We start from the raw sequence: 144,179 nt of genomic DNA, 5'->3' as shown, positions 1-144,179 counted from the left end.
TCATTGTTACGCTTCCTTCCTCCCTTTGATTTGGACTGAGGAGAAAAGCTGCTGCCTCCAACGTGGCTGATCTGGCTCCGTGTTGCCCGTGTGCACAGGCACTGACGGACACGTTGTGCACACATTGTGCACACAGACAAAGACAGACTCATGTATTTAAACTGGCATTTCTGTGCAATCAGAAATGCAGACAGAGACAAACACAAATATATAAACACGCACACACACACACACAAACACACTGTCTGCACACCTGTACATGTGTCAGCTGACAAAAACAAAGGAGAGAGAGCATCCCTCCCGGGCATGAATAATTAAGAAAAGACAAAAGAGCCTTGTTTTTTTTCCTCCTGTATCTCCTTCTTTTGTGTGTCTAGTAAACCCCAGTGTGGTGTACTCTGAGTTCTCCACTAATAAGATGGAGGATCGTTCTCTCCATGGTGCTCACACAACACATGTTTCCAATCTGACCCTGTACAAGTATCTCTCTCGAACATGAAGAGGCTTGCGGTGAAGACAGAACTGCTGAAACTCAGTTTATTTCCGAATTTGCCACCAGGTCTTTTCCCTCCTCCATTGTTCTAGACGACAAACACAAACAATGGCGCTTCAATGGCACAGGAGTGAAACGCTGTTTTGTTTCGCTGGTAAGAGCAAAGAGACAAAAGAGATGTTTCCGCGATCGATGGCTTGTTCTCCAAACGATATTTGTGAAAGCTCAGATTTAGCGGTTTAGCCAGGCAGGGAGGTGATCACCACCTGCGCTCGAGATGATCTGGTGATACACATTAATACAGATAGCAAGAAAAGGCATATTTGTCTCATCACAATGCAGCATTATGCCAAAACACTGTGCCTTTGAGAAAGCAGCCAATCTTTCTGAAGGGGCTTGATTTTGTGGCCAAGGCCTCTGATTCACAGTGATGCCAAACACCTCTCCCCAGGTGTCTTTGTGTACATGTGTGCCTGTCAGCCCTGTGTGTGTGTGTGTGTGTGTGTGTGTGTGTGTGTGTGTGTGTGTGTGTGTGTGTGTGTGTGTGTGTGTGTGTGTGTGTGTGTGTGACACACTGTAAAGAGGGCTGGGACTGCTTCACTGGCACGCTGAAGTTTGATGGTGGATGAATGGCACTCCAGATGTCTATCAATATTTAGCAGTAAACATCCCAGGCAGGCGGGGAGACGTGGCAGCTGAGAACATGAGGTGGTGCAGCTATGAACTGTTGACTTTCAGTTTAACTGGTTAAACTGGGAGGTAAAGCTTCTCTGATGCTGTCACAACCAGCCACAGCTGTTGACAGCCTCAGATTTTGTTGATGATTTTTCACCAAAGTGTACGCAGACGTTTTGCATGTGCCCAACCGCGCAACAGTTGTGTTTCTGGTAATTAAAGGTGAAGGGATTACGATTACTGCACTATGGTAGCGAGGCACCCTTGCTTATTTAAAGCAACAGTCAATAACTTTTGTCTTTGTTGATATTCAGTGAAAAAGTCCTCAACCAACGAGATAATGTGCATATTTTTTTAATGTTTACGTTATTTTTTTAGGGCCTTTAGCAGACGCTTTTGTCCAAAGCGACTTACTGTAATTCATACACACATTTATACACTGATGACAGTGGCCGACCAGCACATCAGGAGCAGTTTGGGGTTCAGTATATTGCCCAAGGACACTTTGGCATGCAGATCAGGGGAATTAAACCAGCAACCTTCCGATAATAAGTGGCTCTGTCCCTGATCCACAGTCATGATGAAACCGCTCAACTGTTGTGGCTGTTGTTGTGAAGTGGTCGCAGTTCAGCGCAAAAACTACAGCTCTGATTTAGGAAAAGGTCGCGGTTTGGGTTAAAATAAGCCCTTTAAAGTTACGTTGCATTATATTGCATTACATTATGTTGTGTTGTGCTGCAATGCATGATTTGCGATGTGAAATAAGTTAAAATAAGCCAACAATGACTTTTGGTTTAACACACATGGGGTATGAACTGTCTCTGGGGCCCATCCAGCCCGAGCTCCTCCCTACACTGACTTTGCTATTCTTCATGCCATGACACCTGAATTTCTCTATTACTGCCACAGATAGGTTGACATTCGAGTTCGCCAAAAAGCCCTCGTGCATCTCAAGGTTCGGGCATGATAAAATGTCGCTATTTGACTACCTGGGAACAAGAACAGTCTGCAAACAGCTAAACTATGTCTTCTTCTGCCTTCCTTTCCGCCTTAAACCGACACGCTTGGACTTGCACATACACACTCAAATCGCATTACAACACATCTAATTGAAGTTTATGATGCAGAGGAGAGCATATGCTCATTGAGCCAATTGAATCATTAGAAAAGCACACAGTAGGCAGAGGACCTGCCAGAACTGCAGCTGAGGAAAATATGTGAGGGCCCCGGATCGGCTGTCCAAGACCGTTACCGAGATGAAACATGTAAACACGTCAACACAGGCACACACTGAAGCACACATTTCACATGCAGCGTGACACTCTTCCGTTATGCAAATCCAGCTTAAGGCTGTGTGACTGTAGCCAGGTCTGTGCCTTGACATCTCCCCACACCTCACTTCCCCGTTTTCCTGAGAGCCGGTTGAGCTCTGACATCCGTGCACGTCCACACATTCTGTCTGACATCGGGCCCTGTGGTGAGATGCTCCTTGACCGGCCTTGATCCACAGAGGAGGGAGTAAGTGGAGGGGAAGTAAGATAGACAGGAGCAAAGACAGCCTGTCAGAGTTAAAGGCAAACAGACATTAGGCTTTCCAGAGCTGCAGTTGCTCTCTCTGACTCTCCTCCGCTCCACACTTTATAAAATTTACATGACGCATCAGAAAGGCCACAAGAGCCTCTTTGATTGTGGAACTATGCCTGAAAAATACATCAGTCGCCATCTTTTCTGCCGGCGAAGCTGGGAGACAGAATGAAGATACACCCGGCGCGCTCGCACATCCTCTCGCGCTCTCATCCGCAAACAACACGGCAACACACAAAGGCGAGAGACAGAGGAATAGTCGGAGACACAAGACACGCAGACATTTACTCGCATGCAGGCTTCACCCTGTGTGTCTGTGAAACAGTGGGATGCAGCTCCTCAGTGTCATCTCCAATCGCTGTGATCTAAATGTATAAGAATTGATGGTGCCTTCCACCAAATGCTGTTATTGGGGACCTGGTTTGTTTATTTAATGAAGCCGGTGTCACAGTGGATCTGCGTCCTTGCTTTTGGAAACGGTGGCAGGTGTTGGTGGCAGATTTCCCTCAAACAGGGCCACTGAATTAACAAATCAAATTAACATAACACTGGCGTCAGATCTGGGGGCCTGTTTCTCTGGCACGGCTGTCCCTGTAGTTTGCCTGCATGGACGCTCCCCTCTTGTGTCCAGATGTCCCCACAGTGCCAGCTTCCTCTGCCCAGAAACCACTGAACTGGGCCCAGGCTGGAATTAAAACAAATCATGGGCAAGGACAGAACATTTCCCTCAATGCTTGAATAAAACTTTTCCCCGTTTAATGTCATCATGGCAACACATCCTTCCATTACATCTTTTACTTGCTGAGGTTGACATATGGCTTCTGTTTGTGAGTGTGACTTTGCTGCTGACACACGTGATGACATGCGGCAGTCTGCACGGTGATAAAGTTCTCACCATAGGAATCGGGGAGGTTGGCTAACCACAGAAACACAGAGGGACTTTAAATGATCATTTTAGGTTTCACTGACAAGGTTGCCAGTAAATAGACTGAACCAAGCTGATTTTAGACAGCATTAGCAGTAAGTTGGATGAGACTGATGAAATAAGATTTTCAAAAATTGATAAGTGGATTTGAGGACACTGTAATGGCAACCAAACCGCCAGGATAAATGTTGGCAAAGTATGTTTCTGCAAAACCACAGATAAGTTCTATACTTGTGTTTCTTTATGTTGCAACTTAACGTATGTTGAAGTTCAGCTTCCTATTTCTCTCTTGTCTTAATTCTGTGCTGGTTTAGAGCACAAAAAAAATCACACGGTTAGGGTTAGGAAAACTTCATGGCTTATAACACACAAAAATGCCTGGAGACGGTCCAACTTCCAGAAAAAATAGCCTGTTTTGGTCACCAATCAAACAAGTGGAAATGCTCCGCCTTCCCGTGAAGAGCATCCAGTTTTAGTCTTCACAAAAAAAGCCCAGAGATGGTCTGAAATTTCCCAACAGAGTCGAGCTGTGGTCACTAGTCTGGCAGCCTTGTAGCTTGTAACAATGTCCCTTAATAAGCGTATAATGTGAACGTGATGTGCCACAAATGTCAACCTCTGACGTATCTGTGGTTTGCAGAGATGTTAACTGCTCACATTATATTCTGTTGGCTGACACACACACACTGACCTGAAACAGATCAAATCTGAATGGAAGATAATGGAAGGGTCATAATTACACCAGGACTGCAAACCACTGGGATGGCTCCAAAAGGATTAACCGTAACCATACCTCAACCAATTTATTTGCCATAACAACAATATTTTTTGAACCAACCTTCTGAATTTTCAGTGTCATACAGGTAATGCAGAAAGAAAGATGTGTTATTTACAGTTGCAGAATAATTCAGTATTAATGTTGTTGTCTGGTGACAGAGTTGCCAGAACACACTAAACATGGATTCAGCCTGATAATGACAGTGATGTCTTATTTTGTTTTCGTTTCAGTGTGACACTGGGTACATGCTAGACGACATTTTTACCTGTTGTGATGGAGGTGTGGTCCCGTCAACACCTTTTTCAGTCAATATGGGAAAAGAAAAAGCTGCTAGGAAAGCTGATATTTGTTATGTAAATCAAGGAGATACGGTAGATACTGGAAATTGCTCTACAATCAGCTGTACAGCTCTGTCAGTCTCATTCAGACTGTTGAGCATTCTGTTGCTGTTTTTCAATCTCTGGCACAGGAACGACATCCCCCATTCTTAATCCCAACTACAGACCTAAGGTTGATTTTCAAACCATTGACGGCTGACTATCTAAAGGTATGGAGTTCTGCTGAATTGAAATAGCACTGACTCATTTGTTTCGTTTAAAACCGTAGTTGTTTGTGAAAGGGGTATGACCAGCGACATCATGAGGCACTAACAAACACAACACGATATAAATCTTCAGCAAAGTGGCTGCTGTAGCTAACATCATGCCCTCAGTGCCGCCTCCTCACTCTGATGCTGATGGGCCAAAGCGAAAATGTGTCTGTCTTGACCTGATCATGGCAGTTATCATTATGAAAATAAGTCAGTGGTTATTGACTCAGGATACAGTTAGCACCATTTTTAAGCATCTCTAATTTATGTTCCCTAATTAACGTCAGTCAGCAGCTACAGCTTCATCAGCGGGTAGCAGAAGCCAGACATCCAAGTTCAACGCGTTCTCCACCGCTAGACGAGGTGAAATGTCACCGGGCTGTCTTCAAGTGTGTTGTGAGAGATTTACAGCCCTCCACTACAGAGGAGTCCACTTGGTTTAACTGACTGCTCGGTAGACTAAAGCTGAACTTTGTTCTGTCTTGAAAACCAGCGATTACTCATTTGTATTGCCTATTGTCATTCATTTTTCAAACTGCGGGGAGGAAACCACAGTCCTTCATTTCTGCAAAATGTTCACACATCTTTTCATGTCATGTCTTTATTTTTTGCAACAAATTGTGAGTAGTATCAATATGAGTACTGACAAGAATTGGTACTGATAAGAAGTATCAGCACTGATATCAACCATACCGTCTCCACACTGGAAGCTGGGCAGGTGGTGTATATACTTTTTGCAATGAAGACAGCTGCCTGCTGCTGCTGCTGCTGGAAACTGGGTTAATGGGAGCAATGAGACTGAGTGAACCGGTTAAGCTGCAGGTCATGAAAGCAAAAACAATGAGCTGAAAGCTGCTAAAATGCTCAGTATAACAAGGTCTTTCAGGGAGGGTAGCTGCAGAGTCCGATGTGATTCTCTGTGGGCTCATCACTACAAGTGACTCATTTTACATAAAACATTAAATCTACTCTTCATGTGAAAATTATTAGTGAAGCTTTAAATACATGTACATCAGCAACAGCCTCAAAATGTACATATTTATTCAAAATAGAGGCAATATTTTCTACAATAGCTGCTATTTTATTTACTGTTTGAAAGTTAGTTGGTTCTTAATATTTTAGAAGCCAATGGTATATTTGGTATGTAAAACCATAATTTATTTGACTGGACTGAGCTAAACAGCACTGTGCTGCTTGCAGGCGTGATGTAGCTTTGCAGAAAAGCAGAAGCGTCTAAACTGACTGTAAACTGGCTGTCACAGTCATTTATGGCCTCCTTATCCATCGACCTGATGTTGTGGATGTGCTGGCAGCACAAACACAGACAGCCCAGAGACTGTCTCCCAGTGTTAAAAACAGTTAGCAGCATTTAGCTGTATTAAACAGAATATTAATGGATTTGGAATGAGACTACCGAGCACCATTAAAACCTCAAAGTGAGCTGATATGCAGATATAGATTCCATTACCTCCGTTTACCTTGCCTTTTATTCACTCGCTGACAGTGGTAAACAAAAAGCAAAGAGCGTAAAATGAGCGATTCCCTCCTCCTCCGCACAAAACATTTACTATTACCGGCGAAAACCGACTGTGACGTTACATTTTCTAATCACCTAATCACGCCGGAGACTGCCTCTGCCAGCAGCACTTCAATGACGCTACCTGTCCTGAGGAAGAGATCTAGAGTGAAGGCACACGTCCAACTGACTCAGTGTTCCACACGCGTTTACAAAATGAAGCTGGACACTGCAGCTCAAGTCAGCCGCGCCATAAATGACATGAGTTCTGATAGAATGCAGGAGGAGGAGTTTCTTATTCATAATTATTGGCTTCAGTCTCCTCCACAACATGCCGCTACAGTAGGTAGATAAACAGTGACGGCTTGGAGAGTTATGCTAATGGATGTGTACAGTGACAGCCGATGGCTCAGTCAATCATAAACACCTCTCATCTCATAATCACAAGCCCGACGCAGGCCAGGGATGCCTGCGAGATACACTACGGCACAACACTGACAAATATAATGATCAACAACCACTGACAATCTGCAACCAGCGCAAGCACACACACTCACACACACACACACACACACTTTTCAGATCCGCAGACGTGACAGAAGATCCAAACTCTGAAACACCTCGTCACCGCGCCTGTGCCCGCATCTTATTTTAGAAGTAAGCAAACAGCGAAGATTGCCTCCGTTTAATGACAAAAGAAGCCCCGAATCAGGCGCAAAATGAAAGTTTGCTGATCCCTTTCACAAAGGAATACCAAATCTGTCAGAGTACTCTCCAATTCCCCGCTGTCGGGAGTTTGGGGGGGAAAACACAGCAGCAGCCACAGTGCCTCCCTCGACTCAGTCCATTTCCATAAATGCTGCTGGCTGTCTTACCTGCACCAGAAACACTGCTCGGCTAAATGCCCTGGCATATCATTTCCCCCGTTCTCTCCCTCACCTATTCCGTACCAAATGTTCATTACCATGCAGCCTGCCTTGGAGAAAAAGAAGGAGAAAACGACTAAGAGTACAGAGCTGAGATCATTGACAGCTTGATGTGACGAAGGTCAATTGAAATAACAGGTTTTTGTGTGTTTATATTTTAAATGGGCCACTTGTGTCGGCTGTTCTTGGCTCTCCGCACACGGGGAAGCTGGGGAGCACCGCTGCGGCTGTAGGCCTGCGTTGAAAGTGTGAGGCCGACACACACACACACACACACACACACACACACTCTCACACACACATACTCACTCACTGTAATGAGCAGGTTATGCTAAGGCACAGGCTGCTAAAATCTGTAATTATAATCAACCTCTCTCTCCACCTCTCCCCCTCATCTCCATCTCCCTTCCCTCTCTCTTTCCTTTTTTTTTCGGTCTACATCAGTGAGCAGGCATCGGGGAATCCTTCGCTAAGCACCAGAGGTAATGAGTTTATTGATTAACATGCAGAGATGAAGCGCCTCTCTCAAATTAGTGTTGTTTTACATTATTAGATCGACTCAGGGCACTTCAGAGCGCTAGAAGACCATTACCTCATCGGGGTCCCAAAACTCACATATGCATCAACTCTATTACTTAACTTTAAGTAGGGAAACCTTTGCCAAACTGTGCGCAAGGTGTTCGGACTTTTCAACATCCCGAGCGGCTTTGTTCGGCCGGTTTACTGCTAAAACGGAGCGCTGCGGTAATTTTTGATGAATGCCGCTCTCTGTTTTTAATGTGTTTGTTTATATGCGGGTGGGGTGTGCGCTCTGTCAGACGACTGGCAGCTCCGCATCTGGCAAACCATCTGGATGCGGAAGATCACATGTGACCCACATAACTGGTGTGTGACCCCGCTCTGTGACACGTCTCAGAACCCCACGGTAACTGCAGCTGGAGTTGCAAAACGAGTGCTAGACGATTGTTGGGATTTTGAAGAAAGGTGCGGATGGCGTAGAGGAAATTCTCAGCGCTGGATTTTGAGAGTTGCCGTCCTGAAGAATTGCAGACTCGATGTGATGAATCAGTGTTTCTGGTGCAGGTAATCTCTTTGAGAAGACCCAGGCGTGGTTGTTCTCTCTAGACTTTCAGTTCCTTGCCATATATAACCTCAGGTAAACAACAGAACATGCACATTTTTGATCATGGCTTCCTCAGTACAATGACACTTTAATGTTAGTGCTGACTCTAATCTGACCACTTTGTGACTTAATCACAGAGAATCACATTCACATCAGCAAATCGATACATTGGTCACCAAATCCAAAAATGTGAGTTTACCACAAAGAACTAATCGAGTTCAATTCTACATAAAAAGTGTGTAAATATTTATGAATTAATTCCTCAATGCAGGGCATCAATAGAAGCATCCTAGTTGCAGGATCCACTACAACTCACTGACAGTGACGACTAGTGTGTCACATCTGACTGAGGTGGGTTAATTTATCAAATCATTTTACAGACAGACGAGTTCTTTACCCTTCATTTTCACACTCATGCCCTTCAGCATTGGCAAATACATCATTATTCTGCAGTTTAATATGAAGCGAGACCTTGTCGAAGCCAACGTGCTACCAGAAAGTATTCCTTCAAGATCTAATTTACAACCTGAACAGCTTTAATTTTACTTTAGATAATATGGTAAAAATATAGGAGATTTTCCCATCAAACATAGAGAAATATCTTGAAATACCTAAAAGGGTTAAATGAGTCTCTGATTTCCTGTGATTCAAGAGGCACAGTGGGTCGTCCGCTAACAGGGGTTGGTATAGTTATCCCCAATTGCGGCGGCATGTCAGAGTGTTGGGCAGACTTGGGCAATATATTCAACCCCAAGTTGCTCCCAATGGCTAAGCACATCAGCCTGTGAGTGGACATGTGAAGAAGAAATGGATATATCGTGACATCATCTTTGTTTAAGAAGCCCTGTATCGCCCAGCTCAGAGCAGGTCGGCACCTTGCATCTGCCATCAGTGTATAAATGTGTCTGTGAATGTGGCGAGTGAGGTCAAGTTTATCTACTATTTTGGGTCTCAAAAAACTCCAGGCCAGCTTTGTCGCCGTAAGGTCACTGGTTTGAAGAACAAATCTGGCTGGGGAAAGTTAAAGAGCAAGACTTGCCCACTCCCTCATCACTGAGCTGTTCTCCATCCAGACCTCAAACCCCCAGCTGCTCTGGTGGAGCTACTCAGTGGCCAACGAAAAAGACACTGGTTGTACTGGTCAGCTCAATGGTGTGAACGTGAGATATTAGTGTGACCAAAAAGAGAACGGCTTACCTAGATAAATAAAGGTAGAGCGTACTGGAAGTGTTCCAGCGTAGTGAGGCTGGATTTGATGACCATTTTTTTCAAAACCAGTGATTTAACAAAACATCTCTTCCTTCATATTTGAACCCATCCAGAGAGGAAAGTCACACTGCTGTAGGACCCCAACCCCTCTTCCAAACAGCCCCCCTACCCCCGTCAACAACACAAACACACAAATACAAATCCATTTAAACAGCCTGTCATGTACTCTCAGTGTATCACACGCTCATCCTCCAGGAAGGTTACCCACGCTCACCACTCAGCCAGAGGGGAGTCCCTCAACTCAGGCTTCTCCCTTTGCCACCTGGATACTTCCTCTGAAGGTTCCTGGTGCGCAGCATGTCAGAGGCGCTATGAAGATAGCAGCAAAAATGGCAGAGCAAAGGAATGGCGTCAATCTCTCACCGCCGGTGCTTCTCTCGCGCCACTTTGATGTGATGGCTGCTCTTTGCTTTGTGATGTGGAGGAGCTGTCAGATTAGTGGGCCTGTCATGGCTCTGTCTGCTTGTCTGTTGGGCTTGACAGAGCCTGTGATGGAGCTCAGACTAAACAAAAGGGTTATCACCTTCCCTGCGCTCGACCGCGCTACTCTTTCATATATGGGGAGGAGGGAGGAGAAGGCTTCCATCCTGCATGCGGAGAGAAGAGGAGGAGGAGAGCATGTCACCCTTCAGCCACCGTCAAAAAAGATGTGAGCGGGAAGAAAAACGCAAGCGATTACCAAGCCTATCTGCACCCATCTGCGTCTGCATATCTACAGTATCAGCACCTATCTAACTAAATATGTCGATAGGCTCATGCATATAACAATGCTGCACATGCACTCATACATGTAGAGAGAATGCACACATCCACAATGCTTACATATAGGTAAGACCCACTAGGTGAATTGGTACAGTAACCCCCAAGCATCCTACTACAGGAAGTCCCTGCTGCATGGACTTCCTTTCAAACACAGCTGTTACTTGAAATGAGGCGTAGAAAAAGCGATCCATTCTCTGGACACCTGGCGCCCACAGTCTACAGGTGCATTGTGTGTGTGTGTGTGTGTGTGTGTGTGTGTGTGTGTGTGTGTGTGTGTGTGTGTGTGTGTGTGTGTGTGTGTGTGAATGTTTCAATGAGGTGAAACAACACCATAATGAAGAGAGAGTGATCACCGCTGACACAGCCGGGCTCACACGGTAATAGGAACTTCCTGTTTCAAGTCATTTTTATTTCCTGCTCGACTTGTACTATAATTAAGGGGCCAGGGCCTCTACTACAGTTACTGCAGCCTGGATTACTGCGCGCCTCCGTGGGCCAGTTCAGCACAAAAATGCACAGTCCAGATTTAACACATCCCCATCTGTAAATGGATGGATGATTAGAGGGATCGCCTCCAGCAACAAATTAATATCTGCCATCCGGGTACTTGTGGAGCCCAGCTGACTCATTATAAATGCTTCTGTTTTCTGGATGTGCAAAAATATTAATTCTTACCCTTCAACAGCGTGTTGACGCAGCCATGGTCAAATGTTCTAACATGACTAACAACACGACGAGTTCAGTGAAACACATCATATATTCTAGGATCTGGTTTCTCAGCCCTGATGCGTAGCTAACAGCGTGTAAACTTTAAAGTCCGCCTCCAGTCAAAAATGTGTTGTTTTTTTTCCTTCTTGTTCCTGCAGCTGAATGTTTGAGCCTCACTGTGTCGAATGATGTATGTGCAGAGTTTGACACTAGAAGGCTGCTTTCCACATTCATCACTGCGAGTGATGAAATTACTCAAATCTTTGACCTAAGGCCAGTGTGCAGGGATGTCCATAATGAACAACACCGTTGGCGTTGTTCCATATGTATATATAGCTGCCGACCTACTCAGCCTGACTCGCTGCCCGGCAGGGATTTGCATTTCCAACACAAGTGGGCTACCTGCTTTAAGATGCGTCTTCATCTAATGACACACTTACCTCCATCACCGCGTAACTATTGACACGTGGCTAAGCTAATTCAGTTACAAGCATGTTTAATTTCCTTCAACTTCTTCACAATAAAAGCCCGTCCTAATTGAGTCATTTAAAAGCCTCTATTATGACGCAGCATTACAGGAATCATTGCGTTATCACCAGCAGTAGCTACACAACCACCAAAACACCTGAAGGACAACACGATGAATCAGTAAAACACAGCTGATGTTTGAAAGTATGAACATGACGGGAGAAATTAAAGAGATTCCGATAGAACATACAAAAGGGAGCTCAACACGCTGACTTTTAGAAACTTCTTTCAGTCAGTTATACGTTTTTAACACACATTTGTTTGAGGGGGAGGGACATTGTTTGTCACAGGTTGGCCACAGTTGCAAGACGTCACTGCAGCCCGTCGTGAGGCGGGACGGGGCGGGCACGGCTTGGCCCGGCTTCGGCGCAGGTGCTAAAAGTGCTGGTGGAAAAACACGACATATGGTCTGCCTTTGCCTGAGAGGCAGCTGAGGGGCTGATGAAGATCATTAACGCCACACATTGCAGAGGTCTTCTTCACCTGACAGATTATGAAAGGATTTAGCATGCGCCGCTTTCTTCCCCTGTCCTCCTCTGGACAAGACATCTGTTATTTAAATAACAGTTTCAAACGGGAAGGAAGAAATTGTTACCCAGCACAGTCTCAGCAGCTGATGACAGAGGGAGTAAAGTCGAAAAGAAAGAGACAAACAGAGAGAGAGAGAGAGGGAGAGAGAGCATATTGAGTGGGTTAATAGTAAAAAAAAAAAAAAGAGAGAGACAGTATGAATTCCAATGACAGAGGAGGAGATAATGAGGTGTTTTGATGTGACACGAAAGACAGAGGGATCTAATAAAGGTAGTCAGCTGGTGGTGTGCAGCTGCACTACAGGTCATTCTGTTCACACACACGCATACACACACACACACACACACACACACACACACACACACACACACACACACACACACACTCACCCACTCACATAAATGCACAAACACAGCTACTGCAAACTAGTTGCATACACTCAATAAAATCCATGTGCACAAAACACACACACCACACAGGACTCTGGCCCTGTCTGTCAAATCCCACAGTCTCTATTTTCTACCTTGACCCACTGATCTGTACAGATCAGACACACATTCACACCAGTTTTTATTAGTACTTTACATATGCATGTGTCCCTGTGTGTGTGTCTATCTCTGCGGAATGCTGAGTGTGTATATTCTCATAGCATACACACTGTACTGTGTGTGTGTGTGTGTGTGTGTGTGTGTACATCTGTGCATTTACATCTGCTGCATTTCCATTTGAAGACGTCTATCTTGGCAGAGATAATAAGAAGCGGTGTGTGTGTCTCCCCAGAGGAGTGAGTGACAGTCTGAGGGAGCGTGGCGATACACTTATTCACACTGATGGAGAGATCAGAGTGAAACATGGCAGACGTTGTCATTGCAGCCTTACACCAGAGAAGGGAACGCTTCCTAACATTGATGTTACAGTCCTGTCTGGCAGACAGCGGCGCTCTGAAGACAAACAATCACCCAGGACAGCTTGAAAGTGGCAAAAGGAGAGGAGGAGGACAGATGGGCAGGGGAGAGGAGGAGAGGGAGGAGACTGTCAGACCCGTCCCACCTGAAGCTCCTCCTTTTCTACCATTTTTCATTAATAATTTCATTTTACCTCAATCTCTGTGGCGTTCTGGGGCTGCCTCGGCAACACAGCCCTAATCTGTGTGTGAGCATTGTCACCCCATGCACCCTGCTACAGCGAGTGTTGGAGACTCCTAAAAGAAGCCTGGTATCCAGCTCGTCTTTCACTCTGCATGGGAGTGACAATGCTTAAACCACAAAACAGCCTCACTTTAATCCATTTGTGCGTCCGTCCATTTGTCTTCAAAATATGATGTTTATGTTGAATACAAGCATATTTTGAAGGAATAGAGTCCACTGGTTAATTCAACTCTCAATTCATGACAGTACAGAGACCAAATATCTGGGATGAATGCAGGTTACTTGCATTCTCAACAAACCACAGATGCTGTGGTTTGATTCCTCTGGCTAGGCTGAGTTCTCAAAGAACACAACTGTTAAACAGATGATTTGAGGGTCAGATGTTAGCAACATTTACCCAATTGCACCCTCCTCCTCTTTATCCCCCCCTCTCCATCCCCCACTACCAGAGATCAGAGGGGTGGTTTGTTGGGAGAGTTAGTCTAATCTGCCTGACTTTGTCCTTTAACTCACTGAGGTTTATGTCATGGCCTAGCACAGGACTTTTATGCTGTAGACCAGTGTCAGTTTTGGGAAAATTGGTACACACCTATTGGGAGTCACTGGCACTTGACCTAGTCAGTCGTTCAGGTAGAGGGATATGTGGAAATTAGCAGTAACTTAACTGTGATGTGTATCAATAAATCCATGGCACTGTCCGTTGCACAAATTTTGAATTGTGCATTTTTCTCAGTCGTGCCCTTTTGTCAGTTTAATCTTGGATCTATAGTAATCTCCTAACTATATATCATATATACACAATTCTATACTATATTGTCAACTGTATATTCTATAGAGAGGTGTCCAAGATGAAACAAGGTAACACGTAGCAATGTGTAGTTACGGAAGAGCAAGAGGAACATAGAGACACAATGCTGATTGTAGCATTTCTCCAATATTAGTACGATCATTCAGAAGCATCTGTACTGCTGAAAATGACCAAGGCCAAGACACCTCTGTGATAAAATATTTTTGGGGAGATGTAAATAACACACATACTGTTCTCATCCAGCAACAATGTCTTTGCTCCCATTGGGACACCCCCCTGTTATAAATTAACAAATCCCAGACTGCAACTGGTAGCTGTTATAGATAGGAAGCATGTGCTCGGTCTTCGACCAAAATCATATTACCAATCTAATTACCCCCACTGGTGAGTCAGATGACCATGTGTGCATGTAGCAGCTCCTCACTGGCTGCTTATACAAGGGTCATTATTTATTCATAAATTTATTGCATTGAAATGACATATCCCACAAAAGACTTTGCATGAGCACTACACAGAAGACAAGGAGGCTTGTTTACATGCTTCAAAGCAAGTAATCAGAGACAACAGCTCTAACGTAAAAACCTTGAAAAGCTCTCCTGTCAAAGGCAGTCACAGCACAGCAGTCAGACCTTCAGTTTTCCTTCCCAAAACCACCAAACATCGCCCATATGTTTTCAAAGATGGTTACCCAGGGAGAGGTGCACAACTTGGAGAAGTGGTGCAAACAGATCATAAATTAAAATGATGCGATGGACATTTTGTGATTGAAATAAAAGGTGTGAATGTGAGAAACCTCTATCCTTTCAACAAATTACGAAGGGATTATCTGCATTTTTGGTGAAATGAAAGACTAGCAGCTCTGTGAGGCTGCAATTCAGCATGCTGTGGCTGTGTCTTGACGCTAAAGTCTGCATGCTTACATGCTCACAATGGCAGTTTGGCAGGTCAGCATGCTGATATTAGCCATTTGGCTCTTACCACAAAGTACCGCTAAGTCTAACTGGAATGTCATTAGTTTGGCAGATATTGGAGTATAAACCAAAGTACTTAACAAAGTCACATATTGCTCCGTTCAATAGTTTCAGTCTCAACAAAAGTGGACAACTGACTGACACTGCCATCCTTTAAGCATTAGTGCAACAGACAGCCGTGTATCCGAGGAGGCAAATGTCAGTTATCTCCCCTTCTGATCTCTATTAACAGGTGTCTGCACTGGTGGAATTACAGATATCCATCAACACGTAACAATACCGCAACAGTCAGGCTGTTACATAAAGATTTAGTTTCAGACAAACATCTAGGAAAAATGTCAGGTCGGGTAAGGTCACATCAATTAACACTGTGTTTTAAGAGCTTTAAGAGAAAATAAAGTGTTTAAATAAGTGATAACCAATAATTAGGGATGTACCTACTGTCTGTGTGCGGGATATGTCCTGTCACAGTGCTGGAGTTTGTCATTGATGTGACACTTAAACGTAAAGCAAAAATTGTATCTTGACAAAAACCATGCAAGGAACTTAGGTTTAGTTGTCAATGCAGATCGCAGATAAAAAAAACAAAACAGGCTCAGTTTTAAGTGAACAGTGGGGGAATGCAACAATACTGAAACATATTGAGAGCTGGCAAAAATGTTGAACTTGAATGTTCAATGATCTAATTTAATCGAATCCAACCTGCTTGGCGCATGGTGATGTTGTGTCAGATTGTTTTGCTCATCAGGCACTGTGATATTACTTTATTGATAAACTTAATATGCTGTTTTTTTCTCAAGATAAATGGTGATTTACAAAAAATAGAATGAAGGAAACCATAAATCAATTTGCCTAAGGCCTCCAAAGCACCAAGTCCACCCTAGGGTGTTCTCATCATTACACATGTAGGCTGACCAACAGGCCGATCTCCTCTCTCCCCTCTGTTTTCTCGACATGTTTCACCAAGGATATTGTGCTGGTCCCATGTGTGGCTTCAGATGGGACCTAACTGGGGTCTAATGGGGTCAGGTTCCCAATCGACAGTCTACTCATTGGAAACAATAAGAGCACCCTGCATGAAAACCAGAGGACGGCGAAGCACTGAGGTACCTGTTGGGTAAAAAAGGAAAGTAAGATGGAAGACAGAGGGAGGAAGGAAGGAAGGAGGACAGGGATGGCAGATGATTTAGGCTTTAGGGGACGCGGGGCCTTGGCATGGTAACAAAGGCAGCAGCGCTCTCTCATCTGTCGTGGCATTAGGACTTTCATAAGTTAGCTGTGTAAGCACTGTTAGCATTACCGTCTGATGATAATTAACGTTTGCTCTCTGGGATTTAATGTCTTTTTTAGCACTGTGTTACTTGAGACATTGTCTCCGTGCAAAACTCTGCAACTGACAAAGCAGCATTCACGATCATAACCATCTCTGTAATTGCATTATAATTATTATTAATTATCATGCACAAAACTGCTGAATCAGTGCAGTGTGTGTGTGTGTGTATGTGTATGTGAGAGCGTGTGAGAGCATGAATGCCTTAATTCCAGGCTGCTGTGGGATAGTGAAATAAATCAGGCCCAGCTGATGTGTGTTTACCTTCCCTAAGCCCCAGGAGACTTTGGGTAATTGAGCATGAGCAGATCTGCAATAGAAAACCCATTTCACAGGGAGATAGACACACACCCCTAAAATGTTACACTGCAACAGCTAGCAATGAGGCGCACACACTCACACAGGCCCTTGTTGCTCACTGACCCTTTGGGACAACGTGGACGTGTTTAATATGTCTCTAGTGAGTTTATGAAGACAAGACCATAATCCAAACATGAATTATTGTGATGTTACAAAGAGCCTCCCTCATGTCTGAATCAGAGAACAGATGGGTAATAGTGTGTTCACCACCAGCAAATTTTTGTGTTGTGAGAGTTTGACCGCAGGATCATTTGTTTATTGGTACTCCTTGCATTTGCCCCAAGCAGCCAGATTACTTTACCGAGTATCAGCTGTAAAATAATGAGCAATGGCATGTACTTCATAACCACAACTTGTTGTTTTTGTCCAGATTAAACAACCAGGATGAAACAAAAATAAGTTTTACGGACAGAACCGGGACAGCTGTTTCATGACTGCTTCCATTATTTATACTAGCATAAACTAACCAGCAACGAGCTGTAGCTGTAGATATTCAAGGTCCATGTCAATATAATGTTGTTGTTCTGTGAGAACAGTGATGTTAGACTGATGAGCGGTTCAGAGGAAAAAGGAAAATCCTAGTTGGTTTGATTGCCATTAGCTTGGTAGCTAACTTGAAGGCTACAATAACAGAGTGTTAGCTTTCAATGCGTTGGGTGATGGAACATTCGGGGTTGGGCTTTTCTGTCTCTGTCGTGATAGTTTATATCACATATATCATAAACCTCTGTGTAGACACACAAAGCCAGAAGAAGCCCTCCTGCATCCTCTCAGTTACCAGGGTGACGGGTGTCATGTCCCACCCTATTTATTATATGATTGGTGGCCTGATACTTTTAACTAAAAGCACTAGGAGCGGCTGCACAAAAACCTAAGAGCGGGCTGAAAAAAAGACACAAAGTGCTGCGCTTTGTGTCTAGGCAGCCGCACACCGCCATGTGTGCTCTTTTCTCATCGGAGACATATGAAAAAAGAGACACAGGGCCTTAATGGACCGATATTAGAGTGGTATTTATTCTCATCTATATCTCGAAAAGAAAACAAATGAGCGTATTTCCCAAAATGTGGAACTATTCCTTTAATCACACGCTGTAGCTTACCCAATAATGTAAGATCTGTGTGTTTCACGGAGCTACAAATATAATAATATTGCAAACCAGAGTAAGACAGCATCTCCTGGTATGCATTCGCTCATCTGAATAAATGCATGGGGTTTACGTGTGTCTGGGATTTCTACGCGTGTGTGTTTGTGTGTGTGTTTCTGTCAGTGTGCGCATGTTGATGGCATCCCTGTAGTCGCAGCTCCCCTGCTCTTGTAATGTACCCATGTAATGGTGTAATGAAAATTCATGATGAGAGCATGTTAACTGCATTAGCCAGTCTCCCGAGTTCCAGCACATGAATAAAATGAACAAGGAGAGGAGAAAAAAAAAAACAGGGAAACTCATTTTGATGCCTAATTATTTTTGGACTTGACAGCCTGGCAGCGGCCTGGCCTGTGTATGTATGTGTGTGAATGTCTGTGTGTGCGTGTGTGTGTGTGTGTGCAGGTCGTCAGTGTTGCTTAGTAGATGCACAGCGGTAAGCAGGGCCCTTCATTATGGGCCATAATGAGTACATCCACCCCGGATACAACAGCCTGGGAACCTTTGTTGCATTGTTTAGTTCCAACACCTTGAGCAACAAATCAACACATTTTACATGGCTCAAGTACCTGCAATTTTTTTTTCCTCTAAATATGTAACAGGGCCACATCTCGCCTTGGTGTATGTTTTTTTCTCCACGCTTTCCTTTCATTATGTTCACATGCACATTGTGATGCGCAGAAATCATTACTATCTGAGTACAGTGCTGTAAAACCATTAAATTGCTCCAGGAAATGTGTGTTTTATAATAATTGTGCTATTATACACATGCCGCAGATTCCAGCTGAAAATTGTACACTTGCAGGCCACACACATTTAACTACGTAATAATGTGTGATATCGCAGAAAAAAAAAATTTAACTTTGCTGAGCCGTTTGCTCCACCTTCGAAACATTTTGCGGTACCCGTTCTTGCAAATTTTGTCGCCGCTACAGGTTTTTCCCTCTTCTCACGTCGGCATGTAAATGGAAGACTGTTGACTTAAGGGCTGAGCTGCATTCGGCAGAGTTGAGCGTTTCTTTGTGGTTACTGACACGGATCTGTGTAATCCTTACACAGTCGCTGTTAGTTTAGTGGAGTCAGATGTTGTCCTCAGCTCGTTTCACTCATAACAAAAATAGATTCTCCTGGAGACTGCGGCTTGTTTGATTTTTTTTTTTTTTTTTTTGCAAACGACGTCTCAGGGAGAGAACCAAAAAGGCAAAGTGCTGAATGTGATCGCTCTGTGAGGATTTGGAGGAGATGACTGAGAGTTTTTTTTTTAAATAAATCTCTTCTTTTTCGCTCTCTACACTCTTTGTAAAGCAAATGCCCCTCATATGGCTAATATTCAGCTGAGCAAAGGTTTCCTACCTTAGATAATCAGAAGCACCTGTGAGGCACAAATGACTGTGTGTGCATGTAATCAACCCAAGGGGACTGACTGAATCCTTCCTGCCAATGATGGAGACGCGCTCCAGTGCAACGGATGCAGCGGAGGATTCCCGAAAATCACCATCTCCCAGGATTAGACGTGGAATGAAAGAGAAGCGGGGCATCCGGATGGCCTTTATTGGTTTATGATTGCCCTTATCCTAACCACATTAACCTCCTGATTGCTCGAACAGACATTATTAGATGCTTCCATTGGAACAAAAAAAGGAAAAGAGGAGAAAACAGAGACTAACGGGCAATCATGCCCAGCGGCCCATGTGAGGAATTTAGGGCCAAGGACACAAAGAGACAGAGCGAGCGAGAGAAGTGAAAAGGAGGGGAGAGCGAGAGAGGAGAGGAGGTGGGGGAGGAGGGGGAGCGGGAGTTCGATCGTCGATTAAAGTGCAATTGTGCAATTTCATTCCTGTTCCAGCACAATGAGGAATGAGATTAAGCTCAATTTGGACCTGTTCAAGAGATCTCCTCACCTCTGTCTGAGGTGCACTGTGCAACACACACACACACACACACACACACACGCTCGCAAGCACACATGCACGCACATGCATACACACACCTACACACCCCTGGAGCCCCTCACCATGTCAGCACCCCTCCAGGGAAATCAGGCGTCTGGAGACAGGTCAGCCCTGGCCCATGTATATATTCATGGGCTTAATCTGGCATCATTTCTCTCTGCTGCCGGAAAAAGAAATGTATTTAATTTACACAATCCCCATTTGGCCTGTTCACCAAGGAGAAATACATAGGGAAAGTAGGCCCACAGCGAGGGCTTCACCCCTTCAGCATGGACTATTTTGCAAGAGTGTGTGCATATACAAGTTTGTGTGTGCGTGTCTATATACTGTATGTCAGCATGCACAGTGGTGTTCTGTCTGTGTATAGCAAAAGGGGAGAAGAAAAAAAAAAACATCTTATCATATTCCAGACCTGTACAGTACACCCAAACAGTGGCAGCTGTGCTAGTCAGTTTGAATGGGAGGATGGGAGTTGTACCCAGCAGATGCTGTGTGTGTATTAAACAGATTAATTATTAAAACATGCTTGACAGATGAAAAGTGGGTCCTCGGGCTATAAAGGAAAATGTTTATTCTTCTGCCACAGACTGTAGTACACTTAGCTTCTGCTCTCAACTTATCCAGCGCCTCAATGAAGAGAGTAAACACTTTCTGTGCTCTGTGTGGTTGGAATCACATACATAATAATTTGAGATGGCCGCCTGGGATAAACCTTCAAATATGAATGTGTGTTTAGTGATTGGGGTGAAATATGATTAGCATGCAGCACCAGCACGTACGTGTGTGTGTGAGTATGGAGTTAGGTAGCCTGAGGACAGACCCAATCACCTTTTATTTTTTTTTTCCCAAACTGCGCACCTAATCAAGTAATATTTCGCCTGTTCTCGCCGCCTCATATTAACTTTCTTCCTCGCTCTCGTTTCCCCTCCAACATTTGAAATTTCTCTTCCTGGTAGCACCTTAAATATTTGATTCTAACGCACTGTAACAGGCATGGCGAGCAGCTGTGGTGATGTTGTTCGGCGCAGTAAGTTCAGATCGAGTGCAAAGATGGGGACAAATACTGGACAATCACTGTGATTTCCATTGCGCTAAAAGACATGTTGTGCTGTAAAGAAAAGAGTTTGAAAGAGGTCAGACATTTTTAGATACCTGTTACTGTGAGCTGTTTGAACAGTTGAATGTTGATGGCCATGTGTTTTATTACTGAACCTGGCTGGAAACAGCAGGAATCAGTCTGTATGCAAAAAGTCTGAGGAAGTAGGAAGCTCCAGGCCGATATCTCAGTTATTTATTTATCTTTGTTTCTGTTACGGCCTACATCTTATGTATTGTTCCCTCTCTGTTATAAATTAATGGAGATGCCTGGCAAAGTCTCACCATCTTCTTGTTGTGGGCTGCGACAATATGGTGTAACACAACGCTACTACTGCTGTCTTTACATTTTGTGGTGGAAGGGTGCAGGGGTCAAGTCAGGATTTATCAAGATTGCTTTGTTTTCTGTATTCAATTCTTTTCTGCTGTCATTAAAAATTCTTAAAAGAAGTCGTTCATGCTATGTGAGGAGGTCCAAATGAAAAAAAAGTGTTGTCTATTAAACTATGAGAGATAGAAGTTGACACAAAACTGTATCTCAATCCAAATGTCCACACTAAGAATTGTGAATATGTGTCTAAGTGTATAAGAATCTAAAAAATGTGCTCAAATTCATGTGTAAATGGCCTTTCATTAATCAATCAAGGCTAAGCATTTAGCTACAGTACACCTTTACACATGACTTTTGCTCCCATCCTACCCTGCCTGTGATTTGCAACTGTGTGTGGCTATCAGTCTGTAGATTGTATTCACCCTGAACAGAGGCTCTCGCTGCCAGGCTCACCCTTCTCAGTAAAGCACCCTTCACTGTCACAGGGGAGGGACCACAACAACACTGGCAGTCACACGTTGATATTAACAGACTGTACGAGTCTTTATGTTAATGACAGCAGTGTACATGTTCAACTATGCTTTCAGGAAGTAACCTGCGCAAGAGCAATCCTGCCTGACTGCATGATGTCACAGGATAACGGCTCTGTTTTTTAAATGTGATGGGAAACCTACACCAGTATGATTTTAGGACCAGAAACCACTTAGTTCACTGAAGTTGTTTCTGGGTTTTGTTTAGAGAAAATCTCCAAAGTCCCATGATATTTTGGCTGCTGTCATTTGACAAACTTGCTAAACAGATTAGTTGGTCTGATGATCATCACAGCTCCAAAATGTATAAAACCGAGAGAGAATCTTTGCAAAAAATCCAATATTGCTTGAAACAAAGTATGTTTTTTATCAGCTATAACAAGAACAAGATAGTATCATTACATCATATCATTTAGCCAAATCAGGTGTTCGATATGTTATTCCAAAAAATTGAGAGGAACCACTGAACTGTGAAGAAGCACTTAGTCTGTGATAGTGTTTCATTATAAACACATCTGTGATGTGTATCACTGCTGTTGTTCTTGAGCACATCTGGTCGGGTGTTGTTCAGTGTAACAGGCTGAAGGACGATTCAGTTTCACTCAGTCACTTGGCTTTTGAAAACTGGGTCTGTAGCTGATTTTTAACTCAACAGTGTCACTGTGACCCGACCAGGTTTTTCATTGCACTGGAGGTCAAGATGCGTGCACACACACACGCGCACACACACACACACACACACACATACACACTTGCAGGTGGCATTTCTGTGCAGCAGAGCGCGCACTGTCTGCGGAGTCCACTCTGTCCTGTGTGCTCACTGGACATCTAGCATGTAGCTGCTGGATAAAGAGTGAATATTGAAAATATAGTGAAATATTAAGTATTTCCTCAATGCCTTGCCACGAATTGAGGGTGTAAATGGCGTATTTCCAAACCAATTTAGGAGCCAGGTGATTCAGGAGACTTGGTTAAAACAATATCAGCTTTAGCAATTCATTATATTATTGTATTTATACTTTACATGTTAAAATAAGTCTAAATCAGTTGTTAAGGAGATTGCTGCGATGCTCTTTTGCTGTGAAGCGCCAAAAAAGTTTTGCGGGCAACAAAACTTCCCCCCAATCTTCCACTGGCATGTGGGCAAGAAGATAATGACTGAATTTTCATTTTTGGGTGAATTTTTCCTTTAATGCTCTGATGACTTTACCGTCAATATTTTTTTATTTGTTTGTTTCAGGGAGAGTTGATTGTTTCGCCTCTTATTTTATACAAAAAGACATTGCGCTGCATTGAGAGTGAGCACCAGGAGAAGAGAAGGGGATGGGGGGATGTTTGCAGCCAGATGCTTCTGTCTCTGCACAAGGAAGAGAGAGACAGAGAGAGAGAGAGAGAGAGACAGAGAGAGACAGAGAGAGAGAGAGAGAGAGAGAGAGAGAGACGGGCCACCTGCTCTTGCCATTTTTCCAGTTCTTGGCTCCATGTAAATAGGTGACAAATTATTCAGTCCAGGATCTGAACATCCAAGCCCCTTCTGAAGGTGGAGGCCAAGAAAAACGGTCCAGTTACCCTCCCAGCATCCCCTTAAAGATAGCTCCACCCTTGCTTACACTCACATAGACACACATAAACACTCACACACAGAATGAAATCATTTCTCCCATCCCCCATATGAGACACACACACACATAGACACGGGTTGCTGGGCCCCCTGTTGCCTCATCTGTCAGCCCCCACAACCAAACACACACCAGCATCAGGCGCACACGCACAAGCGCACTCCCAGGGGAGCGGGTCTCAGATGCAGATCATCAGCATTAGCGGGCGGCTGAGGGATTAGCATCCCCCTGCAGTGACCTACAGGTGTAGCCCTGGGTTAGAGCAGACACTTATCTTCCAGATCATCGCCGGGCCCTGACCCCCGGCGCCCCGACCAAACACACCTCACCAGAAAAAAAACAGCACTGACAGACAGATGGGGGAGGTGTTGCGGGGTAAAGGGGTAAGGAGTTACAGGAAATGTGTGGGGATTAAAAAAAAAATGACAGGTAGATATAGATGGGTAAAGAAACAGGAAAATAGAATGAGAGTTATAAATGTAATACTGCTTTTGTATAGATAGATAGATAGATAGATGTACCTGTTGTAAGTGAATGTAAAGACCAACATGTGAGTCACTGTCAAGTATGCAGGCCTTCAGCTGAGTCTGCAGTGATAGGACCGGCAGCACTGGGGAACTGGCATTCGGGGTGGAAAAGAGGTGAGCGATCCAAAAACCAAGCAACTATATTGTTTTTTTCCAACTAATGAACACTTTCATTTATCACGTTGCTTTCTTTTTTCCCCTGTTGCGCCTTCCCTTCCCTTCCCTTCGCTTCGCCACGCTCCTGCAAGTTATCACATTTCTGATTGAATGCGCGAGAAAAAGCTCGGCTTGATAAGCAGACAGAGTCAAAACAATGGGAAGATCGAGGTAGACAAGCAAAGGGCCTTTGGTGGTTGACGCTCCTGTTTTGTTCGCTGTAATATCATCTGAACCCGGCTTGTGTTGTTGCCTCCCGTCGGACTCGGCTCGTTCTGTTGACATTTTGCTGTTATTTGTACACTGCAAAGCGGTCCATTTTCCCCGCATCAAAAGTGCTTTTACGCGCGTGTGTCAGGATGTCTTTGGTGCTTACCTTCAGCTCCTGTCAGAGAGCGAGAGCAGGGCCTGTGCTCAGGAGCAGAGGGGGGAAGGCTGCTTTGTGCCCTAAGCGTTTTTAGTGAAGGCGAGAACTGGCTCAAAGGCTGTCAACGCACATGGAAACACACATCAATACACATACACACACACACACACACACACACACACACCAACAAGCGGTGTTTTCGCTCTCAGCTGCACTCCCAGTAAGAACCAAGTATTTGAAATGAACTCGGAATCATAAGGCGCACGCACACACGGGCGCGCATACTATGCTCATTACACCGGTTTTCTTGCCTGCATTTGTCTTTCTCAAAGGCTATAGAAACATGAGGGTGGCGAACGCAGCCCTGATCAAAGAATGTAGAGTTAGGACTTAAGACCTGACAAAGACAAACAACCCACAGTGTGAGACAATGTGCGGTGCAGCGAGAGCGGCGTAGCAATTGACACGGCCGTTCTTTGCGGAACCGCAATTACGGAGAGATGTTCACACGTCTTCCTGTGTCGCGCGGCAAATTCCGCCAGATGGAAGCGGCAATCTGCTGCTCCGAGCGGCCTTTTTAGTTTTAGCTGCCACTGCGGAGAGGACAACAGGGTCAGACTTGCACTGTGAACTCTGCAGACGCTGGGAATTCATTTCATTAGTGGGCTTTTTGAAAGACTGTACCCTCATGCCACTGTAATAATTGTTTATTACGGCGCTCTGTGAAAGAATCCCAGTGGCTACTGTTTTTCCTCACATCTTTGGTTGTGAAAGAACCCAAAGAATCCTGCACATTCTTCCCAATTTATTAACGACGCAGCGCTCCTGATACCTTCCTCAGGTAACACTCTGAAAGACACGCCAGAGGGTGCCAGGACAGTTCTTTCACAGCTGATTTTTTTTTTTTTTTCCAGTCATTTTTTCGCTGACCTCCTAAAGAGTAGGAGTGGTATTTGCAGGTCTGCATGGTTTTTCCCAAATATTGCTAATCAAGTCCAGTGCAGACGTCTTCTCTTCGTGTCTTCCCTTCATAATGTGTCTAAGCTGTGCCTCAGCTCAAGGGCTTGAATTTTTAAAGGATGAAGTCTATGAACGTGGTCTTTCAGAGGACTTGATGGTTCAGCTGAACCTGCGCTTCCTTTCCAACGATGATGCCCTGGGCTCACAGCAACTAAATGTGGTGGTTAATTCGGAAGGCTCTCTGGAGAGGACGAGCTGTTCCTAATCCAGCTGACCATCGTGGGACCTTACTTCAGAAAAGAAATATGTACAGTGAATGGCGAGGGAAAAATATGTTTTTTTAAACCCATTTGTACCGTGAATTACTCTTATGATGTCGGTCACTTTAAATGAGAATATGTCAAGTCAAGAAGGTCGCACTTTGTCACAGTCAACTAATCATGAGACTGTGAAAATACATAATTAGAAAGGTTAGAAAGTTCATAAATCTGACTAATTCTCCTTTTGTATTACTGCAGTTGTCAATATGACCAGACTAGTTTTGATTTTCGAACCTTTTCAAATCCTATGTCTGTGCTAAGGTGACGGCCATGTTGAGGTTGGCGATGCATGTTTTATGAGACGATGTAGATCACTGAGGGTTTTTTTTACAAAAGAATTATTTCATTATCATTACCACAAACTGAGACCGGCTTGAACTCAAAAATAATCCTTTAAATTGAGAAACATGTAATTCCTGGCACAATTCAAATAGTACTTGTCTCTCCTAACTGACTACTGTTCAGTCCTTTTTTCTGAAATTATGTCCCATGGCCCACAGCAGCAGGAGCGGAGCCTCGCCTCCTCATGATCTTAAGTTTATGACCCAGCTTGATAAAATGTTACCTGGATTTATCTGATATGTGAAAAAGAATTCAGGCTGCTGAACTGAAGCAATTTGGGGTATTTGTACCCTTTATTATTTCTATATTCTATTGTTTTGTTTTGTTTTGTTTTTTTTGGTGTGAATCAATCATTATATCATCCATTTACTAACGGCTATTTGAAGTGTCTGGTGAAATCATGTAATCATGTGATGTTTCTTAACTTCACAAGTTGATAAGGATTGCTTCAGTGCTTTCAAAAGCAAACAGCAGTAAATGACTGGATAGTCAGCAGTGATGGAAACTGAGAACCTCAACCACTCACAACTCCTTCCACATCGTCCGATCTGCTGGAATTGTATGCCTCCGAGCTTATTAATTTTAACGATGCCGGCATGTTTTCATGACATTTGTGTGTTGCGAAATGCCGACGTCAAACTCAAACAAAACAGGAAGAAATCACGGAGGTCCACAGTGTGGCTTCATTTCATGAAGACAGATGAAAAAACATGGAAACAGCGGTAGTTTGTAATGTCTGAAAAATTATTATTTCAAGAGTGTGAACACGAGCTATATGCTGTAACATCTTCTTACACAACATAGGTTTTAAAGTCCATGACACTCTACACTCAAGCGCCACGCAACAAAGTATGTCCATCACCAAGAGCGAACGATAACACTGGTGCCGCACCAGCAGGCTTAACACGTTTCTTTCTTTAACGAAGACGACCTGAATGAAAAACAGACGACTGGCGGTTACCACAGCTAGCTCGATCAAAATTGATCAGGAATCAAAAAGGGAAATGATAAAACACCAAACTGACACACAGAATTGATAACGGCACTCGTATGAATAAAACCGTACCAATTCCCGCTCCCAATACTGAGGGCCAGAAAGAATACAAAACGATTATGTCCGTCAGAGAAGCAGCTGCAGTGGCTCTGAAACCTTTCAAGAACAGTGTACAGATTTTTATAAGATAAATACTTCCAGCTGCTGTAAGCTCGCCCACCCTGCTCAACTCTGGGATGTTTTTTTTGAGATTTCAGCCATGGAGTAAGTACCTGCAGACTATCATCATCATCCAGCCCCAGCATTACGCATGCAAACCGGGGGGGGGAGTGATTTACCCTCTTCATTCCAAGTAACATGTGCCCTGTCTGTGGAATTTGGGATCTCAAGCATTTCTTCCCAGCGAATGACAGCAGTGTACCCCTGGTGCGTTGCAGGCTGCCAACCACTAAGCAGTCCTGGCATTCTGCAGACAGGCCAGACTTGTGGTTGTTGTTTTGCTCGCTCCTCCTCAGTCTTTGGCTGCAGGCTATATGCAGAACACAGACAGCTAGCCTGTTCCCACACCAGGGCTCAACACTGAAGGTACTCAACCCCACACTCCACTCTGGGTACATTAGCAGGAAAGAGCTGGTTGGCGATGTGAGGGAAAAAAAAGGAGGAGTCGGGGAAGAAAACGGCAAATAACCAAAGACCTACGTGCCTCTTTGGACACATGAAACAATGACAGGCGGGCGGTTAAACTCCGTCGGTTTGAAGACTCAAACTCATTCGTGCAGTTCACTTTCTCTCTCCGCTCAGCATTTTCTCCCTTCCTCTGCCTCATTCCATGCTTCGGTTTGTTCCGTCAAAAAAAAGATGGCTGACCACAAACTCACATTGTCTCATGTCATTCTCCACAAAAGGAACGCTCAGGACTATGTTTGGGTTCCTCGGTGAGCCAATGGGCAATTGTGACTCGAGCTAACCATCCCCTGTCGCATTCTTTCAATTAGAAATGACAGAGAAGCCGCAGTGTTCTCTGCGATGGAGTATGTGTCAGAGGACCGCCTGCTGACCCTCTGCCCAGCCAAAGGGTAGAATCCTAAAGCTGGCATTTCAAAACGAGCAGTGACACACGGAGCCCGGGATTTCAGCTGTGTCATTCATTCCATGTGAAAAAATGCTATTTTGGCAACAAGCAAATAATTAATCCGCTTCTAATTATTTATCAGACATCCAGCTGGCACATTGTGTCTCTTTGTGTCACAATCGCGCACCTTTCTGATTAGTTGGTGTTCTGTATGCCCCTGTTCCTCCTGATCTGTGTTTTCATGTCCCACCGTGGCCTCCCTCCCTCCCGGCTCAACTGGTCGGTCACTAAGCTCAGACAGTCTGCGGCCTCTCCAGCCCAGGCCTGTTCAAATATGCAGTTTTAATTGAGTGATAATGAAGAGAGCTTGTCTGAGATGAGGTTAACAGGAGTGTATTAATTTGAATAGGGCCCTCTGGATTATCCCCAGCTCCCCAGTCTCTCCTAGCTCTGAAAACGATGTGCCGTCCACACGGGGAACCGAGGACGGGCTGCATTTCTTAATGGACCACAGGGCAACATAAGGGTCATTAGCATGAGATTCAGACCGAGTGTTTATATATGTGTGTGTCACGGACACAGTTGATCCACCTTGACACAAACTTTGACAGATAAAAGTGCTAGAGGTAACTGATGAGGAGGAGAGCTAATAACCAGAGGGCAAAGATAAAAATCTATACCTCTCAATCACGATGTGGATTTCGATCTTTCTTCCTATTTCTCTTCCCGTCTGTCCCTCTCCCTTTCTCTCTCTATCCTCCACCATTGTTGTTATCAAATGATACAGTTGCTCAAGCGCAGCGTTTGAATCCTAAGGACCTCTGGGAGCGGATTTGTATCCACCAAGCCCCTTCTAACGGGGATTAAGAGGATTAAAAACCATAAAATGACCCCAGCTCCAGGTCCCCAGAGCCAGGCCCAGCTTGCTTCAGCCCGGCCCAGCCAGGAACGGAGCGCAGGCCGCAGGCCTTCTTTACCAACGGCCCCTTAAAGCTCCCTGTTAGCATGACAAAGGAGAGAGCAGTCCCCTGATCCGCCAAGGAGGCCGTACAATGGAGTGGCTGCTTTCTCCCCCTGCTCATTTTCATGGAGACAAACAGCATTACACTTGGCAGTGACATTGTTCTAAACTCCAACATGGAGCCCCTCTTTCTGTGCTGAGCTCAAGGTGTCATATTAATTATTTAAATCTGATGTGGATTTTCAGCGAGGGATCCCTCCAAGGCCTTACCCGCAGCCAGAAGGTCTGGGATCTGCATTCGTTTGGTTAATTAGACCTGAAACCACGCTTTGATCTCGACCAAAATCGGAAAAAAGGGAAACTTCCAGAATGAATTATTTTAGCCCTAACCTATTTTTTCATTATAGATCTTTCCTTCCCATTTTTATCCCCTTTATAATGTTGTGAATGAAAATGTGTTTGTTGCCCTGTGCACGCATGTGTCTGTGTATGTGTGCGTGGTTGTGTGTGTGTGTGTGTGTGCGCGCGCGCGTGTGTGTGTGACCGCATTAGAGCGTACAATGACTGAGTTTAGGGTTAAGGATTTTGCAGTTAACCAGCTTCATAAGGTCAATGATGAAGGTAATTGAAGGCCACTTTAATCCACTCAAGAGGCCTGACAGAAGCATTTACTCATGCCGTCTCACAAAGAAGGTACAGTTGGACTCAGATGAAAGGAAAAAAACAGAGGGGAAGATAGAGAGAACAAGACAGCGGAGGCTGGGGTGGTCTCCCCCTCACAATCTCATTTAGACATGCAAGAAATGAGGACCTGGTAGGAAAAATGTAAATGCAATAAAGCTCGGAGCCAAACATTTTGTACCACGATAATGCAATACCAACAGAGCTTGGATGGCAGCTCAGTGTTGGGGTTCACCGCAGCCTTAGATAATGTTGATATCAACACTGCAGTGGAAGTCTGAGGTCAAGAAAACTCCTGCAGGCAGCTTCATTCAAGCCAACCATGGAGCCCAGCCGCTGCAGCAGCGGGTAGGCAGATGTAAAAACATGTTGTGGTATTTTAGATGCTGGCTGGGTTTAACTTCTATCAGATATGGTTAATAACGTGACTGTGAGGATGGGTCACACAGGAGTGAGTGTGAGAGACAGGACAGTCACTAAGACATGTATTAAGCTTCCTGTTGTCACCGCCTGAGATATATCTTCAGACAGCCCTCTCCACTGGATTCCGTGTCATTCCTCTTTGAACGGTCAAACTGACGAGTTTATGCATAATTGAGACTTGTACTACGAAAAGGAGAATGAGGGGAGCGTCTCTTCTCTGGCTGTGAGTGGGGGGATGAAGGAAGCTGGTAGGGATAGGAGGGGGGAAAAGGGGCCCCCCCCCACCACCGGTCCAGTGGATGAGATGGGCGAGAAGACGGAAGAGGACTTGGAGGAAATGAGGGTGATATCTGAGGGGGGGGGGAGGCAGGAGGAGCTTTTCTGGATCTCCCCGCCGAGCCCAGCTACACACTGAGCCCCCTCGCTATCTCCACTGAGGTGGGCCTGCGATGAGCTCTGGGGAGTGTAAGTGAATTAATCCCTCTGGTCTACTCGGAAAATTAATTTACTCTCTCAGTTGCCGCTCAAATTCATGTGAAGACGGTGGAAAACGACTTTGATGAAGGAAGACGGTGCTCGCTATTTTCAGTGTAACCAGCTAATACCACATTATCAGGCATTAGATCACTGCAGATGGCTGTTATGATGGCATCACACTACATGGCATTTATGTGTCTCAACATGGTCACTACGACCACCCAATTAGTCAACCGAAGGAAAAAAAAATGTGCAACTATTTCAGTGATTAAAAGGTTATTTTTGTCATTTTCTTCAAGCAAAAATCCCAGACATTTGTTTGCTCCAGCTTCTCAAATCTGAGATTCCCTAGTGTTTTATATTACAGTGAACAGAGTATTTTTCACTACGGTTTGACTACTGAAGACTGTTGATCAAACATTTGAAGAATTAACCTTGGACTGAGGGTACAGGCGTCTCTTACCAGCTTTTGCATTTTTTAAACAAAACAATTCATTGATGGGTAACCAAATAACTGTTAATTGTAGTGGTCTCTTAATCAGATTGAGTTAGTGCTTGAAAGTGTCAGTTCAGATAAAATAGATACACATGTGTACTTCAGATTTTTTTTCTCACTTTTTAGTTTAGTTTAGTTTAGTTTAGTTTAGTTTAGTTTAGCTTCGTCAGAAGGAACTGGATTGAAGAAATAAATTTAAAAAACAGTGTTGTTTACAGCAAGGAAATATTACATCAATGAAGTTCAACAGCAACACCTCCTACCAGATCCCTGTTACTCTCTCTCTCTCTCTCTTATCTTCACATCTGGCTGTGATTTTGATCATTTTCAGGAGAGAAAAAAAGTCACTATGATAAAGTTTGTATTTATAGTGCATCAGTCCCCTTTCATTCAATCAGAACCAGTACCCTTTTCTTAATCCCCACTACCTCAGCTGCACGTTGGAAGAATTTGCAGTTCTCAATTTGTTGGTATAGCAGCTGAATAAGGACTACCCTCTATGAGCAGATACGTAAATCCACTCGATCCAGATTATTTTAAGGATCTGCTATAAGTTGTACAAACTCACTTTTTTTTATCAAGAACCATGCATTATTCCCCTAGAAATTAACTGAAATGTTGAATAACACTCATAATTTAAAGAAAAGATGCGAAAAAAATCCCGGATCCTTCCTTTTATCCGGTACCGTGCCAAAAGTTCATCTGAGATCAACTCCTTTTCAGGTTTCATGGAAGTCCATTCACTGTTTTTTTGGTGTAATCCCCCTGACAAACCAACCAACAAATGGACCCAGACAAAAACATAACCTCCTAATTTAAACACATTAATCCATCACGTCAACCAGATGTCCTAAATCATATTTTATTTCCTCACCGGCACCTGAAATGACACCAGTGCAATGCTGCTTCAAACCCATGGCTGTGTTCTGGTCAGTATCCCTGCATAGTTACAGAATAAGTTTCCTTCCATTATCTCACACTAACTGGGATCTAATTGCCACGCACTATTCTCACTAGTTAAAGATTCGGGCGATGCTGTGTCGCCCGAGGACAGCGTAACTTCACTTCTTTAAAATGTCTTGTGAGCTAATACAAAGGGGTTGCCATCAAATACAATAAAAATATGCCTGCAGTAACAAATCCCGAAATAAGACCATAAAATTTCTATACGAAAGTCCGAACTCGCTCTCTGTGGGCCTCTTCTTGTCAGCTTTCTCACCATCGCGCCATCCCCTCCTGTACGTGGCCAATTTAACTTGCTCCTCTGTGCTCCATTTCTCAGATGTAGATCAAACTCACACAACAAATGTGTCTCGCTCTAATCTCCCATTTATTTACAAGGGATAGCCCCTAACCCAAGCACGCACACACACTCACACACGCGCATGTCCCCCGCACACACACACACCCGTGCGGACGACGACTTAATGACAGTGAGTGAAATAATCATCCGCCTCGCCTGTAGCACTGCGGGCTTGAAGTTGACCCCCTGCCCTCAGACACACACACACACACACACACTGGTCCACACGTATGCACAAGCAGCGGGGCCCTCTCCTCAGGCCCATACGACCAGCCCTCGATGAATACAAAGGATTGTGGGGATTAGCCAGACATTTGGTCGGGCATTGTTCTGGCTTACTAAATGAGGTTTGGCCGGTGGCAGCCGGCACGGGGGCCGGGTCCTGCGTGAGGCTGAGGCAGAGGTAGCGGCCGCCCCTCGGAGGAAGAGTGATAATTACCTCTTCCTGAGAGAGATGACAGCTTTGGCCTCTGCGTCCCTGAATCTTGGACATTAGCAACTGAATAGAGAGCTTTCATACTGTATATCATTTTAATCTTTCATGTTCAGATCCAGCAGATGGCTTATTACTGGCCTGGGTGAGGAGGCAGCTAGGGAGACAAATGGCCCATGTCTCTTTTAAGGAGGGATGCCGGGGAAATGGCATTCATATAGGGCAAGAGCAGCGGATAATTGTATATCTGGCTGTTTGGAGGCGCAGCGCTGCTCACACACCGCCAGCCTATAAATCATAAAACTATTAATCTTAGACAAATCCCACTCGGAAGGGTTTGACGGAGGGGTAGTGAGTTTGGAAAAATGAGATCCATCCAAAGTATGAGGGGTTCTCGTATGACATGCATGTTAAATCTCCATGCGTGCTCGTGCAGCTGAATACATTGTCATTTGTTTACATTTGCATTTAACCTTCCTCTGCGTGAAAAAGCAAATCTGCCAAATGAGCGCACAGAGTAAAGGATACGCTGTAGCCATCCTTTTATTCACATCATATATATATATACACACACACACATATACATATATATGACCCGCTTTTGAGTTACTTTCATCACTTTTTAAATGGTGTTTCATGTATTAAGATCTGACAATTGACTTATTCATGTTTCTTGAGTTATTCATTATCTGATAATGAATATTAACAGTGTGGATTGCTGCGGGGGACGGCACTACAGGACACAACTTTTGATACGATCACCAGAAGAAGTCAGCAGTATAAATCGTCAGATGCTGGCCAGAGATGCTGCACGGACTCCAAAAAGTAATAAAAGTCTTGAAGTGTCTGATTTTCTATTATTTGGGAAGGTGCGTGTGAGCATCTGTTGAACATCAGATTTCTGCTACATCTCAATGTACTTTGCATTTAGAGAACATACTACATCTCTCTTCCTCTCCCTCCCTCTCTCTCTCTCTCTGTCTCTCTCTCTCTCTCCAGCCGGCTGTCTCTCCATTGACATCGCCCATCCAAAGAGAAACAATACGGTTTCATCTCTGCGCTGACAATGATGCATGAGCCTGATGGGAAACACTTTTCAGGTGTTGTCATTATAAAGCCATTTTTTTTCCATAGGCCCCATGTGAAAGAAATACAAAGACAGGGCCCAGAGTGTAATACTCTAATATCTCTGAAGCTTTTCATTGGCATCTGTGGAGCCTCGGCTGCTGGATTGTCTCCTTTTCAATTACCTGATCTTTTCAACTCGGTGGGAAATGAAAAATGTGCAGCGCGGTTGGAGCTCCGAAGCAAAAAAAAAAGCCTTCACACTTCTCTCTCTCTCTCTGTTTCTCCCTCTCTTTCATTCTCTCCAGTCATCACTCTCACACATGTTGGACATGTTGCAGTGTTGGCCAGTGTGTTTGCTACATGGTAGTTAGCGTGCATCCAAAATCAACCCCTTACTTTTGAACATTAACAGTAAAAAAAACCACCAACAACGCCATATTAATTTAGCACTGATACTAACCACAGATCACAGTTATGGCTAATGTGCTGCACAAGCATCCAAACTTTTATGACGAATGGTTTCACTCACTCACTGAGACTTTTTTCTGGGCTCCACATCGACTGGGGCACCTCCAATTTCTGACTTCACTCCTCCTGTCCAGCTGCATTGCTAAAGACATTGTGCAGTTCTATATTTATCAAGACAAGATGTTCTAATGTTTGTCAGTGACACGGAGCTGGGAAGAAGGAGGGAGGAGAAGGAGCTGGTTATTAATAAAATGATTTGCCAAATGAGTCATGCTAGCGAGACGGTTTGAAGAGGGCCAATGTGACATCTGCTTTGAGCTCATCCTGATATCCTGATTACACCAGTTACGACATGTGAGTCATGCTCAGCACAGCCTGGTTTATTCATCAAAACAATCAGGAAATAAAGCGATACAGCTGATTCATTTAGCCTGGAGTTGCAGCGTTCAGCCACAATAACAAATTAATCTCCACTCACAGCCATACCTTCTGTTTTCAACGTATGTTGTGCAACCGAGCTAATGGGCGCCCCCATATTATCATTTCTACGATATGTCTCATATCCCGCCCACATTACATGTATCTGAACTGACTTACATGTCTGAAAGTGGAGGGGGTGGCAGTTGTGTGACTGCTGATGGCTGCCAATCAAAAGATCACTATTGAAGACGTTTTTTTTTTTTTTTTTTACATCTGTAGGCTTAACCCTGGATACATTTAACTAGGGCTGAGTATGAGATTTTAACTTAATATAATTATAATTTTACAACATTATGGTATCCTTTTCTCACAGGTATATACATTTGTTATTGATATCATTAGTAACCATCACAATGAAAGAAAACAGAGGGTTGTTTCATTAAATAAATGCTTTGTTATAATATCTCCTAAATATTATCTTCTGACGGACGTGAAACGTGAAACACATTTATTTTTGATAACGCTAACATGACAGAATTTAATCCTGCAAATAAGTAAACATGAACGGCATGATAACTTTCAGTTTTAATACCACAATTTACCATAAAACGGGTACATCGCTACAACCCTACACTAACAGACAACAGAACACTTTCCTGTAGCGTTAGTGATGATAACTTTGACCAGATGTTGCAATCAAATTGCAGCAAAAAAAAAAAAAAAAACAGGTACTCTTAACCAGCCATCAGGACAATATCTGGCCGTGTTAGTGGTGACAGAACCAGGTAAGCCAAAATATTTTTTTTTACACTTTTTCCAAACCCCAACCAACATGTTTTTTGAGTCTACACCTAAAATGAAAGGAAAGGAAATGCAAAGTCTTAACCCTGTTCTGCAGAAACACAAGGTGGCAACATTCATTTGGGCAATGTTTTGGGGATTAGATCCAACAATCAACTATCTTTCTTGCTCATTGCACTTTTAACTTAATAGCAACCAACAAATCCTGCATAGCAAGCTTTTAATATTTACAGGTGCAGAGGAATGCATGTTATATCAGACATGCAGCTTGTAGCCCAGTGGTTTACCAGCATCACAGCCCAGCAAATGCATGACAAATATTTGGCACCAGATGAAAAAAAAAAAGAACACAGTATATATGGTGGAAATGAACTGTGGTCGTTTTGTAAAACATGCTCTCTCCTTTTTTCTTTTTCTGAAAGATGAGGAGCACGAGCGTCTTTTAGTGAAACGTGCATCGCCATACAGAAAGAGAGCATGCTTTACACCTCTGCAATCCGCCACCAAAGACGCTGCATGCTGATTAGGGGCAAATAAAGTGAGCTGCGTCTTTTGATTTTTAGCAGAAAAACAAAACTGTGACAATGAGAGCCTCGCTCTCTGTCTCGTCAGCGCTCCCTTCAGAAACAAAGAGAGATTTGAGATTTCAAAGTCGCATGCAACCGCAGCTGCATTGTCTTTTAACAGTGGTTCGAGTTCAAAACCTTGCGGCTCGTTCGATCGCGGCAAAGCGAATTCGCTACACAGGGTGCACGCAGGCAGATGTGAGGGGAGAGCAGCTTGGCCTACTCTCCGTGGAACTGCCAGAATGTGATGAAAAAAAAAATAATACAGCTTGCTCGCAATAAATAGCAACATCTGATAAATATGGTACAATCATTATTTTGTTTGTGAATTTCTAATGACTATCCCAATAGCCTCGTTGTATCTAACTGTAAAAAAAAAAAAAAAAAAAAAGAGTTCTACTTTAAACAAAACAAAACAGGCCTGGAATAAACACATCAGTCAATTTTGCATATTGATAACATTTTTTTGCTTTTGTTCTTTCCCTGCTGCTGCTCCTGCCTTCACATGCCATTGTTCATGTTAATTCAATACCAAACAAGTCATTTTATTTTAACTATGGACTCTCCCTTGTGACTAATTACTACTCGACTCTAAGTGATGTTTTACCCCTAGACAATAAAGAGGGACATGCTGCTCTCACACAGTGAACTAATACATTTAGCCTGTATCAAAAAAAAAAAAAAAGGCTCCTGTTGGAGTGATTTGGCTGACAAATCAGCGAGTGTGTGAGCCAGTTATTCAGATCACAGTGTGGAAAGGTTACCTCCTACTGTTTGTCCCTCAGATCTGAGGGACAAGCAGGGAGCCTGCTGGCTGCTCGGCCTGCTTGCCGGCTGAGTTTTCAGTCTCCTGTGTGTGAGTCATTAGAGAGCTGCAGCAGCAGGAACCGTAGGACGTCTCTGGTCGACGGTGCGATCCAGCAACGACTCTGAAACAGAGCAGGATGGTGGAAGTACAGCAGATCGTGGAACCAGAACAGGACAGAAAGGAAGAGAGTTAGACACGGCACGCCTCATTAACACTATCCCAGAGGTGAGGGGAAGGGGCAGGGCGGCCTTCCCACTGGCCTCTCTGTGACTGATGATGTCATCAAACTGTTCCCATTTGTGAGCGGGATTGAAGTGGAACAGCTGGAGCGGGGTTTCTGCAGGTGACCCTTTAATCATGAAGCTGCAGGCCTACCACCTAAAGGTCACAGCGAACTGCTCGATCGCACTCAAAGAGGAACGACACAGAGAGCATGCTAGCATGAAGCATGAGGTGTGCAGGCCCAATCATACTAAGTATGAGGGGCTCTGCAGCGAACTGCCTCACACAAACACACACACACACACACACACACACACACACACACACACACACACACACACAGCCGGCTCTGATGTGCCATCATCATCATCACTATCATCACACGACAGATCAGAATCAATGGGGACTACATTCTGAGGATGAAATCAAAGGCCCAGGTTGTAGGGTTGACATTTGACCCCCCGTCACTGTGGAAACTATGTCAGGGATTTCCTTAATTGGGCCACAGTCACTATAGCTCACAAAAGCTACACAAAGAAACAATCATATCACAAAAAGATAAAAACGTATACATGTGGAAAAGAACCTGGAACCTGCTTTAAAAAGGACAGGGAGAGTGGTGTGAGTATGTCAGTGTGTGTGTGTGTGTGAGTGACAGTTAGTGTATGTGTCACACAGGCTTTTAAGAGCGATCATGAGACAGAGAGGGGGCCACATGTTACCAAAAGCACTGAGCAGGTGTTCTCACAATTGTCCTCAGATCAGCTGACAACTGTTGCTCTCAAAGCACTGAAGCCAGTGAAATAAATGCTGTGTGTCCTTTTAAGTATTCCAGCCGTCATGGCCTCCTCTGTCTCGCACCCTCCAACGCTGACAGTTGCCAGCGATAGAAGACTGTGAGTAACATTATAACAGCCTGCTAAAAAAACACAGCGCCCGGCGAACGCCTTCCCATAGGTGAGGAGCGATCAGGGCCAGAGCGTTGCAGCGGCTGCACTTTTGAAGGCTGCTGCTCTCCGGTGAGCCGCCAACTCCTCCATTATTCACATCGCTCGCCTCTTCCCGTGGCCCCGCTTCATGCCCTGACAGCGCTAATCGCGGCTGGCGTAATTGCATGTGATTGAGCCACGCCAACTGTCCCGTTTGATACGGGCCCAGACTGAGACCTCTCACTCAGCTCCCCGGAGGTCAAGGGGTCGACTGACGCAGACAGACACGCACAAACCGTCCCCAGAGCACGGGCAGGTGACGGAGAGATGATGCCAGATGATAAAATGGACGCAGACATTCAGTCAGGCGGAGGGGTGAGGAGGGGAAGAGTTTTCAGAGAGGAATGGAGCGAGGACGGGTCAGCGAGGTCGGAGAGGGCGATGGTGATTGATTGGATACATCACCAGGTAGCTATTTTAGGTTTTAATCAACCTTCCAAACACCACACACATGCACAAGCAATAAAATGTATGCACACACACACACACACGTAAGGCGTGAAGTGCACAGCAGAGGACCAAGAATTCCTTTCAGCTGTGTTTGGATTAGGGAGTGCTGGTGCAGACAATGCCTTACCGCAAAAAGCGACCCTCCAGCAAATAAATAATATAAAATGTATTATATCTTATATTATACTGTATCTTATCATTATATATGTGGTTAGGAAAATCAAGTACTTAGTCAAAAATCTGCTACTGGCATATGTCTTGATAAGAGTCCTTGAAACTAGCATTATAATCAGACCACTTCCTAACAACTTATCTGACCTTAAAGGTGCATAAATCTAGTTTTTTGCCTCTCTGGGACAGCAGAAACAAGCTGCAAACACAACATTCATTAATCATCATCTTGTAAGTTGATAAAATGAACTTGTTAGCAGAGAGCCGCTTAGTTACACATCCAGCAGTTATTGTAATATAAGCATTGTTTCTAATCGCCTGGCAAAAGTGAGTTAAGTACTCACTCTCCTTTTACCTCAGTATTGGTCTCCACCAACTCCAGAGTGCTTCACTAGCTACTTTTTTGGTGCTGGGCAGGTCGTATACACTGCTGTTATGTGGTACTTTATCATTAAAAAAAAACTTAATCCAACAAAGATGATCAGCATGAATCAACATGGCATTCTGTACAGATATTCATGGTTCCCAAAGGATCAATTGTAAGCTTTACACCTTTTTTAAAATAAGCATGTTAGCGATGCTCAAATCACCTGCCTAACGACAGCCCTACAGAGACAATAGCATGGCTGGTGGGACCCAGACACAAGATGGCTGTCATCCAATGTTGAGACCGCTGGTGAACAACCGTGGTGTGTCCCACAGCACTGGCAGCCATTGTCGGCAGGTTTTTGGCCTATAGAGCATGTAGAATTGGCGGTGCACCCGTTGGGAGAGAAATCACTCTGATTGGTTGTTCCGCTAAGGTTATCACGGCCCTGTGTTTTGCCTCTGCCTCTTGGTCATTGCCATTTGCAACTTCTTATCAGACATATTCTCAATTAGAACTGGCTATATTAGCGAGAGTGCTGCTTTAGCAAAGTTTGTAACTCTGCAGTTGCGAGTCCTTCTGTCTCCCGACTGACAAATGCAGACTACCATTACCTGGTGGTCTACAGAGACATTTCCTCTCACACATCCAGCCATCAGCTGTAGTCTTTGAGGTATGTTTAAGTGCTTTGGTCATGACGCAGGCGATGTGAGGTGACACAAGCAGCCTCACTAGCACTTAAAACAGTCGTTGGTCCAATTGGTTCAAACCTATGTACACAAATATTACTTATATAAAGGAAAAAGAAGAAGTTGTGGTGTAGTCCTACTTTATAGATGTTTGTGGTGTTCCTTCTCATCTCTGGCTGATAAATATATCACATTGAACAATATATTTTTTCCAGACAACAAAGAAAAAGTTTATCCGTGACTCTTATGTACCCTTGCGCAGTGCATCAGATAACAGAGCTAATCCCAGTAGCTGCAGAATATCAAAGAACATTCAAAGTTACAACAGGTCACCGTGTTAGCCTTTAGTCAAATGGCTTTCTGCGTGACTTTAAGAGGCCAACTGTCCCATTTGATAAATGAATGTAAGCTTTAAAGCATTCACCGTCGTCCAATTAAGATTCAGATAATGTGTTTGTTTCATGGTTATGAGATGTAAATATAATCAGGAGCATATGTGTTGTTTGTAAATCAATGCAGTTTAATGCACCGAAGGCAGGCTTTTGTTGTAGCTCTTTTTACACACACAGAGAGACAGAAACACACACACACACACACACACACACACACACACACACACACACACACACACACACACACACACACACACACACACACACACACACTTCACCCGGTATTGCATTCCTTCAGGAGGCAGGTTGGACACATCTCACTGTATATCTTTATCAAACTTGAGCTGCATTATCATAATTGTCAGCTCTTACTGTATCTTGTCTCTTTAACATCATTTTGGTTGTATTTTTAGATCTGCAGCCTGCTTGAGATTCAACACGGCTAATTAAATAGACAGAGGCGCTCACCATGCCAAATAAACTGATGTCTTTTCCCAGGAACTCTCCAAAGACTGTCAGATGAACCTAAACACACACACACACACACACACACTCACTCACTCACTCACTCACACACACACACACACACACACACACACACACACACACACACACACACACACACACACACACAACACACAACCCTTCAAAGCAAACAATCCCGCCAGCAAGAGATGCAGAATCCGTCCTGATTACGACAATTGTCACAGACTGACCAGCGAAGTTCTGAGGAAGCTTAAAGGGATGATTACTGCAATAATAAAAAGTTTACCTGTCTTATAAAGACGGAGGGAGACAGTGAGGGGAACGGAATGCGTTTGTAATTGAGTGTGTTTCAGTGTGTGTGAGCGTGTGTGTGTGAGAGAGAGAGAAAGCGAGAGTCAGCGAGATAATGACCTACGTGATTGATAATCGATGGCCTCCCTCTCCTCTTGTCTCGTGTTTCTGTTCTAGGGTTGTGTTTTAATGTCGCTCCTGTGCTCGCTGACCTCATTAAAGGATCTGGTTACCCTCAAACAGCTTTTTAATTTAGCCTAATGATTTTTTGCATAATAGATCAGATACTTGGTAAGCCCCGGGGAGCAGCCCTCCTCTTCAAGGTGCCTTTATAGTGAGAGGAGCCGAGGTTTGGGAGGTTGTTATTGTGCTATACGTGTTTTTGTTTAATTCCTGCTTTTTTTTTGTTTTGTTTTGTTTTGTCTTTGTTTTTTTTTTCTTTAGCTGGTTAGCCTCTTATTAAATGTCTTTCTTGGTAAATGACTGTGTCTGCGAAAAACCCCGAGCCCCCCTCCCTAATTCTCATTTGCTTTCAACCAGACTGAGCTATTCTATTGAAATGTACCACATGAAGCTGAAAAACATTCAGGCAACATATTTGAATGTCATTCACTTGTCATCACCTGACACCTTAGAAAAGTCTAACTAATTAGTGTCTTTTTATGGATTTTCTTTTTTCCTTTACATTGTATTACATTTACTGGACAGATGCTTTAGTGACCCCAGTAAGTGTGTTTAACCTCAAAAGAAACCAGAGCTGTGTGTCGTCAAAAAAAGGAAGCGTGTCCTCAAAACAGCCGAAAGAGTGTGAGAGAGTAACACAACAAATGCTTTTTTTCTGTATGAGATGTGAAATCGAAGTGCTAGAGCGAGGGGGGTCCTCTCAAAAGACATCCAGGATTTTTTAAAACAAGCAGATCGGTTTAAATTGATTTTCACCTCGATTTAATGCGATTAATGTCTGACGCTCCGCCACTGTAGTGTGAAGTCAACGAGGTCCTTTCACAACAAGCACAGCTCAACAAAATCTGTTAGTGACAGAAGGTAAAAAGGGAAAAACAGAGAGAGGGGTATTTTAAAAGGCGAAGTCTGGTGCTGTTCTGTTTCTTATGTACTGCCAACAAATCCCGCGGAACGACCACAGCACACCACAGTAATAGTTGGTACAGGCTGCATGATATTGGAAAAAGCTGCCATTGTGATATTTTGGCTGTCGATATGAAAGAATACAGGAATTTCCTCCAGATTAGCTGAATAGGTCTATTTGGGAGAAGAAAAAAGAATTCATTCAAGAATAATTGGGCTGATTTTTGAGGGGAGTCATCAGACAACCGAATTAGGACTTGCTTTGTTTGATAAACTGATGAAGAACGGTTGTGATTGGTGGTTTGCTGTGCACGCACAACGCGCCTGTCACTCACAAGCAACAAACTGACATGCATCCATGAAATCTTAAATTGGGCAAAATTATGTAAAATGAGACACATGCCTCTGGTAGATAAGTTGTGGAAAAAAGAGAACAGTGTGAGCTTTCTTTTTGTTTCAAGCAGGATAAAAAGTTGTAGCGTGACATGTTTGAGTTCTTCTGCTCTAGATGTTGTTGAACCTGCGATGTGATTATTGTCGATGCTAAAACCATTTATTTTGCAGCCCCGAATTTTGTCATAAATTGTTCCTTGTTGTCATTAGTGACAACTTGCATTTGGTGTGCTGTTCCATCTTGTACCATACATGTAGTTTAAAACCCAGATTCCAAAAATAGTTGGAACATAAAAGAAAAGCAGAATGCAATGATTTGACACTCCTTTTCAACTTATATCCAACTGAATGCAGTGTAATGAAAATATATCTACTGATAAACAGTAATGTTCTTTGTAAATATGTATACTAAGGACTTTGATGCCTGCAACACATGAGGTGAGAAGACAGTGTCGTCACATTTTAAAACCAAGGTTGTAGTTGTAGTTGACCGCACACATTGTTCTGATGCCGTACATTTTCACCGAGCAAAGAACATCCACAGAAATTGGAAAAAAGTTAATGCACTATTTACTCCTGTTTGGGTAACATTTGCTGGAAACTACAGGGCCTCGCTGTTTAAGACAACTGCTTACACAGAGACAGAAATCAAAACTGTATATTTGCGTTTGCGTTTTTTTTTTATTATTGTTATTCTTTGAGTAGAAACATATGAGTTAGCGTGCCGCAGGCTGCAGTAATGACTGAGAGTCTGACTAATACACTTTTGGTTTTGGTTTTTTGATGGCATTTGTTGACAGTAACATAAAACATATAACAATGTAATATAACAAATATGCTAGAAGTTGGAGATTTTTTTATGACATTTTGTATGATTGATCTTCTCCCATACATACTCAAAATAAACACAGAGGACGATTTCTTTCTTTCTTAAAAGCCTTTCATGAGCCCTGAGTTTAAACAAAAGTTAGTGTGAGCAGTTGTTAGGGTAAGCTTTGTCTGTTTGCATCACTTCACGCAGTAAACAACCATAGCATAAGCGCTAAAATTATTCATGGCACTCAATCCCAGGTTCATATGCATTCCTCGGTGAAATGTCTTGGGAACGTTAAGTATGCACAGCTCATACAGTAGCGTCCTTGTACACACGGTGAATGAACTGTCACACACAAAAACCCAAGTGATGAATGGAACTCAAAATCAATTTTCTACAAATGTCCTGGGAGGGATCCATCCCCTCCATATATAGCAGACCGAACTGTAGTCTGAGACACTAACACAAACACATTCCCTTCCCACACCCGCAACATATGCAGCCAAATCCACAGCCGCGCACACAAACACACACACACAAACACAGGCAGTGAGCGTGAGGGGAAGAGACAGCCTCTGTCCCTGATCAGCAGTCACCCAGGCCTCTTCGTCTCGACATGATCACTGCCTGTCATTAGTCAGTTACTCTGTAAATTATTTAACCATGCACATGTTTGGAACCGTCTAAACACACCAGACACAACGCCACGCAAAGTGCTTTCATGCGCCGAGTGACGCGCTGACATGCTCTCAGAAAAATCGGACTCTTGGAATGAATGAATAAGTAAGGCGGGAAATAAATAAATAAGCGAAACAAACAAAAAACAAGCTTGGATGGGGCTGGGGAGGGGATGGTGGGGAGCTGAGCATGGGGGGGGATGACGGCGTAATTTAGCGCTCAACTTCAATCCCAGTCAAATTAAAAGGGAATCTTAATGCATGTGTCTCTCCCAGCATTGATGTGTTCGCTCTGTGATATGGCGCAGAGATGGTAGAGGCAATATGCCTGACAATCTATTCCCAGACTGGCCCCGCTGCCACTCAAACTAAGCAGAGCGCTACTGTAGCTATTAGACAGGCTCTTTTGGGGAACTGATGGCTTCATAGTGGAAGGGAAAACTATCAGGGCTCTTTTGTGCGTGTTTTATGTGTGTCTGTGCACGTGGATGTGTGTGTGTGTGTGTGTGTGTGTGTGTGTGTGTGTGTGTGTGTGTGTGTGTGTGTGTGTGTGTGTGCGTGCAGGCCTACGCGCGTATAATGGCCTAGAATTGTCTTGTGTTTCTGCATCTGTGTTTTCGCCCATTGGCATGCTTAACCATGCATGTATGTATATATGCGTGTTGAGTACGGGTGTCAGAACTCAAGGGCCTTGTAATCAGCCTGACAAGGCCATTCCCCAACGCTGAGGCCTCGGCAGCCGGAACTTAAGACAACATCGCGCACAAAGTGGGTAAACAGTGTTTGACATGTTTTCAATATGGTTACATTAGAACAAGCTGCGTTTGATTGAAAAGCTAATATTCAAGCGATGCAAATCATCAATCATGGGAAAAGGCCTATTAATTATTCAATAAAACAGTCTAATTCAAGAATCAATGTAGGGGAAGCGGAGAGAGAGATGAGGGGGCTCCCAGCAGAGAGAGGGAGAGGGGGAGAGGGAGAGAGAGAGAGAGTGGGTAATATAAAGGAATAGGGAATTACCCCCATCTCTCTGAGCTGTGGCCCATCTCGTCCCGAGCTGTCAAAAACAACTGCCGCTCCCGCGTTTCATCTCGGCAAGTTTAAAGACGACTTTGGAAACACTTCATTTTCCTCACGAAAAACTCGTTAGGTCTTTGTTCCTCATTAGTTCATCTTCTTTTCTCCGTCTCTGTCTCTGTTACTCCTCCTCTGTTGTCCCCCCCCCACCACCCCCCACCCCCATATCAGTCCTTTCTTTTTTCTTCGAAGTCATCGTTACGGCTTTTACGACCGCCTGGCTAGGGCGTTTTGAAGTTTGGCATTGTGCCGTCTGATCTCCGGCAATTACAACTGGGCCAAATCTCTTCCTTGGGAATTCATTATTTACGTTCAATTAAACAAATTCATCAGCAGTCTCCTCAGTAGAATTCGGGGCGTGTAAGTGGTCGGCCGTAACGAAGCCGGGGCACAGACCAGCTCAATCAGCTCTAATACAAAGACTTGTAGTGTTTCCTCCAGCCAGGCCCCCCGGCCCCCAGCACCTCAAAGGTGTTTTCACAGGCTTCATTAGTCACTGGGGACTTCTAAAGTCCAACAGTACACCCACTTCAAAGCTCATTAGAATCTATTATTAATGAATTAATTTCCAATATCTTTGATAGACCTAGGCTATCGTTAAAAGTTCTGGACTGAGAGTTAACTTCATTCGAACCTCATTTGGATGCTGGTGTCTGAACTTCCACTGGAGACTTTTTTTTTTTTTTGCAGATAATTTGGGCCACGCCGCGCCGCAGCAGCTCTATCAGCTGCAGCGCTGTGAACTCTCTACTCTCTCATAAAACTCATGAGGTGTCTATGAGGCGTTTAAAGCCCCTCGAACCACACGGCCACAGCTGGCCTATCTGATAACAACGGTGCGGTTCAGGAACAGGGGGGAAAAAAAAAAGTCAATAGAAAGTGGTTGTGGGGTAAACAGGGAACAGCGAGCAGAGGAGGGTGTCTGCGTAACCACAGTCACACACAGGTGTCCATAGGTATGTTGCAGTTTGTAGCTGATAACAGCTTATATTGACATCACCTAAGAAAGGAGTCATTAAATGGCCAGAATGGACAGGAGGAATGATCACAGCAAGATCTGTCTTACTGTACATTTGGGCACCTACACTGTTTTAAGACAGAGTTAGAAATTTGTGAACATCTCTCTGAAAGATGTTTCTTGTCAGAGAGTTGGGAAGCTGGAAGATACTGAGAGACAAACCAGAGCATCGTCGATTTTGGCCTTTTTTGTTGACCAATACTTTACTAATGCTATATCCTTTAAGAACTTGTAAAACATTTGCATGTTTGTATAACTTTGCATGTATTTTGATGCGTTTATTATAGCAACTTAGAGTGACTTCATGTGTGGGCTTTTAGTGGATCTGTTAAATGATTGTCACAATTTCTGACCAGTCCTTGATAAATATATTTCTATGTTTTTTATTTTATTCTATTGACTATATTGCTGATTGTACTCTATATCTATATCTCTTTGGAAACACTGAACAAGTTAAACAAAAAACATGTATCGGCTTGGATGGCGTGGATGTCAGGTGATGTGAGACAATTAAATATAATCCAAGAAGTCCCATAAGAGTGAGAAATCTATTAGACTGAAATTTTATCAGATGCCAAAACACTGAATAGTGGTCTATTATACTATAACACTGGATTTTTATCATCCAGGGTATCACTTTATTATTAGTCGGCAACGACTGTGATGTAAACAACAGAATTATTCAGTTCAAGTTCAAAATAGTCAAGCAAGGTACTGTATATGAGTCTTCTGTACTGGCACCCGCACTGAGCTGATTTAAATGAAGAGTGCTGAAGTCTGTCTGAACCCAGTCTGAACCATGAAAAACTACACGCCTAATCCCAACCATTATCTTCTCAACTTCATTCTAAAGCTAACCCTAACAACCAAGACTTAAAAGCACAGTATGTCATTTCTGCCACTGAGTGCCCAGACAAAACTTGCACCGGTAGTCTGATGACACAGTGAAGCAGCGTGGAATCATGTGAGTTGTTTTCTGTTTCACAGCCACCATTGCTCATGAAAAGGTATCTGACACAACTCAGGCAGAAGTGTTGACGGATGAAGTACTGAATTTAAGTTTTATTTACACGTCAAGTCATGTTCGCCAACTTCTCTCCTCACACTTCGACACTCTCCAGGAAGTTACAGTGACAGGCGACCAAATGAAACCCATCATTACCTTGAGTAAAGGTACAATTGTCTCAACCATATAAATATATAACAAGGGTCCATTGTTTTAAACAATTTAACACAGAAATGTTATATTATTACTTTGTGTGCCAAAGTGCCCTGTACCAGGTGGGACAAAGAAAACAGTATGTTTGTGAATGACCAAAGTTTATCAGTAAGAAAAGGCAGAAGACGCAGATCACACACGCGCGCACACACACACACACACACACACACACACACACACACACACACACACACACACACACACACACTCCAGATACACCGACAGAATCAGTATAAATGCATGCTAGTTTCTTAAACAGTAGGGTCACATACACAGAGAGGAGTAAAAGGACAATCACAGAAAACAAGAAAGCACAAATTTGTTCTCTCTCTCTCTCTCTCTCTCTCACACACACACACACACACACATAACAGCACGCACACACAAGGAGGATCATGAAACACAACACCAAGGGCCCTCTCTGTGCATGTTAAACAATACTCTGACTGTCAACAATCAGGCATAAATTAGCAGCCGTGGCCTCTACTGTATTTATTCTGGTAATTACCTCCCAGGAGGGCACAGACACACACACACACACACACACACACTCGCAGACACCACAGCGTGGCACGACACACTTGCAGTGCACCAGCCCGTCGCCTCAGAGTGTGTGAGGGAGGAAGGGGGAGGAGGGAGGGGTCTGTAGACGTCCCATCAACACTGTGCGCGAGTGTGTGTGCGTGCACGTGTGTGTGTGTGTGTGTGTGTGTGTGTGTGTGTGTGTGTGTGTGAGTGAGTGCGCACGGAAACATATGCGTGCAAGAAGAAGAGCTATCCATCCCTTTGATTGCACTCAAGAGCTTTAAACCATATAAATGAGTGAGCTGATAAAAGCTAATCATTCTCTTCCATTAGGGGACAGCAACCTCCGAGACAGATAGTGACTGATTGATTGACAGTTCTGAAAAGACTACAGATTCGGATATCAGAGTTCAATAAAAACTGACAAAGAAGAGTGAAAGAGCGAGACAGACAAGCCGAGGGAGAGAGAGACAGGAAGGAGGAGGATAAGAGACAGGAGAGTACGAGAGAGGGAGACGGAGCGAGACAGGGACACAGGCAATGACAGCCACATGAAATCTCATCTCCATTTTTGACAATGGGGGAACCATCTGAAGAGCAGAGAACAGAGGGAGGAATTTAACTGCTTTCATCTTGTCATAATTATCTCCAAGAAGCCACATGAAAGGGAAAATCTGTGTTTTTTGTTTATAAATTAGAGAACAAGGACATTTTCTGTGTCAACTTTGATGGCATTTTTCCTCTGTGCATGGTTGAACAGTCCTGGGCTAATGATCCCTTCTCTTCTTAAAGCGAGGGAAAAAAAAGCGCTGATGAAAATTGCAATAAAAACGACACTAAACACAATTTAGCGAATGAACGGAGAGCCGAAGTGTCATAATTCAGAGAGCATCATTATCAAAATTGCTGCAATTGTTGTGCGCTCACGCGCCTGTGAATACACGAGTATCGCCCGTTTTCTGAGCCCACCAGCGTCCGCTAAGACTCGCTGAAAACAAACTATACGTGCCCCATGTGGGGAGAGAATGCAGCGTGGTTGGCTCGGCTGTTAGTGGCTGGAGCAGGTTTTTTTTTTTTTTTTCCTCCGAGACTCAAACATCATTAAAAAAAGAGCCGGGGTCATCTCTATGATCCATGCAGTTGGGCTTTCATGGGCAGATCAACAAATGGAGGCTGTAACCAACGGCAACAGCGATCAATAGTTCCCCTTCAAGACAAACAGGAGCGCTCTGGGTATCCATCAATCTCCAAGCTCAGACAGGAAGTTAACCACAAACTGGAAATAATATCTGCATGGGTTAGTTGGCGCCTCGTTGCCACAACAACTCTTCTCAGTGACACTTAACATTCTTCTATCCAGCTCAAATGCTTTTTTTCATTCCACTGATGAGGCTTTTTTTTATGTACATGTAGCCAACAATACACTAAAGAATCAGATCATCTGAATCACAAAAAGTAAAAATCCACACCGCGCATGAACATGTTGATATTTCCAATGGTCCCTCATGCTTCCTAGTAAAAAAAAGTTTCTGGAAAGAGACACATTTAATGGTATTTTTGCAATGCTTTAAACACCACAAGTAAAACAATGATGGTGCTAAAAAACCTGGGGTGAGTGGGAAAAACTGGGGAGGGTTTGTGATTCAGATGAACCGTTCCTTCAGTTCTGCTTTATGTTGACATTTTTGTGTAAAACATTCTAAAATTATCAGCAGAATGTAAAGACATAATAGTTCTGATGTCAAAGATGTCAGTACATCGTATTGCAGGGATATCTGGTTAGCATGCTGACCAGCTTGACTTTGTCTCACATTGTACCTCAAAAAGGGAAAGTCCATGGGATGCCAGGTAACCTTCCTCTTCGCTCCTCTCCCATTACTGCTTCTCCTGTTCTTGCCTAAACCCATAATGCATTTGTTGTACCCAGAGTCAGAGTCCTGGCCAGAGTCACTGCAAATCACCCTCATACTGTATCCCTGTAGTCAAACTGGTCCTCCGGGTCTCAGACGGTGTGTTCTGTCCCAGTCCAGCCTGAAAACCTCCTCCTCCCAGCAGTCCAAAGCTCCTACACTAATGGTGTAAACAACACAAACACTCCCCCTGTATGTCAGTATGCTCCCAGTCTGGACAGAGTCTTTACAGGACTGTTAGCTGCACGGCTAACCAGCCGAACTAACTAATGTCAGCTACAGTTACCAGCAGGTAGTGATTACCAGCGTTGGGCAAGTGACTTTCAAAATGTAATATAACACATGTTACTAGTTACCTTCATTTTAAAGTAATATATTAGGTTGCAATATTACTGTCTGTGCTGTCTGCTGTACTGTCTGAGTAATCCAGTGAGTTTAAACTTCTTTTAGTTACTTTTAACAGCCCAAACAACCTGTATAGAACAATTAAATAGCCAAGATCTTTTTAAATAAGCAATGGCGTTGGACACAGTGAACAGCAGGCAGACAGAGGATCAAAGTCTGATACATCATGAGATAGGAATACATATTTTTAATTGGAGGCTTAGTCATATGAAACACAATAGACCTATGTCTTCTATAGTGTAGCCTACAACAACATGACAGGACAAAAATCTCTTTCTTCTCTCTTCTTTTGCTAATTAAAGTGCGCTTGGAGGATTATGGATACGCAGTGTGGAATCACTTTTTTTCACTTTGGACGACAATGCAGATTGTAACACGTTGTATGACCTAACTGTAGTAATATATTACTGAAGTATTATTAGTAACACGTTATGTTACCCCATTACAGCTAAAAGGAATCTATCACTGTAACAAATTGGTGACCCCCAACACAGGTGGTCACTCAGGTGATACGCAGTCCCATTTTTGTTTGTAGTATGAATCTGACAGTTACATATTGAACCTTTGGGCACACACACACATCCACTACCGTGCATGTTCACTGAGAGACCAGGAAAACAGAACCCTGTGTCAACTGTCATGGTTCTTTTATAATCACCATTCCTCTATTTTAAATACTGTTTACATTAAGTATTACTCCGAGTGACACTGATAAAAACAAGATCCCACCCATCAAAACATTGCTATTAAGTGTCTACTAGTGGTCGAAACGCCACAGTGTGCCTTTAAATACGGGTGATGTCAAATAAGTAAATTCAGTAGAGCCGACTTGTGACGCACAAGCTGTTTCAGTTTTGAAGAATTGTCTGCATGTTTTTTTTCACTATATGTGTTGTACTTTATCAGGAGTTTTTAGTTACATTCTTGGCACAGTTGTCATGACCTACTATATGCCTTATTCAGGCTTTGTGTTTCGCACACGTGGGTTGTGAAGAGGCCTAAAATAGCCCGGCGGCTGCAAACAAACAGAAGCCTCAGAGTGGTTGTGTGAATAATGCAGACGTAGCAGTCACTCTGTTAAGAGACACATGTTGCTTTCTTCACAAGTAGTTAAACAATCACAGCTCAGTGTAGACTGAGAGTGAGACGAAGGTCGAATCTGTCGCTCAACTTTTCTTTGGAACCGCAACATACTACCTCCGTTTTCACCTGTGTCCGTTGATTGGTTGGCTGGTTGGTTTGTCAGCAGGATTATGCAGAAACTACTGAACAGATTTCCATGAAACTTGGATGGAGGAAAACGTCCAGGCTATGTTAAAGTAATGTTACGTCGGATAAAGGGAGAGATCCAGGTTTTTTTTGTTTTGTTTTTTCACTTTCTTCAATGTTGCAAGACTGCAAGGGTTACTTTTTGAGATTTCCATTCATTTCTCAGGGAACAATGCATGGATCTCGACAAAAAAATACAGGCATATTTAGCTGGCATGTGTCTATGAGTGAGTACCTTTAATATCATGTTTGCAATGATTTACAAATTCCTCTACTTATCACAATTAATTTATTCTTAAATGATTTGTTTCTATTATTGATTCTGTATCTATTATCGAAATTGGTCTTTAAATGTCCCTGTGTTCCCCTAAAATATCCCAAACTATAAATTGATATTATAAACATCTGCAAAGATTTCGTCAAGTTTTGCGACGGATCTCCACTGAGAAATATATCCATTACAGTTTAGACCAGACACTTCCCGGTCAGAGGCAGTGGTAACCAGCCCGAGTCAAGCCAACTCCTCCAATCCGCCTCCTTCAGCTAACGCTGTTAAATGAATGTATTTTCCCTCAGACAGCTGAAGCGTTGTGAGAGCTGCAATCAGCATCTGGAGCAGCGGCCTAATGCCGCCGAAGAGGATATGAAGCTGAGCCAAAACATGCACGAGGCAGACCGGATCTAATTAATGTTCATTAAAAGTAAAAGCAAGGGAAGCGGCCAGGTTCATTTCTGCTACTGTGATCTTGAAGCCCGATGACTCACAAAAAAACAACTCCGACCTCTATTTTGAGGCGGCTGCGGTGTTCTGTGCTGCTCGCGTTCAAAGAGGGCTCACAAGGACGGTCCAAACTGAGCCATATGTCCTTACACTCTGCACATTAGGCAGCAGAATCTCTGGTCATCCATCACTGCCTTGTTAGAGTGCAGAGAAACTGGAGGTGGGGAACATATTGGAGCAGCATATTGCAGGAATACCATCACACAGACTAGGGCCAAATGTAGATTTGTTTAGATTTATGTTTCAGACTCAAGCGACCTCCAATCTTTCATACTGTGAGAGTGTGAAATATCTGCATCCCGTCCCTCTGTCCTCTCTGTCCTGGCTTGCTTTCTCCAGCCATCTGTGGCCCCTCTCACCTCTGACCTTTAGCAGAGGTCAACACAGGTCAGGCGTCTCAGGTTTGGCTATTGTCAGGCAGAAGCGGACGGCGTCTGTCTCGTTCTCACACGCTCAGCTTTACCCACGACATCTCTGAGATTCAGAACATCTAACAAACTTTTAGAAGACGGCTGCCCCACAAAAAAAAAATTACACTACTGCTAAATTCTGCTCTGCCCTGACCAAAGTAAACACACGCAGCGAGCAAGAAGGCATTGCACGGTGCAAGAGGAACTATCCAGAGACATCATGCAATGTGTTTATCACTCGACATGAGGCAGGGCGAGGGGGCCCACGGAAGTCTGTGGGTGTTATACAACCAAACAGAAACCAAAACAACTCGGCAAAACACCGCCGAAAAGTTGTCTGCGGAAATTAGACAAACAAGCAGCCGGGAACCAGCGAGGGAAAACGCTCAAGGTTTTCCTCCTCACTTGGCGGTCACGCACGTTTTGTTTCTCCATCACCTCTTCGCCGCGTTTCCTTTTTCGCCTTAATTGCAGTTTACAGGGAAAGGGTAATCACTTGTGAAACAGGGCGTGTTATTTTCTCGCCCAGAGTGTGAATCCTAAGCAGGCCAATCGCCGGCTCCATTGCTCCATCTCTCCGCCGGCTGAATCCTAATGGCTGGATGGAGAGAAGGAGCGCAGGGAGCGGGGTGAGAGAGAGAGAGGCTGACAGCGGGGCTTGACATGGGCATTAAATCATGCCCCGAGGAATCCTCCATCCACGGGCTCCTGACAGCCGCGCTGTCATCACGGCCAGGCCACTTCCTATGCCTCTTGACAACACTGGAGCAGAATTAGTCAGAGCATCAGATGTAAATTGGCGCTGTTCAAGGATGATAATGAGCACCAAGATACATGTCGGTGTCACTGACGGGACGCCATCATGATTGGCTGTCCCTCACACCTCGCTCCATTAGGTCTAATGGTATTCAGGCCAGGTATGGGCGGAAGGCGGGAGCAAGGGGGAGGGGGGTGAGCAGGGATGGACAGGGAGAAAGTTTCTGTTGTGATCAGTTTGTTCTATCTGTGCGTGTCGAACCCTGTGGCCGGGATAGGAGGACATTTGCAAGGGGTCCAGGCAGCCACTGCATTCAGCTGTCCACTGACTGACAGGCTGTCTTCTCTATCTGTCTCCCTCTGACACACACACACACACACACACACAGATGTATTATCAGTAACATTTACACGTCTATTACACAGTTTATATATACAAATACTACGCGTCAGTTACTCTAAATTCTACCTCATAATGGATCGTATCTTCATGGTGCCACATGCAATAAGCCGCCTGGCCTAGAATGGCACCAGTCGTATCCCATCCTGAACTCATGAGAGGAAAACACACGCGCGCGCACACACACACACACACACACACACACACACACTAAGTCACTAAATTTTCCATCCCCATTCAGTAAAAAGCTCTTGGCTCTCCCTCTCTCTCTCTCTCTCTCTCTCTCCCTCGGTGCAGTATGTATGCATGCAGTGTGTACAGCTTGCTAACATAATGCAGTAATAGTTGCCAGTGTGCCATTTTCCCTCTGCCCATGCGGAGGATGAGCCAGCCAGAGCCTGCCCCAGATGCATACATTTCCCATAATGAGGCAGGTGGCCTCGACAGACGGCTCGGTCGTGTGGGTGACACCGTGTACACCGCAGCTCTGGGCATCTGACTGACAGACAGTGCCAGTCCCTTCTCTCCTCAGCTACCTCTCTTCTCTCTCTCTCTCTCTCTCTCTCTCTCTCTCTTTCTTGCTCTCTCCTCTCTCTCATTTTCCCTTGCTCAGTCTCTTTTCCTGAGTTAGTGCAAGTGTGCGTGTGTGTGCACCCATGCATGCGTGTGTGTGTGTGCAGGCGTGTGTTTGCGTGTGTGTTTCTGGGGCTTTGTTTCACTGTGGGGTTTGGGTAAATTCCTCCGCTCCACGGCAATTTCAAATGAAGATAGCTGAAGGTCATTAATTGAACTGCCGCCGCTGTAACAGGGTAAAAACTCACTGTAATTAAGAGTGAATAAATAATTGATTATGTATATTTTCTTGTAATTGGCTCCTCGTTACCCTTCTACACGCTGAATGCTAATTGATGCTGGGAGTTAATTATCATTTTACTGTGAAGTTAGCAGTACATCCAGAGAGATGTTGAAGATGAAGCACCAAGGTCCCATCATGGCCGTTTCCATGCGAGCCAAGGTCGGGCCAGAAAAAAAAATTATAGGGGAAAAAAAAGGAGAAGTGGTCAGAACGTGGAATGATACAAAATTGCCCCACCAGCCACCTAATTGAGAGTATTTAGCAAACTAGCATAGGAAGCGCTAAATGGCAAGGATTAAGCCAGAGGCCCTAAACAAGAGGATCTATTAAGAAGGATTCCCCAAGGCCTAACTAAAGACTAAAGATTAAGACTCCAATCTGAATGTAGATCCAGCAACAGAAGCTGTTAGCTGAATGAAAAAAAAAAAAAAAAATCACATCTTCATCGCCAGATAAAATTACTTGCAACAAGACACAATCAATGTAGTTCAACTGAATGAAAGTCAGTTTGAGGAATTTGACAGGCAGCTGGTTGCTGTCCATCAAATAAAGGTAGAAATAAAGTCCTGATCCTCTCACTGCATGTCCAGAGGGAATGGCCTCACTTTTTGTGTAAGAAAATGTAAACTATGCTGATGGAGCAGCAACTGTGCATGTTTGTGGAAACTAGCCACAAGTTCAGCATGCTTGTCGAGCTATTCCGACCCACGGGGGGAGATATGTCACAGCGACTGAGCCGCCAAGACAGCACGTGGTTCATGCCTCGGACTGTGACAGCTGGATGAACATTTGTTTGTATACTGCAAACAACAGAACGAATGTTGTGAGGGCAGTACTAGGATCAAAAAGTACACCTATGCAATTTTGAATGCAGTTTAAGATTCGTGGCTCCAGCGGTTGACGACGCGTTACTATGGATTATTATGGTTTTAGCAAGAAATCATTGGATATGTACCAATTTAGACAGCAAGCTAGGTTAACCAACTTCGAAAGAGAAGGCTAGTTAGCTTAGCTTGCCAACGTTGTCAATGATTCCAACTCAAAGTAACTTTCACCTCTATTATCGCTCCAGCCCCATATGTTACTGTGATTCAAATCCTGACACCAATTCAAATCCCATGGAAAGCACAGAAATATCAATAAATTGTACATTTCTTCTGTTTGGTAATTAGATTTTTGGGCACATAGATACAATGTTGAAATGTTGAAATTTTATAATTTCCGTTCTACTTTAAATACTGCTGCGTGTGTGTGTGTGTGTGTGAGAGAGAGAGAGAGAGAGAGAGAGAGAGCAGTCCCCTGATAAGTTGCTTGCTCAGTCAGAACAGAGGCAGCCGTCGGCTTGCGTGTCAGCCTTCCTTAATGGAGTCTTAACGTGTCCGGCAGCCGGCAAAGACCAGAGAATCTACATGTCTTCACACTGCCTGCCTTACAGGACCCCTTCTGTCTGTCTGTCTCACTGACTGAGGTGTCCTCCGACTTGCCCGAATTAATTTTCTGCAACAGGCCAGGCCTAGGGCAGCTGTGTCAGCATTTCACGAGCGCGGGGAGGACTGCGGATTTTAGCACGTCTCGTCTATAGGCCCACGTGTGCTCTGACAGTCCTGTCAGGAAATTAGAGGGCAGAGATGCTCCTCAGCTCCTCTTACAAAAGTCTGTGTGATCAGCTGCCTCTCTGGAGAGCTTTCAGAGTATGGAATATGCTCACTTTTGCAATGTCAAACATTGCTGAAGTATTACAGGAGGTAAAGAAATAGTAGATGTGGCAGCAAGGTGATAAGTGGGGATTCACGGGCCACTTAAACAATCATCTAAATGAGTCTGTTAGCTCTCATTTTGACTCATTACCGCCTTCAGCGTAAAATCCTCTCTCTGTTCTCTCTGAAAGACAAGGCTTCAGCAACGCTGGTGCTAGTTTGGAGCACCAGACAGCTGCGTTGCATTGCACTGTAGCGCGCAACATATTTTTTCTTTTTTTTGTTTTTGGATGCGTTGTTTTTGTCTTTGAACGCTGCTTCCCTTGTGTCCTCCCGCTGCTTTCTGCATGTTTAATGTATCAGTCATTCAGGTGGGGAGTGACTGGTATGGCATTGTCTTTTAGAAGCAAAGAACTCTCTGTTTTCCAACTGCCGCGCCAGGTGTAACTGAAATTGACACGTCTTTCGATACATGCAGGAAATATGTTATTGGATGAGACATCTTTTATTCTCCAGAACTTTACATCACACACGATCTTGGCCGAGCGCTCTGATCTGGATCCCTCTGTGGATAAAGGGGAGGGGAGGGCTGCACATGTATGTGTGCGAGTGTGTGTATTAAATAAATAAGTCCAGAGACAAATCGATTAACTCAGAAGTGAAGAAGTTTTCTGTGGAAACAAGACAAAAAAAAAAGAAAAACTTTGATAGAACTGCCACAATAGAAACACTATGTTAAATGTAGGACTCTGTACAAAGCTGCTATATGCATCAAATATAATATAGTTCAAAGTTCAGCCTGTAGGAGGCAGCAAGCTATGTATAATTCAGTATTATCTTACAATTTCGGAAGGGATTTGCAGGACCAACGCATGTGAGCAAAATGCTGGAATAAAAATCAAGTACAAGTAGAATAAAGGGAATGATAGATTCAGGAGGAAGGCCGTACAGGGCCAAGAGGGTGCATCATGGAATAACTGGCAAGAGTTCCTTCCCCCTATAAGTACAGACATTATATGATCCTTTTGTCAAATTCAATAACAATATTCTGAGTGGACATTATCAAAGTAGAAGAACTGCCCTCGTCTCACTGTGCTGCGCTTCTCTGATCTCGCTCTCTGGACGTGGATAGCGTTAGCTCCCTGGGCTCTGGACCCAGGCTGGCTAACACCTGGTCCAGGGCCTGATCCGCTGCAGGGCAGGCAGGTGAACCAGGCAGGAAACGAGAGGACGCTGGTCCTGGAAGAGTGACATGGCTTGGATCCGCACACAGCGTTTCAGCCCAGCATGTTTGAACATAATGTCATTCAGTGACCGTACACTGGCTTCTATTACATGCACGTCTCTGTTGGAACATATCAGAGCTCTTCCGGATGTTTTTTGGCCCTGATCGTCCTGCTTAGATGTGTTCTTTCTGGCCTGGTGAGTGCGAATTTACCTTGGACCAGCTTGATACATTTGAGCGCAGGCCGAGGTGTTTGAACTTGTAGTTTGGCTCTGCTTGTCCAAGGCCTCGGCTCACCGTCTCACACACACACACACACACACACACACACACACACACACACACACACACACACACACACACACATTCTCACTCTCTCTCCCAGTCTAACTCGCTCCCTTGCGGCCCTTCATCACTTTGTTGGAGTATGCATAACCGTTGAGGGAGTGCCAAACTGGGCTGAGCCTGAGATGCTGATACAGTAGAAACCTGCGCTATCCCTTTAATGAGTACACACACACACACACACACACACACACACACACACACACACACACACACACTCTTTCCACTGCTTGGCTATTAGGCACCAAGAACAGGAGGAAAACTATTTGAAAGTGAATTTTAGATTTCCGGTCGTGGAGCTTTGCCTGGGAGTGGCAGCTGAGCAGAGGTGCAAGCGGTGCACACGTGCACACACACACACAACCACATATCCACACACACACACCCCATACACCTCAGTGTGTCAGCTCCGGTTGCTCTCGCACACAGCATGGATGATCAAAAGAGGCCAACGGCTGCCGACCATTATGCCAATGACACTTTGAGTAAGAGTCCAGAGAGCGCAGCGACATGACAGCCATTAGGGATTGAAAGTGAGACTTTAAAGGAGGGCTGAAGGACAACTGTCAGTGCAGAATCAAAGGCAGAAAGTGAAATCTTCATAATGTATTGCACTGGAAAATTCCGGCACTGGCTGTCTCTCTCAACCACTCACTCAAAAGTATCCCATACACAGCTATGCCATTCAACTCTTCCAAAAAAAAAAGAAAAAAAACATGAAACAGCCAGGAACAAAGGGCTGATGAGGGGAGTTCAGAGACTGGCACTCTGTAAATGAAAGCGAACAGCGGTGTGGGCCATTGTGCGGGTGGTAGACAGATAGATCATTAAGGACTGGACTGGGTTACAGTCAGAGCAGAGGACTACTAGCTAGCAACTCCAGCAGTGCACCTCTGTTTCCCCTCAGCTTAGATCCAGCTGACAAATGTGACTGAACCAGTATGGCAGCACAATTAGAGCTAATGGATCACACTCGGTGACAGTTACAAAGAGGAGTCAAACTTTTGTCAAAAGTGCCAGCGGACGCTTTGTCGCTGCACGTCCAAAAATATAGCTGTGTGTGTGTGTTTCAAATTGCTGCGATAGTTGAAAATCAATAAGCCGGGACAAGACAAGCTCCATGTCCTTTAACTTTGATTTGTCCACTCATCGTTAAAATTGACAAAACAGAGGGCGGCTTCGTGTGTGCTGCTTTTCGCGATTCTCATTGGCGAAATCAAGGCCCGCTGTTGGCACTGACCAAACACTCTGCTGCTCTCCCAGCTTGGCAGAAAACTGCCTCTAATGTGTCTCTCTGTCGCATAATCAAGGATTTCACACTCTAAATCTTTGATCTGGGAGAACCCTCTCTGATGGGAGAACCCTCCAACAGCTACCACACACACACACAGTACACACACCCCTCTCCGATCTCTGATCTCCCTCCAATTAATGATGTCAAATGAGTGTGTTTACAGGCTCATTAGATTACTGCTGCAGAAGTAGAGCACCGCCCTGCATTGCCCAAAACACACACACACACACACACACACATATGCACACCCGGACCAAGACTCTCGCTGTCTTGACACAGCCCTTGGAGGGAAGCCTGATGGCAAAGCACCAAAGTACCACTGCCACCACAGTCATAGCTGTGGCTCGGTGTGGTAACTGAGCCATGATGGCACGAGTCCACACACACCCACACTTAGACACACATAAACTAGATGTCCAACCCAGCTGGACCAGTTTGGAGGCTGTTCAGGGCTGGTTAAGCTGTAGCCAAGCAAATCCCCTGAAGAGCTCAAAGGGCCCGGAGACACAGGCTTAGGCCAAGGCCTGGGGACAGACTGACAGGTGTGTGAATCTCAGCAGAGTCCAAAAACGAAGAAAAGGGGGCGCATGCAATGGTGAATGATAGAAGAAGTAGAAAATGTGAGGAAAAAGAAGCAGAGCTCATCAATTCCATCCAGCAGTCCCTTATGTTTCATTTATCAGCCAGTCAGTTTGCTCTTCACAACAGCTTGTTACCATGCAAAGCAGCATGTAGCTTTTAAAAAGACCTCCTGTGCAGCGCTGCGGACACGATGAAGGCTGGGTTCAGCACGTCTCTACTGCCCCCTACTGGGCTGGAGGTCGGCCTCAACCCCCAACTGAGCGCACCACGGGCCCGCACTCTCACCTTAGTGCTCACCGAAAGGGCTCGCTCCGGCCCCTTGCTTTTCAACCGACGGTAATTATGACACTAATGAGAAGAGCGTGAATCAGAGGGTTACACGCGGACAGGAAGACGGATTTGACACGCTGCTTCAATTACTGAGCAGTCTGTCTTTGTAGAGCCCCAAAGACGAAAGGGTTTGAGAGGAGTTAAGAGGATGAGAGAGCCGGGAGGGAGGAGGGGGCCAGATACGGCCTCTGTAATTCATATTTAATATCTGCATCTGTGTTTCACAGCACCTAGCAGGCCACCGGTGACGTAATCGCCTCCTTAATTGGGTAGTAATGATTGTTAATGCATGAGTCATGTGCAGCAACATTTCCCATTCGAAAAAAAAAACAAAAAAAGCACGAATGAACACACCAAATGCACAAACTAGATGAGTTTCAAAGCACAAATCCAAAATCTTGTTGTGAAACGTTGAGTGTGAGCGTGGCTGTACCAGACATATTCCACTAAACTCTGTGAGCCTGGTGGAATTCTTCTTGAGCGATTCGACTAAAGAGAGCATTTCCTGACAGCGTGACCTCAGCTGGAGTGACATAACCTGTGGCAGAGAGTGCTGGCTCAGCAAACGCCACTCTAAACAGTCACTCAAAACATCACAACACTCACAGGCCCTGAGGAAAGCGCTCTAACACACAGCCACACACACACACACACACACACACACATTCACAAGCCATGACACTGACAGTGACAAATACCTCTTTCAGGTATCAGCCGGTGTACACTTTCACACACACACACACACACACACACACACACACCAGTAGGAAGTACACAGGCAGGGGGAGAAGTGGCGCGCACACACACACACACACACACACACACACACACAACAGCCGGAGCTGGCACATTACTATTCTATTGAGGTTTAGCAGCACTACCTTCTCCTCCCGCTGGGAATTCGATATGCAGGAAAATCGTGGCATTTTTCACACACACACACACATCCATGATTTTTCACTTCTGCTACCTTCCAGTCCTCTCCCTAAAATGTTCCCCCGTCCTGTTAAGAAAAAAACATTACCGGTGGCAACAGTCCTCGCAGGCTTGATCATATTGGAGCCATTACAGCTGAGGCATTTTTTTTTTTTTTTTTTTTGGCCCTGTGTGTTTTAGTTGGGGCATCTTTTTTTTCTATCCTCTGGTCCTCTCTTATCTCGTTACACACTCTTCAGGCTTTGTGGTTAAATTATGTATTAAGGTCAATGTCAAAACACGGAAGATGTGTAATCTGCAGGGAGTTTCCTTTTATTCATTATTACAGTGAAGGCTGAGCACAACTGTCAGCCAGCCGCGGTTGTGCTCAGCATGGAAGCTTATGTGCTCAGCGGGGCCCCACCGAGCCTCTCTCCCTCACTCTCCTCTTCCCTTCTCCACCTATCCCTTGCCCCCCTCTCCTCTACACACACGCAGCCTCTTCATCCTTCTCCCCCTTCCCCTCCCCCTGCTCCTCCCGGACGGACCCCTGATAGATTTACCCAGCTAACCCATCTCACTTTGGGATCTCCCTCTTCTACAGCACCAATCTGAGAGCTGTCAAGTGCACCTATATGCCGATGTCATAAATCTGAAGGAGAAAAATGTGCACGCCAGAGACCGAGGGGAAGAGAGGAGGAAGAGGAGGGGAGCGGGGAGGGGAGGGGATGAGAGGGGGTTGTTGGGGAAGAGGAGGGTGTCATGGCATCCGCTTGTAGTTTAGGGAATTTGTCTAATCTGGAATCATGTCAGGATACAGAGAGGCTATGCGCGGCACTCCCTCTCCCCCTCCCATGTGTATCGGCGCTTGCACACGAGTGAACGCGAGGAAGAAAATCAAGAAAGAAATGGAGAGGGAAGCAGACAGAGAGAGGCTGCCAATGTTCTTTGTTTTAATTCAAGGTAAACTGACGTTATGTGTTGACAGGACAAGCAATCATCTCCTCGGGTTCTGCTGTCCTCCGCAGGGATTTGGATCAGGGGGGTTCGCGCCTTCCTCTCTCCTGTCTCACAGCAGCCCAACGCTTGACCCCTTGTTTTCTCAATTGCTGTCAGTCAACGTCAGAGCCCCTTTTCTGTGTCAGATATGTACTGACAGCTGTGGCACAGCCAGCTTTTGAGGTCGCACCGGACGCCTTTAACCTCACCAGGCTTGCAGATATCTCTTCCTCTGGTGGCTCACAGGGGCAGGAACAGGTTTGATAAATCTGGCCCAGCTTTGTTCCAGCCAGTGTAATTATCTTCCAATTAGATTAATTCAGTTAGGCCTCTGTCGCATTTACAATACTAACAGCATTCCTCGGAGGCGACCACTCTGTCATGTTAACCGTTACACAATTACATCTGTAAGTGATAATAACTGCAACCATGCGACACGCAAAGCCCCCATAAATAAACATATGCAACAGAGGCAGATGCATTAGGATGAAATAAACAAGCACATATATGAATATTGGAGAGAAGAGAGGAGAAGAGAAGAGAAGAGAAGAGAAGAGAAGAGAAGAGAAGAGAAGAGAAGAGAAGAGAGGATATTTTGAATTTTAACAAAAAAACTTCAAAAAGGGGTTGTGTAAACTGAAAAAAAAGAGAGAGAAAGGGCACAAGACAAACAAAGCTGAAACCCAAGGTTATCATGCATTTTGTTTTTTTGCTGCTGACAGAGTGATGGAGAGAGGTTAAGGTGCTCAACAGCACCCAGACAGGAGAGCAAGGAGACCAAGGTTGGCTTTCTTTTCTCATCCGCCCTCCCCTCTCTCTCTGCAGGCCCCTCTCCTGGTGGTTGCATCTTCTCTCTCTCAACCTCACGTGTTGTGCTCTGGAAAATGCCTCCTGACTGGTGGGCCTAATTACTGGCTCTTCGCTGACCCGCGCTGGACCAAGGCCTCGTCAAAACACTGATTCAACATGAGCCCCGCACCGGCCAGCACCTCACACTAATGAATACTAATGAGTAATTATCACTGGCTGGCTGGCGCTCCGGCCCACTGCAGGGACACATGTTAACATACCCACTTGTAGAGCAGTAGGAGAAGAAGTAGAGGCCCTTCCCCAGGAAACAGGCTACGCAGCCCCGCGCACAAGGCTACACAGGAATATGCAGCCCTCCCTGAAGGGATGGAGCCCACAAGGTTAAACAAAAGTAACACTGAGAGGATTGGAGTGCTGCGACCCCTGTGAGGACTGTTTTGATTGTCATGACCGGTATAGGGCTTAATGTATATTAGGGGCATGCTGTGGCAGTCAATTGACTGTGGGTTAACTCAGAAACTGTGAGTGCCCAGCTTGTTCGGTGATATGATGAAACGTGTCAGCTCAAGCAGGGTGTCAGCGACTAAAGCGATGTCAACACTCCCATTCTGCTTTCTGACAGCATACATTAAAGAGATATTTGGGGTCTGCTGATGTGGGGTTACATGAGGCACTTATGCCTAGTCAGTGAATTGCCTGCAGTAGAGGACCATCAGCTCTCCCCCGTATGGAAAAGCAGCGTGTCGCACCTACAAGGAAGAAGAGCATTGTACTGCTAAATGGCAACAACAGCAATATGTATTATAGCTACCTACGGTAAAAGAAGGCCCGCCTAAAAATCTGTTTGTGTGCAAGCTATGTTTTCAAAATCTTTGCCACTTAACATTTTACATTTTGCCGCTGATGGCAATGTAAATGTGTCCATGTTAAGCACCAAATATGTTCAAAACATCAAAATATTGTGCGATTGACTCCATATAGCGGAGACAATATTTTGATACTTATGGTGCATTGTTTGAGATGAAAATACTAGCCAGCATAAAAGGTGGTTTAAATTAGCCCCAGCCTCGAGCAGCGACAACAATAAAATTAAAACAAGTGCTTTGGGGCGTGCGCCAGCCACAGCCCGGCAGCCAGACTTTGACACGCTTCCAAAACGTCATGTGTTTTGGACACCGTGTGAAAGGCTTCAGTGTGACATCCTGTTTCCACCATGCGGCACACACTCAGACTTATTGTCAGAGAAGACTTGCTTCCCATTTCCAGTGGGTGGGGCAATGACTGTGCATCCAAATTTTCATCTAGAAATGTTATGGATTGGGATCTGATCAAACATGTGAAATCGGGGAGTGATTGGCTCATTTGCGCAGAAGTTATAACAACTTGCTGTCTAATGGCAAAATAATGCCTCGCAACTGCATTGTCGTCCAACTAAAGCCGACAATCTTCACCGTGGATTGGGGTGGATTTGATCAGCCTGCTAGCAGGAGTACACAGAAGTAGAGAAACATCTAATTTCCTGTTGCCATTTGGGGGGGCTATGAGGTTAACCGAACTGCCACGTCAATGTGTTCAAGGCAGCAAACATGAAGTCTGGAGCAGAGTTGAGCATGTAGAGTGGAGTTACAGCATTTTGTGTTTTATGACAACACACTGATCTTGGACGGGCCTCCATGGCCACGCCCTTCAACAGAAACTCACAAAGTGCACCACACAGCATCATCAAGGCCTTAAGTGTTTTTTGTTTTTGTTATTTCATCATTTTAAACCTTTTCTTTAACTTCAATTTCTTTTGGACATTTAAGAGCATGTGATAAAAAGCATTTTCCATGTTCGATTGTCAATTTACAACCAGAGGGATATGGAAAACAAAATAAAGTAGCCATGGTTACAAGTGTCCATTGTCTAAGGGAGTATACAAGTCCATTATCTTAAGATGAATGCGTCAGTTACTCACTGTGTCATAAATCATCCATCTCTTCCATTTACTAGCAAAAGCACTTTCTTTCAATCTGAGCTGAAAAGTCGGCTTTTCCATCCCATAGATCTCAATTTCTAACCACTGCTCATTAGAAGGGGGGTAGGTCTTGTACCAATTTCGTGTTATTGCCTTTTTACTTGTGATTAATAATATCTTGGTTAGATATCTATCACTACCACTTACATCATCATTTATACTTCCAAGGTACATAACTTTATATCCCTTGGGTATTACATATCCCGGAATGTCCTTGATTATAACATGCACATTTTCCCAAAACGATTGTATCTTGTGACATTCCCAAGATATGTGTGCATGATTTGCCTCTTTACTTCCACATGTTCATAGCTGTTGAGAACCAGTTTGTTTACTCTTTATTTTAGGTTTTTATCTCAGCGCGTTTGAGGTTGTTGTGGTCTTCCTCGTGTGTTTGCACCTGAGGGCGCCATTACTGTAACTATAATACTGTATATATTAAATTGTCGTGCAAATGTGTTCAGGGACTCTAGCCAAAGTGTTAAGTTTGGTGCAGACTGAACCATGTGCAACTGAGTTAGAGCATATTCTTGTTAAATGGCAATTCATCACCATTCTCCGCCACGCTCTCCAACAAAAACTCTTTTTGATGAATTTCGTACTCGTAGGTGAAAGCAGTCCCAGGGGCGCTAGTGAGTCATTTTGCCATGCCCATGGCCAAAGCCAATAAAATACGCAGATTTCCACCACGATTTAATTTTGTGCAAAGTTTTGTGAGTTTTTAGCTATTTAAAATCCTCATGATAACAATTTAATTGCACAAATGATAACCTGAGCACTTGCAACAGGCCTTTACATGGATCACATTTCGTGCTTGGGCCCTAATTATCCATCCATCCATCATCTGTACACATTATATGTACGCCGCTGCAGGGTCGCGGGGGGGCTGGAGCCTATCCCAGCTGACTTAGGGCGAAGGCAGGGGACACCCTGGACAGGTCGCCAGTCTATCGCAGGGCTACACATAGAGACAAACAACCACACTCTACGGACAATTTAGAATAATCAATTCAATGTTTTTGGACTGTGGGAGGAAGCCGGAGTACCCGGTGAAAACCCACACTTGCACAGGGAGAACATACAAACTCCACACAGAAAGATCCCAGGCGTCCCAACCGGGACGCGAACTAGCGATCTTCTAGCTGTGAGGCAGCAGTGCTAGCCACTGGGCCACTGTGCAGCCCTGGCCCTAATTATAATAAACTATAATAATAAACTATTTTGAAAGCAGTGATGGGATGTAACTAAGTATATTGGCTCAGTGTAACTTGAGTATTTCCATTTTCCGCTACTTTAACAGGCAAATATTTATTTGATCCAATGAACACTAAATCCAATAACTGGAAAAATTATCAATATCAGATCAACTCATAGAATACAGCACATACTTGCAGGTAAGTATATCAATTTATTATTTTTACTTGTACCTCTGAGACTTAAATAAGTTTGATATCAGACACTAAGACTATTACTGAAGTACTTATTGTATGGGAGAAATTCACTTTCATCAAAATAATATTCAATAACATGATATATTTAGCATTTTGAATAGAAATGTCTAAAGCCAGAGATGACGGTTGTATGACACATATCCCATCCCTTCTCCCCACAAGCCAGTCGTCTGCTTTATCACAGCCGAGCTGGGAAACATACCCAACATAGCGGATCATGTTCTTGCACCTACCACAGGCACACACTTGAGATTTAGTGCGGCTGCAGATGAACCTCTTTACACGTAGCTTTTATTTCCTGTTGACCGCTGAAGTGAGTAGGTGTATTTCACAGATAATACTTCTATACTTCACTACTGCGTTTATGTAAATCAATTTTTGAAAGCAGGACTTCTGCTTGGAACAGCATATTTTCAAATGGCGGTGCTGCCACTTTTAGCTAAGCAAAGAATCCAAGCACCGCTCCCACAACTGGACCTGAGTTATAAACCAACTCACAGAACAGTTCAGCATATCATCGAAGAGAGCTGCGTATGTCTCACAATGAGAACACTGGTTGAACTTTGTCATTGTTGGAGCGGCTCACTGCAGGTTCAAACATGTTACTGTTGAAGTTTTTAGTGTCGAAGTGTTACATGCAGAATGTTTATTTATGCATAAAAATACTCTGATTTCATTATGTTACTGCTACATTTTTAACCTTTGATCATTCTCTCCTCATACTGCTTTGGTACTGCTCAAAACAACATTTACAACCCAATACCACACCAGGAAGAGGGATTCATGTGAACACAAGATTTTGGCCAAACTAAAAAATAAAAAATAAATAAAAAGCTAAGAAGTGAGTTCACCCTCTTTTCCACATTCCTGGTGTTAACTCATCTTCATTGTAGGAATATTTCTGTCTGGCAATTTTTGGATTAAATTACACTAAACTACCTACTCTAAATGTGAGTGTGCCTCCTCCTGTGCCTGTGTGTGCATGCATGCGTGCATGCGAGGAAGTGTGCACACGCTGGTTTTCCCCCTTGTGAGGAAATGTAAAACTTCTTGGTGTGTTATTTTTCTCCCCACCGTTTGTTCTTTTGATCTGTGTGTACATTATCTCCAGCTCTTTGAATTTCAATTTCACTGTCATGTAAGCTCTTTTCATCACAGCCGACGGTTGCAGCTCTAATAATATTCAACTTTTAGGTCACAGTGGAATGCTAATTAGATTGCTATTTTAATTAATATGTCCCTGCAGGTTTCCATATCAAATCAGTTTTAACACTGCATCGTGCACTTTGAGCCAATAAATTACAATGAAACCCCAAAATAAAAACCACTTCAAAAAAGGGAGGATTTTAAGGTGTACAGGAGCAGCGCTCGTTTGAACTGTGTTTACATAAATTGCTTATTGTTGCTTAATAAACTGCATAATATTAACCACATTGGGGTATGTTTGAAACTGTTCCAATAAGCCATAATGGGTGTTGCTATTTTCTACTAATATATCCATACATGAACCTGCTCACAAGATAAAAGCCTCTGATTAGCTGGTTACTTTCAAGGGCAGTACAGTGTTAAATGTGCTTTAAACAGAAGGAGATAAGTGCCGGTGTTGTAATATTACGGACTGTGTGTGTGTGTGTGTGTGTGTGTGTGTGTGTGTGTGTGTGTGTGTGTGTGTGTGTGTGTGTGTGTGTGTGTGTGCGTGCGTGCGTGTGTGCGTGCGTGTGTGTGTGTGTGTGTGTACGTACGTGTGTGTGAGGTGCTGCTGCTGTTGGCATTTAAGCCCTTAAAAGTGCTTCACTTTCCATCAGTGTGTCATTTGTCTGTCAGCAGTTCTATGTGTGTGCACGTGCAAGCCCATGTATCTGCTTGTGTGTGTGTGTGTGTGTGTGTGTGTGTGTGTGTGTGTGTGTGTGTGTGTCACCCTGGATCCTCAAATGGTTGTTTTGTCCTGCAGCTCAGGGTGTCCCATTCATCATGTTGAGAGGGAACAGAGAGGCCTGGGATATAAGCACCGCTGTATTCCTCTCATAATCAAAGGTCATACTGGGGCCCAGTGTTCAAATTGCTTTACTTCACTGCAAAGGAGACACTCACATGAACAGACACACACACACACACGCACGCACAAATTAGTTGTCATGCTGAAATTATGCCACGCCACATATGCTGTTTTGAGGTATGAATCAGGTTTTAATCCAAACCTGTTTTAATGTTCTATTTTGTCTTTAAACAGGTTGTGTATTTCCCATTCCACCACCTGCATAAAAAACAGCAAACGCATCATCTCTCGCTGACCCCTGAGTATCAATAATCCCCCATCTGCATCAGTTTCGTTTGAACTTTTTGTCTGAAAAATTATGATTGAATTTAAGTTTTCTTGTCCAATGTTGTTCACTCCAATTCTGCTCTCACCATATCTCAATTTCTGTAAAAACTCTTTCTGGAACAGATTCATGAACAGCCCGCTTCCTCCCGCACAACCTCCTTAGGAGCAGGAGAGCCAGGCTTTTGCACACTAACAAAAAATTGATATTCATGGGGACGGGAGGGGGGGAAACTATTTGGATGTTTATTATACTTTAAAATGAAGTGATCCGCATTTCGCTGCCTGCGAGGTAATTAATGTGGGGAAATCTTGAATTAAAGATGTAAATCCTGACACTTTGGCAGGGGGGCCGGTAAGGGACAGTGGTCTCCAAGGTCTAGATTATTCTTAGCGTATACCAATTAACACCATGTATCTTCTTTTATGTTCACTTCAATTAAGAGCCTTTACAATTTTTAAGTTCTTTTCTTCTCAGTAGTTAGAGAATGTCAGAGAGACTGATCAAAGGCATTAGCTGCCGTCCGCGCACCATAGGTAATGCTGCTTTGCATAAAGAAATCTGCATATTGCTAAGAAGGTTTTCATTTCATTTTGCATGAATTACAGAGCCAGAGATGCAGTAGTAGATCAGTAGATGTGGAGGTGTGAGCACGCACACAAACACACAAGACAAAGCATTCGGCACCGAATCATCAAACTTCTTTAATTTTGATTTCAGCACCATGGTGACAACATCAAGATGAAACAGGCTACGACCAGTTGAATGAATAAGATTTTTTTAAATTTTTTTTAAGTTTCCTGTTGTTTCTCCAGCTGTTGGGATTGTAAAAGAAAGATTGGGGCTTCTGTTACAAGCTGTCGCTCACTATTAAGAGTGTTAATAACGTTCAAGAGCGAGCGCTGCTATGTTAGCACCCAATAACTCCGGCTCCTGGAGTAATCACACCTTGATTTATGTGGGTGATTTTGGTGCAACTGTCTCACAAAGGCTTTGCTTGTTTTCTAGATCACCATCTTTTAAATAGGCCTGCAAATCAGACCAGGCCTATTAGCCTTCTCCTCTACGCCACTGCTTCTCTCATTTGTTTTGCTGCTTTATTCCCTCCTTCCTTTGTAGTTTTTAGCCTCAGGAGCCTCTATCTCCCCATTTTGTCAGAATTCTTTGTATAGTTTTGTGCACTTGCATGAGAGCGTTTGCAGATTTAAACGCATGTGTGTGCGAGCATTCGTCCACCTCTACGCGGCCGGCGCTGAAACTCTTAACCACAGTGAACAAACACAGGCAAAAACTAACAAACAACCTGTTTGTTCGCGATAATCACTGCTACTTAATTCATTTACGCTGTCAGCCACCAATAAATCAATGAGCAAATGAACTGACCGGCTATGAGGAATAGCTGTCCGCTGTGTGGATCTGTATTATTCTATTGATGTTCCACCAACGGTCGTCCTGGAGATATTGAATGCTCTTTAAGCGAAGTGCTGACATCATAATAAAAGGCCACCACGGACTGGCCGGCTGTGCGGTTTGGGAGCTTCGGGCTAAAGAGACGGACGGCCTCTGAAGGAGAAGAAGAAAGGCAATCTTCAAAGTCAATACTGCAACCAAGTGCTCTATGTGGTCGCATTTACTGCACATAATGAAACTACAAATAGCCTCTTACAGAAAACACACACACACAGTAGATGCACTAATATAAAAGACAGTCATAGAAATGGGGCTGCAGTCAGAATAATTATATGATAATGATAAATCGTGTGTTCAGTGGTTTCTTTTGACACTAATAGCACTCCTGACTTGTTTTGAAACCCGTCAGTTTAACTGAAGCCTCTCCTGCCCCGCATGAGATTTGTGGAATATATATCAGAATTGACATTGCATAGAGTTTATTTTTAAATCTACTCAAATGCACTTTCACCCCGGTGAGTGTGCATCTGTACCTGACTTTTCTGATGACAGTATATTTAATCCATTGTTCGTGACTTCATAAAAAAAATGAAGGGCTGGCAAATTCAAACATCAAAACATTAAGTCGGGTGCTATGTCTGTGTAGCTGTGTGTTTTCATAACCCGAGTGTCTCAAAGCATTATTAACAAAAAAAAAAAAAAAAAAGAAATCTTTCGCTCAGCCTTGCATTTCTCAGGCCCAGCAAAAGTAGCACGAGGAGGGCTGCACCGGTGCCGACACAAGGCACACGTAGCACAGACAGCCATCTAGTGTTGGAAAGGAGCATTTGCACGGATCCAGAGAAGGGGAGAGCCACTTCACTGTAGACACTGTGTTCATACCTTCATTTGGCTTTAACGGACACAGAATGAGGGACGTTTTTTTCCCCCACCGGAACAGACACACAGGAATATATTACAATGAACTAACAAAGCCCGTATTAGGAGTTATTTGTTGTGTGTCATCATTACACCCACAAATTGGAAGAAAAACTCATGTGCTTTTGTACTCTGGAACCAGGCAACAGAGGTACGCTAATGGTCAGAACTTGTGTTTTTCAGCCCACACAGAACACAGCGCAGCCCGGTTTAGCCTAATAGCTAGCGGCTGCAGGAGCTTCACCTCTCCCAGGGATGCTACTGAAATAACAAGGCATCGGCACCTGGAGACTTCTGCGTCCACCTCCTTTCATGAGGAAAAAAAACCTTTCTTTGCTGCTACCGTTCCCCCCTGTTTGCATCACAACCAGGAGAAAAAGATTTTAAAAAAGAAAAAAAAAAAAGGTGATTTCGTTAATGTATGCAACCCAAATAAACAAAGATTATAAACAAATGTGTGCTATTGTGTGCATATTGGGAGCATGAATATGTATTTGCTGAGCGTTCAAACAAAGACACAAAGGGAGGCCCAACCTGTTGTCGGCTCAGCCCCTTTTCTCCCTGCTGTGAAAACCCTGCTCCCTTAATAATCACACATCATTATGACAATAGATGTTAGGCAAAACACATAAGCCACGCACAAATCACACAAGGAGACAGAAGCACAGGCAGACAAACACGCATAAATACTGTACATGGCGCATATCATCACAGCTTCGTGGATTCCTTCACCTCATCCGTTAGGATCTAAAAAATATGTGACACATTTTCACAGTTCAGCCCCTCGCTCCCCCCGCTGCTGTAAAGGTCCCGGCCCCTGTAGCCACGAGCTGCTCCCGCAGACTTATCTTCTAATTGCTTTTCATTGATCCTGTCCGATCAGGTGCCTAATGTTCATCCTTTTCCCGACACCGTCTCCCGAGCACTTCTGCCAGTCCTAATCTGAGAAGTGCGTGTCCTTTCCTGTGCTTATAATAAACCCAGACACCAGAAAAAAAAAAACAGGAGGATTGTTTTCCCACTGTGTGAAAAGGTTTCATCGAAAAAAGAAAAAAAGGAAAAAAGAAAGACTCCATTTGCTTGTGCATTTATGCGCACACATGTGTACTTGCATGAAACAGAATATTCCCTGGCCTGCTGTCAGTTCCCATGCAGACCAGATGAGGACATTTGTGCTCATGTTGGGGCTTTAAATATTTTGGATGCATTGTGGACAAGTTCATTACCTTAAGACAGGAAGACAAGTGTGTGTGCCTTGGACAAGATAATGAGTCTGTTTATTTTGGAAGACAGACAGTGAGGCTCATCCTGGAAGGTGATCCAGATCAAGGATTTGGGACAGAAACCCGCAGGCTCCTCCTCAAGATTAAATGATGTCAGCATCAGAAGTGAAGGCCAATGTGTGTTGGCAGGCGCTGAGCTGGACTTCTGAGGGATATTACAGTTTGTATGACTATCAGTGGACAGCACATAACTCTGAATACATTTTCTTGGGCTTTTTTTTCTCCCAGTAATACCCTGAACCTGGACTATAGCCATGAGCCTGCACGCTGACACACACACACACACACACACACACACACACACACACACACACACACACACACACACACACACACACACACACACACACACTAAACTCATCTGTCTCTAAGGAGCTGTATCACAGCGTCAGTTTAATATGCAGGCCAGTTCTTGGTGGTATCAGATCAATGGAGAGTTTCAAATCAGACACAGCCGCTGAGACAGACAGAAGAGGCCATCTTTGGCGCACATTAACAGGACACTTTCCTTCCCCTCAAGATCACAGCCACTCCGTTTTTGATGGAGCCATTGAGTAACACTCAACCGTCTTGTGATGCTCATTAAAAATATTATCTGTAAATGCGGAGAGTTCTTTTTGCTCCACATTGTGTGATTGGGTTACTTTGAAAATAATGGTCTAATTACAGCAACTTAATGTGTTATTATACTAACCCATCTCTGGAAAGATGTAAAATGGTAACCTTGAGTTCTTTGTTTCCCATCCCTGTCTTTTTACAAAACCGCAATCTGCTGTTAATACTTTCCAAATTCCTTCAAGAGAAGCTGTAAGTGTCTGGCTTTGAGGCACAAAATAGTAAGGCACTTCAGTCACTTAGCTCACATTTTGTTTTCATTATCTTCTTGATCTGCAAATTGTTTTGTTGCTATAAACTATAGAAATCAAAGCTTTCATGGCTCTATTCAATCATTTCAATTAGTTTAACCGTATAAAACTGAATCTCAATCAAGTAACTGCTCCCCTACAGCTCACCTACGTTCTAGTTCACCCTCTACGTCGAGCGACACAAATTCCCCAAAAGCCTCTACTCATCTCACTTCATGTATACACTCAAACTGTTTCATATATATGCTATAAGGCGGCAATCATCTGTGCTGTTGCCGACTCGGTTCGAGCCTCTGCCTGCCTTTGCCCGTGCATTATTCAGTCTTTTCCTGAAGTAACAGCAGCCCTCTACATGCAGGAACGCCGACCACTAACACACTAATGTTATGTAAAAATGAATGATGAAATTCAAGGAGGCCAAATGAAAGAGAAACCACTGTGTGCTTGTGCTCTGTGTGTGTGTGTGTGTGTATGTGTGTGTGTGTGTGTGTGTGTGTGTGTGTGCACGCGTGTCTATATATGAGCAAATGCCAGCCTGATGTGAGCTTGTGTGTGTGTGTGTGTGTGTGTGTGTGTGTGTGTGTGTGTGTGTGTGTTCAAAGGTGAGGCCTTGGGTGATGCAGAATGGGATTCCCTTACCTCCTATAAGTACAGAGGAGGATAAAAGCCAGCTGTAATGACCTTGGTATAATAAGGCCTCACTGATTTCCATGATTTTCTTGCTTCCATGCCACGAATCTGCTATTCCATAGGAGGGGTGAGGGGGGGGAAAAAAAAGAGGGCGCCTCGTCCGGCCAAACTTTAGTGTCCAACAACATTTGCCCAGAATCGAACACAAGCTCTTGTTCCCATGTTCAAGTCATTATTTTAAAGATTATTATCTCGAGGCAAATTAATAGATGAAACACATTTTTCTTAATGGGCTGGTCCTCTTTTTTTTCTTTTTTTTTAGGTGACCAATTTACGTGCAATTTCCTTAATTCATGGAGTTATTTAGCTAGTGATGTAATGCTTGTTCCTTTTTATCTTGAAAGCGAAAGGCAGCGTGTTGTCTGGGGCTGCTCAGTGCAGCTAATATGGCACAACGAAATGAAAGGCTTCAAAAGAGCTTTTCCACTTGGAGCTGATGTAGTGCTGTGGCTGACCTCCAAATGTGATTAGACTGCAGTAAACACAACAATAGCAAACAATAAACAACTGGTAATTGGTGTGATCCTCTGTTCCAACGAGATCTTTCTTGATTTGCTATGAATTATGAGCATTAGTGTTTGTGCACGCCGTGGCCCTGTGAGGATATCAAAAAGCTCCCGCTCCGTCTTGATGGGCCTGTCTCATTAAAGGAGGAATGGAGGCCAGTGTGGGGTAGTGATGTAAAGTGCATTCATCAGTATAACTGGCATGAACTCACCTCTAATTCACACTGTCTCCGTGCACTTATGTGAGATGAATTTACTCAAATGAATATTGTGTGTGTGTGTGTGTGTGTATGTGTGTACAGAGAGAGAGAGAGAGAGAGAGAGAGAGAGAGAGAGAGAGAGAGAGAGAGAGAGAGAGAGAGAGAGAGATTGGGAAAGGTGCAGCCCAGAAGCATCCCAGGTGAAGTGTGCCCTCTACAGGTAGCTTTTATATTCTTGAATATCTGCTGTACTGTATGTGCATCAATACTAGCGTGCAGAAAATGTGCAAATGCTGCTGAAGTTAGGAGTTCTTGAAAACAGCATATACCACGTCACAAACACGCCGAATGTGAGTCTGTCATGTATCCGTGAATACAGAGGCGGCTCTTTTCGGCGCGCTCACAGCCAGGTTTTCCTGCTCGAGCTCTCCAACGCCATACATGCCACCTCTTTCATTAATATGTGATGAGAGAGAAAATCTCCAAAGACCCCAATAGACAGAGGCATTGTTTCTCTTTTAAAGTCATCTCAGATGGAAGGAGCAAACTTCAGAGCGTTAGTGAAGTGTCTAATGAAAGAAGTCTCCTCCTCTGCGGCTCCATTTCGCACGGCGTATTAGGAATCTAAATGTTGACTGAAGACAGTTTGATTCTCCGTCTGTGATTTTCTTAAGGAATAAAAACAGTGTAGCGTGTTTACAGTGTAGCCATGAAAGAGCTATGAGAAGGCTCATCACTACTCGATGCCATTTTGGGAGGCGGAAAAGTGAGGTTCATACCACAGTTCATTTGAAAGCCATATCAAACAGAGGATGTTTAAGACCAAGATCAAAGCGTTATCTGGTCAAAAATATCACTAGACTAGCTACATTCTTGTAAAATTGTTACTTTATGCAAGCAGTTATTTCAACAATGGTGGGCTATTATTGGAAATGAGACACAGAGAGAAATATCTACAAATCTCTGCTGCCTCTTAACTTTATGCAGTAATATGCACTATGCACAGTGGAAACCTAAAGTGACATTTCAGGACCATCGTGGCAGCTGGGGTATCTAAACTGATATCTGAAAGTTTAAATCAGCCTGTAACAAGCAACAGCTTGTCATATCTATTAATTTAGTGCAACAAAGCAGGACTACACATATTAAAATAATACATATAGGGCTTGGGAGGGTGTAGGATTTTTTTTCCCTGTTCTTTACTCAGCTGAACACAACATGCAACAACTCTCTGTCAAAGTACTCTGCCCTCAGAAAGTGTGGAAAATCTAACATTTAAGATAGATAAACAACTAGCTTTTAATTTCATTCCAGCCAAAATACTGGAACCACATACATTTTTTTCTGCACAGTGTGGATGAGAGAAGAAAATGATAAGGGAAGATGAAAACAGGCATGTAGCCCAACATGCTCAGTCATGACAGTGGGACAGTGTCACTGAGGGGAGAGGAGGTGAGGCGCTTTTATCTAAATTCTGGAATTCTGCAGCACAGATATCATCAGGTCTAAGACATGCAGTGTTGAATGTAATTTGCTGATATACGATCCGCTGTTTACTACAGAACACTGATCTTCTTTGAGGAGGGAGGTTGTGTGTGTGGATGATGTGGAGAAAGAGGCCATAGCAAGTTGTTTGAACAGCTGATAATTAATCAAAATTCTGAAGTATAAATATACTTCACACCACTTAATGTACTGATGTGTTTTTACAGTTCCCAGCTCTGTCTTTCTGTTCCAATTAAAAAGTAATCCCTCTCTAAAGGTAACAAAATGCTTATCCTATCTAGGTTTAAAATTGACGGTTTACGACACAGAAAGTGGTTGGTTGATTTAGGAAGAAAGCATGTATTGTCCCAAGAATATTTTCGTGCACAGCTTAAACTACAATCACAGCTCAAAAGTATGTTTTTGTTTTTCTTCACTGAAATAATTTTGAAAAGTTTCTCAAACCACCATCAACTGCATAGTGTCACATACGACGGCATATCCAGTACAAAGATATGTATTCAAAGAAACTAAAATCAAATTTTAAACAATGTTCCAGAGTAGATGTCAAAACCTTGTGTGAACTTTTGATCTTTTTCCTTCAGTATGTATTTAAAATTGATTTAAATTTTTTTTTAAAGTGTTGCAAAATTATTTTTTTGTGTAGATGACTGTGGTGTGCCTTATTTCTGACTCACACAAAAATTAACAACAGCTGGTCCAATGACGGATCAACAGCCAGAAGTGGAAAAGCAGGCTCACACAGAGCTCGACGTGTCATCTTCATGTCCGAGTACATTGGTAACTCTGGAAACACCAGAATTCCCAGGAGCACAGAGGACCTGCAACCTTTGCAATCACAAACATCTGGGAATCGAGTATCAGTAATGTGTTTAAATTTCACGATGTAAGTATATAAGTAAAAGGGAAAAGTACTTGCCAAAGCACTATTTGAACTATTGGGTACTTTATGTCTAAATTAATTTTCTTATTACAACTGGATGAGCTAAAAGTTACTGATAAATAAGGTGCCTTCTTTAAGAATGATGCTGAAGTCATCTAAGTTGTACAGTCCATTAAAAATCTGAGTTTGAATCTGGAAATATGTTTTTGAGAAACAAAGAACAAAGTTTCATCCACACTGTGAAACAAACTTTAACCTTAAAATAACTGTAGCCTATTGCTTATTCTACTATGTACATAGACAGTGGTATGGTCCGAATAACTCTCCACAGCGTACAGCTACAACACAACACTTTCAACTCTATTCACTCTCCTTATTAGAGCAGATTGCTTATCGCCTACTTCACAGAGCACCCATATAGCATTGCTGACAGCAGTTAGGGAGAGCTGCACACATGAACTCCTCACTAACACTTTCCTACGCTAACCAGCTGTCCCCCTGTGGTTTCAGCCTCGGCCAAACCTTTGAAATGTCCTTCAAGGCGTGAAAAAACAACATGCACACTGCTTTGGGTAAAATCCTATTTGTACACTGTAATTACGCTTTGAAAAGTTGCAAAGTTTAAAGTTTCAAGACCTTCACTTTTTCTCTTCTCATTTCTGATATTGATTAGGTTCTAAAACACATGTTTCGAAAACACACGCTGTTCTAAAGAACAAAGAGGTTTCTCATTACGTGCTGCGCCTCGGACAACTTTGAATGTTTCAGATTTGATTTGTTGGTGTTATCAAGGGAAGCAATCAGGAGCATTCGGTCAATAATTTTCACAACCGTGAAACCAACATTAATTTGCTCTAAACAAAAAAAAAGGCTACAGGCACTTTGAATGTGGTCATTAATGAGAGAGAGGTTTAGGCTGATAGGTGTCTCTAGGGTCTCTCATGCTGAAAATATAGAGAAACAGAACATAACACTCTCCAGTCCATTTCAGGTGATTTTTCATCCATAAATATAAAACTGTGATGGACCTCCACAAGAATGAACCTTTTAACTAACTGTTTAAAAATCAAATTAATCTATCCTCAAAAATGTATGCATAATGTATGCTAATATAGAACAAAACAGAAACAATTATAACAAATAATTATATTAAAATTAAATACCACCCCCTAAAAAACAATGATTTGTTTAGGCCTACAATGTATCATTGCCGAAAGGGACTGATTGGTCTAGACAGCATTTGTTATGTTGCCTGCCTGATAATAATTACCCAGCGATGCTGTATTTACAGAAATATTGAGTAATTAAGATGTTGTTTTTGGTTGTAGTGCTTGCTTGAGTAAAAAAACATTTCAGGTGAAATTGTTACTGCACCATTAATGCCTGACCCTGATGTCATGAAATCTGTTTTTGTATTTTTTTTAAGATGTTAGCCACTCAAATGCAACCAAAAAAGTATTTATTCAACCTTTAAAAGGGTATTAAAATAATATGGTGGTGGCCATGGCCTGCTTTTCGGATTTGGTATCTTATGCAGAGTTGGAAATTTCCATCCTCCTGAAAACAATCCATTCCATTTTATTGCCCCAGGTGTCAAATATGGTGTGCATTATTTAAACTGACCTTTTTTTCTTATGTTGGTTGCTTTCTATGCTGGGGATACAATGAGGGAGCCACAATGTCTGGGACCACTCCTCCTGCAGCAATCAATAAGGATGCCCAGTTCCATACACACCAGGTGCTCAGGCCGGCTGCTTCCAGGCTAGAAGAGGAGAAAGGAGAGTGGAATCAGGTGCAGATGTAGCATTGTTATTCATGCAAAGAGAGGAAGGATCAAGTTTATAAGAGGCTAAATTGACCCCATAGAACTAGTTTCCTAGAAATGAGGACCGCAATAGTAAGTAATGACAGTATTTACTGTCCACAAAACACTGTATTGTGGACTTGGCACATGGAGGGATTTAACTAAAAACTGTACTAGAGGACAGTTTTGAGGTAATTTACTGGGGTATTTTCTACTATACATGTTGCCTCATGTCATTTCAAGGGAAACTTGTACTTTTAACTATTTTTTACTTTTTTTAGAATAAGATTTGTCGCAAATTTGCCCAACTTAACTAAAGTGGTTAAACTAATATCTACATGCACTACAAACAAACAATTTTAAATGTGAAACCACCACTAATTGGCAAATTATCCAGTAATATGTTATAGTGAGTGCTGAATTAGAAGGGCCACTCTACAGCAACATTTTGCTTATCATACTTACCTTCAATTATTTACGGAAGATTTCGGTTCCAGAACTTAATATTGAATATTTTAAACACAAGTAAACGCTCTCAGTACTTCTTCAAGTATGACTTCTTCGGGATGAAAGCGAAGAACGTGGGTTGTAGTTCTTTTTTTTTTTTTCGTGGATGAGAAATCGGGGAAATGAATTAAGGTGTGTTGAACTCTCACCCCGTAGAAGATCTCGCGTTAGCTCTTTGCTGTTACCAGGGGAACGCGAGCCTGAGAAGTTACCGCTGTGACCGCTTCAGTCTGTGCCCATATTGTAATGAACGCCAGAGATAAGAGCGCTACTCCTGTAATCCACAGGTAAACAGACATGCATGCAACAGCTTCGCCTATGGTGGATGTAACCTAGAGTCGTTTCAACGCATTTGGCACTACCCTTCATTGACTGGAAGGTTGGTAAGCTGCCGTAGTTAGCCAGCTAACGTTAGCTTGTCAATGCTAATGTCGCTAACAAACTGTTGTTGCCTGCTTCTCTCAGCTGTTGCCACCAACTTTATCAACTCTGTCGACTCTGACGTCTTTGTTAAGTAGTCTGGCTGCTCTAAGATACGCTTGCTTAGGAAACAGAGTTTTAATCACATTTATATCCGACACTTGAGTTAAAAATAGCTAACGTTGCTGGGGATCGATATGGGCTTACTACGCTTACTTTCGCCTAAGGGGCTAAGTACCGGTAATTGACAGTTGGCGCTAAAATTCAATAACGTTACTGTGTGTTTTATGTGTATTCAACGCAAGGACGGTTGAGACCGGACTACTGCATATGTTATTTTCTACCAGTCGCTGCATGTATCAGACCTTGGTCTGCTCCATGGTTGTGCACTGTCGTCGTAAAATGAGGTTGTGCTTGAAATTTTGAACGGGTGTTTTGTGTGGTGACGTAATGTTGTTCTGTCTACACAGGTGCTTTTGTCAGAGAGGCCGGTAAGTAATATCCTGCAAAGATGCCTTCACCACAAGTGCTACAGCCGGTTCTTAAAATGAAGGTGGATGAGCTCTTTCTCAACTGGCTGAGCGATCCTGCCACACAGTCACTACTCAAAGATTATCTTGACCTAATCAAAGGTGGACAGCACATTGATTTGAACAGTGGCAACACACAGGACAAGAGGTCGTTGACCTTCAATGAGAACAACAATGTGGCATCCCAAAGGAACCTGGCAGAGAAGAAGCCTGCTCCGCTCAGCACTCCCTGCAGCCCACCTAATACCAGTACCCTGCCCTCTGGCAGTAGCAGCAATACTAGAGTGACCGGACCCAACGGCAGAGTACTGCGGAGATCTGTCAGCACAAAAAAGGTACATGGTCTGTTGAAACAACATATTAAAAGACTGAACAACATTTGAAAAGCTGTCAACAGATTTCTGTAGCCATGTAGCTCATAACTCACGGCAGTCCTTCATGAACCTTGTACAGACAGTTATGAAACAGTGGCACAGGTTTAAACAGGATGTAAACTTCCATAACACATCTTGCCACGGGGCTTTCATCTTAAGGTTGTTTTTAATAGCATTAAAACAAGGTGTGTCCTTCAGTTTCACTCTTCATCCTGGTGCCACCTGAGCGACAGTTTTGTCTCTATACAGCTAGTATTTGCATTTAAATCTACATTGAACTTCAAGATGGGGGACATTATTTTTGGGAGGATGGAGGAAGAGCCTTAATGCAGTTGATAATTTTTAACATTGAGTTTGCTAAAAAAACAAAAAAAAACAAACATAAAATCTAAGCTTAAAAAAATCTAAACATTCATAATACAAGGTTTTACCAAAATGTATCATCCATGTTACTATACAAAATGCAAATGTGTATGTAACAAATTTAACGACACTCAATTCTATTTAGCTGCTTCATTTTCAGAGTTCTGGTATTGTTCATGCAGGCTCACTGTCACACTTTTATAACTTACTGGCTGGTATACCAGAACAAATGGAGCCAACATTAATATCAGTAACACCTTCACATTTCCTGACATGACAGGTCAAAACGACTGCTGTTTCATAATATGGTGATGTTAATTATGCTTTCATGTGCTTTTAAGTGGATTCTGCACCAGCATTATAACCAAAAGTTGCACCTCATCAAACATAGATCCACAAGTTTATAGATTACATTTTTTGCTGTCCTTTTTTAAAATACTAATATCGGAATTCCCCAAAGTTGGACATCACACACATGGTCTTTAATCAGTTTATGTAATCCATCGTGACTATTTATAGATTTGAATATTTGTAGTTTATCAATTTTGACCTTAATGTATCCTCTGGGATCTTTATTTTCCCAGTCTGGCCACAAGAGGCTGCTGAGGTCTACAGGATCAAAGGCATTGATGGGCTCTTATCAGGACTTTCATAGTGGAGCCTCCATGTCTGTCGGCATATGTGGTGATTATTAGTCAAATACTTTCCAAATGTTCAGGCCTCACCCGTGTATTACTGTGTTATGAGAGTTATGGGAGTGTCTTAACCTAGCCTGTCCCTGGCACTCTGGCTACTCCTCTCAGCCTGTGTGTTGCACATCTCATTATGGTGTGAGGAGGTCTCCAGAGGTAAATAGAAATTTTGCTTGGGGCTGCTTCAGTTATGGAAGAAATCCAGCAACACTGAGCAGTTAAAGCCACAAAATGTTTGTGGATGTTAGTTTAAGGACTCCCTCCTCTGCCAGGATGAGAAGTTGTCAACATGAAGAATGTGATGACAGTGAGACAGCCAGACAGCTGGAGGCACGTGCTCTTACAAGCTCCACCCTCTACATGTTGTTGACATGCTAAAGACGGGCATGAGGAGGCGTTCAAGTGGTCACTGGTGCAACATCTGTTCTCTGTCTGAATGAAACACCAGTGTTGGAGAGCTCAACCTGTTATACTCAGAACAAGGCATTTGTGTCTTGAGCATGAGGATGTGGTTTATTATTATTATGTTATGCACATAAATAAAGTCACATAAAACTCTTATACAGAACATAATTTTAAACTGCTCTGCTACCAGTGTCAAAAAAGAGCACCACTTCACCTACTTAACAAAATCAGATTTTCACAGCAAATTTGAAAGATTACTCACGAGGCATGAATTATTTTAACCAACGAGAACAATAGACATGAAGCCTAATTAGGAAATCCATCATGCTTTCTTTGCAATTCTTTTTACACAAATTTATGTTAGCAGAACAAAGCAAATTTAAACATCCATTACAACTTATGATCTTTTGCCCATCAGAATTTCTCAGAAGTGATTCAGTTAGTCTTAGCAAGACTTTTTCGTTCCTTGATGAGAAGTCGTTTGTTTGCTAACAAACAAACTAACCACAGGCAGGAGAGGTTGGAAAAATCTAAAACCTTCTCATTCTCCTCTATAGGTTTCACAGGTTAGTGTTCTCAAAAGAATGATCAGTTTGCTTTTCAGTCTTCCTCGTTGCTTACTGTCTTGTCTGCTTGACATGGGCCTGTATGATGGGATAGTAAATTAATTTGAATTTTTTGCCTTTCAAATCCAGGTATCTTTCCTCCCAGTGACCCTTGGCCCGTAATGCCACCCTAATTCCAGATTAACATATAGCAACTGCTGGACAGTTCGTATATTCTGCTATAATGTGTCATGGCATGTGGCCACACTGTGTCACTCAATGTTAAAGGGATTGTGAGGTTGTATAAAGTAATACTTCTATTTTAAGACAACAAAATGAATTCCCACATACAGATGCATTCTTTAAAGGATTACTCAAAAATTCAATTTATGTCACGCTGATGCAGCCTGGAACAGCTGGTCCGACTTTGACATCAGACACTGATATAGATAGCCTCGGTTCCCGTCTGTTGGCATTGGATACCAGGAACTTTGCCAGTGAGATGAGGTGTGGCAGCACATTCATCCTGTGTAATTTACTCTGAAACGACCTCCATTAGATGCTGCTCATTGTCAGAATATGTGGCCGTAGATCTTTTATCTATGCTATGTACAGTAAATGTCAGCTCTCAAGCAATGCTTGGCTCTCAGGTCTGTTGTGTACCACAACACCTATTTATTCTTTGTGTTTTAAGTGCAATAGTTCATACACAGAGACCCCACAAGAGTCTTGGTAATATAGAACAGTAGAAATAAATTTACTCCGAGTGTTTACTTTTTCTTCTTCTCTCAGCGTCTGCATTTAGCATCACAGGTTATTTCTCAAGATGTATTTTTATAACATGCTTGGTTGGGCTCAGCAACATTGAAGCTATTTGAAGCAAGGGGTCCAGGGTCACGTTATCAGTTGCCTGACCTGTCAGAGAGAACCAGGTGTTAAACTGTTTCCTGCTAGTCCTTTTATTTTGGAGTATTGGTGACTTGTGTGTCAAGCATTTGTTCACAAACAACAGGACTCAGCAGGGTTGGCCCTTATTTTAGACTATTTACTTATTTACCTATTTGTTTTAAGAATAGTTCTTGAGCACTAATGAGCCTTCTACATTTTAAAGACTTGAGCCAAGAACCACTTGTTTTAACTTTCTGAAGTGATATAATAGTTTAGATTCTGATTTCCTCACTTTAGCTTTGTCATTTGTCTCATTTAAGCTGTAACTTTTTGGGTTTCAGTACCTTATAAACTTGTAATTGAATAAACTTGAATTGAATAGCTTGTTGAGAATACAGTCACATCATTTGGATTATAGGTAAGTTAATACTCATAGCAAACATAGCTGTCTCTATATATATATCTATATATATCTATATATATATCTATATATCTATATATATATCTATATATCTATCTATATCTATCTATCTATCTATCTATCTATATATATATATATATATATATATATATATATATATATATATATATATATATATATATATATATATATATATATATATATATATATATATATATATATATATATATATATATATATATATATATATATTAGTATACATACATACATAAAGGGTTAAAATCGAAGATGTGGTCTACTACTTTCAGTTACATAGTAGTTGCTGAAATGTTGCTGTTTTTTCTGTAATGTTCTGACCCTTTGCTCCCTTTTTGGTGCCTGTATAGATGGCACCAAAAGTGGAGAAAATCAGTTATCATGGAAGTAATAAATAACTTCCATGATAACTGTCTGACTCTGTTTTTGCATTATTGCACTTGTGCAGGCTAGCTGATCTGCTCACATCATGTTGTTCTTGTCGGCCTTCCCTGAGCCCACCATGTTGCCAGTCTATCAGGCCTATTTTTGGCCCATGTTCACATGTATTCCAAATCCCTGTCTCAGACATGTGATTGTGGTAGATGGAGCTGGAGCTTTCTGGATTTCACAGCAGTAGCAGCAGCATTTCTGTAACTATTCTGTGAAACAGTTGTAGCACTGTCTGGGCATTATGAAGTTTCAAATTGGTCGATAACAACAATTTCTGATAATTATTGATCTTTGATTATTGAATATTGATGACTGTTCCTATTTTTATCATTTTAAAGACCAGCCTAAAATAGTTGTATTAACCTCTTATTTTTAAATTTAACCTCTTTATCACATTTAACACAACAAGGAAACCCCACAATCCACATATGTTGGATAAGGCTGTTCGCATTTTTTCCCCCAGCTTTATTCAGCATTTTTGAATAACAAACAGGCATTATCATTGTTGAAGATAACCTCAAGTTATTTCTAAGCAGTACATTCAGTTGTATTTGTCAATAATCAGAATATCAGACATAGGTATTACAGAAGAATATTGTAATATTCCTTTAATCAGATCCATCAAAGCCACAGGAATATTTTGAAAACTAAAGATTATTGTCTATATGACCAGTCGAAATTTAAAATTTTATTTTAAAGTCTATATAACTTTATTAATATTAACATCTTCATCCATTAAGTGTAGTGTAGCCCAAAGTCTTTTCTCTATCCAGATCCTGTCATGTTGAATACACCTGATGCTCCAGATTATAGCATTGTGTGGAGTAAAAATGTGCTTATAAAACATTTTCCAGTATAGTAATACCTGCATGTGATGATCTGTTAACTTTAAAGGTGAGTGAAAAAATGATTCCTCCTATCATTTTAAAAGGGTAGGACGGTTAACTAGTCCATAAACATCTGTTATATTTTATCTAAGTTTGCAGCCATCTTAAGTGAATGACTCCATTCATTACTTCAAAATCAATTACAGTCCTATCCATTTGATTTTACCATATTGTGTTTTTAATCCAACATATGTAAAGATTTCTTAAATTATCGACCAATGGTCTGTCCCTGATTTGCAACTTACATTTTGTCTACTCCATGAAAATTGTATTTCTTTGGGATTATAATGTCTCCAAACATCAATTAGAGAATTATCTGTGCGGAAATGTAAAGCACCTTGATTGTATTCATGGTCTGTATATTTTGTAGGAAGTCTATCCAAAGAAAAACATAATCAAGGGACATGACAGGCTGTTCATGAGCCAGGGTGTTGTTCTATAAGCTTTCAATTGGATTGAATGCATGCATGTGAAACTATTAACTATTGTCTTATTGCTATCAATGGTGTATCTATTGCACAACTACACACATACATTTTGCTATCGTTTTATCGCCAAAGCCTAGTTTTGGCTCTACCCCACTGCGGTTGGTTTGGTTCCCCTCTATTTGGATTCAATGTGGTACATGTCACTGGCTCAGTGATTGTTAGTAATGCAGATACTGAAGCCAGCTGTACATAGTATTAGTAGGACACCACGTATGCGTGTATTGACAGTTTCGAGATGCCCTCTGGGGAGTTCTGCCCCACCCTTCCGCAATCTATTTCTTTCCACTGTGGTTGCCTGTTTGCCCTGCATGTTGTCTCTTGAATATCATTGTTTGACTATCCAGCAACAATGCTGAGTGCAATTTTGATTAAAGCTAAACTACAACTTCAAGAACCTATGAATAGTCACCTGACTGCTGGGTGTTGTAACATGTAACAGTAGTAACCATGTTGAGACAGTGTGTTTCAAAATCTCACTATTATGCAATGAGGTAAACATGACTGAAAACATGTTTCTGTACGGATCAGATTTAGCAGTCTACAGATTATCACTTCCAAGTTCTTATGTTTTTCTGTTTCTCACAGTGAACCATTAGACTGTGTTCACATAGTACATCAGCCTGTCTGACTGATGGATGATTTATTTAGCAGTATTGGTTGCTCTAGCTTATCCAATCTGGTTATTTAAGGGACAGTTCACCCCAAAATCCAAAAATAACCTTTGTACATTATGTTTTGTACTTTCCATAAATGATGACACAGTTACTGAGATGACCCACAGACCTTCTTCTGGCCATTTTCATGTAGGAGCTTATTTTCTATCTACTGAACTACATTGTAGCAACACACAGAATACAAGAGGGTCATGGCTTTGACAGCTCGGGTTGAAAGCATTATTGGCAACCCATCCTCCTTGGCCGTGCTTCAGTGTTCGCTAGTTTAGATAGTTTTGCTAGGTAGCCTTTCCTCAGTTACAAGATGAATGCTTCCTTCTGCACGGTGAGAAGAGGGCCCTCAACAAGGTCTGTGGATTATCTTAAGTAGCTTGGTCATGAATTTCTGGAAAGTGACATAGCTGTTGATATTTTTCAAATGCATTTTTAGGAACTTTGAGCAGCATAAGCCAAGTGCCTTCTGGTTCCATTATATTAGAGAAATGGCAGACATCTCTACAGATGATATCTCTAAACTGTCTACATGGATAAATGGCACTATAGGTATGAGGCAAGATTTTCCTTTAGAAGACGGACATTTCATACAATCCTGTTGGGAGCTACATTCAGAACTTGTGTGTGTTTTTGCATCTGAGTTGTTGCTCTTCACACATGTGCATCTCGATTTTAAAACATCAACAGAGCTGTTACCTTATATATATAAACCAACACATCACTATCCCTGCTGTGTTGTGATATCTGTTTATGAAACATACTTCAGATTTTGTTTGCTCAGGCATGAACAGAACAGAATGATTCCATGTGAGCTGACAGTTTCATCTGATTTACCAGGTTTTATTTTGGCCTCTGTGCTTTCCTTTCCATATTTGGTTTGAATTGATGAGCACGAACAAAAGGCAGCCACAGTGAAAAACCATCATACAAACAGCTTATCAAGCATGTGCAGTGTCCTGTATGGAGGATAACAGGAACTGGGTTTGAGCAGTAACCAGTGGAAAATGTTTTGATCCTGTCATCTAAAAATAATGTGGGTGTGCTTTTGCTTTCTGTGCAATAATACAATAACATATAGGTTTATTTATTGTGCTCACTGATGTGGACATCTCTGTACAATTTCTATTGTATTTACATTAACATCCATAGGCATATAGTTGTTGAGCTTTCCCTGTGTAGAGTCAGTGCAGTGAAGATAGCCCCAAAGGATCAGCATACTTACAGAGAATTGATGTAATTGCCACCAGTCCAGGAAAGAAGCAACCGGAAGCGTTTTTTGTTTGAGGACTAAAGATACACCCGTGTTTCTCCAGATCTAGTTTCTTGGATTGCCCAAACAGTGTGTGTTGGTGCTTTTAATAGGCACAGACTGGTTTGGTCATCATTCTTTGAATTTGACATGTCTCCCCCCTCTTCTGCTGCCCATCAACTATAATAAGACGTGGAATGGCTGGCAGCTCAAGCTTGCAAACAGAAGGCAAAACAAAGACTACCGTAAGATCGGATGCAGAAGAGTTCATTATGTATACATTATGTCTTACTGTTGTGTGTGTCATTTTGTGATTTGACCCACAGTCGTCCTATCTATTTATTACTGAGTCGTCATACTTTGGTTGTTTTCTTTATTTGCCAGTGCTTCACTGAGCCTGTTTTGTCTGCCTGCTGTTCATGTGATTTATACTTGAAGGCAGATTTAGCAGAACTACCACGTCTTTCATTATGTTCCATCACTGCAAGGATTTTATTATTATACATTTTCCCATTAGTCTCTATATTTATTATCCAAAAGAGCAGGGTTCCAGTTTGCATGGTTCAGAGTACATGCAGGCATAATGTGCTCTGAATTACTTAAAAAGTATTGGAGCTTTTCAGAAAAGAAGCCAGTGCACATGAGCGGCGTCTCACAGTGATATTGAGGTGCATCCCTCATTTGGCTACTGCCTCTGCTGCAAGCTGCAACAACAGGTCTGTCTCTTTACATAACCTTCTATGAGCACAGTGGAATGCAAACTGGAAAGGGCAGATCCATTGCACACACACACACACACCCCTCCCATCCAACCCCACACATACGCTAAGTGACTCCCATACACATACACCCCGTCACTTCTTATCTCCCCAGCAGCTTTGAGGCAAGGGCTCCCTGACCCTTTGCCGTGTGTGTATGTGCATGTTATGTAGAGACCAGGACAGAGCAGCAGGCAGAGCTGAGATTGTGCGACCAGATCTGGAATGGGAGAGAGAGTCACAGTAGCAGCTGCTCCCTTGCATTAAGAGGCTCTCACTCTGACAGAGGACAATCACAGGGACACAGACACAGAGGACTCCCACTACTGCCACTGCATTTTGCTTCCAGTGCTCACTGCTACTGATTGATTTGTATAGTCAAGAGGATAACACTGGACTGAGTGTTGTGTATATGTTTTCCCCGTCCCGTCTGGAGTGAGGATGAGGATGAGGGAGCTGTCTCTGCGTCAGGACCCTGACCTAAGGAAGGAGTTGGCTCAGCTGGCACGTGGCTGTGACTTTGTTCTGCCCTCTCGATTCAAGAAGAGGCTCAGAGCCTTCCAGCAAGGACAGGCAGGTGTTTGTATGAATATACCTGCTACCGCACAAGCTTGACTGGCCTGTTAGCCAATGGGCTGGTCTTTTAATTTGGATTAGTATTTGAAAGGCATACAGATCGTATTAGTACAAATCTTTTGTGTTGTGGGCCAATGTTAAACCACGTGAGTTCTAACTAATCCTCTCTGTTAGCAGTCATTGTTCATAAAGTGGACCTACAGGTAGTGTTGGACTCTGTTGCACCTTGGGCAGGTGAGGACAAGAGAGCAGTTGCATCACTTTCACTTGGCATTTAAAATAAATGGGGATATGAGATATGTGATGTGAGCCTCGGTTACTGGATGATGTTTCAACTTGTGTGGTATGGTGTGCTCAGCCACTTTACTGTCCTCTTTCAGACCCAATCATTGTGAATGTGCAAAATGTCATGGGGCTTAGCAGTTGTGCTCAAGAGCTCTGCGAGTGGTTAGCATGAAGCAAGAGAGAGACAGAGACAGGGGGACAGTGTGGGGCAGGGCAACAGGAGATGTTTATGTCCTTTTATAGCCATGGCTGACACCAACACACAGGACGGAGAAGAGCAGAGGATCAGCCGCTTTTATCATTTATCAGGTTAAATTAAGCAGACTCACTGAAAGAATGCAGAGAAACAATTTCACATAAACATGCAGAAGTGGACATGGCTGGATTTTGTCATATTCTGTTCTCCTCTGCAATTTTAAGGTTGTCATTAAAGTTTGATTTTTGTTATTTAGTGCTTATTTGTAGGCTCTGTCAAATCTAACAAGAGAGAGAGAGAACAAAGGGTAGAATGTGTTGTTTGATTTAAATCAAACAAGATAGTGTTTTTATCTCCTAGCTGAGGACTGTGTAGGTCTGTTTATGTGATTATTAAAGGCCATGGAGAGTGATCCAGTTAGCAAATACTTGAGTCGTGTAAATAGTCTTTGGATATGAGATGAAGATTCAGAGCGAAGCATGCTGCGCTTGAGCTGTTTTTAGAAACTGGCTAATATGTGCAACATTACGCATTTGGATCCTAATGCATTCTGGCTTTTTATGTGTATGGCCATGAGAATATCTCATCTTTATCTTGTTAATCTGGGTACATAGCAATACATTAAATGATAACCAGTTTGTGCCTACTGGTTTTGAATAAAGTGTATTAATACATAGAAACTTGAGCCCAATGTAGCATGATGTCATCATTGTTATACTTAAGAATACACGGTTTTCTGTCACAATTATGACTCTTAATAATATATGCTACAATGTCCTCACATATACAGCATTTATTTTGGCTTGTGGGCAGATGTAGTTACAAGGACACACACATAGAATTCCAGCCTCTCACATATTGGAAGTTTTATGTGTTAATGAGTGTAACGCCTTAAAATGACATCTGTTTGAGTTTGTTAGAAACCAGTTTGTCACATACAGACTGGAATGTAAAGACTCTAAGCTAACAGACTGTAAAGACCTACAGTACCTTTGCTGTTAAAACCTAAAACCCACAAACATATATCAACTGGATCACATGCCAGCCATGCTACTATTTGCAGGGCTGTCATTGACATATAATGTTTGCCTGCAATGAGGTACATTGTTTAAACTTTCCAAGGTGGTGTTTTTAGTGGAACACACATTTATGTTTATGACATTACAGTCATGTACACCTTTACAACAGCTGCCCACTATAGAAAAACAGGTGTAATTAATAACATTAAAAATGCCAGCTTAAAATGTAGGTGTGTCAGTCTCAGGTCCTTCATAGTGTGCATGCTAGCTCACGGCCACAGTTAACTGGGACATTTGAATGCGTCATCAGTAATGTTATTTGAAACATGCATTTCCTTCTATGAAGTCATAACATCTGCTGTGACAATGCAAATTAATTGATTTATTTGATTGTGTTGTCTCTCCCCAGATCATTACAGTCATTAAGGGGACATGTAAAGTTCCAGTCAGTATTTTTTGAGCTTATAAATTTACAATGATATTGACATGAATCTTAACATGTAGATTTTGATTTATAAGAAGTCAGAAAATCTTAGCATTCTGGTTTCCCTGACAATTAGAAATATTAGTTTATGTCAAATCTCACTGATTGAAACAATCAGTAAAGCATCAGTAAACATGAGTTAATAAGATCTTTGGGTTGTTTTGTTTTACCATTTCTCATGATATTTAGAGACACTATTTTGTTTGCCGTTAGATCACAGATTATTCTGTTTGAGACCAAAGTCTCAATTATGATGCCACAGATGTGATGATAATTTTATACTATCTCCAGTTGCTTGCCTCCATTATTTTCATGTTCTGCATAGCTCTTACTCTAACACAAAATAGTCTTTGCTGAACATTGCGTGGTTTCCAGTAACAGACTTAAATGATTATTTGTCACATCAGTCTACACATATGAATGTCAGTGGATGCATCTTAATTTAAATTTGTCACAGACTAACAGTGTATTAGAGGGGAATGTCTATCACAGAGGTATCTGTTACAGATAAATGGGTAATATTCATGATTGCTGAGTGGTCACAACTCTTGCCTGATGGGCCCTGGGGTTTTCTGAGAGGTGTGGTTACAGTGCTAGCAATGCAAGTTTGTGCTAAGGCGAGCTTGAGCACATGCCGGAATGCTAGAGCTGTGAGGTGTTAGCGTTTACTAGCATCAGTTGCTAACAGTTTATTTCTGTGTTTGTCTCAGGCCCAGGTGAGGACGAAGGAGCCTGTCACCACAGCGCTGAGTGAAAGCATTCCAAAGTTTCACTTCCCACAGGGCCGGCCCCAAGCCAACCTCAACATCGACAGCCTCATTTCCAAAATTGAGAAAATATTTTCCCAATTCCCAAATGAAAGGGCCACCATTGAGGACATGGGCCAGGTTGCCAAGGTGAATATATGATTTGTAGCATGGAGGTTCAGCTGCCACCCAGCAAATTATTTTCATTGGTGCAATTTCATTCCTTGTTTGCTGATTTTTTAAACCTCTCGGAAAATATTATCTACGTCTCCCAGAGGAATGTGAGAAATGGCCTGAGGGGAACCTGAGAGAGGAGAGAAATGACAGCTAGGTTTCCTCAGGGAAGGCTTAAAGTGATGCAACACTGCTTGTCAACCCAATAGTGTAAAGTGTCATTGTGCTGTTCTTTTTCTGCAAAGATCAAATGTGTATCTACGAAGTTAAAGAGTGTATTTAATTTTACTTTCTCTATATCCGTTCCACACACTGCCCCATATCTCCTTCTTCCTCATCTCACTAGGCCTGTGAGTGCCCTCTTTACTGGAAAATGCCATTGTTCTGCTCGGCTGGAGGCGACAGGACCGGCTTCGTGTCCGTTCACAAGTTCGTGGCTATGTGGAGAAAGTAAGACAATGGCTACACTTATTCTCACTAGACTACAGGCGAACACATAGCTAAATGGCTCACACAGTCTCTTCAGAACAATAATGACCAGTTGCTTGGATTACAGCCACTGCATGCAGCTCTCTACTAACTTGGCATTTTCCTTTACATTTCTTAACACAAATCATTGATTACAAATGCTCACAAATGTCCACAAGGGAAAAGTTGCTGTGCATATACAGTTCTTGAACGAAAATATCCATTCAGTGTCTTTGTGAGTAAAATTGAAAGGAATAACATCAGGCTTTTGTAATGCCGGCTGCACATTTAGCTTTGTGATGAAGGCTTTTGTATGCAATAGGCCTGCCCTTGTATTACTTTGTGAGCCTCCAGAGAACTGGACAGACCTGGCCTTTGACTCGAGCTCATGACTGAGCCATTCTTTAATGAGAGGCCACAGCAGACACTTGCATTATTTCCCCGTTGCTACCATAACACTCAACACTTATAATCACCAGGCATCGATTCAGAATCCTAATTTCAGAATGTATTATATGTGCACTTGCACATGAGTGGAACAGTTTGAATCTTGCACTCTTGAAAGAACAATAAAAAGGATTGAGAACATAAGAGCAAAAAAGGGTGTAACATTGCAACCATCTGTTCTCTCTTTTCCTCTCCAGAACTCTGCAGACCTGTCATGATGACGCTTCTAAATTTGTGCACCTTTTGGCCAAGCCTGGCTGTAATTACCTGGAACAAGACGACTTTATTCCATTCCTGCAGGTACTAGCTGCAGCACACCCAGGGAGAGGGCTGGACTTGGCTGTGTGGGATGGCAAAATTGCATTGGCCTCAGTGGTGCAAACTGGACTTAATTTTTGGACAGCCCTGCTGAGGCATTGCTTTTTCATGTGGCGGAGGACTAATTCAGGGACGTTACTGTAAGCCAGTAATATAGTGGAGGGGAGTTAACAGAAGAGGGGTTTCACTGGTGCACAACTAGAGCTCAGCACATTGTACACACACATTCAAGCACCAAAACAATGCCAGAAAACATTGTGACAAGTTTATCAAGTTGTTTCATAAGAATCGTCTAATTGACTGTTTCGTCAGTCTTACCATGTGGACCTGCTGTGCTGGCTTTTTGTATTCTCATTCCCTCTGACAAGCTGTTGGTGCTCAACACCCCGCCCTACACCTGATTCATTTTCATGCTGGCAGGAGTGGCTGGGCTGTACCAAACACCCGTTAGCATACCAGCAGAGATGCTTTGTGGCACTCGCTGTTTAATTTGTATGGTCCTGCTCTGCAAATCGCCTTTGACTGTTTTGATGAATGAAAGGCGGATTGCAGTGGAGTAGATTTGACTGTCCCCGCCTGTTTCCTGTGCCCAGTGATTTATGTGTTTCTCTATGATTTAATTTCTCACAGTAAGAGTCAAAGAGGCACGACGGCTGCCCTGAAATAAGGCCTTTTAATTTCATTGCCGCCTCCGCATTTATGTCAACAATTCTTTCCTGCAGCAGAAAGGAAGGGGGTAGAATAAAGAGAAGACATGGGGGAGTTTCATGGCAAGAATGTAGCTACAGTTCATTTGAAATACAGCACACCCCCTGTGACTTTATGGCATGAGTAAGGAGAGAAGGTTAAGCAGTCACAAGCAAACGTCTTTTGTCTGGCCTTCTTGCCACTTTGCTGTGAAATCATAAAGGCTGAAGCTCATCCAAAAACTGGTTGACCCAGTGTTTTCTGACTTCAAAGAAGCATTTAAATCTGATGGCCTCTCCCAACAAGGCCTGGAGCCTTTTCTTTACATAGCACAGTTATAAAGCATATGGCATGACAAAGTGAAGTAGATGGAACCTGACAACTTCTGATGTTTGAATAAGTATGCATTTATATGCCTGAATGTCATGAGTTCTATCTACCAAAAATAAAGACACATGTGGTTTGCCATTAAAATCGTCTGTGAAAGAAACTGCAGTATTTAACTTAACATATGTATTTGTTATTGTAGTATGCACAGTGTCTCATGGGGTTGTTCTTTTTCATTCGTGTCTGTTCGTTTTGTGGGGTTTGTTATTGAAATGAGGCAGACAGGCAGTGGACACAAAGTGAGCTGACTTTACTTTATGTTTTCAGGATGTGGTGAACTCACATGCAGGCCTGGCCTTTCTAAAGGAGGCACCAGACTTTCACTCACGATACATCACCACGGTATACCATAACACAAAACACAGTACATTACTGCTGTAACATTGCAAGTAGTGAAACATTAAAGTGGCACTGTATCGATCAAGCTTTACCCTTGCTTTTTTGGGTCATAGACTACATCATAACACTCTCAACTGTTTTTTTTCAGGTGATTCAGAGGATATTCTACAATGTGAATCGGTCATGGACTGGAAAAATTACGTATTCTGAGCTCAGAAAAAGTAACTTTCTTCAGGTATATGACTCTACAATTACAATAGGTTTTTTTCCCCCTCCTGTACTAAAATCCATTCTCAGTGCTGCCAAGGGTGTCTGCTGGCACAAAGTACAACATATTCTTCTCAAATGCAACTCGGAGTATCAGTTGCCTTTTAACCATTGATGTTTAGTGCGTTATCAGTAGCAGGCATTCAATCAAAGAGGTTTCTGTTTCTCGAAATGTTCAGTCTAATTACTTAACTCCTGCCCTGTGATCATGGTCACCCCTCTAAACCTGGGTCTGCTGCCGAGTTTTGTGGTTTTTGTCTGTATGTCGATGGTTTCAATAGCTTGTTTGGGATCAGACAGCTTTGTTGGTTACAAAAATACAGATGAAAGTTTTGGATAATAATTCAAATTGTACTCGGTACTCAAATATGATTTTAAAGTAACTGAGTAGATAACATAGTGGCATATATACTTGAGTATGAGGAAAAACACACATTGAAAAATGTAAGGTATATAATATAATTAATTACAGTAATTTGAGTAGATGTAATAAGTAACTTCCACCCCTTAATGACCCCTGACTTCATAAATCATTAAATTGTTTTATAATGTATGCACAAGGTCTTATAATAAGAACATATATTTTCAGTTGCACAGTCACAGGCTTTAATAGAAGGTTTTAATCACAGCTGCAACGATTAATCAAGTAGTTGTCACATACTCCATATATCTGCATATATTTTTATAATCTACTCACAGTTTTTAGTAATTTCATCAGTAACACTGTCAAAATTCTCTTATTCTAGCTTCTTAAGTGTGAATATTTTCTGATTTGTTTTCTGCTCTATGACTTTGAACTGAATAACTTTGGCTTGTGGAGAAAACACGACATCAGAGAACATCATCTTAGACTTTGGGAAACACTGACTGACATTTATCACTGTTGACTGACATTTTATGGACCAAACAACTAATTGATTAACTGAGATAATTATCAGCAGATTAAATGAAAAACCATTGATTGAAGCCCTAGTTTTAATATAATTCTTGGAATTTAATTTCACCAATGTAATTGCTGAAATCTGGAAATGTGAGTTCACCGCTACATTGAAATCCAACTGGGCGAAACACGTGCATGTCAACTGTTTAATCAGATCAGAACATTTTTTTTTTTTTTAGAGGTAAAACTGTAGGTGAGGGCACCTATATTGTTGGAATAACTCATCATTGCACAACACCAAGTATAGTTGTGTGAACAAGGAAGTCAGTCTGTCACCTATAGCGGACGTTTACAAGGGACAGTTTAGCTAAAATTAACCGTATATTGATAATTACTAATGAAAGAAAATTTACACACCTGAATTTGACCAACCTTATTCATCTTCTGTCCCAGAATTTGGCATTGCTTGAGCAGGAAGAAGACGTGAACCAGCTCACAGAGTTCTTCTCCTATGAACATTTCTACGTTATCTACTGCAAGTTCTGGGAGCTGGACACAGACCATGACCTCTACATTGACCAGAAGGACCTGGCACAGCACAATGACCAAGGTGCGAAAGCGAACCTTACTGTTTTTGTACCGGACTGAAATATGTTGCAGAACTTGTTTTGTTTGTGCATTGCCTATTGTCACACATACTGTTCAAACAACTAATGACGAATACTGTTACAACACAAGAGATGATGACTAAATTAACTTTCCTTGACCTTCCTGGCATTTGTTGGCACTGGCACTGTCAGTAGGCTACAACTACATGTAACAATAAAAATCATTTGTTAATGTCATTTGGTGCAGGTTTACTGCTCATACACAAACACTCACTTAGGGGGAAAAAAAGAACTTGTCTTTGGTGCTTCCTCCCCACACACTCAACACCACATGTTCTTGGTTGATGGTCTGTGAGTGAGGCAGGGGAAATGAGACACAAGATCAATAAGAGAGCAGCAAATATACTTTGCTCAAATGACGCCACGTCTGGAACAATTTCTCCCACTATACAGTCGAAATGATGACCAAAGGATTTATAGCATTGTCAAGATAATAAAAAAAAAAAGCTACACTAGCGAGTCTGGATTTACAGTCTGTGAGAATGGATTACATGTGTTGTGAAAAAGTTTTACATTAACTGAAAGAGCTTTTGTAGAAGAGAAAACCTTCTCTGACGGTCTGGATTGTAAATAATGTCTATATTTTTTTCCAGCCATCTCCCATAAGATGATTGAGAGAATATTCTCAGGAACAGTAACAAGGTAAGTGAAAGTATGTAGGTTTTAGGTTTAAAGGATGCTTATCATGTCATGACAGTTATTTTTTTTCCAGAATAGATGGTATTTCTTTTTTTTATTTGACTTCGGGTTTCAATAGTGATTGTGTGGCTTATTTCAACAGAGACAGACGGGTGTATAAGGAAGGTCGGCTGAGTTATGCTGATTTTGTTTGGTTCCTTATCTCTGAGGAGGACAAGAAGACGGACACCAGGTACATACACTGAAATAATTGTAGTCTGAAACATTCTTAATACACTGTGTGCATTCTGGGTGGAATGATCTAAACCATTGTCTCTTTTATTCTTGCGCCCCCAAAAAAGCATTGATAGTTTTGCTTGCATTCAAGACTAAAAGTTAAATTAAGACATTTCTTGATGTCCTTTATGTCTTTCTTACATGCACCCCTGATCACTTCTCTTTTCCTTACTCGGTGTCCAGTATAGAGTACTGGTTTCGCTGTATGGACCTGGATGGGGACGGGGTGCTCAGCATGTATGAGCTGGAGTACTTCTACGACGAGCAGTGTCAGAAGCTGGAGACCATGGCTATCGAGCCCCTTCCTTTCGAGGACTGCCTCTGCCAAATGCTTGACCTTGTCAAGCCTGAGGTCGAAGGTCAGTCCGGTCTTACATTTATACCCACTCTGAGAAGCTCACACAGCAGAGAGTCTGACAGGTTTCATGTTTTTAGCCAAGACAGTCATAGAATCTGAGGCCAGGGCATTGATCATTAGCAAAGGAAAGGGTTATAGATGAGAGACTGACAGACTGACTGACCTGCACTGCCTGCTGCCTGCCAGCTGCTGGTGTCATCCACACCACTCAACAAATTCCCTCCAGCACTTAGCTTTACTACCATCCCATTTAGAAGACACTAGTACATGGTGAGGCTATGCATGTTTAGTATTGATAGCCACAGCAAGAATGTGACCCCAAGTCGACCTGCTGGTATGCTGCACTAGTGGAGCTCTAGAATACTGTACATAATGTGAGGTGTTACGTCAACGTCTTGACTTTGTATTTGAGGCAGATGTTTCCCTCTGCAGTTGTGCCTCCTGATAGCACAAGTTTGACTTTTTTAACAGATGTAAAAGCCTCTTTAAATTTCACATTAAAATGTGACAATCTTTGGGAGATTTATGGTCTGCGGTACAGACATCAACTTGAGCATTAGTGTAGAGATGTTATGCATGACATGATATGCAGAGAGTTAAAAAGTCTTTTCTGCTCTTCCAAAAGCAGAAACTAGAAAGAATGAAAATGTCAAATCAGTCTATTCCAGGAATTGGTGATTTTAAATTTTATTTCACTGATCCAGCTAAACTCTAAGCAAAATCTCGGATCTGAGAATATGCAGCTTTTCTTACAACAAGTGCCTATTTCATCCCATCCAGGTAAAATCACTCTGCGGGACCTTAAAAGGTGCAAATTGTCCCATATCTTCTTTGACACGTTCTTCAACATAGAGAAGTACCTGGACCACGAGCAGAAGGACCCATTCTCTGTTATAAGGGTAAGGCTAAAGCGATAGGATGACACAAGATGTGAGATGGTATCATGACTTGTTTTACCATCAGAGGTCAAGTGACTTACATATCTTGTCATGTTTTTTCAGGAGGTGGAGACAGACCAGGAGATCTCAGACTGGGAGAAATATGCTGCTGAGGAGTACGACATCCTTGTGGCTGAGGAGGCTGCCAACGAGCAGTGCAATGATGTGTAAGTCTGACTTGACATGTGGGTCTGGGAGATATATCTGTTATCCAGAGCCTGGATTTATCATATCATATATTTAAGAGAGCTTCATGGCTGCACTGATAGATCCTTCTTGTGTACTTCATCTACCACACAGCAGCAGCTGCTCTAGTTTGGTTTTATGTATAATTTTTGGCCACTTTAATTTCATCCCTATTTATATTTAATCAATGTATTAGATTGTTGTTAATTTGGTAACATGGTAATCACTCCACATGATGAGAGGACTTCAACAAATAAAATGCACTTTCTTTTGAATGTGCAGGCCAAATCTATGTATAGGATATTCCTTTTTGCAGCACATGTGATCAGTTAAATTTGCTTTGAGATGTTATCGCTTCATTTCTCTTGTGTGTAGTTTTCTCCAGTTACAGCACAGTTGTTCTTATGCAGCATTCCTATGTGTACTTTAATACAGGTCCTGATTATTGTGTTAGCTAATGTAATATTGTAATTACAATTATTTATCATGATTATAAGTGCTGCATTACCAGTACTGTGTAGCTGTCAAATATGAAAATATATAGACAACATTTACAGCAGACCCGTCATGACAGGAAAAGTACAGGTGTAACTCATTACATTTGTAAGACTCTGTGCTGCCAGAAAGTGTTGATTTAGTGCAAAGTTTCTGTACACGGAGAGAACAATACTTCTACCATTTTGAAGCTGCAGCTATTAATCAAGTAACTGAAGAGTTTTAAACTATTAAATCAATCATCACTATTCTAACATTAAACTGAATACATTTAGGTTGTGGCCAAAACAAGACATTGAAGAACAGTGATTGACATGTTTCACCATTTTCTGACTTTTTTTTCATCAAATTGATTAATCTGGAAAATTGCTGACAGATTCATCAATAATGTAAATAATCATTAGTTGCAACTCTACACTGTTTTTGAATTAGAAGTAAGATCAGCCAAGGGCAAGATGATTCAGCTTTCTGTCCAACAGGGCAATGCACATAGCAGATTGTCAGAGCTTTATGTCTCCATGTTAAGACTTTGCATTTTGCATATGTGACAGTGAGTGAGTCAGTGATAGATGAGGCTGCTGACAGGTATGTTGTGTGGCGGTTTTAGGAACACCACTGACTTCTAAAGACAGGCTGCTAACCAGAGCAGGTAAGACATGCAGGGTATCAGCAGGGACTAGTGTTATCCTCCTCCTCCTTCTCTCTGGGTCAGTCCAGTCCTAAACCCACTCCGAGCTCCTGCCCTCACCATACCAGTCTGACTTTACTGTTAACAGCAGATCAGAAAGCACGATGGTGTGTGTATGAAGTCGTGTCCTAGAGCTGGGAGTCTGTTTTTGAACCAGACACTTTGTTTTTTATCCTGCCTCTTTAACCATTTATTTCTGCACCTTCATGTGTTTCTCCTTCGTCCTTTCCAGTTGCACTGGTTTGTTTAAAATGTTTTTTAGAGAACTGGTTTAACATTGTGGGGACTACTCTTATTTGTTTTCATGCCAAAAGTTGTTCATGCCACTCTCATTCCTGTGTGATAAATATGACACTGCAACCCGTAAGCTTAGCTTAGCATAAAGACTGGAAATTTGAAAACAGCTATGATCTGTCCAAAGCTAACAAAACTTGCCTACCAAAACCTCTAAAGCTCTTTTATTAAAATTGCATATCTTGTTTGTTTAAGATGTTTGAAAGCGTGTATAGTGTAAACAGGACAAGTCAAGGTTTCACAGGAATAGAACTGGATTATTTGTTGGCTGGGTGCAGTGACCTCCTGCTGTCATGATGTTACCATGAGGTTTGCAGACAACCAGTGGAGACACATTTTTACTCCTTATCTTTTGTTTTTTAAAATTCATCAGTAAGCTTTAGAAGTGCTGAGCTTGTGTTACCCTTGGACAAAGCAATACTAGCTTTTACCCCATTTCCTTCCCCCCCGCTAAGCGAAACATACCAGCTTCTGGTAGTAGTTTCATATTTACTGCACAAACTGAGTCAATTGTATTATCTGTAATTCAGAAAGAAAGCAAATAAGCAAATTTCCCAATGTTTTTATATTAATGTTATTTATCTTCCATTTCTTTCTTTTGCTGACACATTTCTGACTGATGTTATCCTCTGTGTGTCTGTTCAGGTATGAAAATCCTTTGAGCCCTATAGGGCAGCATATCTCCAATGAGCTGGGTCTGACAAAGAGACACTTCTTTGAGATCCCTAGTCCACATTGCAACCTGGACCTGGACGAATATGAATATGAAGATGATTTTGAATGACCCATGATCCTGCAGCATTTTCCCACGAGCCTGCTGAGCGCTGTGCGCTCCCAGACCCGGAGTTCAACCACCAGTGTTGGTAAATTAGTCGCATTAAGTCAGAGCGTGCAGGTTTAGGCCCAGTTCCCATCCAGCAAAACAGGACACAGTTCAATAAACACGGGGTGAACGCAAACCCGTAAGACACTGTCAGAACACTGGTGGGGTCAGATGTTCTGTAGAAATGGACACAGTATCACACATACAAAGCGGTCTGAGCAAAGTGGTTCTTCGCCATACTGTATAATAGCAGATGTTTTAATATTTCACCAGTCACATAGCTGACTTTATGATGTCACAAGCAGCCATTTAGACTTTTGCTCCATCCCCACATGTTGACAAAAGAAAAGTTATGTTTTGCCTGAAATGCTTTGTATTAATAATGTCTGGGGCGAGTGTTATTTAATCTGAACACCAGCGCCTGTACGACATTCACATGAGCTGAATCACATTCTTTACACACTGGAGCTCCCTTGATCAATAGACAGAAACCATGTTGATTTGATTCAGGTCTTGAACTAATTAGTATCTGAAGTTATTGGCTAATGTTACATTCCAGTGTTCATAACTATGAAGCTGTAAATTCATTAATGGTTGTTTGTTGAAATGAGAAGCTACTGCAAATGCCAAACAAGCCACCATTGAGCCTGCTGTACACACACACGGACACAGTTCGGACTTGCACACACTGCGTATATTGTACAGGTTGTATTCATTATGACTTAGATTAAATGTATTTGTGAGATGGGGTTATAAATTATTAGAGATGAATTTATAAATAACTGTAAATATTAATTTGGTGCGTGCTGTGTTGTAAATGATTTGGGCAAGTGTTTTAGACAAATTCTTTTTTCTATGTTATAAAGTACTTAATTTGAATGTACTTTGACAGAACAAAAGGAGCCAATTTAAAAAATGTTTTGCTTTTCTGTAAATTAATAATAAAGCCTTGGTCAATGGAAGAGTAAAGAAAACCGACTATGAAATTTAATTTGATCCATCTAGTAAAAACTGGTCTTGATATGGTCAGTTTCTTCTACTCATACAGCTGCTGATTGCAAACACAGATATAGATGTTGAAAGGCGATGATGTGCTTTGATATGTTATCACTCTTGTAAAATGTCTTCATGGGTTACTGAAACAAGGTGTGATATGTATTTATAGAAATTAACATGATAAAAATGTGACAGCTTGGGAACATTTGCTTGTTTGGACACATTTTTATTTAAATTAATTTACAGCGATACATAAGCAGTTTTTGGCAAACTAACCAAACTATTTCCTATAAGGAGCAATAATAAAGTGGCAGAAAGGACAGTAAAGCAAAATCCTTAATGTACTCTGAGATAATTATACAATTTGGACCCAAGTGTGATCCATAAGTAATATTCAAAGATGAATCATGTAGCGTCATTTGGAACATTCATGTACAGTGTAGACATGTATGTGGGGAAAACATCTTCAGACATAATGATACACGTTCCTCAAATGAAAGTGGTCTGTGAATAAGACAATTATTCAAAATATAACGCTAGTTTTAGTCTGTTTCTCTCACTGTTAACAAATCCCACGAAAAGCCCCTGCATGCGGCCTCAATCAACTATAGTTTTTGACTGAAAATCACAAATATAAAGCTCACTTTTTAATCAACATGCTCTGCAATTCCCTGAAACAGACTGTTTTCTGCTGCGAATAAATGCCTTTGTAGTGCTCTGGTCAGTATTTACAGCAGCAGGACAGTGAGTTTAATTCAAAGTAAACTACAATACCCACATTACCAATACCCGTATTCTAATACTTTCTGGAGAACCATTTGAGTTTATGAAACTCAATATTTTTTTCCCTAGGATGGCAAAGAATTTATTTCAAATCTTTTTATACTTTTCTTGTGGCACAGAGGAATAATACATTAGGCTTCAGATGCAGTAATACAGGGCTCATTAGTGGGATCAATATTTGTTGGTTTTAAATTTTTCATGGGATTTGTTGACAGTGAGAAAAATAAAATCACATGAACTTTTCCTTTAAGAACATAATACAAGAAACATAACACAGGTCTGTAAAATAAAAGAGCACTGGGATGTCTGCACATCAGAAAAGAGAAGACCCAACAAAGAAGAACGCCTCCGAAAGTTTGTGATGTCCAGTGAGGTTTTTGTTTTTGTTCGTCCAGACAGAAGCACCAGTTCTGCTCAACCTCCTAATTGCTACAGTTCGATTTCCACGGTGTCTTCATCGGCCTCGCTGCCTGTGCTGAGGACAGACGCCTCGATGTTCAATCTTTTCACAGGAGGTTCCACAGGGACGGAGAAAGGATCCATATCAGGTGTCTTTTCCTGATGGCTGAGGTTAGACGAGGTTACAGTAATTCATATGTGCAAGGTGGAAAAAAAAAAACGATTTGCTTCATTAAATGAATGAGAGTTTTGAAAGTAAGAAAGTATTCCTGAGCCTCACCTTGGACTGAAGCTGGACCTGTGAACCTTATTGTCTTTGGAGTCAGCAGGGTTGGATGGGCAGGGGGATTTACCTCCTAAAATTACCCCAAAAAATAAGTTACACACGATGCAGCTGGTGCTTTGTGACAGTGAGAACATAAAAATTCTGTGCTTGACTTTGTTGTTCAGTTTAGTACCTTCCAGTTTTTGTTTAGAGAAGGGAGAGCGGTTGGGCATGTGCGGCTTCCTGTCGGAGCTAACGTAGGACACGGCGTCCTCCCCTTCAGCTACAGCCAATAGGGAAGCGCGATAGTAGATTAGTGGCTGCCAGCACTCTTCCCTGAGGTTAATTATGTGCTCTGCAGTGTGCTTCTGCAGGTAGGACAACCTGCACAGACAAGAACAGACCTTTCAGAAAGCTTTGTGCATTTAAAAACCTGTTTGAAAACCTGTATGTGTGCAGCACTTACACTGTTTTCTTGTCTGGTTTGAGCAGTTTGCTTGAGAACTCACTAAGGATGGTCAGGTAGGAGAGGTAGGGCGGCGTAGGAGTGTCTGGGGTCTGACTAAACTCTTGGAACACAAACTCTATGCTGTTCCTGCACATGTTGACAGACACGTGTTAAAAACAAACAAAAAAAACACAATCAAATCCAAGCAATGAGAAACGAGCCTGTGCTGACCTGTGGATCATGACGACGCACTCACGAAACTTGAAGAGGTCCCCGAAAGTGAGGGCGAACCTCCTGGCCAGCTCTTTGATGCTGGTGAAGGTCTGGACTCCGGGGTGAGCCCTGCCGCCGCTCTCCTGCTCTCGCTTCAGACGAACAAACAGCTGTGGAAAGTGAAGGAAATCACATCAGCGCCGCGCAGCTACTGGAGTTTAGCGACAGCTTGTGTTTTTAGGGGATCTGTGGGGAAACTATACCTGCTGTAAGCAGAGCACCAGTGTACGAGCACTCTCAATCTTATCTGTCTGTCTGGTCCTGTACATGGTCTCCTTGATGATGTCTCCAAAGTCGTTATAGTACTGAGGACAAAGAGCAACAAAATAATATAAGAGCTCCAAGCAGATATCTGTAGTATATATTAGCATTAAAGGAATAGTTTTGAAAATACCCTAATTCACTTTCTTGCTGAGAGCCAGGTGAGAGGACTGATACCACTGTGATGTCTGCACATTAAAAATGAAGCTATAGTCAGCCAGTGGTCCATTAACTGAGCTTAGCACAGAGACTGTAAACAGGGATAAACAGCTCGCCTGGCTCTGTCCTAAAGAAAACTGAATCCACCGACCAGAACCTCTTAAGTTCACTTATTAATGCATTTTATGTTGATTGTTAAACCCAAACAAAAAGTGTGAAAACAGGTTCCAGTTTTTTGACTGACATTTCTTCTGCAGTCTTCCTCGTCTTCAGAGTGTATTACACAAAAGAGAGGAATTTAAGTTGAGAGCTTTGTTGCGTGGTCAGAATTTAAGAGACGCGGGAGTCGACACAGAGTCAGTGGAAAGAGGCATAGAGACACTTGTTGAACACTAGCTTACAGCTAACGTCTGTAAAGTAGTTTTATTGACTGTTCAGAAGCCAATTTCACAAGGCTCAACGATGACCTTTGGACAGTGGCAGGTTAGCTGTCTCCCCGTTTCCAGTCTTTGTGCTGAGCTAAGTGGCTGCTGGATATAGCTCCGTATTTACTATGGATGTGTGCAACTAGTCAACTAGATAATTAGAGGGTAACGCCTTGGCTGAGTCACATCACTGGAGCTCATTTATCAGATTACATGCAGCTTCTTCTGGATCCCCAAAAAGCTTCATACTACTTTTTTGACTTATGCAGTAGTACTCTACAAGCCCTGGAAACACAATTTAATGTGTAAAATTGGTTAAACAAAGAACAGTTTCAATTGGCTTTAATGTTAATTTGGACAATGTCTAACCTTAGAAATTAAATTGTGTGTTTACTTACTAAGTTTAAACTTCCATTTAGATTTCAGGGAAACAAAGTCGGTAGGAACATCCCTAATTTTTACTTTCCAAGGATGAAAAGTTTGGTGGGACAGCCACTGGGCGCATTTCCCAAAATGTCAAACCATTCCACTGAGAAGTTCACCTTTACCTTCCTGTAGTACATGAAGACCTCAGCTGCCATGCTCATCTCCAGCACTCCATGAACTATCAGTTTGCAGTAGGCCGCGAGCAGATTTCTCCGTTTGTGAAGGTCCTCCAGCCTCTCCACTTCAGAGTTCTCACTGACTGAGGGAGCCAGATGGAGTTTGAGCGGTGCGGTTGGATGTGAAGCGGTTGGGAGCGAGGGAAAGGGGGTGAAGCAGGACGAGTGATTAATCACGGGAAATCATATAACAGAAAGAAAAGAACAAAGCGGAGGCGGAAAAAGAGTGTTTCAGTTAGTTTCAGGACAATGGCTTTAGCAGGTGGAAATCAAAGATAACATACGTCTAGAGTTATGGTTGTGACACCATGTGGCTTCAATCTTTCACGAGGCTAATAAAATAGGCTCGGAGGTGAGCCAGAGTTAATGGAATTTTCTCACGGAAAGAGATTGCCGTGATTTTATGATTTAACTCGGTGCCTTTGCCCTCCGAGTGATCTCTGATCCAGCAGCTAATAGAAAACACTGTCTTTATAACAAAACCATTACCAGGCAAATCCAATAAAACAATGGCGTTTTATTAGATGTTCAAAAACCAATAATCCCGTATTGTATTTGGTTGAACATTTAAGGGATTTCCACCAGGACAGCTATTGACTTCTCTGGACGATCCCATATTTGGTTGCAATATGTCTGTGAGAGTGGAAGCTATTGTAAAGGTAATAAAAGGTTTTAGTTACAGAAGACCATGAATGAATTCATAAGTTTACCTGCAGGACTTTACGCAGAGAACACTGTGTATCACTAACATATCAATCTTGTTTTCCTCATTTCAAAACAGACAGGAACACACCGGCGTCACCAGTTTACAAGCTGCAGCACTTTGCATAACAAAGTCGAACATCCTTTCATACAAATGAGTCGAGCCAGTTTCAGTTTGCGGATATTAACAGGGCTTCCTTTGTAATTGGGGGTCAATCGTCAGGTCAGGTTGGAAATCAGAGCCCATTTACAGTCAGCGGGCAGCTCTGCAGCGAGGTATGAAGCCCAACGTGTGGCTGTGCATTTAATATCTGCATGTTTTCACCACGGTGAGATGGTGCACTGACTCAATGTTTCACTCAGAGGCTCCGAGGGCCCCGAGAAAAGATGCTGCGCTCCGAAAGAGTGAGAGTGCCATCTACTGTGCATTAGTAGTGCAGTGTGTGTTCACTCCTGAGTGTCCCACACGCTGCCTTGGTACAGGGCAGATCACTGCAAGGAAGCTGTGTGAGAATGGAAAAAGATCTGCCGATTGATATATGGATCTGAACATTGTCATTTATGACAGTAAATGAAAAGTCTTTGTGTTTTGGACTGTTGGTCAAACAAAAGAAGCCGTCTGAAGACGTCAGTTTGGGCTCTGGGAAATTGTGAGGAGCATTTTTCACAATCTTTTTTTTTTTTTTTTTTGGGACGTTTTATAGATAGATAAAATAAATCATCATAAAAATCAACAGTGGAAGTAATCATTTGTCACAGCCTTATTTGAGTATCTTTATTTTATGCTATTTCATCCTCAACTACATTTTGGAGGGAAATATTGTACTTCTTACTGCACCACATTTATTTGACAGGTACAGTTACCTGTTACTTTTTTGTAGATTGAGATTTTACATTAATAAATGTGATAAGAAAATCCAAGAAAATGCTGTTCCCAGGCCAAAGGCATGGTTTTGTTTAAACTGTTTGATGGCCCATCCAAATATCCAATAAAATCATAGAAGAAAAATGACATCCTGCTACAAAAGCAAAATGCTACTTATGTATTAAGAATCTAATAGACTCATTATAATTTAATTAGACTCAGCCATTTTTCTAATACATGAGTACATTTTGAAGCTGATACCTTTATACATCTAGGAGGATTTTTATTGCACTGTTCTTTTTTTTTTTTTTTTGCAATGGAATATTTTTACATGGTTGTTTTGTTTCTTTCACTTTAGTTTTTGGAGTATTTCTTACACCTCTAGGCCTTTGTTATCTGTCTCTAATTAAACAAAAAATGTTGTTTATGAATTAGGAAAATACAAATTAAAAAATATTTTCCTAAAATATCCTCCAGACTACTTTTTGCCCATAAAAATTTCCTTGTTGAAGAGAATCTCTATATCTTTCCTTTAATGTGAAGTTTAACTGCTGGACACAAGTGATGTCACTAGTTATGACACAATGTTATTGACGCAATGAAGCTCAAACCTCCAAGTGAGGTAACAGTAAGCTCAATATATTTACATGGATGGTAAATAAGTGGAAAAAGGCTTCATGTACACAGGCTGAGGTCTCACCACTGCCCTGGCTGTCACAGTCTGGTCCAACAAAGACGTGCACGCAAACAAAGTTCAACAGCGCCCTCTGCAGTTTGGGACTGGGAGTGTAGAGCAATGGACCAAAGGAGGTGGGATCCCACACGTGTAGCTGGTAGGAATGAGCCGTCAGAACATCACAGATGCCCAGAAAGGCCTGATGCGGAGAAATTAGAGGGAGTTAGAGAGGCTACAACAAAGATTTAACAGTGCCATCGTTGATACATCAGTTTCCTGTCCATCCCACCTGCTGTCGCACCTCCTGGTCAGAGTGGGAGAGACAAGAATGACCCCTCTCGCAGAAGAGACGCAGCTGGAGCCTCTGAGACGCAGCTTTCTCCTAAAACGCACACACACACACACACTGATAATGGACATAGTGGTTTTATGACTGTAACATCAAGGTTAAAATTGATCTAATATGTCAACTTGTGCACTGGCTGCTTGTAATCACTTAAGACTTCAAGCATATTCTAGCACCACAATCACTGTAGTGCAGTGACCACTTATTAATCAATAATGCAGCAAAATTAATCAGAAAAGATGCATTTATGCAGCAGTGGAGTGCTGCAGCAGCAGCCTGTTCTCCAAAACGCACTAGTGAGTATTATGTAAAACAAAAGCTTCAACAGATTCCTGTCTTCACAGGCATGAAACTTTTCTAGCACAAAAAAAGCTGTTTTGTTTCTTCTGAAGGCATTAAAATGTCTATTTAGTCATTTTTTTGTATATCTATTTAGTCTGAATTTAGTTGTACATGGTATTGCATTTCATAATCAAGCAACTGAAGATGATACAAAGGAATGTCTTCTAATGTGTCTAATGTGTTGTGACTGACGCTTTGCCCACTGATGGTGCAAGCAAAAATCATAACATATGAACTCCAATGCATTTAAATACATACATTAATACTGTATATTGCCAAAATGTATTACTATGTTCGGCACTTTCAAGTTGGCTGTTCATAGAAATTTTCTACTGTCTTATTTTGAAGTCTTGATACCACTTGATACAAGGTGAAAGCATCAGTGGACAGAACTCACTCTGGAGGTGAGAGTTTCACTACTTGTGTTGAGGGACCAGAGCATGGAGTAACACAGACACTGCAGCACTTCAGACAGCACCTTCGGACAAACAAAAATGGAAAGGAGAGAAAAGACTAAGGCACTGGATAAAAAAGTTCAATCAACAAACTTGATCTGAAGAAAAGAGATTTTCTGTGTGTTTTTTTGTGTTGGTACCTCAGGTAGTGCTCCTCCCTGGCTGCTTTCCACTGACAGGAGAGGAGACAACAGCGTAAACAGGTTCCAGCGAGAGAGGTCATGACAGCTGACAAAAGATGAAGAGGAATATACATACAACCAATGAATATACATCACAGGTAGAACACTGTGGGCACAAACTTCATTGTAACGACTCTCACTTGTGGAAAGCTCTGAGTTTCTTCAGTGTGGCTAGAATTTCTCCAGTTTTCTCCTTGTCGGAAGACAAACTGTCACCCTACAACAGAAAAACAGGAAATAATAAGTCATGTTGTCAGGTAAAGCTCTTTATTAATTGCATACCAGGATGTCTGGCACACCTCCAAATACTTCAGGCTTGTGCACTCTTAGTATAAAGCTGTGGTGACTGGTGGAAGAAGTATTCTGGCCCTTTTACTTAAGTACAAGTAGTAATGCTTAACTGTGAAAACACTCCACTACAAGTTCTGAATTCAACATTACATTATAGCAACATTATGTAGAAATTGGCATGTAATTTGCAATTTGACAAAACTCATTGCGTCATAACAATGTTATGTCTTCTGTACGTAAAAAATGCATGTGTTATGGTTTGAGTTTTTGGTTACTTCATGTTTTATTTTGAAGTTTTATTTTGAAACAAGAGTCCTGTTTTCCTTTTTACTTCCTCTCTTTGTCCTTTTTCCTGCCTTTTTTCCTGTTCACTTAGTCTCTGTCTTTTTAAGCCTGTGTTTTTCTCTTACGGTACATTAGGACCAAATCTGGCAGTGCAGCAAAACGCTTCAGGCTTGTGCGGCAATGTATGAGTGTCACTCCATGGTCCATGTGTGACGTGTTGGGAATCCCCACTGATCAAAAGGCAAAAGGCAGAGCTGCTATGTTGTTATGCTACTAGCATGCTGCTCCCACCATTGACTGTTTGTCCACATCAACGGATTAAAAATAACAGTAAACAACCAGGATATGAGGCAGCTCATTACTGTGTGTTTTAAACTCTGGCACAATTGAGTTGATTGCAAGTGTAACATACAAAGAAATGTCTGTTGTGTTCCCTCTGCAGCATTTAGCCATGCTAAATAACATTCCCTGCAACTGAACTGTTGTACTCTGCCTCTGATCTCCAGTCATGCCTCTGCCAGAGTATGTCAGGCATGCCTGTCCTACAGCGATCGTTGGCATACAGGGATGTGTTTTAAGTGGTCCGCAACTCCAAACTGAGTAAATACACGACACATCATATAACAATCCACTGTGGTTCAATCCAGGTTGAAAAGGTACTAATGCAACATTTTCAACAAAAAAGCAGCCAAAATGCTTCTGCTACAAAAAGTAATGCACATTTTTCAGAAAAATCCAAAAAATGTGCATTACTTTTTGGAGCAGAAGTGTTCTTAAATGTCCCCTGAGATGTATACAGACATTGTAACAGTGCCCCTCACCTTGAGTGAGTCGCCCAGCAGTGCTGTCAGGTGGTCCACCCAGCGCTGGACCAGAGAGTCTCTGGCAGCCCGAGCTGTGGAGCAGCCAGCCGTCTCCTCCCCACACAGACTGAGGTAGGTGCGGGCGGCAGCCTCCAGGACAGCAGGGTCCGAGTGGAGCTCCAAAACAGCTCCAATCTCTGTCATCAGGCTGGACACTGCCTGAAGAGCAGGAGAACAATGCACACCGATTTCAATGCATGGACAACTTAGTGACAAACCCTAGAGCTAATAACAATTAAGACAAATAAAATCAATATACACAAAAATAGCTGATTGAGCAGATAGTAGATGACATGAGGTGATTTGAAGTGATTCTGACAAGTTATTCATCCTTTTAAGTAAACTGTACCTTTGTTTTATAATAAACCTATAGTTAACTACCCACTTTAACTAATAATATGATAATGTCTCATTGTCTCATTTCTTAAATGGTTTTATTTCATAGCTCCAATACTTTGGTCAAACAGTCCAGTGTTAATTACATGGTTCAAAAAAATATTCAACATGAAGCAACTGTGTCACCCCATTCATTTTTCATTAACTTCCTCCGGATGTTGTTTGTGCACAGTGAAAGGCTGGAAAGCAGACCTGTGTGTTTTCAGCCTCGGGACACTCGGTGAGGAAGTACTGAGGAATCTTCATCAGGGAGGAAACAATGTCACAGCTGCTTGAGAACTGCACAAACAAAATCATTAAAGAATAGACATTATCATAATGCAATGCTCAGAATCTAACTGTGCAGCACAGCTATCTGTATGTTCTTCGTACAGAATCGGACTGGCTCATATATGGACCCTTATGTGTGAAATAAATACCTTGGTCAATAGCTTAGGAAGCACCGTGAGGAGATGTTCAGTAAGCTTAGCACTGTCATCAACCAGAATCTTCTTTTCCCTGGCACTCATCACCTAAACATCAAGATACAAAGACTCATTTCTTGATTTCTTAAAATTATAATCCAGTATGTTCGCACTTCCATCACATCAGACATAAAGTGTTGCTGGAGTCAGAAACACATCTCCAACTGACCTTCTTTGCTCCGCTCCTTCCTGCCAGGGCTGGCCCCTCTGAGGCCTGTCGCACGGACGCGACCAGGACCTCCACAAGTACAGCCTGCTCTGCCTGAGTGAGACCTGCACACACACACACACACACAGATAATGACTGCAATGGACTTAATGCATATCAAATAATCTCCCCTAAATGGTGGCTTGACAAATATGCTTCAGTCATAAATACGCATTAGATTTAAAGAAATCCTTCTGGATGACCATATTCATCCATAATCATGGGATCCAGGGCAACATGGGCAGTGGCCCCAGCTAAAATCTGATTGGCCCCTAACCTGCTCCTGTAAGCTTCATAGCACTTCACTGGCTGAATGTTCAAAGTTCTTCAAATATCATAGTTCAGCTGATTTCAGCTGTGAACTCAACTCCACCTTGAATCTACTGCACTGGTACAGAAAATTTACTGTGTGTGAAAAAATTAAATGTGTGTGTGTGTGTGTGTGTGTGTGTGTGTGTGTGTGTGTGTGTGTGTGTGTGTGTGTGTGTGTGTGTGTGTGTGTGTGTGTGTGAAACTAAGCCTTTAGTGCTCTATAGTTGTAAATATAAGGATACCTGACCACATCTGCCTGCTCCACCACAAATAAACAAGCATGCACATGTCACAGTTACCTGGACTTTGTGAGGAAGGGTCCTGCAGCAGCACAGATGTGAGTGTAGGCCAGTCCTTCAGCAGGGCTCCACCACAGTCCCACAGACTGTCCACAAGGTACACTACATGCTTGTGCAGCTGAAAGTGTAATAACGCAGACAAGACGTATTAGCTCATGTCTGCACCATGGAAGACAACTCACAGCATCATGATCTCAATATAAAGTTAGTCCAAGTCCTTTTCTCAGATAAAACAAGGGCCTTGGATTAAAAAAAAAAGTGTTTTTACCTCAGACTCCTGGTAGAACTGCAGCAGAGCCTTCAACTTGATAAATGTTTGTTGTTTATGTGTCTCCTCCTCATTCATTTCATCCTGAGTATCAGATGCAGGGGCTACAGTGTTGAGAAGCCTGACCAAAAATATCCGTGCAAACACTGATTAACTGTGTGTTTTTGTTGGCTTGATTGTTTCATCAAAATGAAGGAGGTCAGCATACCTTGAGTAGAGCAGCTCCCCTGCTGTGGCTGCTAGAGGGCGCTGTGAGGAGTAAACAAACTGGAGGAGCTGCTTGTAGTCCTCCGGACTGAGCACATCATCAGATGTTCTGAGGAGTCAGAAGTAATTTGATGCAAAGAAACACAGAAGGATTACATTAAGGATGAGTAGAAAATGATAAGCACAACATAAGAATGACAATAAAACAGGCTGGTGACTCACCTGGAGATGAGAACCAGTAGCTTCATGGTCTGTACTGCCACTTCATTGTCCTTATCCAGGGTCATGGAGATCATCCTGTCCTGGAGCACAAACAGTAAACATGTATGAGTCAATACGTATTCATACATGTTCGTCTAAACATGCATTACTTGTATTCTAAATAACACTGAATCGACACTGTGGAATGTGAAACGGATGTTTGCAGTATCATTCATAATGACAGAAAAATGGCCTTCTCACCAAAATCTGCATCTCTACAGAGCTTTTAAGCCTTTTTCAGCTCCTTGTTTAGATTTAACAACTGCATGAGTATTGTTTGGTTCAGTCTTATAACCCTCATCAACCTAATTTCCAATCCAAAAAGTAGTAGTATGAATTGTTGGAGACCAAACATAGTTAAAAGAGAGACTAAATATTGGACTTCAATTTGCCACATTGCCAGAAACATGAATCCAGGTGTGTTACCACTGTTCTCTGTCTGATAATTGTGTAGAAAGGACATTGTGATAACTTCATGAACTGCTGATATTTGATGGTTGTGAACCTGTGTGCTTGTTTTGATGTCTTTCTACCCCTGGTCACAGTCCATTAGTGCAGCTTTAACCAGAAGTGTTTACCTTAAAGCGACTGGTGAACAGGTCCATTTTAGGGAGGAGCAGAGGATCTCCATACAAACCCTGCAGACCTAACACACACTTCAGACGCACATCTGGTATCTGAAAGTCAGCGCAGAGACAATGCCGAGTGTGTACAGTACCTACCAGTTATTTTTCTGTCACATTATGTGCGTATGCTGATGTTTACCTTGTCGTGCATCATCCAGCCCATGTATTTGAGGTAGCTATCGTTGAGGAATGCAGAACTGTAGCGCTTCATCCACAAACCCAACTCCTCCATGCAGATGGAACGGATTTCAGGAAGCACATCGCTGCACAGGTACACATTAAATCATTAAATTAGCTCACACTCTGCTGCACATTGAAAGCTGTGCCGAAACAATGTCGGAATACCAACCGATATCTTTTCAGAAACACTCCTTTGAAGACGATGTCCATCATGCTCTCTATCTCCGCCCTCTTCTCCTGCAGCTTAAAGAACATAAGGAAACGAGTTGGACATGACTCATTCACACTTACTTGCTCTCTGCACAGCCAAAGTGAAACTTGTCTCACCTCTGTGATCGTCTTCTGTATTCTATCCAGTTGCAGTGTGCTCTTCTGTCTCATCGTCTTTGACTTCTGCACCTCGTACAGTTTTTGACTGTTTTCAATACTGACACTCAGGCTCAGTGCCACACCAACCAGCGAGCTCAGCAGCTTCACCGCTTAACAGATCAAGACCAGAGTACAGTTAGTTACTGAATGTGTTTATGTATCTGCACGTGTGTGTGTTTAATATTCCTCACCTGCGAGAGTGCAGGTGTGTCTGAAGGCCCGTATGTAAGAGTTGGACAGCTCGGTGAGCAGTGAAATGAGGGTGTTCATCAGGTAACTGTCAAATATGACACTGTGTTGACACTGGGCCACCAGCACTGACACAAAGTCACAGAACTCGGAGTGGAACCAGCGGCCATATGGTCCAGATTGTATCAGAGGATACTCCACACTATCCTACAGTGGAGAGAGAGGGAAAGAACAGACTTGGAAGGGCAGCAATGACTCACATGCAGGCACAGTTATCTGGCATCTCCCTTCCCTGATGTGAAGGATTATGTTGGGACAGGACATGACTCAATCACTCAGAACAAGGAGTTTAAACCAATTAGATAAAGGTCATGGGAGAATTCCTCTCCATATGCAGTACAGAACAGGGAAGGGAAACTATAGTCCTTGAGTGGTAAAACGTACAAAAAAGAGACAAACAGGTATCACAGATTGTGAAAGACATTAGTGGTGTATAATATTACACGGTGAGCTCATGGTGTATTTGTGCTTATCAAATATAGTCCAGTGTCAGATGTAATGATGCATGGTTTATCTATTAGCGCTACCCCCAACTGCTCCAGTGGAGACGCTCAATAATTCAGACTGAACAGTCTCCAGGTGTGAATGAGAGTTACTGAGACACATACAATTGCTGACAACCAGGCCCGGCCCATTCACTTGTTTTGGTATGAGAGTATGTTGCCCCTACAGTAAAACTGTACGATTGTTCCTGCAAAACAGGATTTGTGCTCTGTTAACCTACCATGGATAAATAAAGGTACGGAAATGACAGGTTGAACATGTCAAAGCTGCATCCGATGCCACTCCCATATTTGCTCTCTATATGTACTTTTTGTCAATTTCCTGTCACTGAGGGTCTGGATTCAAAGTATATGTATACACTTTATAGTAAACCCCAAAAAATTCACCAATGAATGAAAAATCCAGTGTCGGATACACTGCGCTGACCTAAAATAAATATGAATTAAAACTGTCCTATATCTCAACTCATTAAGATTCTTACTTGAACGAGTGAATAAGAGAGTGAGCGATCAAAACAATATCACACTAAATAAATCTAAACACTGGTATGTTGTTCCCTGAAATCACAGAACCATATAACGGTTATTTAAGAATTACTGAGACCCTCTCATAGAAGATGGTATAAGACTTAAAACAACTGACTGTATCCATGGGCCATGTGACTGTGAGGATCCATGGAAAGGCGAGAAACTTCTTATACTGCAGACCAGCGACCTGAAACACACCCCGTCACACAGATTCAGTTCAAAGTGTTAAAAACAGATGTGACAATGATTGACGCAGGAAAAAACTCTGAGTGAAGACCTCTTACCTCATCCATCTCCTCCACCATCTTACTCATGACGTCAGTGTCCTCTTTGCTCTGGCACATCTCTGCCGTGACCACACCTGCGACAGATACAGAAACATTGACCTGACACGTGTGTGTGTGTGTGTGTGTGTGTGTGTGTGTGTGTGTGTGTGTGTGTGTGTGTGTGTGTGTGTGTAGTATCTTATACCTTTACACCCAGAGCACTGGATGAAGAAGCTGATGAGGTCCAGGAGAGAAGAGTCTCTGTCCCTTACATACGCTTCGATCCAATCATCAATCACCACCTGCTCAACGTCATACAAGAGTCACTTGGTGTGTTTTTTGATAATAACCCAGACAATAAAAGCTTTTTTCAGTTTGTACATTCACATGTTTTTTACAATCAGGTTATGGATTTCTTTTTTTTATTTTGTAAATGTTGATTACATGCAGCTGCTCGTTAGCTGAACATATCCTGAGTATAACTGGAATGTCAATGTGCATGTAAACCTACCAACAGGATGATAAAGTGCTACTCTTTTACGATAAATCAAAGGTGAACAAAGGTTTTCTGTACATGTTACTCACATTACTGACAAAAATAAATACCCAGATCAGTGTAATTTGATCAGATTACATTTATAAGACAATCTAGAGTTAAAACAAATACACGGATCAGCCACAACATTAAGATCACCTATTCAATATTTTGCAGGTTATCCCTGTGCAGCCAAAAGCAACTCTGACATGTAAAGGCATGGTCATAAGATCTCTGGGGGTGTCCTGTGGTGTCTGGCACACCTCTAGTAGAGCCTTTGGGTCCTGTATATTGGGGGTTGGGGACTTGTTCCACCACGTACCACAGATGCTCAGTGGATTGGGATGTGGGGAATTCAGAGGCCTGTTTGACACCTTGGGCTCTTTGCTCTATTCCTCTTCCTGAGCAAGTTTTGTGGTGTGTCAGGGCGCCTCTTCCTGCTGGGGGGCAACAGCCATTGGGGAGTGCTGTTGCCATGACAGGGTGTACTTGGTCTGCAATGGCGTTCGGACAGGTGGTGTGTGTCAAAGAGTCAGAACATTGCATTGTTACGAGATGCTCACTGTTATTCACATCACCTGTCAGTGGCATTAATGTTGTGGCTGATCAGTGTATATAACAGTTTGAGTTGAGCTAATCTTACCTGCATAGCACTCCGGCCCATGGTGATCACCTCGAACAGGGTGACAGCCTCCACATGCCTCTTTTTACGGGGGCTGCCTCCTGCTCTCCTGACACCGCTGCAGCCGGCTTTGGCACGTTTTTGTTTGACATTCTCCGAGCCCTTGTGTGCCCTCTTTCTTCGTCTCTGTGGGTTATCAAAACGCGACAGGTGGGACGGTACAGATCAGTCTGTGGAGCGATGCACTTTTTCTCGTTAACTTTTCATTAACATTTAGTTAAATAGTTTTCAACACATGATTAAGTGATTGAAGAATTAGCTTTAGCTATTAGAGAATTTTACCATTTTAACCCTAACCCAGAGATTACAGTCCCAATCATACCGATTTTACTACCTACCTACAAAAGTTTTTGTTTAACAGAAAAAAAAAACATCTGTCTGTCTGTCAGTTGATCAACTGATAATCTAATCTCTCAAAATATCCAGTCAACCCCTACCATTAGCAAGTGTAACTAATAACATTAACAGTGGCTCTGTTCAAGTCACGTAAAGTGTGTATGTGAATATCTAGTGACTTACACATGTTCATACTATATATCAACATATCTACCAATTGTGGTTATGAGGTATAAATCTTAACCAACATGGTTGGTTACTGTTCCTGGTCAACACCCTGAGCACTAAATCCAAAAGATAAACACCCACCACACTCTTTTGTCTGTTCTCGTTCCCTGACTCATCCTCTGAATGATTGACAGCCCCCGAGGAGTTTGCCTCATCCTGAGAGTTCTCACTGGGAAGTCAAAAACACGGAATTAGATTACATGAAGAGAAAACGAAAGTGGTGCTCAAGACTCCACACACTCACTTCTGCTCTGAGGGCCTGGATGCAGCTGTAGCTGTGGGCTCTGGTATCATGTCCTCCTCAGGCCTTTACAACACAGGTTCAGGTGTGTGACTCTGCATCTGGAAATCAAGCATGAAGGTAAAAACCGGGCAAATATCTGAATGCCTGTGAAGCCAATTACATGTATTCTATATTGGACTTGTAGCAATAGAAGGTTGCTATAATCATGAATAAATAGCCAACAGAGACTCTATCTGCAGTGAGAGGGGACATGTAAATGTTGGAATGCTGGCCTCCTCCACAGGTAGGAGCTGGGTGGGATGTAAAGGGTTGCTCAAGGACACTTCGGCAGAGTAGAGACGGAGAAGGGTAACAGTGCCATCTCTCGACTCTGTCTGCGAGCACGCATTATTTAAAACTACAACTAAAACAAAAAAACACAACGCAATATCAGTAATATTTCCCTGAAGTAGTCCTGCGGTGTGCACTGTAAAACAAAGATTAAAACTAGCTGACAGCTAAACGGTAGTCTCAATTGCTCGTAAACTTTTCAAACTTACCCTCTTTACATGTATTCATCCTTCCTTTGTATCCACTGGTGTGAAACATTTATTCCGAAGACTGTCAAATTACTCAAATTACAAACATCTCAATGAATATCCTGCTTCTTTTTCCCACAGCTCTCACAGTCAAGCTGCCGGACAGCCTAACACATAACCGATTGGCTGACGAACCAAAATCAACTCAAATGATTGGTTAGTCGGAAACGTCACTCGCCGTTTTGTCCCGCCCCTCGCGGCTGTCTCACACCGACCCCGTCCTGCCGGGTTTTGTGCATACCTCAGCACTGTAAACATCTGGAGGAGCAAACGCGTCAGACCCACGAGATGTCAGCAAGTCGGTGACATGAGTAATGACAGTGTATTATATGCTTTAATACAACACCAATGAACAATACAACACGCCTTTCAAATGCTCCCTGCTGTTGGTTTGGTGTAATGTGTGTTAACATTTCCTTGTTTGTGTCTCTCGTGTATTTTAATTAACTGTGCTGTCTTAATTCAGAGGGGAGCTGTCTGGTTTAACATGTTGCGTGTATTAAACAGCAGGAGGCGCCGTTTACCCAGCCTGCCTATCTCCCTGAGCCCTGACTCCTCACGGACAAGACAACTGAAGTCTTGCTCAGCTGCTGTATCTGTCACACAGACTTACATCCATGGCACGAAGAGCATTCTAATCAGCTACTTCATCACAAGCACTTCATAATAATATCCTGCTCATCTGGTCCCTGTCGTCATGGAAATCCCTGATGCAGATCCTCAGTCCCCCCACGTCACTGGCTCCTGCAGACAGAGATTAAGACTTGCTGGAGATTTGTCATTCAGTGTCACTTTACCTTTGAACCCATTGAATAACATACCAGTATAACAGAGTAGCATTAACAATCTGAACAGCTGACTAAATCTAATTAAAAATGTAACAGACTTACTACATCTGGTATTGGCATCTCCACCTTCTTAATAAAAATATGTAACAATGAAACAGTAAGATTATTCATCACTGAACTATTAAATTAGGGAAATTAAGATACTTTTGTTAATGTTAAAATTGTTGATGGTAAAAAAGACTTAACTTGTTGCACTTTTGTTGTTTTTTAATGTTAGAATAACAGCTCCAAGCTTAGAACACATAATATTGTAATAATGACTTTTGTTTGTAGTTACGGTCAGGGTTTGTAGTCACCTACATTACCCCTGACAAATTGTAAGTGACCTGGAATATGTATTTAGAACAGTGGTGTTGTACTCAGAAACTGTGGGGGCGCCAAACTACACAAAATGCAAGTTTCTACACAATGTTGCATTAAAGAACATGCGTGCATGTATGCATTGTTGTGCCATCCCAAAGTGCTTTGAATTCAAGGTGAAATATGGCAAGAATTCAAAGTTGGCTGAAGAAACATGGTATCAAAGCCAAGCTGAGGTGATAAGAGTCAATTGACCTGGGTGTAAATGCAGAGTTTACACGTTCCCATTACACCACAAAACCCCTATCTGCGCAGGTTAAAGTGGGGTTTTTGACCAGTGGAATAGGTGTATTTGCTCGCTACGTTTGGCTGTAGTTAGCAACAGTTAGCTAATTGGCTCATGGCTCTGTTAGCCGTGGAGCCAATGGCCCCAGGACTGCCTGGACCGGGACCTACCAGGATTATCACTGGTGACATAGACCCAGAGGTCAGTTTTAAGATAGCAGATAGAGTAAGGAGGTGATTTACAAGGCCTCTGACCAGGACTTTGACTTTTTGGGACAAGACGCAGCAGAGACGGGAGAGACGTGAAGCAGGAGACAGAGTCGGACATGAGCAGCGGGGGAAAACTCTATGTAGAGCAATAATATTTCCAATTGGCAATATTTGTAACACTCTATCCAACAAATAATGAGTTTACATAGAGAAATCGTCTAGTGAATTAGATTAGTCAGCTCTCACAGGACTGAACAGGCACCGCCCGCCATGTTTTCACAACCATGACCATGCTGAGGGCAGCGACTGTATAGTTGCGACATCACAACCTCGCGGAAGTCCTGACAACTCCTGAAGTGTGCATTTCTCTTCGGATTAAGTGTTATGATACTTTCACAGTACATTGTAGCACCTATACCGGCTTTGTGATAAAAAAAAAAAGACAGGAAATCTCACTTTTTACAGAATTGGGACATTTTTCTTGTTACGTTTGTAATTCAAATATTATCAGCTTTTATTGGAGGTGTGTTAAGCTCCCTGCAAAGTGGTCAACTGAGGGCAGAGATGCATTTACTAGTGGTGCCTTACTTGCCAAGACGAGTCTAAATGATTTTGGGTGTGATCACATGTCAACATGTCAGAAGACCCATGACGGGGAGAAACCGAACACATTTTTTTCTATTGCATTCAATTTTATTATTCCAAAACAGACAAATTATACCAGTAGTGCAAGGAGGGATTCAACAAGCATACATTCCCAACAACCAACGCACCATACGGACTAACGGACTAACATGTGCCACATTCTGGAGGACAATATAAAAAACCTAATGATTTGTAAATGAAGAAGGCTATCCAGTCCCACAGTCAGTCAGCTGAATCAAGTTGTGTAGCACCTTTTTTTCAAAGTCATAACAACGTCAGTTCATTTAGAAGCAGGAGACTCCTGGAGAAACCTGGTGCATCTGAACATAATGGATACACGGACACAGGCGCTTTCATTGAGGTGAGTCAGGACAGGAACTGTGACATGAAGGTCACGGCCTGGTGAAGGTCCTCCGTCAGCTCCTCCGGTAGTGACAACACCGCTGATGTCAAACTCTGTGTTACTTCTAAAATCCTACATCGAGAACAACATTTGATTATTATCTGGTTGCTGCTACATTAGTCATCGTCTCTGCCAACTTACACATTTGGATTTTTTGCTTACCAGTTGATGTACTGAGCAGCCAGCTGCGGTTCATGCCTGGAGCCTTCCTCCACCACTAGACACTGTTTCATCTGTTTGAAGTTGGTCTCAATATCTTTCTTTATTTCAGTGAACGTTTGAATTCCTCTGAATGAGCTGATGACTTGCTGCGAAAAATAAAGCAACATCAAAAAGTAAGAGTTGAGGAGGATTTTGCAAAATAAAAGAAGAGGCTTGAAAAATTGATAGCTTTGATTTATTCTCCTTACATATATAACTGAGAGCTGGTGGGCGATGTATTTATGACTTCCAAGGTGCCTGATATCTTCCTCTAGCTGTTGACTCAGCACCAGGAGCTGGTTCAGTTTGGCGATGTGGAAGAAGTAGTCTGCAGGAGAAGCATAACCTCATGTTAATGGTCTTTTTAGGGCAACCAGGGATGCTTTTTAATCATTTGAACAGCCATAATGGATGTGATAAGAAGGTCATGTTCTTTGTCACTGTCATCATCATTATTGTGTCGACTGAGACCTAAATTCAAAATCATACTTAATGGAACTGAAAAAATGAAGGTTCGGGTTATTATCTCCTCAGCCTCCATGCTGATGGAAAGCCAGATGACAATCTGTTAAACACTGCTGGAGCTTCACAGCAAAAACAGCTTTGCAGAATTCTTCCAAAACACCTGAAGCAGACGGCTCCTACAGCTCATCTGACGTAGTCCAAGTCTTTGGAAGGCCTGGGATACCAAATATGCCTACGAGCAAAAGTGAGAAGGAGGAGGGGCACTGCAGGCGTCTCTGTGTGTAATGTGATGTGTGGATCAGACCAGGTCATTATCGTTATCATTAAGAGCTGGTAGAGTGTGGGTGGGTGAAATGATTAATCTTTAACGAGGAACATATTAATTACACAACCTGCAGTGAGCCTCCAGCAGCAGTAGGAGGAGGAGAATAGCTGCTTTACTCCAACCTTTTTCAATGTATGTGTTTGAAATCTTCCAACAGGATCGGTTAGGATCTAATGTTAGCTGGTTTTTCTGTGCTCTTCTTCACAGCCCAAATACAAATTCAGTTTTGAGTAGACATGCACACCGTCTCTCCTAAGGCGGAGAGATGGATTGGATGTTTCTGCTGCTGGTGTCCGCCGCAGGTAATGGCTCTAATATGCTCTTATTAAGGATGAATTATTTCATCCACCCACATCCCACACCAGGAGATTCACACAGGGACGCACCGCAGCGCTCCTCCTCCTCCTCCTCACTTGAAAACAGCCTTTTGCTCGCATGCAGTCGAACAGATCTGTTGTCATCATCTTTATTGATTACTGATCACTATCAAAGGCAAACTCCATGAAGTAAGATTGGGGCTGTCAGTAGCTGCACTGGTTAGCTTGCATCCACAGCTGATCAGTGAGAAATGAGAGGACTGATTCTTTCCTCCACGTCTTTTTAATCCTCCTTATTGCAGGCATATTCATCACAGTGTCGTCCATGCTGTGTGCTCAGTAACAGCAACATCTCCACACGCCTCAACCCAGGCATGAAAAGAACGTTTAAATGAGAGTGTACAATACATGTTGTGATACTGTCTCATAATAATGTCACACATGGACTGTTATTGTGCTCTGTGGGCGTTTTGCGGGGCTTGTGTGTGGTTCAGGGGTGCTGTGGGGTCGCTGGGCGTGGTTTCCTGTATGGACATGATGCATTCATGGTCCCCTGGTGAAACACTTTGTCGTGTTTCTTCGCTTTTTCATCAGTGATTCTCACTTTGTTTCGCTCATCTCCCCCAGTGATTGTTACGTTCCCGCATTAACTCCCTGCCCTCGTCACGACCCAACCTCCCGCACCTCTGCCACCAGTCAGCTTCACCCGGGACTCTCACCCCTCATTCAGCCTGACTCCACTGTGAGTCCGCCTCACCTCCCCGGCGGAGCCACCAGCCCTCTGTTCCTACCTTTTCACCATCTCCCTGTTTCTGGCGTCCGCTTCTGGGTCCTGATATTGATCTACCGCAGATCGTAACAATATACTGTAACAATATAAATTGTCACATTTCAACATGAATCTTTTCACGTCACTGCAGTTTGAATTATCAAGTTTTAACGCGGAACTTAACACATTATCACAACGTTATATGATATAAAGGTTAATGTGAACCTTTTCACGTTATCACTGTTACCTACGGCGGCCGGGAGGCGACAAAAAGCGTTTGTTATTTTTAAACGCGCGCGCGGAAACTGGCGCGTGAAATAGGAATAAATCGCGGGTGTGAGTAGGGAAGTGAGCACCGTCCGTTTCTGATGACGGCAGGGTCAGCTGTCAGGCGGCCTCACGACACGTCGGATGAATTCATGCCAACTAATGCCATTATGTGTTATGGTTCAAATAAAGAAATGATTTCTTTAGCAGTTAGTACTCTGCATTATCTCAGCTGCTGCCTGTGCTCTAGATTATGACCAATCACGTACTTTATACCTGTTATAATATCTTTGAAGCGGATGGCAAACAGTTTTACTGGATGATCACTTCATTTCTCCGAAAGGCTGACATCTGGAGAAACTCGAAAAGCTGGTTCTGCGTCTGCTTTAGCTGTCTGGTCTTGTGGTTTGCGCGAGTTCAGTTCCTGTGTGATTCTCACAGTTTTATCACTCATTAGACGTGTCAGGATGTGATGCACCTGCTGATAACCCTGATTGTTCACTTTCACACAAACAAAGCTTCTGTTAAACACGTTAAACTTCCTGTGGGTTTTTTTTTTTGTTAACCCACAACATTAATGTATGCATTTGATCTGTGATTTTCTGTCTGTTACATGTTTATCAATATACATGAATAACAGGCTGCAGTCTCTATTCATACTGTGTCAGGTATATTTATACGGTGTACTGTCGGCTCAGAGGCACAGGAACCATTTCAGTGTTTTGTTTGTTGGTTTGTTGTTACAGATGTGCTGTATGGAGACCGCTTGATGTTTTTTCAAGTCCCCGTCTATTTCAGTTGTCTGAGAGAGTGTTGCACTGCTGTTTTGCTGTGAAGCTCCTGAAATGTTTTGTGGATGACAAAACCTCACCCGGCTTCCCACTGGCAGGGGGGTGAACAGATAATGACTGAATTTTCATTTCTGGGTTTACTGTTCCTTTAAGGATATATACAGAAGTGTTAGCAAAAAGAAAAAAATATTTAAAGTATTAACAGTCCTCCTTATGCAGAATAAAGGCTCTCTGAGTGTTTTAAATTTGCATATGAAAATTAAAAAACATTGAAATTCAATGTGGAGCCAATTTTAAATACATTCTAAACAACCGAGTAGCCTTTTATCTCTGACAGTGAATCATATTCTATAAGCAGTCTTGTGTTTTTTTTCATGTAAAATCTTAATCTACATAGCAACAAGCAGCTATAGCTGTCAAGTGTAATAAAAAATAGCAATACTGGCTTGAAATCTTGTTTAATAGTAATAAAATAAAATAGCAGAATGTGAATGAAATGCTTAAATAAATGCTTCCCCCTGACTGGGGACAATATATCCTCTTACCATCCATCGGCGGCCTCTCCAGCATGTCCACCGGGCTGCCTTGAATAAGGAACACCTCTACCCGAGGAAACATCGCTGATAGACCCACCATGTCCAGATAGTCCTGAGGAAACACATACACAAATGGTTTCTGGTACAGCATGTAGCGATGACGTCACATTACAGCCTCGTTGTTTCAAGTGCTTTCAGGGAAGAATTTGAAGCGAAGGCTACTTGTCAGATGAAATACCTCTAGCTGTGGCATTGGCTTTGGTAGATGTTCAAGGCACTGCAGCATCTGGTCGAGAATCTCCGATCCTTAAAGGATACGGCACAGGACACTTCAAACACACAGGAAGCTATCCGAGGCAAACTGAACACACTGATCCTGTCATACTGACCTTGGGCCTGGAAATTATCTGACTCCTCTGGGCTACAGCCTTGTCCTAGCTGCTCCTGGAACTGTAACATAGAAACTATGAATAATGCCACAGGACAAGAAGAGGAGCATCGGTGCAAAGCGAGCTTATCAACAGCAGGACAGACAACACAGTTATGGACACTTTATAAGTCTTGGGGTGTTTAGATGGATCATGATTAAGTTGCCAATGACCCACAGAGCCCACAACTTGTCTTGTGTAGAGGACTGTTGCTTACGATTTAATGAAAACAAAAATATAAAAAAGAGAAAGTATGCGAGCTTTGGCCTAACTGTGAGTCATCTGGAGTCAGATCTTGCCAGGTAGAAACCTACATTTTTAAAAACATTTTGAATTAAAGGCAGGAAATAAAAAGGTGCCCTTCACTGTTTTGTTTTGTTTTTTTTTTTTTTTAAATTTGACTGTGATTTTTCTTTCTCTCTTGGGTTTCCATGTAAACTGTACAATGTAAAATAGAACGTAGGAATAACTATTTTCAAGAAAACCTGTTCCAAAACAAAAAGACAGATGATGGAAAATGCACTTTAAACTCTCTCTTTGTAGTTTGATGGACATCAGTATGTGCATCAGCTCATTGTTTCTTGTCATCTTCCTTTAAGGTGATGTATGACCCACATCATCTGTTGTTGTTAAGACTTGAATCTAACTTTTCAGTTTGACTGCAACTGATGAAAAACATACTGAGGAGAAACGTTGCAGGAGAAACCACTTGTGAGGTGTTTTTTTGTCAGCAGCGGTGGGAGTGTTGGCAGTGAGTTCCTCGGGTCATCCCTACCTGCTGCATCTGCGCCCTGATGAGGAGGTCCAGCTGCCCACAGAGGCACAGCATCTCCAGACCCACCTGCTCCGGGCTCAGCTGGACGGGCATCAGAGGTCTCCTCACCTGTAGCTCCACTGAGCACACAGACAGCAGACTGAATCAAACCAGCAGGCCTGCCTCCCATTACATCACCTTATCCCCTTCACATCTTTGACAGACACAAACGCACAGGCGCGCCACAGCCGCCTATGAAACGGCGCGCGTATGTCATCCACCCTGCCGGTCCACGGAACGGAAGGATGGAGGCGAAGGGAGTGAAGGGGAGTGGTCAGCGTCTTCCTGCCGGGAGCACTCCTCCCGAGATGCGATTTAACACCGACAGCAGGAGAGATTTCAACAAGAGCTGAAATAATATTTTTTAAAAACCAGGATCGGGGACTCACCTTTGAAAGCTTCATGGTAGGCGCACGGCTGACAGAGAGGATCAGATGTGCTCACTGCCATATCTGATGCGAACCGGCTGTGGTTTATTATCTCACTGTTCTCCTAAACGTGTCCCGCTGCTGACAGCCATATGAAGCTCATGGAGAGCAAAGCCGAGCAGCCCAGTCTGAGGCGACAGAGACAATAGATGGTGGCCTGTTTGTTTATATTATTGCATTTGGTCGGAACTGTCCATCGCAGAGGGGGTGCGTTCGAGTGCCGCACGCTCGGGCAGGGTGAATAAAAGCCGCCGTGATGTTTTCCCACCCTCGACGTAACTCGTCGTTTCCCCTCGCAGGTGACGCCGCTCGCACGCAGCCGCAAGGTGATGAAGACTACATCCTCTTCTCCCGTGTAATTTAAAAAAGAAAAAGAAAAAAATGTCCACGCCCTTTGCAACAACAGCCGTGCAGTCACGATGTTGGATTTTGCAGTCTTGAACGCCCCTCACAGCCCCCCCTCCACCTCCACACACACGCCTTTCTGGATGATGTCATGTTTTAGGGCTGAAGATCGTCGCAGCATCACTTCATGAGGATGCAGCAGTGTTCCCCACAGACTGAGAGCCAGACACACACCTGATGACAGCACTGGAGATTATATACATTCACTTCAGTGCTGTTTCAGTACGATTATTTAGACAGCCTACTTGTGCTTCACTCAAGGATGTTCATTTTATGCTACTTCACACTTATACCCCACTAACATTCAAAGGAATACATGTGCTTTTACTCGACTCGAATTTCTACAGCTGCAACTAATGGTTGTTTCTATTTTATGTTCTCCGTAAATCGTTTATTCAATTTCAGATGTACCTCTCTGCCTGATACTGATTGTGATACCTACTGTTTAAAGACTGATGAGTAAAATATATACTTTTATGGATATTGGCTCCTTGTGCACTGAAAAAAAACATGTCACTACATGTCATGAAGGTATGAATGAATGGATGCATTACATGGAATCATGTAGATATTGGTGCATATGTTTTTGTTTTCCACTGATGCTGATTCCAGCATTTTAGGCAGTTGTGTTTTTTGTGACACTGGTTTTGAACAACCCTAGTCTATGTTCTAGTATATGTAATATTTTTATAGAAAAAGAAGCAGCAGGATTTCTGAGAGACCAAGATTGCTTCTTTCCAGTTGTCCAAGAGCTAAACATATTAAGTTACAATGACAGAACAGCATGAAAATAAGCAGGGAAGGGAAATGATTACCACAAAGTCCCTCAAATGATTAATCACTTATAAAAGCAGTAGAAACTCATTTTCAGTTAACAAATGAAATCATTGTTGCGAGATCAGTGTATAAAACATGATACATTGTCATATTCAGCTGCACTGTGATGGATTTAATATCCCAAATTAAATAATGTGACTAAAATCTCTCCCCCTCAACCTGCTAAACACCGAAACAATGTTTACATGATGCCGCATCTACAATAATCTGAAAAATGCCAAAAAAAAGTTAAGAGTAAATTATGAAGGCTGAAATTTTGTGGTAGAATAATAATACATTACTCTTTATATATTTGCTTTTGAAGGTTTGTATCTGTTCCACTACTTCTTGTACTTTTACTTCAGTACAACATTGTAGGCAGGACATTTATTTTCTGTAATGCCAGTGGAAGATCCTCAAAGCACAAACCAACTCTGGGTGTGGTTTATTAAATAGCAAAGTCAGACAAGTCTCAGATCCTCAGCGAGGACTCAAAATGGGTCTTAATAAAATACAACTGGCGTATAAAGTTTGTCACAGTTTTACAGTATCCAAAGAGAATGATTGAAATAAAAATGCAGAGGAGGTAAAGGCAAGACATTTAAATAGTGCTAAGGAATATATCTCCCGATCCTATAATAGTCCAGCGTTATAAAAAAAAAATAGGAAAACAGAACTGAAGACAATTCTCTAGCAAAAGTCTAACTCACCTGATTCTTTTCAAAACTCAAATATACAACAATGTACATATTTTCGTAAACAACCTTAATTTCAATAGATAATTTTGTTTCAAGTGCACCTGGAGGAAAAATAACATTTATATCCTTTTGCATCAATTGTCCCAAATGTCCAAGATAGACCATTAACGGCAAATCTTATTTGTAAGCTTCTATCGAGAATAAAGACCGAAGTCCACAACTGTCTGTACATTTTACTCCCTTTCACAACAGCAATTATACATCAGGTCAATAGTCCAGTGGCTGAAGCAGAAACAACACACACACATGTTGGGTTTTGACATCTTGGGACCACAGATGTTACTCTCCTTTGTTCTTAGCTCAGGGACGGCCGCCTCCTCCTCTGTCTCAAAAGGGACTCCAGTTGAATTCCAGTACCAGCTCTGGCTTTGTTGTTCTACTGACGGGCACCGGGGGGCAGAGTGAGGTTGGCCATCAGCTCATGAACAGATGCAAATATCGTACACTCGCCTGAAAGAAAGAGAGAACACACAGAGTAAGAAAAGGAACCTTGCAATAAACTGTATTATCAGGTTCAGTGTCATAAATGTAATACCAGTTTTTGAACACAGTGAATTGTTCAGTGTGAGTCTTACCCTGTCTGGCAGGGTGTAGTTCATTGAACCTCTTCAGGATATTAGAGACCATGAGAGCTGCGGCCCCAGAAGAGCTGTGCTGTCTGGGAATGTCGGCCTGCTGAGTGAGGCCTGTGGCCATGTCGTACACAATGGGCACGATAATGCTCACTGGCTCCTGTGGCACTGGAATACGCTGCGTCAGCTGCAACTGTGAGGCAAAAGAGACCAAAAACATAGGGTTAGGTTTCTCTATGCACTTCAATGTGATGATCTTCTGGTATGCAAGAGCTAATGGTGAGGTTTGGCTGAGACTTACAAAGAAGAGCATCTTGGACTTGAGCACCACAGCAATGGTTCCAGGAGGGGCGATGGGAGGAGCACTGGGAGGGATGGTGAGACAGAACTGGACATTCCACTTCAGCTGTGCAGCCTGGTCAGGGAACTACAGGGAGAGGCACATTTTTATTGCAAAACACAGAGGCAATTCCAATTACTTACATAAAAAGGTACAGAAATTGACTTGAATGCTGTTTAACCCGTCTTTCCTTTTTTTCTCTTCCGTAACTAAATCATTTGTATGTGTAATATGTGCACACACTCACAAATCAAAGCAATGAGAAAGGCAGGTTTAACTGAGCATGGTGTACTTGTCCTGTATTACAATGTTTCCACTTTTATTTTACAGTTAGCATAATAACATAATTGGTTAGGTAATTATTAAGTTTGTATAGCTTGAAAGGTGCAGTCAAAATTGTGGCCTAGTATTTCTAGGTTGCTTTCAACGTTTTATGTAAAAATATTTATTGGACATATTTCAAATGAGAGGCTCATACATATTCATGATTAAATACATGTACCAACCCCTCGTAAAAGAAAAGGCTTCTCACCAGTTCGAGCTTCATGATGCGCACACAGTCCCTGAGGATGTTAGTAGGTGCCCCCAGCAGCTTTGTGAAGGCATTTAGAGTGTTGTATTTGAAGGGAGGACCGGCAACCTTGAAAGAAGAAAACAGGAGATTCATTCATGGAATATCATAAGTGCAGGAATGTGTTCCTACTAGTGGTTTTAATGGCTATTTGTTTTCAATAAATTGGCAAGCCACATTACAACTAACTTCAACAGTCTTCCATAATATCAAAATATTTTCAATTATGAGCCACTGAAATAAATACTCCAAGCACTTTTTTTCAAACAAACATGTCAATGAAAAAAAAAAGCATTTATCTATTTATTTATTTATTTTCATGTGTCAGTATGCCAGTAATGCCTCCAATGTGTGTGCATTTGAATAGTTTGTCAATAAGGCTTTGATTGGATGCTACTTATACTAACCCGTGTCTCAAAGAACTTCTCCAGCACTTGAAGCTCGTCCTGGGACCAGGGCCCTGTGTTTTCTGGAGTGACTTTGAGCTGCAGCGTCTGGTAGTTCTTTGGGTTGAGAGCAACACGGCACTTGAGCACTTCCGTCTTGAACATGATCACCCCCGGCTCATTGGAGTTTACAATCGATAACTGCAGTAGAGGTGACAGAGTAGTGAAAGTAAGTAAGTAATTTTAAGAGGACAATAACACACTAGGACTTTTTGAATATTTTGTGTGAAACTTACATTGGCCTCCTGCTGGATGATCCTCTGTAGGTGCCGTCTCATGATGACTGAACCCAGAAATCGCTCAAGCGGTGAGCAGAGGTAGCTTCCTGCCAAGCCTGGCACAAGGGAGGGAGTGGGTGAAGGGAGCAGAAGCACATGCAGGGCACTGTGGGTAAGGATGGTAGGAATAGAGGCAGCCCAGGGGCGCTGAGGTAGCTTGCGGGGGGGAGGCATACTGGTAGGCATGACCTGTGAACCTGAACAGAAGACACAGAGAAAGAAGTTTAGAATGGACTATCTAGAAACTATGTCACCTAGTTTGTGATACATGTCCACTGACAGGCAGAGTACTGACAGGTTCCTTTTTTCAAGTGTAAAATGTAATGTAAATTGAACGAACTGAATAAAAATAAATATGAGGGAATTTACAATCATGGCAACACTGATAGCAGAACTTACTGGTCCCAGCACGTGGAGAATGAGGGTCAGGGATAGGCGAGTGCAGCGATGGGTTGCCAGGGGACATGCCATGGATCCTTGCCCCAGGAGAAGGCCCTGAGACCTGGGGTGAGCCTGGCCACTGGCCCCTGTGACTAGGAGACACCATGGCATATGGAGAGCTGGGGTCCAGAGCACCTAGGGTGAAGGAGAGACAGCCATCAGCAACCAAACAATGCTTGATGTACAACAATCAACACAGTTAAATGAATACACCACTGTGTGCCCACTAATCGAACGCCATTGGTATATGCTTGCAAGTGTCTGCAACTAAGTGCCTAGTGAAGATTTTTGGTTCAGCCCATTGCAGCCCTTGCCCAGAAGACCAGAATCGCCACCAGGCCAGCATTTAGGGCCACCCTGCTGCTTACCGTGGGGACTGGCAAAGCTGGTCTGGCCCATGGCTATGCCCAGAGAAGATGGAGACGGGGTGGGCCCGAAAGGAGAAGGTGCCCTTAGAGCTCCACTAGGGGAGCCAGAGGCATGGATGTTCCCTGCACATACACACACACATACCAAATAGCTCTTCAGACTCTGAGGTTGACAGGTTCTCCTTACACACACACACACACACACACACACACACACACACACACACACACACACACACACACACACACACACACACACACACACAGACAGACAGACAGACACACACACACACACAGACACACACACACACTAAGCAGGGCGGAAGGGGCTACAGCCTCTGGCTGGGGGGCTGAGATGGAGAGGAATGGAAGGAGCAGGACTAAATGCATGCTTTGTTCCCTCTTGGCTGTGAGGTGTGTGAATGTTGCATGAGAAACACAACTGATCTCATGGTTTCACAAAATTAAAATGGGCACACATGGTTTGCTTTTCCTGATTCCGTAACATTTACACATTTGGCTTTTGCAACATACACCTAAGTGAGCAGGGAGGTTGATGACAGCACTGTGACCAAAACAAAGATCTGTAGTTCATAATCCTGTATGGCAGGCTTGACAAGCTTGGATGACACAAGCAATACAGGATGTCATTCACTCACAAAAATGTGGACAAACTCCTGGTACCAAGCTTGCTGTTACCTGGTGACTGGGTGGGCATCATGGAAGGTGAGGGAGTTACATTAGCGTGGTAATTTGGAGGTGGTGATGTAAGAGGGGGATAGACGCCTCCCGCACTCCCTCTCATAGTCTGTGGCTGCTGTTGAGCTTGCAGCTGGTTCATCAGACTGTCCATCACGTCTACACCCACCGGCGAGGGTGGGTTATCATCTTCATTGACAGAACGTCTTCGAGCATCCTGATTACTGTCTACAAACATGTTCAGGAATGTCTACACAGGGAAAAGATAAGAAGGACAGAATTAAGAACATATTTGTTAAAAGATGGACCAAAAAAGATTAAGTCATTGTTAGTAAACTATCATCTGCATTAAATTTAGCAATGGAAAAATCCTTCAGGTTTCCACCCTTTAGTGATGAATGCAAACAGCTAGTCAAGGTGGGCCAAAGGGCTGAAAATAACTTGGGAATTATCTTATGAACAGTTAATCTGTCGATAACTTTTAAATTGATATTTAATTGAGATTTATAAAGTGATGTCTTCTTAGTGCTTCTTTTGTCGAACACTCAGAGATTTTTCATTGCTTTTCATAAATTTCAAATTAAAGCGGTCATTTAAGAGGCCAGCAAATGTTTGACATTTTTGCTTGAAAATGACTGATTCAATAAATCGATCACCACAATAGTTGGTGATTCAGTGTCTTCTGCGAAGTGCATAACCTGCCACTCAACAATACAATCCATAAAAAAAAAAATGCAATTTAAATTAAAAAAAAAAAAAGAAAGAAAATCATTCTGGGGAGGTTAAATGTAGGCACAATTTCCTTGTGCAGAGACTTCCTGGCAAGACTCCAGACAAGTGAAACCTCACTTAAAAATTAATTAGTTTTTACTCTAGATAGTGTCTGATAATTGACTAGGTCTGTATACCTTGAGTCCAGGAGCAGGGTAGAAGCCCTCTACAATCTTAGTATTGTCAAAAAGACTGTAGGCTCCGTCTCTGATGGCAACCACACCACGGCTGCGGCAGTAGATGTCGATGCAGTACATGTTTCGGAACGCCAAGCGGATGTGTGTGGCTGACTGGGGTAAGATGGAGAAGCACTGGTAGGCAGTGTTGGTGCGCTGGGTCAGGCCCAGCATGGGCACTGTTGGTAGCTTGTTGATTGCATTCAGAGGGGCCTGTGTGTCAGAGAGAACCTGAGGAAGATGATAAATGTAAAATGTTACTCAGGAAATTACATAGAACACTAAAGTGGAAGAAGTCAGTGTGTGACAAGAAAAATTTCCACAGATTTTTTTGTATTTTTTTTTTTGAATACTCGAAAATTGAAGGGAAAGCATGTAATATAATTGAATTGCCCACTGATATTAAGCCCCATTTATCAAGAAGTTTGACACCTGAAGGTTAAGAAAATACATTGAAGATGAACCTTAGAAGTCACTTGAAATTATGAGTTGATCCTGATCTAACAAGTGCACATGCACATCTGGGCTGCATTTTCAAAACACTGCCATAACTTTGTTTACCTGTAGCAGCTGCATCACATTAGGACACTTGTTGAACATCTCCTGTAGCTGATGGAGGATGATATTGTGGCAGTTGGAGCAGCCAGAATTGGGCCCCACAGTGCCCAGGGCTAGGTGGAAACGGTGGCTGCTGGAGTTCCACTGAATGGTGACAGAGCTGCCCTTGGTGGTACCGTAGCACAGCACCAGCTTACGGTAGTTATACAGCCGAACCTCTGAGAACAGACTCAGGGAGGATGGCATCTCTGAAGGGGGAAACATTTACAATGTGCAGCTGGATTAGATGGGAATGTTTTTTTGCAATGCAATAATTCACCACTGAGTCACGCTAATGAGTGTAAACCTTCACTCATTGTTACTTCACTTTATTTTAAACACACATGCTTGACTTAGAGGTAATGTCTCTGGGTTTCACAGGATTTTTTTTTCAGCACAGGCAAGGAGAACAATGAACTGATTTTCATCCAAGATCACATGTTTACATGAGTGACAACGCATGTACCTGGCAGTGCACGAGAGAAATTGAGGACACACTGGTAGAGTTGACTTATCGCACTCCAGTCATTAAGAAACATCTCCACAACCTTCCGCCCACCCACTGGCTCCGACAGAGGGTTTTCATAGGTCAGATACACGTGCCGCGTAGAGGCTGACAGAGGGGACAGATGGGTTTATTCAAACACTGAGCAATGAAGCAGATGCTGACATTTCCATATTCACATGCTGGCCATATTTTAAGCAAAGAACATAATGTGTAATGCAAGACATTCTTTGAAAAACAATGACAATGTGTTTAGCATACCGTGTTTAATGCTGAATTTGCTACACTAATAAGATCATAGGGTATGCGGTGGTAATATTAATTTGATAGTTTACTACTTTCAGATCGTGACCTTACAGGATTTGATTGGATGAGATTTTTTATCTCAATGAAATTTTCTGGATACATCAAGGTAAACAAATAAATGTGATAAATACATAGAAACTTTTAATGATGTACTGGAATATTCTGCATCCGTGTGTCTGTGTACCTTGCTCTTTGCTGTGTGTGCTGTTGAGAGGACAGTTGGCCAGCACTAGTTCAGTCACCCAGGTTCGGTTATTCCTGCCCTGTAGTCGGAACGTGCAGTCAAGTAGGGATCTCTCTAAAGCTCTCCTAGTCTCCTCTCCTACACCTTTACAGGGAGGGATCCTGCAGGACAAAACAATTACACTGTATGGTTACACTGGTTTGTACAAAGTTTATCATGCTATTTACTAATATACATACTACACAACTGGCTGTCATCAAGTGTGTATACAGTAAATGCATGCATGTGTGCATTACTTTAGCAGACGTATTGCATGACTGCTGCCATCTCCCTCCACTTGGACACCCTGGTTTGGGATCTCCATGTTGGACAGCTACTCAAATAAAGAGACAGATGTTATTAGGCGGAAAAACCCATGACTTGAATCACCATTCTTAATGTTTTCAAGTTTTCACACAGTCTGAGCCTTACCTCTGTTCTGAGGCCAATGAAAGGCATGTTGGTGTCGCACATCGCTACTAGGTGAGCCAGCTCTTTGTTGAAGGCACACATTTCTCCAGAGCGCTTAGGCTTCTTTGGCTCTGGGTCCCCCTGGTCCCCAGAGATCTACAGAACAGAGTTTCATTTATCTAGCTGGACATCTTAGCAATGGATTGTTTAACATACAAGAAAAAGAATCTTTGACAGGGTGTCATTGAATTGATGCAGCCTACACATATGGCTGCCAGGGCAACACCAGTGGCAGGCTACTTAATGATTATATTAAGTAGGAACATTAACACCGAAATGTTACTGCATAACATGTCTAATATGTCATTGTATAAAATGTGCTTTGAGGGTGGGCACAGCAAAATGCATGGTTTTAACCTCTCTATTCGTGTGGAGTGAAATGTATTGCAATTCATTGCACACATGAACATTTGGTGCATAACCACTCTAGCACTGAGTACCTTTCTCTTAGTACCAGGCCGGGCCCCTCTCCCTGTTGTGGTATCTTGGACCAGGTGTTCCAGGTTTGGTTTGAAATGCTGTAGGAGCTGTGCACACATGGGTCCATCCTCTCCCTCCAACTGAGTCACAGACAGGAAGGAGTACTTGTACTGCAATGCTGTGGGACTGCTAGGCACTTCAAGCATTTCCACCACCTATAGAAAATAGATGAGGATGAGGAAAGATCCAAGATAGACAATTAGACATATGACATCAAAAAAAAAAAAAATCAAATTAAACTTCATGTCCAAACTTCTTGTCATGGAATTTTCTGAAGTCATTTTGGTTTATCTCTTTTCAGCAGGGTATTTTGTACTTACAATGTAGTACTGTGGAAGGCGTGTGAGCTTAATGAAGAGTTTGTGTTTAGACAGGTTGCCAACAGGGTGAGAAGCCGAGTTGGACAGGTGAAGGACATCTGTACACACAGTGGGAAGGTGTTTCACAGACTGTCGAGAGCGCTGCTCCCCCAACCAGAACCTTGCCAGAGAGCAAGACAGACTTGGTGTTAGAAAAAGTCAAGGGTTCATAGCTCATACTCTCTCACATCATTCACACTGTTCACTAGTGGAAGACTCTGCCAACTGAGAGCCCAGGAAATTATTCTCAACACCAATCTTGCCACATGCCTAGTCAAGTGTTGCTACTGACAGTTACTGCTACTAACTGCAATTAATCAGTTTTGGCAGGCTAGAGGCAGGAGTCAAGACTACTGTTGACTCTGAGCTGCCTCTGCTATTTTCTCTCACTGTGTCAAAAACATCAACATTATACTGTCAGCTGTGATTACACATCATGTTAAATATATTAAGGACTGAGGAGGTGGACTTACTTTAGTTGTTGAAGCCAAGATATGATGCGCTTCATATCATCATTGATGGTCTTTTCAATGTCATCTAGCATGGACTGATCTGGAGAGACAACAGCCCAGAGTTTTATGTTCACAGAGCTGAGCATACAGAATGGTAGAAGTAAAGACACTGTAAATAAAGTTGTTTGTGGGTTTAAGTGTGGGACATTTCTTTCTTTCATTTGATGAGTGAAGGATCTGTTTAGCTGTCAGACTGACACATCCCTATAATATGTTGCCGGCTTTTCCATTCACACCGACATTATCATGGATCAGAGCTGCAGCAAAACTGTCCCCCCTCCCCACATCTGTGACTTTCACACACGACAAAGTGGAATGTCGGCGCATGATTCCCGCATAGAAAGGGTAGTGTGAATGGGTCTAGACAAATTAAGTATGAAGTTTAATCATCCACACCAAATTACTGTAAAATAGAAAAATCAAACCCTTGTTTAAACAATATTTGAATAAAAAATGTACAAGGACCAATACAATGAACATACACAAAACAAAAAAGGTTATGAGTGACTGCTTGCTATGACTTACCTAGTCCATACAGCATGGGTTGGAACATGCCAGAGTGCAGGTCTACAAAAATGTGTAAGCACTCTGAGCGACCACACGGCTCGAGTATTGGTATGACGAGGGTCGGTAAAGCAGTCTCAATGAATGCTGAAATAAACAGTCACAAGTGTGAATAACACCATGATTACAGTGCATTAATTTACAGAAGATGAAGGGAGGAGGTGTGATACAAAACTTATCTGTGAGCTAATGGTTAATTTCCCCATGTAATTCATCATAACTTATATCACAAATGTCTTTTCAGCAGAGTTGACTATGTGTCCTAAACAAAAGGACTGGGATGATATGTTTATTTCCTGACTCAATGTTATGATGATACTTGGATGCAGATTCAACATGCATTGCAATTCAATATTGAGATTTATTGAGATTGTTTGCTTTTTTAACACCTGAATTATACACTTTTAGACATAGTATAGAAGTAAGTGATAGTAATAATGCACTTCACATGTCAGTTAGTCTTTGCGAGTTTAATTGCTGCAGCATCATCGTTACAGTGATATGATGCCATGTCATACTAGACAACAACAAATACATTTGTACATCTGGAACTTCTTTCCACCTCCGAGTCTCTAATAAGCATAGACTAAGACGAAGCAATTCAATATGAATTCTATTGATCCAAATACATAAATAAGTGAATTTTTTTAAAGGACTTTTTTAACGGATCTACTTTCTGTATTTTCCTACCACTAATATAACATGATTTGGGTTTCAGATGTTGTCACTGACTAACACAAGCCAGTAGTTGCTGTTGGGGACAACACTTGTTTCTGTGCATTTGCTCAGTATATTACTAGGAATGTGTTTTAGTGGCAAGGATAATGAAGCACAGTATATACATACAGTTGTCACTGGGATTGCTGGCCTTCAGAATGGCTTTCAGCTCCTGTAGCTTCTGATGGGACCGGGCATGAACACTGTCGATCAAAAGTTTCTCCACAGAAAGATGGTCAATCTGATGAATGTATGACAGAAAAGAAATCATTAAAGTGCAATATATTCATACAGTAAGCCAGACTTCCCAATACTTTCTCTTACACTGAAAACATATTTATCAAAAAACATATGTTCTCCATACCTTCATAGCTCTCTCCATTAACTTGGAGTCACAGGCAGGGAGAGGAGGCTCGTGAGATATTTGCAGTGGTTTAGATCCATCTGACTCATCGATCTTGATAGTAACTTTATGCACTGACGCTGTACCTGTTTTTCTACCCAAAACCTGTTGGCTATAAAAACAAAGAAAAGAAAAATACAAAGAAGAAATCAGAACAACAAATACATACTGCAAAATACATACTGCGATTTCAAACCCTCTTTTCATTCAAATCTGGTAGTTTTTTCTTGTCCATATATGTGACAGTAATTAATAAAGTCTTACTTCCACACAGAGAGCGTGAGGTATTTTGCAGGCACATATCTCTCCTCTTGCACCAGGTCGCCCCATCGCTCTCTAATCAGCATCAGGGTCTGAGAGTGAAGCACCTCTAGTTGCAATGACAGACAGAAGGAGTCTGGAAACAGTACGGTTAAAGAAGACACAGTGTGGGAAAATACAGTCCTGGCAAATAAAGATTAAGTACTACACAAATCTTTCCATCAACATTCAAGACACACACACGCACATATCCTCAAGACACATGCACTTTTTTGGTAAAAGGAGCGTTTGTCCCCAACACAGACTGCTCTTTGACACGATGAGTTGCCCTGCTAGCGTTAGCAGGGGAAAGGCAGATCCGAGATGTTCTCATTAGCATTGTGACAAGCACAGTCGGGCTCATCATGCATGCTTAATTAGGATCTTTCATATTGGCAAGAATGCAAACAAGCTGTTGATTCTCTCTATGTTTTATCACAGACTGATGAGTGATAGGACCCGACTGTGTGATGACAGCTATTCTCTTCTTCCTTAATGTTTGGGATACAACAGCTGAATGGCACGATTATCACTGCACTGACATCGCAAATGTTAGGTGATGGGTTCTGAAGATGTCATGATAGTTCATTTATATCGCTGAAGTTCTAATTTAGCTTTAACTTTTGAATGGACACATAAAACAAAATGTATCTGTGTCTTAGTACAGGTGTTAGAAACACACATGTCTATAAGAAATGAATTACGCCTCAGATGATCTGTCTGGTTGATAAGTTGTAGTGAGGACATCGCTTCCCTTCCCACAGCAGTAACAAAAGGCTGTTGTGTTGTTTGAGAATTAATGAAAAAAAGAAGGGGGGGGGGGTTTAAGAAAGAAGCAATTCTGCAGCTGTGTTTCTCATTGGAATGCTTCACGTGTCTGCTTAACAGGTCAATACTCTACTGCAGCAGTTCACACTGGACTAGGAGTAAAGCCATGTGGATTTTTGCAGGACAAACAAAAAAAATACTTAAATGTATGTGCAGATAGACAGTCCAAGAAAGGATACGTAAGCAGTTGTACATGTCCTGTAGGGGTTTTTCATCTGCACACAGACGTGCCTGGACCAACTCGTGGATGAAGTTAACCTGCAGACTGTGGACCAAGGCTCGGCCATCTGCCAATATAGGGGTAGGATAGGAGTGGGGGTAGACGGAGTGTAGGGACAGGTTGAAAGACAAACCAGTTAAGAGTCAATCAAAGAGGGATAAACATTAGAAATGGAGTGTTTTGTCAATGGCACCCTCCCTCTGAAGTGCACAGCAGAGCTGGATGAATACGAGCCTTACCTCCAGTTTCTTTGTCCTCCACCAAAACCTCCAACTTCAGCAACCTCCAGGGAATATCAGGGTCATCACCCATCACCGTCAAAGTTGCCTCAAACTCTCCTTCCACACGGAACTTTACACGCCCATTTGCTACACAAAAACACACCCAAGCAAAGATGCAAAGAGCATCTTCTCATTACCAATACAATGGAAAACAAACTGGTCAAGAAATTATGAGAGTGGCTTTTAGTTCAAATTTACAATAGTGGGTTTCCATATGCGGCTTACCAACTGTGAGGTTTGCTAGCTGGGGTGGCAAGTCTGTGGTGACAAGGCGGTGTCGTAGAATCTGATTAAGCTGGTTCAAGGTGGTATGCTTCTCTGACTTAGTGATTGGGTCAGGAGGAATTATCTTATCCTGTAAAAATCGACACAGAAATCATTGTGCTGACATACCAAACATTCAAGATGTTAAAGACATCTAAAAACACAGATCAGTAGATGCAGTGAAAGAAGTTTAACAAGACTTACTCGTATACATGTGGGTAGGCGTGGGTATGACCCTGTGGTGAGAACATCAATGGCAAAGGGGATGGCAAAGCTGGGCAAACGAGCATGTACGAGGGCATCTCTCGCCAGCGATGCAAGCCTATCAGCTGTATCCACAAACAGGATGGTCTGCTGATCCAAGAAGCTGGAAATCATCTGTTACCATGGATACGATGGACAGAGGAAAGATCAAATTGTTTAACATCTGACAGACACAAGGCAATGTGCAATGTACTATCAAACTCTGACCATGTGGAGTGCTATTGAGAAAATGATATTACACAGAACATACCGCACACTTCTCCACTTTTCCTGCATTGCTTGCCCACTTCACCAGTGCCAGCAGCCGAACAAATAGCTGCCTGGTGCGACTAGCAAACTGGACAATTTCAATTTTTCTGAAAAACAAAACAAACAAACAAAAAAACGATGATTATGGTAATACAATCAGCCTCACAGAATCAGTGGCTATAGTTGTGAAGGGATGACGAAGTTCTCAATGAATTTTAAATTAACATACCTCTCCATGTCCGTTTTTCTGGGAAGTCTAGAAACAAAAAAATAAATTGCTTGATTATTGCCATTCTGCCTTGATCCTTAGAGTATAGAGCACAACATATTACCTGCCCCAACAACAACAGACATTCCTAATGCGAGAGTCTGCTTTCACATACATAAACACATACATATCTATTGGTACGACACATATATTTGTCGCCCGACAGGTATCCCAGATAACCGTAAACATAACTTTAGGGACCTTCAGACATATGTTGATGATGATGGTGTTTACCGGTACGCCCCCTCATAGTAGTAGTTATCTGTGCTATGCAAGAGCTCATCCTCGCCATTAATATGAAAAGCACACCATAACGTCTTATTTTGTAAGCCGGTTAGCGTTTATTTTAGTGGGTGGAAGAAGAGCATCCACTGGGTTGACCAACGTTAGCTGATTAGCCCGCCGGGTACCCTAGTTAGCTTTGAGGCCTACAAGCTAAAATGTTAACTTACAGCTCTGCCAGCAGGGTAATTTCATGGTAGGTCCTCTGGAGAAGAAACTCAATGAGCAGGCTCAGCCGGACCCCCTGTGTGGCCGGTGCTCCGGGTGGTGGTGGCTGTGGTCCCGAGACAACCGGACCTCCAAGTGGGACGAGCTGCCCATCTGACCCAATCTGCACCGGAGCCATTTTACAATGACGATTCTGAGTAGTTAGCTACGGCGATGCACAGGCAGCGCTGCAAAGGGAAACTATCGAGTTGTACTTCCTAACTCCTTGCGAAAAGGTGTTAGTAGCAGTCTCACAACATTTCTTTCCCGAGACGAGTTCCTCGGCGTGGACTTGGTTTCCTTATTCAGCCGTAAACTCAACAAATGCACCAAATTTAGTAACCCATTAAGGAGAAGACTCAATGCCGCTCGGCCGCCATCTTTGCTGTCGGGAATCCTTACGGCAGGCCCCAGGTGGGAAGGAAAACCCAGACTGGAGCATTGAGGAACGAGAGTCATGAATGTCTCCCTCAGTTGCCAGGCCACTGGTTCCCACACTGGGGTAGGCTAATTGTGGTACCCAACACATTGTTTGTGTTCGTTATTTTCCCGGAGAAACGCGTGTCTGCTGACGGTAACGTTTGTGTGTTCACAGGCGACGGTCGATGACCAAACGTGTTCTCTAATCTGTTGCCCTGGTAACAGATGACAGTAGTTATGGAAAAGTCTGTAACTACGTGTATCAGACTTCACATGCAGTACATTTTCTTTTGTGTGTGTTTAAAACATGCAATTTCTTAAGAAACTGATTAAAGCTGTCAAATAATTGTAGTAAAGTAAAAATAAACATTAAAAAAATGTCTGAAATGTAGTACAGGAAAAGAAGAGTGGCATGAAAAGAAAAGACTCAAGTAAAGTTGCCCTTGAGTAAGTTAGTTGTCAGTTATATTCTGCCATTGGTGTACAGAGTCGACCAGCATAGTGTGGGTTACGGAAGAATTATTAGAGAGTCTGGAAACAGACATCTGCCTGTGCTGCAAGGAAGACAAGGCATGAGTGGGGCGGCTGTGGCTCAGGGGTAGAGCTAGCATCTTGTTATCAGAAGGCTGATGGTTCGATTCCCCTGTTCTGCATGTCAAAGTGTCCTTGGGCACAATATAGTGAACACTAATCTGCTCCTATTGTGCTGGTCAGCCTCTTGCATGTCAGCCAGTGCTATCGGTGTATGTATGAATTACTGTAACTCACTTTGGACAAAAGCATCTGCTCAATGTAAATGTATGGTGGACCACCTGGAGGAGGACAGACTGAAAAAAAAAACACCCAGAGGCAAAGCTCAAGTGCCCCATTCACACATGTACTGGGGACCAATATTTAGTAAGCCATGCACAACTGAATGTAATACTACCCATCAAAACTCCTCAGATCTGATGTGTGCAACTTTTGATAGAGGTAACATAAACAACTTTATAATGTTTAACACTTAATGTTCCTATTATGTGTTTGACAAATCATTCTGGTTAACAAAGATTTTATTATAATACTATTACATCCAGACATCTGTAATGCTATGTCGTCTTGGTGAGTTCAATATGTGGGTTAAGAGGGCTGATTACATGACTAAATGTTATTTCTACCAGTGGTTTGATCATAGGTCCCAGTTTATATGCATTTTCATTCACTTGTATTTATCTTCCCACACAGAGGCAGCTAAGCCCCTCTTGACCCCTTTTTGATACACGGCATATTGAAAATAATCAAATTAATGTATTTCATTTATCACAGAGTGATCCTGTGTTAGGCCAGGCAAATCACAGTCAGAGCACAAAGAATCTAATGCAGGACGGGACGGAGGCTAAGTGACTTTCTCACTGTATTACTATGGTGTGGCCTTGTTTTTTGCTGTTTAATTGAAGTAGCATATACTGTACTTAAACTGTGTCTGGAATTGTAGTGAGATCAGTGGTCTCCCTGTTCAGTATTTAATCTAATGTTCCTCTGCAAAATCTCCATTTTAAAGAGGTAAAGGGGAATAATGTGCAAAAAGAAAGGGCAGCACAAATTGAATTTCCTCCGGGATCAATAAAGTATCTATCTATCTATCTATCTATCTATCTATCTATCTATCTATCTATCTATCTATCTATCTATCTATCTATCTATCTACCCGTATTCACACATCTGTGGTAGTTCACGCCATCATTTGCTCTTTATTTTCTTATTATCTCACGACTATTTTTGTAAAATTGATGCTACCCTGGTAATCTGTTTGGTCAGGATTGTAATGACTTAAGGACACTGTGTATGAGCCTGTGGATACAAGAAGCCAACAACGTTACAGATTTATGTCTGAAAGAGAGTCATACTAGGCCCACTGGTACCCATTACCTCAGGGCTTCTAAAGATTAATGTTTGAGAAGCATGACAGATTTAGGGTGAGAGAACAAACAAAATTAATGAAAGAAAATTAAACTGACTTCAAGGGGTGATTTTGAAATATTTAGAAATAAAGGGGCCCTTCAAGCTTTGTTTCCTGCCAGCTACTGTGTACTGCAGCTGCA

At 42.6% G+C, this 144,179-nt stretch overlaps 4 protein-coding genes and 1 long non-coding RNA gene across 14 annotated transcripts; 1 reads left to right on the top strand and 4 right to left on the bottom strand.

Moving 5' to 3' along the window:
• Nucleotides 1-63,611: 63,611 nt before the first annotated feature.
• LOC119025418 lies at nucleotides 63,612-79,506 on the bottom strand. 3 transcript variants are annotated; one of them, XR_005076816.1, is made up of 5 exons: nucleotides 78,867-79,506; nucleotides 77,038-78,187; nucleotides 70,365-70,544; nucleotides 68,579-68,732; nucleotides 63,612-63,941 (listed from the first exon to the last, which is right to left on the bottom strand). It is a non-coding gene; the product is annotated as an uncharacterized LOC119025418 (long non-coding RNA). The 3 variants fall into 3 exon arrangements; XR_005076815.1 differs by lacking the exons at nucleotides 63,612-63,941; nucleotides 68,579-68,732 and having other exon boundaries at nucleotides 69,745-70,544; XR_005076817.1 differs by lacking the exons at nucleotides 63,612-63,941; nucleotides 68,579-68,732 and having other exon boundaries at nucleotides 69,745-70,544; nucleotides 77,038-77,206.
• Nucleotides 79,507-79,710: 204 nt separating this feature from the next.
• Nucleotides 79,711-102,317, top strand: ppp2r3b (protein phosphatase 2, regulatory subunit B'', beta). Of its 5 annotated transcripts, XM_037108963.1 has the most exons (15): nucleotides 79,726-79,933; nucleotides 80,445-80,839; nucleotides 91,981-92,166; nucleotides 92,537-92,640; nucleotides 93,303-93,405; nucleotides 94,765-94,839; nucleotides 94,985-95,071; nucleotides 96,437-96,593; nucleotides 97,245-97,293; nucleotides 97,433-97,522; nucleotides 97,750-97,925; nucleotides 98,705-98,823; nucleotides 98,926-99,029; nucleotides 100,151-100,192; nucleotides 101,171-101,311. In XM_037108963.1, the coding sequence occupies exons 2-14, from the start codon at nucleotides 80,486-80,488 to the stop codon at nucleotides 100,167-100,169; spliced, it is 1,623 nt and encodes a 540-aa protein (XP_036964858.1). In that variant the 5' UTR covers nucleotides 79,726-79,933; nucleotides 80,445-80,485; the 3' UTR covers nucleotides 100,170-100,192; nucleotides 101,171-101,311. The 5 variants fall into 5 exon arrangements, with proteins under 5 accessions (XP_036964856.1, XP_036964858.1, XP_036964855.1 ...); XM_037108961.1 differs by lacking the exon at nucleotides 100,151-100,192 and having other exon boundaries at nucleotides 79,711-79,841; nucleotides 101,171-102,317; XM_037108960.1 differs by lacking the exon at nucleotides 100,151-100,192 and having other exon boundaries at nucleotides 101,171-102,317.
• si:ch211-269e2.1 (cohesin subunit SA-2) lies at nucleotides 101,956-118,817 on the bottom strand. Of its 3 annotated transcripts, none has more exons than XM_037108957.1 (32): nucleotides 118,667-118,817; nucleotides 118,128-118,225; nucleotides 117,965-118,052; nucleotides 117,281-117,445; nucleotides 116,308-116,404; nucleotides 116,121-116,197; nucleotides 115,952-116,023; nucleotides 114,748-114,952; nucleotides 114,515-114,666; nucleotides 114,357-114,430; nucleotides 114,147-114,270; nucleotides 113,960-114,058; nucleotides 113,343-113,422; nucleotides 113,122-113,229; nucleotides 112,914-113,034; nucleotides 112,646-112,763; nucleotides 111,996-112,099; nucleotides 111,782-111,874; nucleotides 111,555-111,641; nucleotides 110,925-111,125; nucleotides 109,668-109,744; nucleotides 109,486-109,573; nucleotides 109,288-109,368; nucleotides 108,492-108,584; nucleotides 108,227-108,401; nucleotides 105,900-106,042; nucleotides 104,716-104,817; nucleotides 104,471-104,622; nucleotides 104,258-104,386; nucleotides 103,985-104,175; nucleotides 103,807-103,882; nucleotides 101,956-103,692 (listed from the first exon to the last, which is right to left on the bottom strand). In XM_037108957.1, exons 2-32 carry the CDS (start codon nucleotides 118,175-118,177, stop codon nucleotides 103,557-103,559), a joined length of 3,558 nt encoding a protein of 1,185 aa, XP_036964852.1. In that variant the 5' UTR covers nucleotides 118,178-118,225; nucleotides 118,667-118,817; the 3' UTR covers nucleotides 101,956-103,556. The 3 variants fall into 3 exon arrangements, with proteins under 3 accessions (XP_036964852.1, XP_036964853.1, XP_036964854.1); XM_037108958.1 differs by having other exon boundaries at nucleotides 105,906-106,042; XM_037108959.1 differs by lacking the exon at nucleotides 113,960-114,058.
• A 2,208-nt stretch (nucleotides 118,818-121,025) lies between these two features.
• si:ch211-218d20.15 lies at nucleotides 121,026-128,214 on the bottom strand. The gene is made up of 8 exons (XM_037109883.1): nucleotides 126,699-128,214; nucleotides 126,271-126,389; nucleotides 125,457-125,517; nucleotides 125,306-125,373; nucleotides 125,077-125,179; nucleotides 121,807-121,925; nucleotides 121,559-121,704; nucleotides 121,026-121,468 (listed from the first exon to the last, which is right to left on the bottom strand). Exons 1-8 carry the CDS (start codon nucleotides 126,757-126,759, stop codon nucleotides 121,360-121,362), a joined length of 786 nt encoding a protein of 261 aa, XP_036965778.1. The 5' UTR covers nucleotides 126,760-128,214; the 3' UTR covers nucleotides 121,026-121,359.
• Nucleotides 128,215-128,376: 162 nt separating this feature from the next.
• On the bottom strand, nucleotides 128,377-142,256 carry med14 (mediator complex subunit 14). 2 transcript variants are annotated; one of them, XM_037109881.1, is made up of 29 exons: nucleotides 141,642-142,256; nucleotides 141,151-141,177; nucleotides 140,923-141,028; nucleotides 140,613-140,786; nucleotides 140,370-140,499; nucleotides 140,103-140,231; nucleotides 139,823-139,930; nucleotides 138,780-138,912; nucleotides 138,477-138,627; nucleotides 138,242-138,353; nucleotides 137,357-137,482; nucleotides 136,793-136,871; nucleotides 136,281-136,440; nucleotides 135,921-136,115; nucleotides 135,442-135,576; nucleotides 135,267-135,343; nucleotides 134,971-135,131; nucleotides 134,442-134,588; nucleotides 133,940-134,184; nucleotides 133,340-133,609; nucleotides 132,432-132,681; nucleotides 131,733-131,855; nucleotides 131,323-131,499; nucleotides 130,882-131,120; nucleotides 130,607-130,786; nucleotides 130,161-130,268; nucleotides 129,590-129,715; nucleotides 129,292-129,481; nucleotides 128,377-129,166 (listed from the first exon to the last, which is right to left on the bottom strand). In XM_037109881.1, the coding sequence occupies exons 1-29, from the start codon at nucleotides 141,815-141,817 to the stop codon at nucleotides 129,093-129,095; spliced, it is 4,308 nt and encodes a 1,435-aa protein (XP_036965776.1). In that variant the 5' UTR covers nucleotides 141,818-142,256; the 3' UTR covers nucleotides 128,377-129,092. The 2 variants fall into 2 exon arrangements, with proteins under 2 accessions (XP_036965776.1, XP_036965777.1); XM_037109882.1 differs by lacking the exon at nucleotides 131,733-131,855 and having other exon boundaries at nucleotides 141,642-142,255.
• Nucleotides 142,257-144,179: the final 1,923 nt, after the last annotated feature.

The sequence above is a fragment of the Acanthopagrus latus genome, chromosome 9, assembly GCF_904848185.1.
Source record: "Acanthopagrus latus isolate v.2019 chromosome 9, fAcaLat1.1, whole genome shotgun sequence".
Classification (NCBI taxonomy): domain Eukaryota; kingdom Metazoa; phylum Chordata; class Actinopteri; order Spariformes; family Sparidae; genus Acanthopagrus; species Acanthopagrus latus.
This window is presented reverse-complemented; position numbering and strand designations above follow the sequence as displayed.

Bases quoted from the DNA above. Each gene is read 5' to 3' on its own strand.
- ppp2r3b (XM_037108961.1), top strand. From the start codon at position 80,486: ATGCCTTCACCACAAGTGCTACAGCCGGTTCTTAAAATGAAGGTGGAT. The intron at 93,406-94,764 runs GTACTAGCTGCA...TTATGTTTTCAG, and splicing joins ACTTTATTCCATTCCTGCAG to GATGTGGTGAACTCACATGC. The intron at 99,030-101,170 runs GTAAGTCTGACT...GTGTCTGTTCAG, and splicing joins AACGAGCAGTGCAATGATGT to GTATGAAAATCCTTTGAGCC.
- si:ch211-269e2.1 (XM_037108957.1), bottom strand. From the start codon at position 118,177: ATGATACCAGAGCCCACAGCTACAGCTGCATCCAGGCCCTCAGAGCAG. The intron at 114,271-114,356 runs GTTGGTATTCCG...GTACCTGTGCAG, and splicing joins GTGTTTCTGAAAAGATATCG to CGATGTGCTTCCTGAAATCC. The intron at 106,043-108,226 runs GTGAGACCTCAG...TGGCTCCCTCAG, and splicing joins CTGTGACAGCCAGGGCAGTG to TCAGTGAGAACTCTGAAGTG.
- si:ch211-218d20.15 (XM_037109883.1), bottom strand. From the start codon at position 126,759: ATGGCAGTGAGCACATCTGATCCTCTCTGTCAGCCGTGCGCCTACCAT. The intron at 126,390-126,698 runs GTGAGTCCCCGA...CTGTGTGCTCAG, and splicing joins CTACCATGAAGCTTTCAAAG to TGGAGCTACAGGTGAGGAGA. The intron at 121,469-121,558 runs GTAAGCAAAAAA...TTCTCGATGTAG, and splicing joins GCTGCTCAGTACATCAACTG to GATTTTAGAAGTAACACAGA.
- med14 (XM_037109881.1), bottom strand. From the start codon at position 141,817: ATGGCTCCGGTGCAGATTGGGTCAGATGGGCAGCTCGTCCCACTTGGA. The intron at 141,178-141,641 runs GTAAGTTAACAT...TTTTGTTTCTAG, and splicing joins ATTACCCTGCTGGCAGAGCT to ACTTCCCAGAAAAACGGACA. The intron at 140,232-140,369 runs GTAAGCCGCATA...GTTTTTGTGTAG, and splicing joins GCTAGCAAACCTCACAGTTG to CAAATGGGCGTGTAAAGTTC.